Below are 144,179 nucleotides of genomic sequence, written 5' to 3'. Positions count from 1 at the left end.
CTACAACACAACACAAATTGCCTGTATAAAATGGTAATTCATTCATTCTTTTAATTCAATGTACTTCCAGAAGTCGTGCGTTCCTTAAAAAATTACCCTTACCAACCATATATAAGTCGTTATAAAGAGATCATTATCCTTATTCTGTGAATGAGGACACTAAATGCAATTTTATGTTATCATCGTGTCATCATCATGTTAAGTTTTCTCTGACATTGCATTGGGTTTAGTATTAAATGAGAGTTTTTATTCGCTTAAGTTTTCTTCGGTCTCCGAAGAGAACCGACGAGGTCTAAATAGCATTTATCTAGTGCACTAATAAAAGGCGATATACGGACGGCTCGAGAGCTATCGTGTCTTTAAAGTAGCGCAAGCTAAGCAAATTCGATACAGAGGATTGGATTCTCTTAAACTGTTCAACTTACGAAACTTTCATAGTTTCTAAAAACATTCGGCTTTAATAATGTTAGATTTTTAATATATTTTGAGGCAATTTACGCCTCCGAAATGAAACCGAGTGGCTCTTTCCTTATTAGTTTATGTCATTAGTTTACTGATGCTTGTTTTAGAATTAAGCAGTTTATTCAGAGGTCAAATTAATTAAGTAAATTATTAAACTTCGTTACCCTTATATTAGAATGAATGACACGTATCACGTGCAGGTGCGTGTTAAGTCGAAACACGGAATTTGTTCTTCAAATTTCTTACATTATTTACAAACACATACAGCTAGTGAAATAAATTTGATGGTTCAAGCAGTCAGACAGAAGTATTACCTCTGCATCACTTCAACCTGGGTATTTTACATCTGGTCTGGCTCCCACTTACGAGACCTCAACAGAGATCAAAACGGGTCTAGGTAGTGACCCTTCCTATAATGCATAGCATCATACATGTCCGCAAGGAGATGTGCTTTGCATTATGGAGAATACGAAGGAAAGTGATCAGAACTTACTCCACCTTTACCACGAGTTGCCCCTGTCCTGAAAGGTTGCTTACGCTTGGATTCTCCGAAACGTTTATAGTTTCTATTCTCGGCACGAAACTCTTGTAGTTTCTATATATTCGGCTTTGAATTCAATATCCACTTAATTTGTATAATAAATACACACAACTAGTTAATGTTTCTAGAAGTACAGTTGGGAGAGGCTTAAGCCATATCAAATGATGAAAGCGCGCGTGTGTGTGTGTGTGTGTGTGTGTGTGTGTGTGTGTGAGAGAGAGAGAGAGAGAGAGAGAGAGAGAGAGAGAGAATTATTTTCCTAAGCGAGATCCTAATAAAAATGCCTTCAACAGTCATAAATAAATACAAACGTACCATCATTCTGCCGTCCATTAAATTAATTGCAGACAACTTAGATATTATTCTCAAACAGTATAACCTGTTTGAGAATAATACTACTACTAATCGTATGATGATACACGGTCGTGAGTCCCCTTTACGAGAAGGTACGGCACCATCTTAGTCCCCCCAAATTTTATCAGGGCTCCGGAACCGGCATAGCTCACGAATCAGACCTATGACTGGATCAGTATTCCTCACTGTAATCCGTGTATGTTCATTGGACAGGTTTGCCTGCTTGCGAAATGAAAATCCCCAGATAAACTGGTGGAAAAACCCTGCTGTCTACGCCGAAGACTAACTTGGCTATGGCTGAGGAAGATCCTTAAGCTCCTCACGTCGTTGACGAGAATATAAAATGACGAGAAAATGAAAGTGGGATTCACAGTACAGACAACAGTATCTTCAATGCTAAGATCGCCCAAATGATCTCATCTTTCTATAAAAAAGAACCAGGTAAATAAAAGAATTTGCTCCTCTGTGGGACAGGGAGACAGACTCATCGGCAGAATTCATGTGAAAGAACATTTAAAAGACGTTCACAAAAAAAAGATGATAATAATAATAACACACATCATATTTAAAATTAGTGCAACAGGGAAAAGATGAAGTCTGTCATTCTTAACAAAAAACTGTCATTTTTTTCTGGATGTACACATTTGTGTGTAGTTGTACACTTAAAGAATTTAGCGGTTATATTATTAAATTTAAAGAACATGCAAAGGTAATGTGGGGTCAGACTCAGTGCAACAAAATTCAGTGGTTCATCCTCCACTAGTAGTGGCCTCTCTCTCTCTCTCTCTCTACTCCATTACCGAAATAGCAAGAGCTTTGTTAAACCTGACGACACCCAACCGAGCATGATAACTGACACTCGATGCAATTGTGTACTCGTAGAAAAAAATAATAATTTGCAATTAATTAACATCAATATAGCTTAAAATAAAATACAAAATTAATTGCAGTTAAGGACACAAAAAATGTCTTAATATCAAGTTAAGACTAAATATGATAAGAAGGCAAAGCAAAAGTAATTAAGATAAAATAATACAATTCATCGCAAAATAAACTAAACTTACTCAAGAAAAAAAGACCGAGTCTTGAACCTAGCTTTGTTTTATTGATTCATTTTGATAGATTAAGCTCCCAAAGTCCATGTTCACTTTTCCGGATAATTTAATGATTCTTCTCGTAAACTCAATTTTTTACTTTTGAATAATGACATCTAAAACTACATTTCAATGTGGTTGAGTTTAACGATCAGCGTTGCTAATACATCTGCGAAGCGCCTATGAAAGATATTATTACAGGTACCGCTTCATATCCCCCTCTATAAACTACAGCTGTGAAGCTTTAGCCAGTATGAGATGGCCAGACAGGCGTAACATTTGTACATTTTGTTTCTAGGGTGCGGTTCATTTTCCACATTTTCCATGCAACAGAGGAACTAGTTCTTTCTCTCTGTCTCTCTCTGTTATGTTCATCCATCATCCTTTTCATTTCAGTAATAGTACAATAACTATTGTAAAGTGAACTGTAGAAATATATTAACCACATACATGAAGATTGCACAACTAGTAGCACCGATATTGTAAAACTCGTTGGCTATCCACATACAGTTTCCAAAACACACACACACACACACACACACACACACACACACACACACACACACACACACACACACACACACACACACACACACACACACACACACACACACACACACACACACACACACACACACACACACACACACACACACACACACACACACACACACACACACACACACACACACACACACACACACACACACACACACACACACACACACACACACACACACACACTCTCTCTCTCTCTCTCTCTCTCTCTCTCTCTCTGACTCATAGTCAGAACATCTGCGTGTGCTAATCATCGTACTAATATTCTGAAATACACCCACACACACCACATATGCATCTACTCCCTTGCAGGAAAGCGAGTTCGAGAGAGCAAGAGACATTATGTTATTTATAATACATATACACTGGTATCCAAAGCAAAGAATGAACTACATTTTTACCTGTATGTGAAAACATTTTCATGATTATAGCTAAATGTGCACATAAATTTATTGCCAGCATACTAATAAATTATGGTATGCTGGCAATAAAATCTGTTATAAATTTCGCAAATAAATTGCAATACGTTTTTGGCAAAGGTTACAAAATTTTCTAATGACGTAGTTAAGGAATTAATGTACAGAAAACTATGTGGAGAGACAATTCAGTATGGAATATGTTCATCCCGAACTGCGATGAAGCTCTCACAACATCGTACCATGCTTAGCACCAAATATTTAGGAGTTCTTGAAGCAAACTGATCGATTCCTCTTTCAGAGTAAGGATAAGGCCTTTTTATTTTCTGGAGAGGAATTTTGAGCAGCAATGCATCTCCCTGTTGTGTCCTAAACGTGTTCTATGGGATTCTAATCTAATCTATCAGGAGACCCTACTGGCCAATCGATTCGATTAATATCCTCTGTCTCCAGAAGTATATAATCGGTTAGTGTACGATGTAATTTGGCATTGTCATCCATTAAAATGAATTCTTCGTCTAGAGCACCACGGAACAATTTAACATAACGTTTACAGTCCTCATTGACCGAAGCTCAGGGACGAATATCTCCAAGAAGACCAGCATACGTACGGACTGACCAGCCAGGTCTCTCGATCTCTATCCTATTGAATATTTGTTGAAATGCTTTAGGTAGACGTGCTATTGCCGTCAATCCCCTCCCCGAAACCTAGAATGACTTAAGAGGGTTTACAGGAGCAATGGTTATTGTTATCAATCGAGCTCCTGGACACCATTTTAAACAGTATAAAATATAGTTGTGCTGGCTGTATTGCTGTGAGGGGTGGTGATCACATAAATTAGAGAACTGAAAGAAACCTGATGTGTTCATTATGACCTCTTGTTCTTGGCCATTGTCTTCATGTATTCATTTGATAGTGAATTATTTAAAGTTTTTGTGAGTATTTCTTGCCCACCCGTATCATACTGCTTTTAACCGAAATGCATAAAAATTAATCACACAATTCTTAGGTTATCGTGATATTTGTCTTTGTTCCTTATTTATAAAAACTAGCGCATTTCTCTTGATGCGTGAGACAGTAAGCCAGCATTTCCATCAGTGGTGAAAATATTTCATGTTTTTTTTTTTTCCAGATTGCGATGATCACATCCCTTTTTCTTTCATTTAGCTGCGAATTTTGAAAAAAGAAGCATCATAAGAATAAGAAATGTTTCCAGTCACAATCATTTTATGTAGGAATTTTTGCCCAGGGAAGACAAGCGAGTGGGAGCACTGTTAAAATACTTCGGCAGGAAACATAAGAGGCTCTCTCAACTGATCAAGTTTCCTGTGCAAGCGACTCCTCTGTTCTGTATTCATAGCTTTCTGTTTACGTGTTATTATTATTATTAGTTTCTCTAGATGATGAACGTTCAGCTTTATTTCCATACGTCCTTTCTCTTTTGAGCTTGATAAACGAATCAAATGAGTTCTGATATTATCTCTTCTGTGGAAGCAGTTTTAACACCTCAAAACCTTCTATGGCATATTTGCAGTTAGTGGGAACTGGGTTCCCCAATCGATATTCTTTCGAGTCTGCTATTTTTTGATAAAACAGAAATCGAAAATTTCACAGCAAGCACTTCACGAGAGATTGCTACCCGAATATCGAATAACGCAGCGTAATCTATTCAATAGCATACATAGCAGAAGCGCTTTGCTAATTCCAGTGTTACTTGACAGTCAGTCCGCGAATTTTGACCACACCTCATATATGAGCATGCTCTTTCGCTAATATGCAGCCCATGTTGGCTGAGAAAACAACTGTTCCTCTTCCACCAACAATCCAAGAGTTTGAGTGTCCTAGTGTGGTCGGAATATTTTTGTACGGCTTTTGGTGGTTGACGACTTTCGTCACCCGATGTGACCATCACTTTACTTATTGGGATATGAATGGCCAACAGAAGTCCGATGATTAGTTTCTAGTACTAGGAAATTCGATTATCTAACCTTGACCAGCTGTGGTACTAAATGTACAATATGGTTCTAAACTTTCGTGGGTGGGATTCACATAAAAATAATAAAATTCGATGTTACAACTAATTATGTTTAATAATATTTATTTTTAATTTAATTACTTTCCACATTCGCAAATTTTTGTTAAACCATATTTCGATTAATAACTCATTAACAAACATTTTTTTAAATGTTCCAACAGTGTATGAAACAATAGAAAAAATCAATTCTCAGTAAGACGTAGATTTTAATAAAATAAAAGAAGGGTTTGATCAGCTCTTATGCAGTTCTTAGATCATTGCTGGAATATTCAAGAAAAAATATAATCAAAGAAAGGTAGAAAATACTGAGAATCTGAATTCTCAGATGTACAGTTGATAAAATCCATGAATTTCAAAGAAAATGGGAAAGAGCATCAGAAGAAATGCTTTTTCTCATTACTCAGTCAACAATAAAAACTAGCATTTAACAGAGCGAAAAATGCTAGCTTTCCTCGGAAAGAAATTTTGATATAAAAGCAGTTCAGAGGTGCAAGTTTCTTGAGCCTAAAGAAATTCCCTTTACATTATAAGAAAGAGAATGCTTTAATAAAATGAGAGTCGAGATAAATGAAGGTTGCCTTCAAGGGCACATTCCGAATTTGCGTTGATGTTTTGATAAACTATTAAACTCGCTAAAGTATTCCACTAATTCTGCATAACTGCATAATGTTAAATCACCTGTCTGTTAATTGCAACACAGAATAAGTTACTCAAATTCATTTTTAAAAAAGCAGAAAAAGCGAAAACACATGCTAAACAAGACAGCAGAATTATATTATACTAGCGAAAGTTTCCAGTTTTGGCCAGGTGGGTCCTTACTTCAGTTTGATTTTAGCAAGTATAGATAAAATATAATTAATTATCTTTCTAACTTATGTTTCCAATTACATAAAACATTCGTGAATTAAAATATATTTATTTAAACTACTAGAATGGATAGACCTCCATATCCCCCATTTTTCTACGGAATTCTACAAACGTATACAGTGCTCTACGTTTTTGTTTTAAGATTAAGATTGAAAATAAGAATAAATGATTTTTGTTTCATATTTCTATTCTTCATCGTGAAAAAGTCAACAAAGAAACAACATAAATAGAAAATAGAAGGAAAACATAACAGTCTTACTTTATAAGAAACAACATAAAATAGGAAAATGCTCTTGGAGAATTTTTTGCTAAATATAATAGAGAAACGTCTTACATTCAAACAGAGAGGTCTAGAGTTTGGTAGTGAAAAAATATTTGCTAGTGATATAACAATGGTGGAAAATTTTGTATGAATAAAACAAAGTGACATACAGTTCACAGGTAACACCGAAATAACTCACTGGACAACTATAAGAAAATACATTAAAAATACTTAACATGAAAACAATCTTTGTTTGTCATTCGATAAAGTATTTTCGTCGTACCCGTGTAACAACTCCTACAGTTGGATTTTGTGTGATGTTTTGAGGAGTTTTTCAGACATTTATTTTCCGTCCTGAAACAGTCGCTCTACTAAACACATTAAGAGCTTCGGTAAGTATCAATGTATCTTAAATGCTCGAAATGAAATCAATGCCTATCTAAGAAATGTAAATACACACACACATAGAATATTATCTTATATTAGATGTAGTTTTGTCAATTAAGACACACTCTGTCTTATTACAAAATTCAAAAGGAAGGTTACCCAAGTACAGCCATGACTAAGTCAGCGAACGAACGAAGCGACTAATAAGGACACAGTTGCCCACACTAACATTTGCGAAGTTAGCTCGTTAGGTGTCATCCCTATACCTGAGATTTCGAAAAAAAATTTATATTATTGAGGCTAAAGATACCAGTAGAAGTGCGATTTAAGATGTGCTATTAATAATCACGAAAATATTCTAAAATTCTAATTCTCTACTCTACTTTAAATCTCATAAAAATTATTTCAGAAGTACTTCGTACAGTTTCCTTATCACCTTCATAATAATTCCTGATTCTTTTCCGCCTAGTTTTCGAGTTAAAATAAATTATTTTCAGTATTCGCGATATTTCTGACTTCACACAATGTAAATAAGTGATTTATCTAGAATGTTGCTAGAACAAAACAACAAAAAATTGATAGCTTTACTTGCATAACTTTCCTAAAATTTTATTCGTGGACCACAAATGCAGTTTAATTATTTACCATAACTGAATAGTTATTGTGTTATATTATGCAATAAAGATTAGCTTATGCGCTATCTCGTGTAGATAAAATACATATATGTACTCTACATTGTGTTTAGTATTATTACTTACACTTTCGAAAAGAGAACTACCTTATAAAAAGTTTGGGTGCAGCCAGTATACGTAAACTCAAACGCTCTCGATTGTGTGTGTGTGTGTGCGTGTGTGCGCGCGTGTGCATTTATGTATTTCGGATGTTAAGTTTGTTAATACTTTATTTATATTTCAATTTTGTTTCGTGTTTTTTTTAATAAAAATAGAATAGAATTAATCTACCAGCATTTAAAAGAGAAATTCTTTCGAAGTAAATACGTGCGCAAATGCAGTGAAATATCCCACTTTATTTCTTTTCCGTTCTGTAATTTGAAGGGACTCCCACATTCTTTCTCTTTATATACCCGTATAATAAGAAAGGTCTATTTATCTATTACTCGGATATTATATATTACTCGGAAAAGGCGTAGCATTATCTGATAAAGAACTGCAGCATTATTTAGACATATTAATCATTTCCCGTTTTTTCGCACCATTGAGGGTTCATCATTTTGAACCACGTAACTGAGCTCTCTAAATTTCATAATTAATTTTAAAAGTGATATACCGAATTAAATATCGTTAATAAAAATAACCTAATAAAATATATGTGGATATGCTAGGGAAAGTTATACAAACATCATGGCAACTGCGGAACAGTAAAGACATTAACATTACGCTATCAAAATTACCGCATTGAGATCTGCTATTAGTGTGATGACAGCGCCGATGCAAAAATTATTTTATGTTAAAACTGCACACCATTCTCGATGACGGTTTAATCGGTGATAATTAATGAATATTAAAATTCGTTAATAAGGTTTTGATATTTAATGAAACAATTGCTTCACTAATTTACCTGACGCTGCTGTATAATACGTGTGCAATTCTTTGCCAATTCTCTAAGTCTAAATAGAAAGTCTCATAGTGTCATGACACTGAGCCCCAAAATGTCTCATCTGGCTAATTATGTCTAAGTAAGCTGAAAATGGTACACGTTTCACCAATTATTAATATTTGCGTGTTAGTGGAAATGGTAGGGAGCATCGCAAATCTCTCTCTCTCTCTCTCTCTCTCTCTCCTTCGAGCCTACACAGTGTGAATTTGTCTTTCTTTTAGAAAGACAACTGAATCCTATTTAGGGGATGGAGAAACTTCATAGCGGCATTTTAACTACAATTAAGTTAGCCCGCCTTATGGGTGAAGATTTTTATTACTGAAAATTGAAAATTTCATCCTGTAATACAGATAAACTCGTAGAACACGCGTTTGACAGACATCAGCCTAATACCTAAATTGTTTAGACCGTAATTCTTCCTATCTGTGCGACTGAAACCGGAGAGCATTTTTTCTGCAGTTACATTTTCTTAGGAGAGAGAGATACTTCCTTATGAGAAAAATGAGATATACAGCTGATAGGAAATTGACTGAATAGTGGCTATGCAAAAAAAGTTTTCAGTTGGTTTTTGATGTCTAATTTTCTTAAGCAAAGGGGTATTTAAATAATAATAAAATAAAATAAAATGAACTTTTCTCTTGTTGCCTACCAGTATACCATATAGCTGATAAATCGGTCTGCCATCAATCAGTTTAGTGTATACATCTTTCTGCGCAGACTTGTACATATGCAAGGATTCTACATTTTAGTTAGTATGCTACTATTGAAGGGATGTTGTTTTCTTTTCGTTGCAACGAAGTTAAAAGCTTCTTTCTGTGGTTGGCGCTACTGGAAATGCTCTCCTGTCCGTTACTTTTAAACAGCCAGAGGAGTACTTTCAAAAACGTTCTTGATCATTCAGAAAACGTCAGAAGGAATTTTTTAAGCATTCTCACAGAAAGCTGGGAAACGTATAAAATATTAATACTGCCAATGGACTAAGGATTAGAGAAACTGTAAAACTGCTATTCTGACCAAATGCGAAACATTTCTAAGTCACTGACATGTTTCCAATAAGGAAACATGTCAGTGACTTTATTGTTTCTAAGCAACCATTTTTCCTGTAGAAATATTGAGGATTATGTGTTCATGGTGAAGACGAGGAAATATAATTATGGAGAATAACAAAGCGACTTGCTTCTAAGAAGCCACGCTATCTTCAAACAAGAAATATGGTCATATTAAAAATGCATCTGCAGATAAGCGGAAATGGAGTTTTCTTCTGTTCTACTAGAATCGAAGAGTCGCTGATTACAGGAACTTTTTCTAGGTCTTTTTTTGAAGCAGTTCACGAGTTAATCGACATTTGTCACAGATAAACAGGATTTTATTTTTCAGAATACAGTTTGGTTTACATACACTGTGTGTAAATACATATATAAGCTCTCTCTCTCTCTCTCTCTCTCTCTCTGTGTGTGTGTGTGTGTGTGTGTGTGTTTGACATATTGTTTGGACAAAGCATTCATTTTTCCATGCAATACAACCAAAACTTGGCATCAGGAGAAATAGCTCCAGACAGTTGCACTTACGCTACAAAACTCACAGTTGAGATCACTGAATGTAATTAATTTTCCTGGAATCCGTCAGTTCCATAATCACCCATTCGATCTCAAAGAGCCGCTACTTTGTCGCTCCATATCATGGCTCTACTCACTCGCCAAGTGTGACTCTTCGCACTCGATCATTCGCCAAGTTCTCTATGATCATCTTCGTTGCTGAGTGCCATAACTGACGCTGAACTATGTTTACCTATTCTTAAGAAAAAAAAACCGAGACCATTCATTCTTTACTTAGTGACATATCATGAAGTCGAATGCATGTCACTATTTGAATCACTAGTTCACTGTTGTTTCTACTCCAGATTACCAAAATTTCTGTATATCTTCATGTCTTCTGGATATTTCTCGACTTTGAGGCTATCCATATATTTTTTTCAGCTGACAGAGTTGCGTGCAAATAATGTTACATTATATAAACTCTGTAGCGAAATTATTCACATCATACAATATGATATCACTTCTTTTGAGGTCCAGATTTCTACACTTATTATTGATGATATACAGGTGCATAGTTGGAACATTCGGTAGAACATTTATATAATTTTTTCAAGTGAAAGATAGTTATTTGGTATCCAGGGAATAACAGGATGTTTCCTCTAAGAAGTTTGTGTTTTTCCTCACCTATCCCTTTCCAAAGCAGACAGGCAGAGAATGCATGAAGGTGAGAAATATACGTAAAGGCGTTTCTGCTTGTCTTATATAGCAGTGTAGGTCACTTATGAAATGAGGTAAACACATATCATCATATTTCCTTCAAACTTGTGGCTTCAACTAGTTCTGATTATATAATTAATTTATAATTTGTTATTTACATAAACTAGATTTATTGAATGTTTTTAACCACTACATGCATCATCTGGATGGAAATATCTTAGTAGAAGTTCGGTAGAACATTTATATAATTTTTTTCAAGTGAAAGATAGTTATTTGGTATCCAGGGAGGAATAACAGGACGTTTCCTCTAAGAAGCTTGTGTTTTTCCTCACCTATCCCTTTCCAAAGCAGACAGGCAGAGAATGCATGAAGGTGACAGAAGTACATTTACACCTAGTTGCGTTACATGATTCAACGAAGAAGAAGCGTCGCTAACGACTGCATATCTAAGGTGCCTGTCAGAAAATAAGATCTTGGCATATATCAAGAAGCAATTATAATTTTCAAATGGTAAAGTGGTATGAAAATTCAAACTTCCAGGCCTGTTAAATGAATTCTGCATGATACAAAGCACATACTAAAGAGCTAGAGTTTCCACCTTTCCCAAGTCTCTCTTGGAATTAATATACTTTAATCTCTCGGATCCCGGAAGTGCTGCTCTAGGAGTGTAAATCTCGCAGAATTTTGTAATTGGTGAGTGAGTGGGTGGGTGGATAGGTGTGTTCCTTAGCTTTAGCTAGTAATGTGACAACATTTTCACTGAATACTTGAAATACATAAAGTGTATTTTACTTTTCCTGCAGGAAATTTCGTTTATTTATTATATCTTGCAATATGAGGTTGAATTCATTTTTCCCCCACAGCGGGTCCATTTCAAAACAGTATAAAATAGTTCTTTTCGCGTGCAAACTCCTAGTGTAAAGGAGTTTGCACGCAGATTTGTGCTTCAATCCATCTTTCCGTTTCGGTATTCGTAAGTGTAGTGAGTTGCTATTATTAGTGAAAAACTATTATTACTTAAATAGGTTTTTTATGTTGCCTGCTCTAAAAAATTAGCTATTTAATTTAACAATAGGAACATTAAATAGCAATGTACTACTGATTTTTAAGTAGAAGTGCAAAAGGTTGTGAGCAAACTACTTTCTTCCTGTAAAAAGTTAAATGAGTTTCAGGGATTTCCTGTTGGTGGAAGCAAGCAACCAAATCCCACCACTTTCAGTTCAAATTCTTGAATTTTTGCTACGAAAACGAACGAGAACATGGCATGAAAGTACAAAGTCGCATTCGTCTTATCGCGTCAAGTATCGAACAGAAAAATTTATTTATATAAATAGATTATTATGTTTATATAAAAAATAAATAAAATTTTTAAAAATTTAAAACGCTTCCAATGGTACATTTGGCTACAGGTATGACCTTTCGTGGGAGGGGATCACATAAAAATTACTCCGTCTGATAAATTAATATTATAATATATTGCAATGATATAATAATATTGTAATGGTAATTATAATCGGTTAATATAACTTATTCAGCTTCATTGCGTTTAACCAAGGAGTTAAAATTGGCAAAAAGTTCCTGACAATGGAAATTCGTTTTTTTTTTTCATTTTTTTCTGTTGTTTGAACTGGAATCAGAGTTATTGCTATAAAATTTGGTAAGTTCCGAATCCCATGCACTGAAGTTTCTTACACGACCACCGTATTACAAAAGGATAATTAATCACTCATAACTCTGACAGTTGCTCTAAATTTGCTATTGAAATTCCACTGATTCTACTGTTTAAATTCCTTATAGTTACAGTCTCCTTTTCTGACACCAGTTTTAATTTTAATTCAAACATCTTGAATCAGCTTCAATTTGAACTACGCTTCTCAGCTAATAATAAGCATGCTTACGATGAGAGATACTGACAACAGAGAAATTCCTCAGTGCTCTGCTGCTTGTGATCGAAAGTTAGGGGAGGGGGAATGTAAAGCGATAAACTGTAAGGTGGCATCAATGTGGTCATGTTAACCAAACGTTTTTACACATTTCAATGCATTTATCTTCTCTCACTTTGTTAAACGTTTCTTAAAATTCAAAAACATTAAAAACAAAAAACTAAATAATATAGCAGCTACTGACATTAAAGGCAAAAAAAAGGACTGTTTTCAGGAATATAAATATATATTCTTGAAAACAGTGGAGAAACTGATTTTGCACTTAATTTCATCCTAAAGCAAATACTCTCAAATACCATTAGCATACTTTTCAGTTTTTTTAGTATTTTTACAAGTTAAATAATTCAAACATTTCTTAATGGTTTTCTTTTATTATTTTGTAATGCAGCTGAAATTTTCACTGTACGTGAAAAGTAAAATGGTTTCAAAAGGTGTGATGAGCATCTACTTCTTTGTGGCAGTTACAGTGATACTGTGTGCTGTATCAGTAGCTCCTCCCCGTAAGTAATATATATATACTGTACTTCTGATTTCTTATAACATTTACAAGAATGCGATGTGATCTACAAGCAAAATATGCTAAAGTGTCAGGAAATTAAGGAACATTTTTTAATTCATTGAAGATTCACTTAAAGGAGTCACAACGTATATTCGTATTATTTTCATGTTTAAAAAATACATTTTTATATTAATTATATACCGCACTGAAGTATGAAGTAATTTAAATTGAATTTTATTGTGTTTTAAGTAATTGGTTTTTTAGTTTATCACACCATCTGTCTTTTGCTGTATTGACAACTGATCTCCCACTATAATAAATATCGAATAAAGCATCGAAATCCTATAATATGCACTACTGCCAAAGTTTTCCGGAAAAGCCAACAGTGACAACGGTTGTACAATTTAATTAAATTATATCAAAACTAATAATTTCCGAGACAATGTTGACCAATTGAAGCTTGTGAAACATAATTTAGGCACTCTGGAGCAGAGTAGTATGTGCAAAATTCTGAGGGAGAAAAAAAACCAGTTTTTTGACGTGTCATAAAGTTTGAAAAAGTATACTTAATTTTTTAAAAGTACAATGTGTTACACTTTCCGTGTGAATTTTATCTTATAAAAAAAACGTTTGAACTGAATTTTCTCCTCTATAAGTTACTTCGATACAACAAACTGCAAAAAGTTTTAATCCTGGGTGCGAGAGATACATTTCATCTTACAATGCGCTGTAAATGTCTTTGTAATTTTACATATTTTTATTCCTGGTTTTGTTCACAATATATATATAATTTTGAATCTGGTTTCATTTGTGTAGCCCCGTTAAGTTGCCGTCAAAGGAAAGTGACCTGGTCTGTCCCCCTAGATCGACGCTTACTTAGAAAAGAAAGAATCAAACTGAAATGACCCAAGAATCTAGCTTATAATCAGATTTACTTGGAGACAACAGAAAAACTGGAACTTTATCTTTCCTTGAGAATCTTATCATAAGCAGTGGGAAAAAAGTCGTGTAAAATATCTATATTACCACCACACTCCAAAGAATAAGCATTTAGTGTGTGGGTCACACCAACGCGTGACTAAAAGTTCCTATTCTTCAATCAGTTTCCAAATTAAAATGTAAATAGCATCCTAATCGACAATGCTTCCAGTATAATAATATAATAATGATAAGGCGTACAGTTTTGTTACTGCAAAATATTTTCTTCATAGTGGGTGTCTGTGTGTGTGTGTACATATGCATTTAAAATTTCATTTTATTTCAGCAAATTGTCCTGGATGTCTGAAGATTTTCTGTCATTTGCCGCCCAGGAATCTTTGCTATAAACGATGCCCACCAGGATCGATATGCTGCAAAAATGGATGCAATTATTCGTGTAATTACCCAGTGAAGCCTGGCCGTTACTGCTGGTGAATAAGAAGATAATAATATCTAACCGTCAGATTATGTTTGTGATATTATTTGTTTATGAGCAATCTTCATAACAATGATAAAGTAGAAAATTTTGTGTAATTACAATATGCATTCGGAAATAAAATGGAAATTAATTTAACAAATGTATCTCTTTCTTAATATGCTATGATACAAACCTAATATTCTCAGTAACTCTCATATTCATAGAATGGCCATGAATATGGGAGTAACCACTTGTACCTACAGTATCTGAAACAATCTCCAAACTAAACGGCGACTCATGCAACTCACGACAGTTCACCTGCTGTGAACTGTCATAAATAAGCTGTCGGCTGTTGTTTTCAGCAGCAGTATCTGAAATTATGAAGAAAACAAAGGTTAAGAAAGAAAGAAATATGAGAATGTTTTCAAGGATGAGGTATAATGGGAAATACTTTGAGCCCTGAGCAGCTGAACTAAGTATGCAACAAAAATTAAAAATGTTTTGAACGCCTCCGAAGGTGTCATTTAGAACTTGAAGTAGAAACTTATAACAAACTGAAGAGAGAAAGAGAATGAAAAGTTTTAAAGATGCTGCCTATGATTTCTATCCCCCAAAAAGATTTAAAACAGAGGAAACCATCGATGAATGAAAGTATATTAAATCAGTTCAACAAAATTAAAAAGCAAGCAAAAAGTAAATGAGAATATACAATCATGGCTCAAAACATTATGGGCACCCTGCCTATTTGCTGCCAACTAGGCTGCACGCTTGGTGTGTGTATGTGTAACATTTGGAAGTCACATACTGTATATATAAGTTACTAATAACACATATTGGAAGTCACTTATTAGATCTTTGAACAAATCGGACTTTAGTTTTTTTCCTGCAAACTATCGTGCACACCTGCTGAACAATGATCGACCCGTGCCAGCTTCCACGTGTTCCTATTTTTACTTTTATTTTTGTGTAAGGGCTCCTTCATATTCGGTTTCTAGCTATGTAATGATTCATATTTACCGCTTACTATACATTTCTTTGTTCTCTTTAACTCAGACAAAGCCACTAGCATATGTGGTGAGACTAGTAGGTTTAATGAAATAACTGCATGTTACCACCCACAAACCCAGTGTTATTTATTTTTGTTACAAACTAGGTTTATTAAATTCTATCAGTCAGAATGGAATTTACTACTGTGAGACCACCATAAATGAAACAGACGCATGCATAAATGTTGCAACCCCTTGACTATTTTACTAATGCTCGCGTTTTGTACTGATTACTAATTACACAGAAGCATGTTAGGTTGAATCATCCTCATAGACTTTAATACTTGTAAATCAGAACCAAATAAAGTTACGTCTATTAATTGCCTCTCTCAGCAGAATAAAAACTTCAAGTTTGCAGGAAGAAAATCTTACTTCCACAGAATCAGACTCGAAAATTCACTTGCGAATTCAAACCGAACCAGAAAAACTAACATCTAAAGTTCTACGTTATCTTCTGTCTAGGGTTTCATCTCAAACTTAATCATAGGTTAAGTCGAAGATGAATTTCATCCTTGTGAGACCACCGTTCCTGTTATTAGAAACACGAAGTAGAATGAAAAAAAAAAGTTCCTTTGGTCTCAAGAGATGTAAAAATAAATAAAAAAAATACCAAAAATATAGAATTAATAAAAATACAAAAAAATAAAATAAAAAAAATAAAAAAAAATAAAATAAATCCTTAACCCACTGACGGTCCTAATGTGATAGATGTATGCAACCTTCGTGAATGGGAGTGGCAATTAAGAGCGTTTAAGAGAATATCATTATTGCATAAATAATGCGTAACATGCAACGATTCCATGACAATGAATGCTTCCCATAAACTTTTCAAATGTAACTGTTGGATCCGATCAGATGTATATTACTACTGCAATGATAGATGTCTGCACTTCATTTCAAGATTCATTAAGAATGATTTATTTATGATAAGAATGCATGGCAGTCGGATTCACGATATCATTATGGATATAATTTTTTTTTATGTTTCAGTTATATTGGCCAATAAAGGAATTGCTTATAACTGAAATCAAAAAAATAATGATGCTCATTAAAAATATTCTCAAATATAATTAGTATTATGTAAGAGGAGGCCCTAAACTCACAGAAGCTTAATTTTGCTTCTAGGAAATATGATGTACTTTAATAGAAATTAGATTTAGAAATGTAACTTTTGATACTTTTGTGATTTTCGAAAAAAATACTTTATTATTTGCATAATAATAATAATAATAATAATAACAGCAATAATAATAATAATAATTTTTTTTAAACATTTTATTATGTCTCAGTATAAATTACATACAATAATAGTATTTACAATATTAACAATAAGGATTATACAGAATTTTTGAATTTGGAATATACATAATAATAATAATAATAATAATAATAATAATAATAATAATAATAATAATAATAATAATAATAATAATAATAATTTATTTATTTATTTTATTTATTTATTTTTTATTATTATTATTTTTTTTTTTTATGTCTCAGATGAATTGCATACATAGTTGCTGTTGCAATTATATGTATATAATATTTATAACGCATTACAATTGTGTATAACAGATACTTGCAAGTTAATAATTTTCTTCCTCGAAGCTTAGCAGAGCCTTATCTGAGGAAGATAATAGATGATAGAGGGTGGTGGTTTCATGGTTATGTTCCTATACTGGTCAAAAGCCAGGTGTTGATTTTACTGTTTGTTGGTACGTGCTTGGAAGACTTTGACTGCTATTACAGTTTAACTTTTTTTTTTGTGCAAATAGGGTTGGATTTAGACGTGGTGTGTTTGTTTCTTTGTGTTCTTGTAGTGATAGTTTTTGAGAGGGGGGGGTTGTCATAGGTTTGTGTGTGCATGTGTGGTGGGGGAGAGAGAACCAGGAATTGCTCTAATTTTCATTCTCGCTATAATATTTATATAGTGCCTGTTTCAGCTCTCTGTATGTTCCTAGGTTTCTGTTGTCGAACGGCAGTTTGTTTATCATGTCAGGTACGTAGAAGTTTCGGGTGGCTTTGCTGTATGATTGTTGCACTTATATGTTAGGTAGTTTGTTGACTGTGGTCTTGTTATTTGATATGTTGTTCTATATGTTGGGCTGTAGTACTGTTTTAACATGACTGTGTAGTGCCATAAGTGTTTCACCTTAAATATTTTGTGTTTTGTCCGTGCTTCCTGCATAAGAGTGGGTTGTTCCCAGAATATCACTTTTATCATTTTATCTTGCAACCATTGTAGCCTGTTAAGTCTGTAGTCTGCGCAGAATGCATATGATGTGATTGCATATCTTAAAATATTTTCACATAATGCTTTATAGATTAGTATTTTTATGTGGGTTGGGGCAATGTCTTTTAATCTGTATAGTTTGCTTGCTATTATCCTAAGCTTGGTATGTAGGTAGTTTGTATGGCTATTCCAACTTGATCAGCATCGAAGTGAAGTCCAAGATAGCGTGTTGTTTTCACCTGTGTGATGGTTGTGATTTTAGGTTCTGCACTTTGTGTATAGGAGGAACAATGTTTGATAGTGAGATATTTAGTTTCTATGGGCAGGGTTTGGGGGTTTTTGAATATCATTAGCTTTGTTTTTCCAGGGTTTATATATATGCCGTTTTCGGTTAACCAGTTAGTGATTTGATTGATGTCGTGTTGCATATTTTTGTAAGCGTTATTTGCATTGTTGTGAATGGATACTATGGCCGTGTCGTCTGCATACTGGAAGATTTTACTTTTTAGGGGGAGTTGGCTTATGTTGTGTGTGTATATGTTAAATAGAATGGGAGATAGGACAGCTCCTTGCGGTACTCCACAGGTTACATGTACCTCTTTGCTGTGTGCTGATCCTATACGTGTGATGTGCTTTCTGTTTTTCGTGTATGCTTTAAACCACTGGAGTAGACGACCTCCAATTCCGATATGGGTAAGTTTCGTTAACAAGGTTTTATGTGTTAGTGTGTCAAATGCTTTTGTTAGGTCAATGAATACCACTAATGTTATTCTGTTTTTATCCAATGCAGCGTTTATTAGATCTGTGAAATCTTCCAGGAGTGTTGCTGTTCCTTTATTTTTTTGAAAGCCATATTGTGTTTTGGGTATGATTTGAAATTTTTCAACGTATGTGGAGAGTTTCTGATGTACAATGCGCTCCATGATTTGGTTGATTACAGGCAGCGTGGCGATAGGTCTGTAATTACTTATTATGTTTCTTTTTCCCTGTTTGTGTATGGGTGTGATTAGTGCAGTCTTCAGTGTTTCAGGTATGTGTCCCGTTTCGAAGATTTTATTTAACAGTTTTTGTATAACTGGAAGTAGGTCGGTTGAGTGTTTCTTGATGTCTTTTGGTCTGATTCCGTCTATCCCCGGTCCTCTGTTAGGATTAATCTGTTGAATTGCCAGTGATAGTTCTTCTTTTGTTACTGTGGGGAACCACATCGACTGGGTTGCTCGTGGACCTAGTGGAGAATGTTCGTTTGTGTGAGGAAAGGTTGTTTCTTGTAGCTTTTAGACAGAGTTCACGAAGGGCTGATTAAAGTTGTTTGCCAACTGTTTGAAGGATTTGGGATCGCAGACGAAGCTGTGTTTTATTGTTTCTGAGGCAGTGGTTCTGTGTATATTGTCCAGCATTTCATTAATCAGGTGCCAGGTTTCCTTTATGTCATTCTGCGCTGTTGTTAATTTGTTGCTGTAATAGTTTCTTTTTGCCGTTCTAATCTGGGTTGTTAGGAGATTCCGTTTTCTTTTGTATTCAGCTTTTAAAGCGATATTGTTCGGCGACTTCTTAAGGTGTTTCCATAGGGCATCTTTTCTTCGTATGTCTGTTAGTATATTGTCTGTTATCCATGGATTTTGTTTCGTTTGGGGGCGTATTTTTATTTTTGTTAATGCTTTGTTATATATTTTGTTAAATGCAAGTTTAAGATTATTATATACAGCTTCAGCAGAGTCTAAAGATGCTATCTGCATCCAGTCTGTTTTTCTGATTTCATCGTTCACTATAGCTTCGTTTACAATGCTATGATACTGTTTTGTAGTCTCAGTGATTTTTATGGGTTCTGGTTCAGTGTGTAACTGCAATGCTGTGAAATAATGGTCTGCTAGTTTGCATGTTATTACGGCTGCTGTGTGGCTGTTTGGAGGGGCCCTTATATTTATATGATCAATGCAGGTTGAGGTTGTTGTGTTTCCGACTATCTCTTCTCGTGTATACGACTGTATGGATGGGGTTATGTTGTATGCCGATAATATGTCTAGGTATTGTCCTGTGTTGTTATTTATGTTCCTAATGTTTATATTAATGTCTCCTATTATTATCAAGTATTTTGTGGTGCCTACTTTCGTGGCTGTAAGCCGTCTGTTTAGTTCTTCTAGGAATTTTGTGGTGCTTAAGTTGGTTGGTCTGTATATTGCGTTTAATATCAGGGAGTTTTCTTGTTTGATGTTTTTAATTTCGATACATATGTTTTCTGCGTATTCTAATTTATAGTTAATTTCTGTTACTTCTAGTTTATGTTTGGTAAATATTATTACTCCACCGCCTCGTTTTGTTTGTCTGCAGTGTTTGTGTTGTTGGAAGTGTGGCATTTGGTAGGAGGTTGCCTCTTCGTTTGTCGTAGATACTTCAGTCAGTATTAAAATGTCTATTTCGTCTATATCTTCCTTCAGATAAGCTTGCAGGGTCAGCCAGTATTTTTGAATGCTTCTGATGTTGATGTGGAGAATAGATAGTCCTTTTTTGGGGATTGTCCGTTGTTTCCATTCTGATATTGATTTCAGAATAATAATAATAATAATAATAATAATAATAATAATAATAATAATAATAATAACTAAATATAAAGACATGTAATTCTGATAAAGCTGGTAAGAACTTTTCTAGTTCCATTAAATCAGAAAACAGTTTAAAAACTCTCGAAAGAATAAAGGTCATCAATCATTTTCGAAATCTGTTAGTTTTGATTTTCTATAAACCTTGTGAGAGTTTCCGGATGTTGAAATTATACGAGAAAATAGAGCAATCAGATTTCCAGTATTATTAGACGCCACACATGCTGCTGATGATTCACAATGCGCCACGTGGACTTTTGCTCATTGTGAATCGAGCGGCGTGTTTAGACAATCACATTCCAGTCTGCTGTAGAAAAAGCAAGCTGTGAGTAGCAGTTATTCCTATTTCAGCTGAAAATTTATATATGCTTTTAAAACTTAGAAACCTGTTTTGATAGTAATGATAAAATCATAAATTCATGTCTTTTCAATTTTATTCCTATAATCTGTTTTATCCAAATAATCTGATTTATTGGTTTGAAAAATTATTTCCTCATATGAACAAACCGTACTGTTAGCAGTCGTTGTATTTGCAGACGTACCTTGAATAAGAGAGATATGCACACACTGCGATCATTGTTGTGAAGGAAATATGCAACGAGCGTTCTCCGTATGCCATGCGATTGTTAATTTAAGTAAATATGTTCGTATGGTTCAACACATATCTGGGTTATACGGGAAAAATTCATTTGTAATCAGATTTTACGACAATGAGGGCAAAAATAAATAAATAAATAATAGGGAACAGCGCTCTACATCAGAAGTCGAACTAACTCGCCCTGGAATTTCTTCCACGCTTATTGTTTTCAATCATAAAACATGTGATCGGTGGGTCTTTTACGGAAGTTTTTCACTGGAAGTTTGTAGCTGTTTGTCATGTAGCAATTAAAGTGTAAATAACAGGCGGCTGTGAATTGTGGTTTTTAGTTGCCTGCCATAGAAGAACAAACGACTCAGCAAATACAGCAGTTCACACTTCATTCCGTATGAGGTTAGTGCGGTCAATCACTAGATATCGCAACTGCAGTTCGATTATATCGATTTTATGCAATTATTCTGGTGGAATGTGTTCTTTACACTTGTATAACCTTCTTTTTTCTCGAAGCACTGCTTTCAAGAATTTATTGAATATCTTGAACATTGTTCAATGAATTATGCTTTGGCTGCATGGTTAGTGAAGAAGCCAACGAAGTTGGATTTTATATGCTTGTTGCTGATGCTTTTCTGACTTTGCATTTTTTTTAAAACAAAATGCAGTACACGGTATACTTTTTTTACATCAAGACAAGTGCTATCAACTCAAAGACCTTTCAAGCTCGTGCAGAGCAGGCTTTTACAAACACCCATGCCCAAATTGGGATTCGCACCCATAACCAGTTGGTTGAAGAGTTGCTATGCTATCCACTCGATCGATCTCCCTCCCCCCCCCTTTTTTTTCCCTTATAATCAGGGAGTTTGATAACTGGCAGTTAATTACATATACAGTACTTTAAAATAATCACCAACAGAACTTACAGATTCATCTATTACATTAAAGTATGGTATCTTCAGCTTTGTTAGCTTTTTTTTCAGTTGATGTAAGGAATCTGTTCTTTATTTAAAGAATGCATAGCAAATTATATATGCATACCATATACAGTATATGCCATATATATATATCATACTTATTATATATACTTAACAAACTATATAATACAAAATAAATTTTATATGCCATATGTACTTCGAAATAATATTCTTGTATAATCACATACAGACATTTCTTCTGTTACATTGCAATGTAGCTGTTGTATTAAAATCATATACATCGCTTTCATGTGTAATACATTAAATTATGGAGTCTTTTTGTTTTTTTCCTGGTAGTTGTTTCTTCCTTTTTTCAGTTAAATATAAGACATTATGTTTATTTATCATGTATAAAATTCACATGATTATCCTCTTGAAGTGTTGTTGTTAACTGGGTTGATACACATCACAATGATGTTTACTAAGACTGTAGGAGTTACACTATTATATCAGAGAAAAATAATTGAAGTTACATTTTATTTAACCGAGATAGTGGTAGATCCTCTGGAGTCGTGGATGTCACATTACTTTGGCTACACAATGTGAGTCTGCGGTTCCGTTGAGGTATGGGATCACTTTCCCTGCGGTCCGTGATATGTTTCACGTGATGGAAGTGTAGCGGAGGCGCTGTTTCATCTGATAGAAGTGGAGAGCTAAGAGGTTTTCTTTTGATTGTACTTCAGATCTGCGTTATTTTCACTGAAATGATGATGGTGTCGTTCTGTTGTAGTTCGTCTTATGTAAGGTAGGAGAAAAAGTGTGTCCATTCCTCTGTAGTCAAAAATCTTCTAGTTTTGACTGAATTTGTTGTCACTTCTTGAATGTAGTGATGTAGTTTCAATGTGATGCCCGGACTGTCTTCTCTTCCATACGCTCGGTCGCACGTGTAGCCACAAATTACGTACATCGTTAGGATGAAAACGATTATTTCCACCCTGTTATATGTTTTCCTTTTAACCAGAATAATAATAATTCTTCTCTGATTAGCTGGATTTCAGTTAGCCATCATTTAACGACTTTCCAAGTTTCTTCTACTTGTTTACAGTATATCATTAGCTGGTATAGTGTTTCCGGTTCCTGCAAAATTGATATGTTGTACGCCCTTCGAGAGGTATATGCCTTTAGCAACTATCCTTATATTGATCAGTAGGCAAGCATGTTGGACTTTAAAGAAGATTTTATATTTCTGATTTATTGTCAGCTTGAAGACATTGTTTAATACAAGACTTAGTGTGATTTGGTATCTTCTTAATTCTCTACGTTGTGGTATGGGAAAAAATTGTTCTGATTAGTTTGGATTATGTTGCTTTTATTGTTTTGACTTTTTTTAGGGTTTCTTTTTTTTATTATTAGTAACAGAGCTGATATGCTCTGTTACCAATAAGTATCCTCTGCCATCTCTATAAACAGCCTGGAAACTCTTTCATCAATCTCCAACATTCTGCTGATTATTCTGTGTGAGAGGCATTTCTGTAGGAATGCTTCTGCATATCCATGGTAGGACTTAGTGATTGCTGTTTCAGCAATCTTGGCGCTCTGTTTATAATTGTTTTAAAGTGGCTATTAAGTAGACCTATGCATCCGACTTCGAATCAGTGGAAGAATGTTGTTCCCTTCATCGGTTCCTACCAAGAGCTCAAGATGTAGGTGGCGAACAGTCTATGGATCTTGTCTGCCCATTGTCCATAATAGGGGATGTTGTTTACTTTGTACACAGGCGACAGGATAAATATGGGTTGCATTGCTTTTCCCCTGACAGATAGTTGTCTCGGGAGCATGGTATTTATTTTCCTCCCAACAGCTGCTTGGAGTTCTTTCCACTGCTCTCCATATGTTTCTGGACCACCTATTTTAACAAGAAGCACCAGTATCTCTATATTCTTATTCCTTGAGGAATCTTGGGGTTCTTTTTCTATCTCCCTATAAGTATGCAGTGAGAATTATTCAAGTTTACTTTCAGGGCAGAGGCTCTTACGAAAGCCTCTAGCAATTTCATCGATTCTTCTATGGATCCTTCCGTCTTTAGTGTTAATGTGATGCCAGGAGTTTTGCTTGGCTCTCTCCGTGAATGTTTGTTCCTTTGAGTTCTCCGTTTGAGTTGATTGCTTTGATGACTGGTTCTTGCGCTAAAGGACGAAAAGGGCCATAGAGAGGAGGTCTTCTCTCTAACTTTGAATATACATATACTATAAATGGCTTATAGTATCAAATGCCTTTCCTATATACTGTACAAGCCTAGTAGAACACAGAGTTTGTTGGTCAGAGTATGGTACTCATATACTGATCTTAAATGAGAGATTGTGTCTGCTATGTTCCTTCCCTTAATAGCGATGATCTATACGGGCGATACTAATTTCTGTAGGCACTTCTATATTCTATTCAACAGAATTTTTGATATAATCTTTTAATCTGTGTTTAATAGAGTTATCCCTCTCTTTGTCTTTTAATTTCTCTGGGTCTGAAATTTTCGGATAAGTGTGAGGTCCCTCGTGCTGAATCTGTCTGGTTTATTTGTGTTTCGTATATTTCTTGCATCATTCTCATGAATAAAATTTCGAATTTTTGAAAGTAGTGCTTGTAAAATCCGTTTGAAAGACAGTCTTCTCCTGGAGATTTCTTCTCTGAAAATGCCTTCCCGTTTGCCTGAATTCTGCTGCTGTTATCAGAACATCAACTTCTTCCGCCTTCTGCTGAGTTAGTTCAGGTAATAAAGGGAGGAATTTGTTTCGGTCGAGTTCCTCGATTTTGTTTCTCAGAGAACAGTGTTGCAAAGTACTCGTGAATCGCATGCAGCAGTTCCACATCATACCGAATGATTTTCCCTTCGTAGTGTAAGCATTATATTCTCGTTCTTTCGTAATTCCGTTTTTCAAAAAGCCAAGCTGTGGGTATTTTGTTTCATGATTTTCTATGGTTCCTAACCGGGGGCGGAGCCATGCTCCCTCTTTCCTGGAGTTGTTGGGTATTAATTTTGTTTCTAATTAGAGCGATTTATTGTATAGGCTGGATAACTTCTTTAGGTTTGCCTCTTTTTTTTTGTTTTCGCTGATGTTTTCTTTTATTGCTGATTGTTATTGGGTGTGTTCTTTATTATTCTTTATTCTCAGAAGGTTTCTGAGGCTAGGACTGAAATATTTATTTTTTTTCTGAATCGATATTATGTTTTCTACTTCTTTGTTGAATTCCTAATTAGATTATATTGAATTTTTATAAGTAATTTTGTAGTCGAGAGTGTGCTATTTTTTTTGTTTTTTTTTTAATTATGGGTAAATTGGCAATGGGTCTGTGGTTTTGCCTCATTTTTTAACCTGCTTTTAGAGAGGTGTAATTACTTATCATCATCATCATCATCGTCATCATCATCATCAAATTCTTATATATCCCATATATCCTCAGGGGGTGTACAGGATATTTATGATAGTACCACACGAATAGCTTACATCACCACTAACTTCCTATCTACAATTTTCTTCCCAATTAATCTGTTATTTGTCAAGAGTTCAATATTATCAGATCGTATATTGCTCTCTTTTAAGGTGTTTTTTACAGTATCGATCCATCTACATCTTGGTCTTTTCTCTGCCAAACTGGCAAAGAACACTTGTTTTGCTCATCTTTCCTCTCCCAATCTATTTAAGTGACCATACCATCTGACATTACCTCTACTAACACATTCCTAAATGCTAGCTAAGAATGGCTTTCTTAATATCATAGTTTTTAATATGATATTGCCATTGATGCCATCTTCAGTCTCTTAATCTTTCTCAGAACTCTCATACCTGTGGTCTCCAGTCTTTCTTCAAAGTGTTTTATTTATATCCGAGCTCTCAGATTAATTTAAAATTGTTTGAACATTGTCTTGTATACAGCTAATTTAGTGTTTTGACTAATTTCTCTCTTATACCATATAAATTTATTCATTTGACTTCCTACTATACCAGCATTGTTGATCCTGTTGCCTATTTCCATATTTAATTTACATCTTCACTAAAAATCGTGCCTAAGTAGCTGAAATGTTTTACTTGTTCTATAGGTTCTCCATTCAGAACAGTTGATATTTGAAATGTTTCTGCCTATTTTCATTGCCTTTGTCTTTTTATTGCCGAATTTCATACCAAATGTATTACAGCAGGTATTCAATTTAGCCAGGGAATCTTGCAGACTTGTATTGGATTTATTCAGAATTTTAACACCATCTGCATAAAGAACTAAGATTAACATCGCCAATTTTGATATAATATTTAATCCCACGTTCCTTCATAATGTAGTCCATATAGATAATGAATAACAGTGAAGATAATGTGCACTCTTGTTGCACGCCTAATTTTACTTCAAACCATCTTCATGTACCTCCTTCAATTCTAACTGCTCACTTAAACAGAGACTACGTATTACTTTGTAATTGAATATAATTGTAGTCTTTTGAAAAGGTTTTCGCTGGGCAACTTGTCGTATGCCTTTTCCAGATCTTAATACAAATCGTTGTTATATTCCTAAATTTCTCAACTATTTGTCTTAAGTGAAAATCTGATCATGCCAACCTCTATTTAGCCTCAGTCTAGTTCTTCATGAAGTTTCTGCGCTTTTTCTTAGCTGTTTCTCTACGTGCATAAACCTTATCAAGAACACTAAGTAGGGAAATACCTCTGTAATTCTCACATTCAGCTTTATTTCCCTTTTTATGTATGGGTGCTATGAGAACTCTGCTCTAGTCATCTGGAATTCGATCCTCTGGCCAGGCCTTCTGAATTATGCAATGCAGACTCTGTAAAGTTTTTATACTTTCATATTTGAGCACTTGTGTGTCGAATTTCATCTACTCCAGCTACCTATCCACATTTTACGTTTTTGATCACGTTTCTATTTCAAGTATATGCTGCATTGCTGTTTGGAGTTTTCTACCACCATGTTAATACCCGCTTACTTTATTTAGGTGTTTCAAAGCAATTCCTCCAGACATCTATAATATCTTTATCATCAGTTTTCATGTCATCTTTATCATCTCTGATTCCTTTTGCAGTACTTTTTCCTCCATTTCTAAGCTTTTCCAATAGTCTCCAGAATATTTTGTCCCCTTTCTGATATTTATTTTCAGTGTTCTTGTCAAAGTCTACCTAAGAGAACAAGCTGACTTGATTGCCAAGAACAAGGTTTTCTATCTGAGTGTGTTCCAATTATTTTACATCTTTTATCCGGTTAGTATTTTTATTATGTTCTTATTAATTATTTCAGAGCTTATTACAGAACTTTAGTGTTTTTTCTTCTTCTTCTTCTTCTGATATTCAACACTGTGTTCTGATTTTCCATCAATATTTTGGTAAAACCGATGCTGGTCAGTTCTGACTGAATTGTTTCCCTGTATTGATTTATTTTGTAGTGAATAATCTTTTTTTGGTGTGGCCACAATTCTTTGTTTTTTTCTTCTGATACTTCAGTTATCGATTTGTTTCAAGATTATATCGTTTACTAGACTGCTCTTGTTATTTTCCTGCTTAAGTTTTCCTTATTTTTAATTCTTTAAATTGCTAACATCTACTAGAAGTTTGTTTAATTATTTTTTTATTAATTTAATTTTCATAACGTAATTTTCATTTTGGAGTCCTCGTCTTGGTTTACTCCTCTGTTTTATTGTATAACCAAGTTCTCTTGTAACTACAACTGAAGCACTGAACATCGATTCTTTCTCGTTGTAAAGCATTTAAGTGACCCTGCTGGTTCTTATTTGGATTATCTGAATTCAAGAAATTTACCTGAAGTGCTTCTTCCGTATTTCTTGCAGCTACCTCAAGTTTTTGGTGCGATTCCATGACAATTTGTCTTTGCAATTTTTCAAGTTCAACATCACTGAAAACTTTGTTCCTTAAAATAAACCTTCGCTGTTCGATTTATCGATGCTGAGTGACTCTTGTATCAGGAAATTTCTGTTTCCAAATTTCATACATTGTATTTTGGTATCCTCTTGATGCTGGATTTCATTCATAATAAACTTGCATAATTATCCTTTTTTTCAGATAGATTCAATTTATTTCGTTTATGTGTTCTTCTTCTACTGGCATTTCAGTTCTTTGCCCTGGTTGCCCAGCAAAAGATTCTGAGCCCTGTAGTCTATTTATTGCCTGATGACTAGGAGCTATAGCCAAATGCGGTCCATGTTGACCTGGGCGATGAAGTATCCAGTATCGATGAGTTCTTTCTGCTTTTCACCATTTAAAATGAAGGAGTGAGGCACAGTTACTCTGGCTCCTCTGCTAAAGTCTGTCTGGCTTGGGAGGCTCGGCCCATAGCTATGCTACCGCCATCATAGCTATTAGCATTCTCAGAGCACGCGAGCCTCTCCGCTACGACGAGTTGGTGTCCCTGGAAGGATTATTATTATTATTATTATTAATATTAATATTAATATTATTATTAATTTTGTGTGTGTGTGTGTGTGTGTGTGTGTGTGTGTGTGTGTGTGTGTGTGTGTGTGTGTGTGTGTGTGTGAAATCTATTATTTTAAATTTTCTATTTTTTTTTCTATTATTCAAATTTGCAGTTGTTCGGTAATGAAAACTAGATAATATTTCTTAAGAATATTGTGTGTGTGTGTGTGTGTGTGTGTGTGTGTGTGTGTGTGTGTGAAATCTATTATTTTAAATTTTCTATTTTTTTTTCTATTATTTAAATTTGCAGTTGTTCGGGAATGAAAACTAGAAAATATTTCTTAAGAATCATGACAGTACTTCTTTTTTTAATTTTTCAGATTCATCTGCTAAGCATGAAGTTTATTTTAACTTTACTGCTATTGGTTGGTATAGGGATGACACAGGCGACAGCGCAATCAGGTATACAGTTGCGCTTTATTTATTTATTTATTTATTTATTCACCCAAGTTAATATTCTGTTACCTTCAATAACAAATGTACAATGAACAAAGGGCTAAAGGAAACTTCATCTTACCCTATTATTTTATACGAAAGATGACGTTTTTCACTAAATATGAGCATTCTTCAATCCACGAAGTTTTGTTTAGAAGTGTGCTCGCATGAGAAATGCCTTTCGAGCGAGCTATGGTAGAATTGGACATGGTTATAATTACAAAGTCATAATGGCTTGAATAACATAATACTAATTTCACAAATTTGTAATTTCTGAAAATTTAATCAGTTTTACACCTTTAATTTATTAATAGGAAGAATCGTATATATGAAGAAGAACATACCAAGTACATAAAATACATTGCTTAGAAAGAAGTTAAGGAAACGGCCATTGAAAAGGCTCATCGCGCCATGTAACGACTCACGTGTTTATAGCCGGTATGAATTGTGTCCGGCCGAAATGGCTGCGAGAAAGGAAATGATGGAGTTGAAAGAGGCGATGTGATAGGATGCCATGTTGTACTTCTATGTGTTCTGCAAATTGTTGACAAATTGGGCCATCTCAGGTAAATAATAAGTGACATCATACTGAGATGGAAGTGCAGGAAGTCAACAGCAGGTGCTACCCGCAGTGGACGACTCACCGAACGGAACCATACAGTGTTATCACAAATAACATATAAAAACCGTCATTCTTCGCCTGGAAGTGGAATCTGCGCAAAAAACATTAAAAACCGAAACTCACATCATGAGTTTCCATGGTAGGACTGCAATATGCAAGCTCATATTACCGAACCCAACACGTAGCGTTCTCTTTAGCGGTGCAAAGAGCCTGTACATTTCGACGAGGAAGTTTGGGAAGCTGTTTATGGTGCAAAGAATTACGCTACGCTGCAGATGGAGGGTGCTGTTAAGGCGGATGTCCGGGGAACATTTCTTTCCAGAAAGCGTATCCGAAACTGTGAAATGGGAGGTGAAAAACAGGACCATACCATCACACGGTGTGGCGCAGTGCAATGGTATGGTGCTGTTTTCCTCTTTCCTCGGAACTCTGTTTGCGGTGCCACCAACACTGAATCCCGAGAGGCATCTGAACATTCTTGATAAAGCATTGCTTCCTACATTCTGGCGTTTCTACAGAAATGACTATTGTCTTTTTCAGTAAGATAATGAAACTTGTCACAAGGCTGCTGCTCTAATTGCGTGACTTGTGGATATGAACGTTACGACACTTGACTGGACTCCACAAAGCCTTGATTTCAACTCTATTAAACGTCTATGGGATGAATTAGAGCATCAGGTGAGGTCAAGGGACGTTCTCCCAACAATTAAATAAAACAATAGAAAGAATGGTGGAAAATTCCCATTGATCGCTATCGTACGCTTTTGGAAAGCATACCCTGTGGGACTGCTGCAGTCATCGCAGCGAAAGGAGATCCTAAATCTTATTGATGTGTTGATGTGGGCACCATGGCTACTTGTTCCCTAATCTCTGGTGTCCGTTGACTTCTGGTGACACACTGCTTGGAAATAATTCAACGGGTACCAGAGATTAAGATATATATATATATATATATATATATATATATATATATATATATATATATATATATATATATATATATATATATATATATATATATATATATATATATATATATATATATATATATATATATATATATATATATATATTAGTATATTAGAGTGTGTTTTGCACTAAACTGAATCGCAAGAAGGGGAGATTTTATATTATTATTTTTTGGCGGGGAGAAAAAATGCTTCTAATTTTCACAGATAGAGGGCGCTGCGCTAGATGCATCGTTTGTGAACACGTGCAAATGAGAGTTGTATAAAACGCAGGGTGTACTGCTGACAGTTAGTAATGAATGCGTGCAAATTCCCAGTTATTGGAGGTGAAGAGAACTGATTTTGTGAAAAAAGAAAAATTTGTTGCTGTGATGCTTACTTTGGTGGTGCGATGATTATGCGCCATGAAGGATGCGGAATAATGACATTTTCGCTATGCCTGTAATTATTGCAGCTTCCCGTGTACTGCTTACACCGCTTGTTGATTGTGCCACTAAGACATTCATTTGCGATACCACAACGCTGGTACGGGCTTTGGATAACACTGATCTGCATGTTCGAGGGCGATCTGACAACTTTCAGTTTTTTCGAAATGGCGTATTAGAAACCGTACGCTGGCAAGAGTGATGAGACCACGACCTTTCTTCATTCTTTTATGCGTTCGAAACTTTCGTAAAACGTCCGCTACCGATTCCCCACTTACGTAAGTCAACTTCACTATAATATCTTATACACCAAAGTAAGCATCACAGCAGCAAATTTTTCTTTTTACAAAAACAATTCTCTTCATCTCCAATGAATTTGCACCCGTTCATTACGAGTTGTCAATAGTACACCCTGCGTTTCACAGAATTCTCATTTGCACGTATCTGCAAATGATGCATGCGGTACAACGCCTCTATCGGTGAAAAGATGAAATAATTGTTTTCTCCTAGCCAAAAACTCCTCCTCCTTGCAATTCACTTTCGTGCAAACCGCACTCTAAAATACCAAATTTCCTAATTTTTATGTATTATTGAAATATCTTTCCATTATGGGACACTCTGTATAATATATGTAACGTATGTCTTTATGATCGACAAACAGGTTCAGAGATAAAGTCAGAAATCTTCTTTTGAAAAAACCAAATACCTTCCACTATTTAGTTTTGTAAATTATGAAATATTCGGAATAAAACCCTGATCAGTTTAAGGTTGAAAAATCTGTTTTATGTACGCTGTCACTTTCCAAGTTTTCGTTTCAATAAGTTCATCATTCTGACATCATAATGCTCTCTCTCTCTCTCTCTCTCTCTCTCTCTCTCTCTATTCTAAAGACCGTGAAACTTAATTTTTTTTACTATGCAATTTTATTCGCTGGGTTAAAAGTCTATTGTACTTGAGGAAAAATTAAACCTTGCTTTTAAGTCTTAATTCTAACTTAAGGAAATGAATTTAGCAATATTCACGTCTGAAAGAAAGGTGTGCTTTAATTCCTGGACACCGAAGCAATATATGTGGAGTACATCCCTCCATCTCTTCACTGAACAGCAAAAGATACCGTATGGTCACTCAGATGCTCAGAAATGTATCACACCACTCCTCCTATGTGCTCTTGTATGCTTTTCTGGAGGCTTCATCACTCTTTCTGAAGATCAGTTATTCCAGACACACCATCTATCCCTCTCATTGACGGTTTACGTCTTCCTCTTTTCCCACGAACTTTACTTTCTATTTTTGTGTTGAGAAGTTCTCCTTCGATCTCTTAATGTGTCCAAAGTATTTCAACTTTCTTCTGTCAATGTCCTTAAGAAGCCTTAAAGTTCTGTTATTCCTTCCTATCACCCATCTATTTGTCCGCCTTACAGTATATGATATCCTCAACAGCCTTCTGTAACACTACATCTCAAAAGCAGCTATCCTTTTCCTATAATGCTCCATTAGATCCCAAGTCTCACATCCTTAAGTCACTGTTGGAAAAATCTTTGTCCTGCTTGGATTGAGCTGAATTACTCTGTTCTTACTGATCTCGTTAACTTTGTCAAGAATTTTTCCTACTTCTTCCTTATTTTTTCATTACAGAGGATTAGTGTATCATCAACATACCTCAGATTACTGATCAATAACCACCTATCCTAATTCTTGTCTTGAGCTCATCCAATGCTACACGCATGATGGTCTCAGCGTATATACTAAACACGTGAAGATAAAGTAAATATCTTTGCCTAACTCCCTTTCCAACCTGAAGCCAATCAGTTAATCCAACACGTTCTCTCAACACACTGTTAATACGATAGTGTGTTGAGTAAAACCCATTCTTTTCCTTACTTCCACACAGTTTCACATGCTGAACCCAGTTAAAAGCTTTAGAGTAGTCTATTAAATACATTACCATAGGCAGTCGAAATTCCTTATACTTTTCTAAGATCGGTCTACAGCAAATGATCTGAGCTCTGGTACCCTTATCGTTCCTAAAACCTGCTTGTTTCACAGGAATCGCTGCCTCAACTTTGGTCTCAGTCCTATTTAGAAGTATCTTTAATAAATTTATTTGCATGACAGATAAAACTAATAGTTCTATAGTTCTTGCAATCCTTCATATCTCCCTTCCTCTTTAAACCTCATGCCTACGTGGAGGACGTTCCAAATTTCCCTGTTGAGGGGCTACTCCAAAGTTTCTTTATCCTCTCTGTTCTACAGTTCCTCACAGTACTCTTCCCATCAGTTTTTCATTTCCAGTCCTTCTGTTAGTACTGATCCATTCCTATCTTTGATGAAATTTCATTTGGGACTTAGTTCATGAACTAAAGGAAGCATCTTTTCATAACTGAAATTCTATTTCCTCACATTTATTAGTATAAACTTTTCCCTTTCCTGCTTGATGGCTCATTTGACTTTACTGTGTAATTTCCCCAACCGCCTTCTTTCGATTAAATTTCTGTTGAATCTGATATCCATGGGTTTCTTGATCTTATTGGCACGAGATGCTTCTTGGCTGTATCCTGTATTATAACCTTGATTTTTCCCAAAGCATTTATAGTGAGTTCACCTCACTAGTCTATAAAATGATTCACCCGAGTTGATGCTTCTTCTGTGAACCCACTAGGAATTTCTCTGACATCCATTCTAGTTGGACGTGCCTGATCTTGAAAGTTTCGTAGTCTTAGTTTTGATTTGGCTCTCACTAGCTGATGTTCTGTTCCACAGTCTGCTCTAGGAAAAGTAAGCACATCAGAGATGCTTGTCTTCCACTGTTGAAGAGCCAGGATGTAATCAATCTGGCGCCTTGACCTATGAATGTTAGATGTCCAGAGTAGGTCCGTAGTGAGTGTTTTTGGAATCAGGTATTGCTAATAACAAATGTGTTAGCATGAGCAAATTCCAACAGTCTTTCTCCAAGAGTTTAACGTTCACCAAGACCAAACATGCCCCACTCAAGCCTGGCTCTCATACTCTTTCCCACTTTTTCATTAAATTATATATCTCCTTGGCAGGAGGTTCAAACAAATCTTTAAATTTCCATAGAAATCCTCATTTCTTGATCATGTCTATCAGTGTGGGGTGCATAAAGTCTAAGTGCTTGAGTATAATGCAAAGTGTCATTAACGGGACTATAACCAAGAAGAGCTGTTGCCTGAATGGCCTCAGTATCACTCTTTCTTCTTCTTCAAGTATCATCCCCTAAAAGGAATTTGGCAACCATGTCACGGAACTTTTTTCTTTCTTTTGCTGCTCTGTAATCTTCAGTATCACAGCTATCCCATAATACTTTGAGCCACCTCCCTGAATTAATAACTAGCTTACCATCCTGTCTTTTGAAATGACCTCCTCCATTCCATATGGTCTCTGTAATTCCCATGATGTCAATTTTAGACCTGTCTTCTCTTGATTACAGCATCAAGAGCATCCATCTGTAGACCTCGTAAATTCCATGTGCATTTGTAAAATTATCCTCTAAGATTAATTCTATATCTTTTGTTTTCCTCGTCCACAATATCACTGACATTTATTTGAGACTGCAATATGCTTCTCGAACAGAACCCTCTGCCTGAGCCCTGAACGGGGTTCTGACTATTCTGCGCGACAATCGATGTAGCATGTGATGTATTATAAGGCACAACTGTATTAGCATTTTGGAATGAAGTCACTTCAAGAATAAGGTGGTAGGGTTGCAGAGGCCCTTTCCACATATTTGGGAGGGTTTGGTCCCAAATTCATCCATTGGCCAGGTGGATTGGGACTTCTGCCTACTAGGTGAGACAAACACTTAGGAGAGAGAAGGCAGACTCACCTGCATAAAACGAAATGAAATAGCAAAATAGGAAAGATTCACCCCTAGCTCTCGAATACTTTGATAGCATTGGAAGTTTTCTAATAACAAGAAAAAAAGAAACAAAGAAATGAAAGATGGGGTGGAACCAGTCTATAGATAATATAACAGATGTATATTACATGAAGTAAAGCATGGTCTGTCATCAGGTATCCCGAGTTTGCAACTATCGAATTCACTAAAGTGAACCCTTTAGGGTATGCGGTCAACAGCCTCAGTTGTACAACTAAGTTAGTCATGAATATACTCCACGTGCAAACTTTATTTCTTTACGCTTAGGCAAATGATTAAAACAGGAATATGATTTCTTCTCAAGTGTAATATAATTTATAAATATTTTCATCTAACATAATATTGACGTAATCTTTTAAATTGCAGACCTTTAGAGTAGACACAGTGTTATGACGTTCGCAAGGAATATTTGCGTCACTTTGTAGTCTCCCTCACTCCGTTCTGTCTTCTCCAGATTAGGAAGTGTTAAACCATGTTTGGAGAAGCTATTATTTTTCTTTGGAATTTTCCATTGAGTTTAAAGTTAATGTTATTTTAACAGTATTCTAACTGAAATACTTAAATGAAGTATTTTAATTAAATATTTCAAATTAAGTATATTTTAATCCAATAATAAATTTAAAAATGCAAAAATATAAAATAACCTTTTTACGAGAAACGTACGGAACTAGCAAGTTAAAGGAAATAGCCTACTAGTAAACATTATCCTCAATATATTTTACATATTTCTCATTAAGAAGCTTTAAATATAGGCAATGAAAATTCAGATAAATAAACAGACCTAATAAAATTAAAACCTTGTAACGTTCTTCCCAGCAAAGTTAGTTTAGCATTCGGCAACAGCAAGAATTACTAATGCATATCATAATAATATACTGATTAATTTGAAAATAATTACACTTTGAAAATCAAAGAGAAGACCATTCGCTTCACTGCAGACTTAACCAGTCATACTCCCTTTGGAGTCATGTCATGAAGAAGTTTGGAAAAATGCGAATAATCGCGCGCCTGATATTTCCCGGCTTTCGATTATGTCTGGCGCAGAGGATCCATTGCTTATCCTTCTGGTATGCTTTCTACTATTTTCGAGTGGGTTGGGTCTCCACTTTCCTCACTGAGCGTTCATCAGTGGATCGCTTACTGTATTGAGATTTCTCCTACAAATGCCAGAGTACACTAGGGATGTGTATTTTCTCGATGCTGATCTCGTCTTTTACGTCAACGACCTTCTCTCAGATCCTGTTCATTGCTTTTCAGTGACATCATTCCATTCCTCTTCTTCATTTGACAATTCTTGTAGTGCTGAAATGATTAATCTTCGAAATCCTTTATAAATTAACTTTTAAACACTGATTTCATTGTTATTCTCCAGTGGATTTCAGTACGAGCTACTTTAATCCAAGGACTTATCTCATTTCTTGTGTAATAAAAGTTCCACGCTAATCCTCTTCTTCCAACAAAATTAAACTCAAGTTTACTTCACTTCTCCAAATGTTTCTTCTTAGGCTGACTTAAACATCTGACCTTTCCTTACTCTAATCACATCTATTTAAAACAAAAGTTAGTGTTCTTTTTTTTACTCAAATGTTAATTCCCGCCTGCAAAACTCATGTTTAGGCGGGAGGATTAGTAAAACTTTCCTACCTTTCTTGATACTATTCAGAAGAGGGAATTCCGCTTAATAAATGACTTCTATTATCAGTCTCACTCCATTCACTTTCTCATAAGCATTTTGTTTCTTCCTTATACTTTTTACGCTGATGTTTTCATGGGTACTGTTCCATAGCACTGACTACCACCATTCCTCCACTGTCTTTATCTAAGCGTGTAAAACATAAACAACCGTCGGTTAACGTTCAGAAAAGAGGTTAAGTTTCGAAGTTACAGAACAGACCATTCTTCTGTTGTTGTTTTTTTTTTCTTTACATTTATTTCTGTTTTTTGGAATAGCCTTTACGTTCCTCGAGCTGTACCTGAAACAAATTAATAAGTTCTTTGTTTCTTCGTAACCGCTTAATCGCACACGGCACTCTTATGTTATAGTTTTTTGTCTTCTTGATGTGGTTTGATATACAAAATCTATAAAAACAGTAAGAGGTACTCTTTTTAAAGCCGATATTATTATCCGAAAGATCAAAACCTTCAAAGTAATCCGATCAGACAGTACTTGGTATCTTTGAACTTTTTCTTGTAAAAAATTCAAAAATCACATCGAATGTTGCCTATTTTGAATTTAGGAGAGCATTTGCCAAGTCATGTAAGGAAAGCCTAACTCTGCTTTCTTGTCACTTGTCAAGAACTTGGCTAAGATATTGAAAAGCTTGAATGCCACTTGAGGTCAGATATTTGATTATTTTTGCCCTATCGAAATCCGTATGGATTGTGTAGTTTGCATACAGTTAATTTGGACTTCCACTTGCTGGCCTGTTAGTCGAGTAGATAGTGAACCCTCTCCCAACCAAGAGGATCACGGGGGCATTGATATTTGACTGTTTTACTAATTCTGTGTGGAAAAGGAGTTGCGAACCTACCACTTCTAGCAAAGACTTCACTCTCAAAATCCATTGAAGTACGAGAGTGACCATACTGCCTTCAAGAGATAACAGTGCGACAAAACAAAATCGGACTTAAATATAAACAGAAAAGAAATGTGGAGATTTTGATGATAGAATTGATTCTTTTCCTATACAGCCATGGAACATTTCATGGAAACAAACATACAGATAAAAGGAAACAAGAGGTTCCACACTTCGTCCATTACTACAGTGGACTCTGGATGAAAAGACCGTTTGAATCCCATCTAGGTTTCATAGGAATGGAAATTTTTTTCCTCACGGAAACTGATTATTTTTGTCCCCAGAACAAATAAAGCGGCTTGATGAATACATTGAAGAAGTAGGTTATGTGAATAATATAAAACAACAGGAATGGATGACAGATGAGATTCTTTCTCTTATTGATACAAGAAGAATGTATAAAAACAAAGACCTAGCCAGGTATACAGAAACACATAACATCATCAAGAAAAAAATAAAAGAAGCCAAGGAAAATTGGATGAAAAATTTATGTACTGAAATTGAACTGCTTCAGAAACAACATGATAATTTCAATCTGTATAAGAAAATCAACGAAATTTCCGGAAAACTGAGGAAAAAGCAAATAGTGTCTCTAAGAGACGAAAATGGAAAAATAGTTCTAGAAGAAGAGAATAAAGCACAGATTTGGATAAAATATGTAACAGAACTTTTCAATGATACTAGACAGAAGCCTATAAATATAAAAGATAACATTCAAGGACCAGCAATCATGAAATGCGAAATAGAGAATGCTATACAAACAAGTAAAACAGGAAAAGCCAGTGGATCAGATGATGTGCAAACAGAATTTTTAAAATTAATCGAACCAGATAACATCAAACTTCTTGAAAAACTATTTAATAAAATATATGAAAGTGATGAATTTCCATCAGATTGGCTCAAATCTATATTTATCACTATCCCAAAGAAACCCAAAGCGAATTCCTGTGGTGACTTCAGACTTATTAGTCTAATGAGCCAAACATTAAAAATATTTTTGAAAGTAATTCAGAATCGCATTTATAGAAAAAGTGAAGAAACTCTAAGTGAAACACAATTCGGCTTTCGGAATGGTTTTGGTACTAGAGAGGCCCTTTTCTGTACCCAAATATTGATACAAAAATGCATAGAAAAACAGAAATCTGTCTTTATGTGTTTCATAGATTTTTAAAAAGCATTCGACAAAGTCAGACACACCAACTTAATAGAAATCCTTCAACAAATAAGGCTAGACGAACAAGACATAAGACTAATAACAAATCTGTATTGGAATCAGTCAGCTACCGTTCAATTAGACAACATTACCACCAGTGATATTAACATCAAAAGAGGAGTGAGACAAGGATGTGTGCTCTCACCACTCCTGTTCAACATATATGCAGAGGTAATCTTTAAAAAAGCATTGGAAGAATGTCCAGAGGGAATCACAACAAATGGAAAGATTGTTAACAACCTACGATATGCAGATGACACCGTGCTAATTGCAGATAACATTATGGATCTCCAAAAACTCGTTGACAGAGTATACATAGAAAGCCAAAGAATGGGAATAAATATAAACATCAACAAGACAAAATACATGATCATCAGCAAACATCCAGCCTCATCAATGAAACTGACACTCAATGGGAAAAATATTGATCAAGTGTCAAGATATAAATATCTTGGTTGCTGGCTTAATGAACGGTGGGATCCAGAAATAGATATAAAGACAAGGATTGAAGTTGCACGGCAGTCCTTCATGAAAATGAGAACACTATTCTGCAATAAAGACCTAAACATGGAAGTCAGATGCCGAATGCTGAAATGCTACGTGTGGTCTATTCTGCTCTATGGAGTTGAAACATGGACATTGAAGGCGACAACCATCAAGAAAATCGAAGCCTTTGAGATGTGGCTATACAGAAGAATGCTAAAGATATCATGGACAGAAAAAATTACCAATGAAGATGTCTTAAAATCCATTGGCAAAGCTAAACATCTTGTACAAATAATCAAGAAACGAAAAACATCATATCTTGGACACATCATGAGAAACAGCAAATACCAACTTCTACAAACTATTTTGGTAGGAAGAATTGATGGCAAAGGAACTAGAGGAAGAAAAAGAACATTATGGTTTGACAACATCAAGACGTGGACAGGAAAGAGCAGTGCACAGCTGCTCAGATTAGCACAAGAGCACAGTTTGTTCGCCAAGATGGTCGCTGACCTTCGATAGAAGATAGCACAATAAGAAGAAGATGAAGACACAAATAACAGTCAGAATTATACTGTCCTTAAGAGTTATTAGTTGCTTCGGCCTTAAATTCAAATAACAATCCCACCTCGGGCATGGATTTTGTGAATCTCTTCAGATAGTAGATAATTTTATCACCTAGTGTAAACGTGTTATTTATTTGGTTTTTAAAGCAGGATTTTTGGATTGTCTAACCCTTAGTTCTTTAGCTTTACACTCTTTCATGTATATGAATGTTGTATGGGATTCATTCAAATTAAAAAAAATTGAAGGTCTGTGCAGCCATCCGTCTAAATGCGGGTGATGACAGGGCATCCTCTCCAGGAAATTTTGGATTTTCATCCTTCGAAATAGGACTAATGACCAGAAAACACATATAGGACACATGATACAAGAACCTCACAGTCCAAGTTTTTTTTGGGGGGGGGTGGGGGGACATAATTTCGAAAACCTACAGCTGATGTATGCGATGGATAGCAAATGTGGCAACTGAATTATTCCAGTCTTATTTTTAATGTTGGTATCATAGTTTTATTTTTCCATGATGCGGATGGATGTGCAAGCTGTTTGTTTTCTTTACTCATTTTCTGCAAATTATAATTGACGATTTTGTGGATTTACCTTAAACTTATACTAATTCACTCTTTCAATATGTTATTCTTGCATTACGTATGATTTAATTAGTAGAAGTCCATTTTCAGAGCTCACAAATAATTAAGAAAGCACCTAAATGTAAAAAATGTAAAAAATAAATAATTTGTTTAATATTTTAAACTTAATTAATCAATTTAATTATTAGAAATAAACTATCAACTATCGGAATTTTGAAAGTATTACAATATATTATTAACATTTATTACAAATATGTTCTCAGCCTCGACCGTAGATGGCAACACTATCGGCAAGATTTTTGATTTCGAAGTTGATACATCTGTCATAAGCATTCATGTGAAAATGCAAATCATTCTATCAAATAGTTTGTTTTATACAGCTGTCTGAAACCAACATGTTGTCTGTATCCCTTGAAATGGATAAATTTGAGTATCGTGCGGTTATAAAATTCTCTGCAAAAGAAGGTTTAACTCCAAAAGAAATTCATTCGAAGTTCATAAAACTTTATGGGCACTCTTCTCCTTCGTTTTCGACAATTAAGAAATGGGCTGCCGAGTTTAAATGTGGCCATACCAGCCTTGAAGATGATCCAAAAAAATTGAAGGACGTCCAAAAAGGGTAACAACAACACCAGAAATCACTGATCAAGTGCACAATATGGTATTGGATGACGGGCAAGTCAAAATGTATGAAATTGCTGAGACTATAGGCATTTCAAACGAACGTGTAGGATATATTTTGCTTGAAGAATTGCAAATGAAAAAGCTTTGCGTAAGATGGGTGCCGCGTTTGCTCATAGAAGATAAAAAAAGCCTCGCATGAAAATCTTTGAACAGTTCTTGGAGAGTTTTAACAAGAATAAAACTAATTTTGTGCATCGATTTATTACTATGGATGAGACCTGGATTCACCATTACACACCAGAATCCAAACAACAGTCAAAACAATGGACAGAAGCCGGTTGTTCAGCGCCGAAGAAGACAAAGTCGGTTCCATCAACAGGAAAGGTCATGGCATTGTGTTTTGGGATGCTAAAGGCATAAGTTTATTAATTATTTTGAAAAGGGCAAAACAACCGGGAAATATTATTCCGATCTTTAAACCAGACTAGCCGAAAACATTCGTGAGAAAAGACCCGGTTTGTAGAAGAAAAAATCATCCTTCTTCAGGACAATGCACCTTTCCAGAAAGGTGTTTTGGCAATGGGAAAATTAAGGGATCTGCGCTATGAATTGTTGGAACATCCACCCTATTCCCCAGATTTAGCTCCATCTGACTTCTATCTCTTCCAAAAACTAAAACTCTTCCTCTGTAGTCAGCGTTTTTCTTCGAATCAAGAGGTGATTGCAGCTGTATATTACAGTACTTCTTGCTGAGAACTATTATAGGGACGGAATAATGGAGCTGGAATAAATGTATTAGTTTTACGGGAGATTGTTGTAAAATAAAAATAATTTTTAAATCATAAATTCCTTTTTTCATTGTATATATATATATATATATATATATATATATATTTCATTGTCTAGCTACTCACTGAGGAGACCTAAAAAAAAAAGGTTGAACCCGGTCTGGGTAGTGATCCCCCAGCACACACCATAATGTATAACAGTATACATCTTCTAGTGAGATGTGTTTTACATTATGGGAAATACTAAGAATAGTGATCAGAGCTTTACTTTTGCCCTGGTGTTGCACTACCTTTTAGACTTGAACTACGTTGAGGCCCAAACTTAACTGTTTTGCTTACTTGGGAGAAGGAGTTAAAAAAACAAGTTTATAAAATTACTTGATATCTGAAATATATTCACGTCTGAGCTACTTGTATATAGAGGAGAAGCACAGTATAACTAAGTTTCATTTCATTTATTTCAGATCGATGCAGTCGATTTTGTGCAACTGTTTTGTGTGTTTCAGGAGCGGGATCCTGCAAGTCTGATAAAGACTGCAAACAAGGTGGAATTTGTTGCAGTTGCTGCAATGGAATTTGTGCCTATAATTAGTTTAGATCACTTTTAATAATGAATATTCCATGCAGCTACTCGTAATTTATTTTCTCAAATTATAAAAAGTTCTGTATTTTTCCATTATAGTGTGTGCAAAAAATATTAGTTGTCTTGAGTTTCTTGTTGTCAATAGTCTTGCCTTTCGACACACCTTAACAACACACCTTCCAGATGGTAACTTTTTTAAAAAAATATGAAAACATCACAAACTTTCCGTTTATTAAAACTCTAACTAACAAATCCACCATCTCAATCTCTTCCCCCCCCATCTCTCTTTCTTTCTCTCTCTTCCCATGAAGCATCTCACAGAGATGAACTCAGCCATGTGAACCACATATTGTAATCCAGTTACTATAATGTAACACAATCGACAAAACGCTTAATCTTTCCTCTATTTCTTGACCTTCTCCACAGACAGTTATACTATACTGAAATCACTATTCCATATGTCGGGGTGAGTCAGAAACAAGGGTCAGATTTTTGAATGAAATGAATTGAATGAAAAAAAAATTCGTGACTTCAAGCTCACTTGAAACTGGCTGAACTTTGCCGTTTCCTTAAGGATCAACTCCTTGGTCTCTCTAATTTCCTGCAAGTTGGCCTACTATGGTCAAATTCTATGATAAGCCAACATCCTTTTGAAAGAACATAATAAAATTACCCTGTATATATAACTACTGCAAGCAGTGTGTGCATCAAAGGCTTTTCTTTTCAGAATCTGTAGTCATTCTTAAAATAAAAAGATTTGCATAAATGTGGATGTTTCTCATACTTCGGATATTTAATAACATCCGAAGTATGGGAAACAGTAATTTGTAGCAATCCTAGTTAAGCAGATTTCTTACTTTCTAGTATCGCCGAAAGAACGTGTCCCTCCTGGCTAGAATCTCAGACTTTATTGTCTACTAAATTTCGCTTTACAATGTTTTGCTTATATATTTGTTAGATAAGATCTTCATGGAGTACAATGTAAGTTGTACTCCATGAAGATATTTCTATGACAGAGAAAACATATTGGAAGATCCTGCCGTTTAATTCATTCCTCGTGCAGTTTACGATCCATTAAATATCCAGCGTGAATTCTGACTGGCACCTACTCCTAAACACATGAAGGTTGGAGATGAACTTGTTGATCATCCTTCCTCCAGCATTGATTTCATTCCTACAGACTTGCTAAGTCTTACTTTATTTTCCCTACGGTTATATATTGGCCTCTAGAGACTGCTTCTTATGTCTTTCCACTCTAGACATATAAGCAGTGTCACGTGTGGCACATCACCGAACAATAAATGACCACAGGGTATCTGATGATATCCAGTGAACAGATGGAGATGAAAGAACAGCAATACTGCACACCATCGAACATTCAGTCAGTAATGAATAGACACAACGTTTTCCTCTAATCAGACTGACCATTTATTTCAAAAGTAGAAATAAGCGCACAAAGGTTAATGGTGGTGGTTACTATGATGTGGAAATCATGAGCCACAAACCCAAGAATTAACTGTAATCTGATCTTTAAAATTTCAGCTATCTCAAGGAATGATGTGGGAGATCGTGCCTTCTACTATACGTCAGTGAATGGTCTCCTACTATTGCCGATAGATGGAAGCACCAATTCAGTTCTTATGTCTTCTGCTATACGTTCGTGCATGGTCTTCATCTACATTCTACAGTATAGTCGATAGATGGAAGCACCAGCTCAGTTTAGTCTAATATTACGAAATTAAAGAAACTGAAGCAGTTTGCTAAATTTAGTGAATAAATAATAGATGGAATCCTTAGAAACAATTGACTAGTGTAGTCGAGTGTGCTCAGCTAACTGAATTATATGAAAAACTCTTAAAATGAAAAATGAAATGGACGAATATAAATATTTGTCCATCTCATTTATTCATGTACTGTATTATTCGTTCATATTCATATATATATTCATTCATAGAGTACCTTCTCACTAAATATTTGAAAAGATTTTTTTGTACTTGTCACAAGTACGAAACATTTTCGATAGCACACCAACCTAATTCTTAGTAAAAAAAAATTATAACCTGATGACTCGATGCAATTAAAGAATTTTGCAAAGTTTCGAGAAATTATCATACCCGTTGGCATTGCCGCATCAAACTGTGAGCAACTATGCTGATCATAATAATTATAACGATAGCGAAGACAGCAAATTCAGAAGAAATTCAAATTTAGGAAAAGACATTTCTTTCCCTAAGAAATTCAGACAGTTCTCCCAGTTAAATAAAGTTGTTGAGAAGGTGAAGTATTCCTCAATTCGCATAGGAATTTTCTGTGCAACAATATCGAGAGAGCGTACAGCTTAAGAAGATGGCTACTCAACAGACCATACTTTTGGATATTTTAATGTGATTATTGAGACACATAGTAAAAATTAGTAGTTACAATGCAAAGAAGTTTATTCTGTATTATTTAATGATCAACCCACACATTGTATCCTACCAAAGTAAAGGTGTTCGACATTCGAATGATAAACAACAAATGAAGACCTTATAAAATATGATTTTATAAGCAGGATATTTTCTCCCGGAAACTCGGGTTTTTCATCCTGCATACAGACAAATCGACCCTTCAGAACACACGCAATTTACAGACAAAAAATACTAGTTGTGGTGGTGGAGGAGGTGGGCGGTAGATGGCGTTGATGGAGAGGTGTCCTCCCGCGATGAGTCTTCGGACCCCTTGGAGGTGTCAGGAATAATAATAATGATTTCATTACCGAAAGATGGAAGCACCAGTCCAAGGCGCTTCAAGAAGTGTCCTGACTTCTGCTTCCATCTATCGGTAGTAGTGGTAATCATCCTACGTCTTTTCTTATCACGCTTCACTTTAACGCTTTCTCTAGAAGTCATAAGAATAGGCGTATGATATGTTTCACAAGCCTTCTACAGTGATGTAGAAAATGGGTGTCCAACATTTTTGGCTTGCCTTAGGCACATTGAGTGAAGAGGAATTGTCTTGGGCCGCATATAAAACATAACATACTTAATATATATATAAGTAAGAAAAGTTCCTTTATTGTTTTTTTTTTTAATTTTTTATTATAACATTAAAAAAGAGAGCAGCGTAAATACAAAACTAGTGAGATGTTTGGCGTTGTCTACGTGAAACCAATGCATCAATGTCTAGTTCGATTGAAGTAGTGAGTTCTCAAGGTTCTCTTCAGAAAATTTTGATCTAACTTTACTCTTCGTATGCTTCATTCTTGAAAATAATTGTTCACCAATGTACGTCCTACCAAAAAGCGATGACATAAATAAAGCGTGATTGTGAAGCGAAGGATATTTTTATCTGGGAAGGTAGGTCTCATTAAAAATCTAGCAAAGAGAAATGAAATTTTTCATTGAGTTGAATATCTGATGGCAACTCTATACATTCCATTTGAAAATTCGAAGGTATGTGGGCTGAAGATGGAGTCTCAAATATACAAAAAACTGATACTTTTTTTTCTAAAATCTTGAAACCTATTCTCAAATTCCTGTATCAAAACGGAAAAAAAGACAGCATATTTTTCATATCAAATAATAATGTAAAAGTTTAAGATCTTATAGGGCCGCATTACTAACAGTCCAGGGCCGCGGGTTGGACACCCCTGATGTAGAATATGGCTTAAATCAATTAAATTTGCCGAAATTCAATAAGAAATCGATTTAGCCTCTTCTTGGAGGTCAGCTTTATCTTTAAGAAATGCTGCAGCAGAATTATCGGGGTGGATTCAAACAGTAGTGAAAGTGTGATTGAACAGAAGTTGCAAACAATCTTTGTAATCAAACTGGCATTTTAAAAACCTTGTCAGATTTGATGGTTATTTGTTCTCAGTTGACACGAGCTTTAGTACACAGGCGGAGAAAGAATTAAAAGATATGAGTCTATTATTTAAACATCTTGATAAGTCAAAGTTATATATAAAGTTGAAAATGAAAAATTAATTTCAACAAAGCAACCAGAACAAATGGTAAGGTCCTAACAATGAACCACTAAGTCGAAAAATGCTACAGATTATAGTGAACAACACGTAATTAGAAAGGTGTTAGACAGGAGAAGAAATTCCACCAAAATATGGCTTGAGTTTTTGAATTCTGAAAAAAAAAGTCGAAGTTCGATCTGACTTCACGATTTGTTCCACTGTGAAATGAATGGATCGTCTAATCACAGTAATAGTTCATCCTGAAGTGGATTGGGACTACTTTTTATGGTCGCTTAATTTTCTAAGCACCTGATATTAGGCACGTTGACACTAATTTTCGTAATGTCGCATTGAAAATATCTTAGAAAGTTAGCTAATAAACAGTTGCGTTGTACGAGTATAAATGGTTTTAGTTTTAACGTGAGGGAAAGACTAATATTTTTAATTAGCCAAGATAAATAATTAGATAAGAACGAGCTGTAGCTTCCGAGTCCTCGAAGAACTTTGCATTCGTTTCTATTAAATATATCGTTTTTTACCGTAAAAGATCAGCCGAACCTTAGAATACTACTCTCATATTTTGAGTGGTATTTCTGACAAAAAATTCTTGATGCTGTTGAAAAGTGGAGAGCGGTGTCTAACATCCCTTTACAGTTCAGCTGTTAACCCACTGAAACTGCATTATCCCATTCTTTCATTCCTTTTACCACCGTTTTTCGGAACAGGCTTTGCCGTTAAGAAATCCTCAAAGTGTACATCTTCCGCTCTTCAAAAAGAGAATGAATTGGTGCCCACACAGCACCAATTTGCTATTAAACTGGAAATTCTTCTGCATGGAAATTATATAAAAATAAAACTCTTTCTGATAGGAAATTTTGTTTTGAATTGTGTGGACTGCTTTAAACAATTTACGACGCTGTTTGGATGGCTATTCCAAAGCAAGTTTGAACCGTGTGCTTTGAATAGTCTACATAATTAAAAAGAATATTTGGTGGACTATGTTTTGATTATTGTAAATCATTCTTCATTTCGAAAAAAAAAAGTCTGTAACGTATTACTTCTAATTGGATTAGTGCATCAAAAGTTAAAGAATTAGTTATTCAAAGGTTCTGGACTACTTTTCTTCTCTTCTTCTTCTCTTTTGTCCTCAAGACGCGTTGAGTCCCACGTAAATAAGAGCCTTCCACCGTTCTCTGTCCAAAGCAAGCTCTTTCATAAGCCAACACTTTTGAAAGTGCAATGCAGTTATAAGGACTTTAAGCCATGTTAATCTTGGTTTTCCCCTGGTCTTGTACCCTCCATAGTGTCCTCAAATACCAGGAGAGGAAATCTGTATGGTTACATTCGCACAATGTGATCAAACCAACGGAGTTGGAGCTTTTTAACTGTGTTAAGAATTGTTGCATTAAGGATATTCAAATCTTGCAGCAATTGTGTTTTAGCTCAATGTTCTGCCCAATGAATTCTGTTAATTTTCCTGAAGCATTTCATTTCAAATGCCAACAGTTTCCTCTCTGTTTTCCTGTTTTTAAGGTCCACGTTTCTGCCTCGTAGAGAGCTGTGGGTAGTATTACTTTCGTATACTTTTAATTTTAGAGTTTTAAGAATTTTGTCGTTTTTCCAAATTTTGTTACGTTTATTCATCATTGGCCAAGCTATGGAGATTTTTGTTTTTATTGTTGCTATCTAATTTAAATTTGAAGTCAAATATGCCCCTAAGTCAGAGTTTCCTAAAATGCAGAGCCCTAAGGATCCACAATTGAAATTCTAGGACTCAGTGAAACATTTTGTATTGACTTATATGAAAAATACTCAGAAACTGCTGTTCAAGCTTTAAAGTTTTTGATACGTTTTCCAACAAGACATCTCTGTGAAAAGACGTTCTCACCATATTATAGCTACTAAAACTAAATATAGAAACAGGCTAAACGTAGAAATGATATGATACTACAAGTTACGTCATCATACCAGACTGAAAAACTCTACTGTTCAAAACAACAACTGTACTGTAGTCATTGAAATGAACTTACTATTTTTAAATTTACGGAGCACTAAATTATAAAATGGTGAGTGTTTACAGGATTGTTTCTTTTTTTTTCATGTTTATTTTAAAGATTGAGTTGTGAGGGCTACGCAAAAAATTTTAGCTTGCTTTTGATCTCCACTTTATTGTGATCTCCACTCTAAGTGAGCGTATTTGGATCGCGCACTTAGAGTGGGAAACCCTGCTCTAAGTAATTAAACCCATTAACTTGTTGTGTGGTTTTCTGATTAAGTGTGATCCATATATCTTCCGGGTGTCTTCCAATTTTCATTATCTTTCTTTTACTTGAATTTACAATCATATTATAATTAATATCTGCAGGTTTCTTGTAGTTTTGAAGGCTGGTATTGGAGATTTGATTTCTTATCTGTTATAATTACTTCATCTATGTGATTGGTCTTCCATTGACGTTTACTCTGTTTTGGTGAAGACAATGCTTCTTTAATGAGTTCTTGGTTGAAAATGTCAGAAAGGCATGGGGTTGGCTTCAAGTTTTCATTTTTATTTTTATTGTTGTGATATTTTTACTGCACTTGAATTATTGATAGTAGTTTGAAACAAATCTTAGTATTTCAAATTCCATGATTTTCTTTGTTAATATTTGAAATGATCATTATAAAATGAAAATAGTCTCCGAGAATTTCAAACATCTTGGAAAAAAAAAGAAGGAAAGGGGGGAAAATGTAATGACTTTTTGCTCATGATTTGTTAATAATTCTTATCATTCTTATCAATCTGAATTGAAATTTAAGCAATCTGAACAACAATATTGAACATTTTTCTAAAGAATCAGAAATGATATCATAAATGCATATAACAAAGAAAAAATTTAAGATAAAATATACAGAACGCAAAACATATATTTAGAGAGAATTTAATATCACCGTGTTCGCATTTATTTTATTTTATTTATTTATTTATTATTTTTATCCTTTTTTTTATTCGAAAGAGATCAGCTAGATCGTGTATTTGGAATTACTCTAAAGCCCTCCTAAATAACGGAAGAAACCATTTCCATTGCATTCCTTATACTCAAAGTTTTAAGATATTATGTTTACTTTAGCAGCGATAACTTGAACTGCAGTCACCACATGCATGTTCGCTAGTCAACAGCTGCAAATGTCGTTGAGGATCGTGCGTGAAAAGGAAACTATGAGTGGGCGTGTAGAAGTAGCCACAATTTGCAGTTGTGCGATACCATAAAGACATATTTGTGTGCCTTGTCAAAGTAACCTTGAAGTCTTTCCTCAACATATTTGAAGCACGTTCCCCATCTGGGAACCGGACATTGAGTTCCTGTTGTTTCAATTCTTACATCATAAACGATTCATGCAGACTGCATTTTGAAGGTTCGTTGCATGTCATGAGACCACGTGTCATGAGACCACATAAGGAGCTGCATGTGTGTTCTTACATGGCAAGTGCCATGCGGATGTTGGCAATTACATGACTGACGAGACGCTGGTTTAAGAACTTCATACTTTAACTTCTTGCTGCATTATGTAATAATTTTGTCATTTAACTTGCTTTTCCCATGTCGTCACTTCGATTCTCTCTCTCTCTCTCTCTCTCGAGAACACGCAAGCGCGCGCGCGCGCGCGCACACACACACACACACACACACACACACACACACACACACACACACACACACACACACACACACACACACACACACACACACACACACACACACACACACACACACACACACACACACACACACACACACACACACACACACACACACACACACCCACACCCACCCACACACACACACACACACACACACACACACACACACACACACACACACACACACACACACACACACACACACACACACACACACACACACACACACACACACACACACCTCAAAAGTGCTTCATTAGTTCTGTTTACCAACTGATAAATTTAGTTACTGATATATTATTGACGAGCTTGAGAACTTTAACCAGAATTTATATCGTGCACCAGAATGGTTAGAATAACAACCCGTATGCATTTTGGTTTTATTCATCACATCTACCTAAAATATTTCTTCCTTCGTCCACCATCGTCGTGCGGAGATGGTGGGGGAATCGAGGCATTTTTGCTCATCTCTTGGAAAAACCTACATTCTAATCCCATATAACGAGAGAGAGAGAGAGAGAGAGAGAGAGAGAGAGAGAGAGAGAGAGAGAGAGAGAGAGAGAGAGAGAGGTATCTCATTATCCTGGACTGATGTGTATGTGTATGTGTGTGTGTGTAATCTTATATATATTTTCCAAAGATTACTGTTTCTAATGGACCAAATTTTATTTAATGTTTTTTTTTCCTACTCTCTGCTTTGACTTTCGATAATTTGCATTGACAATAATCGGTTTACACAAAGGAAGACTTTTATAAAATTTGAATCTAGTTATGCGATTTCGTTCCCCTAGAGGAAGAAGGCGAGGCCGTTTTATCCCTGACGTTTTGAAGAAGATTGATGGCTAGTCTGTCTTTACATTTAATTGTCGCTTAAAGTTATTCAAAGAAAATCAAAATCAATGATCTGAAGAGTTGGGAAGGATTAAGAGTGTGGAAGACAACTGCTGAATTCTCCGGTTTTCAACCATAACACTATATATTATTGTCTGAAAGAACATAAGTTCTACGATAGATATTGTTGATTTATGAGGTTAAAAACCTGAGTTTCCTCGAATGGAAACTGTTGAACCAAGAGACCTTCTATTTGGCGACCCTAATAAAACTCAGAAAGGTCTTTCTCTCCAGCAGCCTAGCATTATAAAGCAAACACCGCATCGAAAAATGATACACGGTCACCCATAATTTGAAAATGTAATCTGAAATTTTCAAAACAAATAAATAAATAATAAATATTTATTTCGCAGAAAATCGTTATAAGGACTTTAAAAGGAAATATGAGTTAGCCAGCTTATACGGCGGTGTGCACCGCTTAATTTTGTTTGTTGTATGTTCTTCTGAATGTTATGCCTTAGTTGCTGAATGAAAATCCCGGGTTTCTGGGTGGCTAAAAACCTACGAGTCGCGGGGTTCCCTGCATTGAAGCTAGGACAATCACGAAGATCCCTGTCCAAGGTGCAGTTTGAATCCAGGATTCAATATCTGGCAGTTGGATTCTGTATCTGCTCCGTAAACTGTTAACTGGGTTGTCTGCTTCCTTGAAACTTTCGAAATGTGATTTTATAATATTTTGTGAAGTTTCCATTGAATAGTCTCTCTTCTTTTCGTTTTAACAAAATTGATCTAATTCAGTTAAATTAACTATGCGCCATTATTTAATTGTGCCGTGTAGATTTTATCATATTCGCATAACTTTATTAAGTAAGGATAATTTCCTGTCATATTAGTTATGTTCTGTTGTTTATTTTTACCGAAAACTGTGAATTTTTACTTTATGAAATTTATCAACTCTCTAACCACATTAAAAAAAAAAAATTCAGAATTTACTGTCGATCTTGAAGATGTTAAAACAAACAAACAAAAATGCATATGCATAGCATACTACACTCTTTGTTAAAAAGGTATTTCTTTTCTTTCTTTCTTTCTTTTTTTTTTGGAATAGCATGAATGAGTTGGTTTTTGAAAAATATTTATAGTAACTTTTGTGTTAATTTTATAATAATAATAATAATAATAATAATAATAATAATCTAACCCGCAACCGTTTAGCTGGAGGGTGGATACGCTAACCACTTGGCCAGCCAGGCCGGCTAATTTTATCAATCGAAAGAACAAGCCCCTTTGGTGAATGTGTAAATATTTAACAAAATATTTTATTGATTCATTTTGGCTAAATCGAAAAAAAATCAACCTTCTTATCAAGTAGAAACGCAAAGGCAAATACTTGATATGCATATATATCCATATTATATATATAATCTCTTATGCACTTTGTTTGTCTCAAAAATAGAGTTTGTCTTTTTTTTATGAGAAAATAAACAGTTGTTTAGTGGGTGATTTATTTTGCTGGGTTAAATTTCAAAAGTAAATTTAAGGTACCAATTTTATTAAAAATTATTTTATTTAGTCCAATGTGTTACAAAAACCAATGTGTTCTGTACAAGTAATTAATAGCACCATTAGAGGTCAGTCTTAGTAAAAAACATAATTTACAGTTTCGCGCTCACTACACTGTTAAAAATTCCTACTCAGCATCTAACAGCGACTTAAATACATTTTTCGACTTGCTACGAAACAGGATGTTGAGGATATTTTTTATTCAAATGAGCTAACAACAAAATGAGTTTAATCTCGTGTTTGATAAGTTAACAGATCACGAACACAACAGGAATTTGTGAAAACAATCAGCTCGTGATAATAATACACGCTTTACAATAAAACAGAAACACAAAAGGTGAGAGCACCTAGCTCTGAATTGCAGATCCCGTTCGTAGCAGACGAGAGTGTATAACCCAAGGTCAATTACTATTCTAACGTAAGTTGGACTGTATTGTCAACACGAGGTCCACCGCCACCTATTGTAGCTGCCTTGTTGGGCGAACCCAGGTTTCAATTGTGGTCAGGTAATACCATGAAGTAAAATGGTTTAATTCCCGGCATTAGAAGAGTGTTTCTGAAATAAATGCTTTCATGTTATTTCCAAGAAACCTGGAATGTCTTCTCGCAACGCTACTCCTTTCAATTTGTTGCAGTTAAAATGGGATAACTGAAGTCTGCAGTAATTCCAGAAGCACTTTCAGAGCTGGGAAAATTCGTTCTCCATATTTGGTTCCAAACAGAGAAACCAAGTATACATATTCGAGAGTCACTCGCATGCACTCACACACAGGCACGCACTCGCAGTGTTTCATCCTCTCTTTACTGAAAAAAAAAATATTGGTTGGAATTTTGTTTTTTTTTGTTCCAATCAATATTTTTCAAATAATTTAAGCATCTTCAATGAAGATTTTCATACTGAACGATGCCTTATTTGTGCTATGAACTTATTCCGTATGTCTTAAATATACAATTTGTTATTTATCCAATAATGGAAATTCTATTGAGGAGAATTTCAGATCCAAACAACAAAGAAAACGACGAGGATATCAAGTAATATACACTAAGGTGACGGGCACAGCCACCCTTTAAATTCTCTTCCTACAAATAAGGGTGTTTAGCGGAGAGCAGACTCCCAAAAGGAACTACAGGAATGTTTGAATTAAAAGACTAAGAGGGAATAAAACTGCTCATCACTAGATTTCTTTGTGTAGGGAAACCACGAAGTAAAAGATAAAAAAATGTGGTTATGTTTGAACTTCTCAGAATATATCTACAAGACAAAAAATAGCAGATCATCAGACGAATGACTCAAGTACAAGTAGATGGCTTAATAACTTTCTTCATCTACACTTGCTTCACCTACATGGCTTTATTGTTACACACCAATATTAGTAATATTATTGCCTCGAGAACTTTTGATTTGCTTCATCTTCTAAATTGCTCATTTTGCATGAAAATATTGCGGAAATCGTTTAGGAGAATATATATATATATATATATATATATATATATATATATATATATATATATATATATAGATATATATATATATATATATATATATATATATATATATATATATATATATATATATATATATATAGATATATAGATATATATATCTATATATATATATATATATATATATATATATATATAGAGAGAGAGAGAGAGAGAGAGAGAGAGAGAGAGAGAAGGATCCGCAGCCATGTAATCAAAAGAAGTTTGGCACTTAATATGCATTTCTTCAGATAGAGAGAGAGAGAGAAGGAAAACAAAGAAAGAATTATTTTCCCATCATTCCTCTAAAACATATAATCAGGCAACGGAAAACGTGAAGAAACTTAAGTATTAATAAATAATGTTTCGATTTTACATCCCACGTGGTTTACATCTAAAACTACGATAGCACACTAGCAAAAGCTTTGATTCAAGATGCACGTTTTACTTTATATGGTGTAAGACCACCCACTCCAATGCTTTCTATGGCACTAATTAAAATGTTTGTTTATTGCTGTACTCCGCTTTAGATTAGCACAGATTTTAAGAAAAATGAAAGAGTTATCTTAGAATAACTATTGCGAATACTAATAAGGAAATCATCATTTCTGTTTGCGATCAAATTAATTAAATTTGGAGTACTAGCTATGTCAATACCACACACGTTTGGTTAGCATGTTCTGCATTCTTAACCCTTCGTTGCTGTTCTTTGTTTTGGCACCGGATCAAAAACCCATACAGAAGGTGGATGATGAAATGTTAACATCACATTAATGAAAGTCAGTTAACGTGAATTAACGCTACACCACTTTAGGCACTGGAGAATTCAGAGTCATCGAATGAACAGTCCTCAGTGTTTTAGAATTTCCCTAATCATTGGTAATTTTAAAGGAAGTCTGTACAGCGCTGTCCAGCAGCTTAGTCTCTACTGTAAGCTAAGTTCGAGTAGGGTCCGGAATAGATCGAGCTTCCTGCGGTACTGGTTCCTTTCCTGCGTCTTCGACGATGAATGATGCAAGCGACCAACATTATCACTGCCAGTGTAAGTAGAATGCCAGCAATGGCGATTCCGATGGCGAACTTCCTGGTTGACACACAAAATTCATCATCAGACTTGGACGGCTTCGTTTCCAAAGGTTCTGAAACAAAATGAGGAAAAAAATCGACATTATTCATCCTCATATTATTCGTTTGTATGTTTGCGGGATTAAAACTATATAACACTCAAAAAGTTTTCACTAGATATGATTGTACTTGCACAAGGAGTTCCAAGAAATATTAAAGAAATCATTATTATCATTTTCATTTGTCAGAAAAGTTTTATTTTTTGCATACAATTTGCACTTAAAGCACACATATGGAAACGGGGGGAAATTTCTTAAGTAATTCTGATTTGGTACTTCACAATATTATTAAATATGATCATTCGACGTATGAAGTTAGAAAAATGCAGTTTGCACTGGTCATGATCAAGAAGCGAAAAACGCGCTTCTGCCATATGAAAATTAGTGAAAGATGTTACGTATGCAAATATAAGTAACGTTATTCACTATTTTAATAGCCTTGTACTTAATCAGTTGTGTTTCGACACAGTAGCAAAGACGACAAGTCTCAAGACAAGCAATCTTGGGGGGGGGGGAAATCGATTGCTTCGATCATAATATGAACAGAAGCCTCTTCTGTTTAATATGTTTCCATTTAATTTCAGCACAGTTGGGTTTGATTACTTAAAATGAGTAGAAGAAATCGGGGCTGTGTGAAGGATCCAACTGTTATGTTTTTCACTCAGCCATGCGCATCTCGAGATGTCTGCGAGTTATCGGATATCTGGAAGTTAAATCCCACAGCGTCTGAGATCAGCAAACTCAATGTGCGTTGAAAATGATCACATTTTCTTTGGGATTTTAACGTCCTTCAAGACGAAATTCGGTACAAAAATAGACAGAAGAAATTAATATAGATCGAGAAGTAATATACTACGAGCAATTTAATACTCATTAAAATGTATTGGGTTGGTAAAGGATTACTGAGTGTTAAAATTTAATACTCATTAATCCTTGAAAGACTGAAAAATGATGCAAAACGCATAACTGAGAATCATATGTAAGTGCTTAATATATCGAAAGCAAAGTTCGACAACACTCCTCGTCATTCCAGTTCCTTCGTGAATGACCCGGACGCATTATTAAACTGAATGAAATAGAATTCATGACCATTATTTTATTTATTAATAGTGGATCTAACCACGTGTCATATTTCTCTCATTTTCCCTCTAGAAAATATTTAGGCAAACTGATTCTTTTTACTATCGCCAGATGTCGCAATGGCCACCATTATTTAGATTTATGATTAAAATAACAAGAACGTTCAGTCTCGTGGGTGAAGTGGAAATGGATGTGGGAAGAGATAAGCAGACTTACCGGTTTCGCCGTCAAGGTCGTCCACCTCGTTCACATACAAGCCGGAATGAACTTCCACGCTCAAGTCGCGCAAGTCTTCGTCCCTTCTTCTCAGGTCTTGAAGACTTCCTCGATCTTGCACTTCGGCCTGTCGTCTCCGTCTTTGCAGATTGCGACCCGAACTATCACATTCAGGAGGCTAAGAGTTAACGAGGAAAGAAGACCAATTGTTAGCTCTCTTTCGGCGGGAAAATGGGGAGGGGGGAGGTAGAGGGAAGAATATGAAAGAAAACAAAGAGAAACTTCATCAAAAAAATTCTCTGTGATGAATGGTAATGTTTCATAAAGTGGATAATTACAGTTGAAATATGGCACTTTATTTGCTGAATAGTTTCACCTTCGACCTGTTTCACCTTTTCTCACTCTATAATTTCAAATTCAGTAACAAATCACACAGCACTTCAACCACAACGCTAAATACACATTTGATTGATTTCTAATTTGTTTTGCAGTTTTATGAATGCTGCGCTTTTCCAATAAGTTATTAGGTGATACTTAAAAATCCACATCCACATTTTTACGGAATTAGAGGGCTGATACGCTTTGTTTTCTAGATCGTCAGCCTCTTTGCCTCAATGGATAGTTTCACCTATTAACCTACCTGTAGGTTAGGGGTTGGTCAAAAATTGCACAGTAATATGTCTAAAATTTCCTGAATGTTTTTCCCCGGTGGTATGTGGTTTCATGGTCCAGCCTGAGACCACCAGCGTCTTATTAATTAAGATCTGGAGTGATTTAGAAAAATCAAATGTATGGTATTTATATCAGGAATCTCGGATTATCCATAAAATCGTGGTTGGGATAGTCAAACCTTCTTTGATGGGAATGACATATTAAGATGTCATATATTCTGTATTGTTAAACGCATTATTATCAATGTGCTCAGTATGCTGCGTATTATTATTATTATTATTATTTATGCAAAGCTCGAATAGCATTGATCTGGTGGAACCACATTATATATATATATATATATATTCAGAAATTCTTACACTTCTGTATAAGACAAAAAAAAAACGTATATTCATTTGAAAAGTTCATAAACTCTTTCTCCCGTCTTCTACTTATACCACAGTTGATTTGTTGTAGTACTAATAAACGTTTTCAACGAAATTCTATACAAATGACAGTAGTTAAGGTGCCCTTAACATAATGGATAAATGGAATTCATAATAACAGAAAGCTAATTCTCTCTATGCACCTAATAAATAATCACCAATGGATTACGCCACTGTTGATCAATAGAGACTTTTCATGTCGTCTACTTTGTGATAAAAGCCATGGAAATATTTGGAGAAATTCAGAGGGTTGTTATTAATATTTCGAAGATTTTATTGGGCATCGTACAAAGAATCCTATTAAATAAGTTCCCATCTGAAGCACCAATTTTTCTTATCATAAATGTACACAATCATCTTCTGGACATACAAGAAAGGAAAATTTCTTTCGCTTTAGACGTTAATTTTATTAATAAAAGCTTTTAACCACGTATACTCACAAATCTTCCCAACCATTGAATACCTTCCTTACATCTGAGCTAGTTCTCCAAAGAGCTCCCTAAAATTTCCTGAAGCATGCAGAAGAGAATAATTAGATAGGTTAATTTTCATTCTGAGCCTTCTTAGTTCAGTCGATATTGAGGATGCCTTTCAGCTTGAAAGACCTGCGTTGGATCGTTCACGATGCGAAGAATCTTCATATGGCCCTCTATATTTTTAGAACCTAAGAATATCTGACGAGTCGTGAAACCTAAGGACTTATTATTACCGCTGATGAGTGAATGAATTTCCTATCATTGATTGTCAACTTTGTTTTCACTCACATAGTGTTTGCTGCATTCATGTTTATAGCTACTGCATTACAGGTACTGCCTTAATGTTTTCAATTACCATTGTTGGAACAGAATCAATGAGTTTCTCTCTCTCCTTTATATATTGGGCTACGCTCAACCAGAATCTTTTTTATAGTTCAGCTCCAAACCCAGGCTCTGGTTCCAGTGTTAAATTAAACCAATTTCTGAGCAAATTATTTCTTGTCTATATTTTCTTCTTATTCTTATTCTTCTGCACATTAGAACAACCCTCCTTCATAAGTATTTAATAAAATGTACAAGCTGCTGGTCTCAACTTTAACATTATCAAATTTTATCTCACGTTTTCACCCAACCGAACACATCCTCCCTTCATCTAAGGAATTTTTTTAAATTGCAGAATCCTAAACTTCCACTTTTACAATACGATATCTTTTGCGTTTCTTTTGAGCGTTCTTGATCTGTCCTTTGGTGTCACTGAAAGAGCATATATTGCAAATTAGGTATTGTAAAAGACGAATACGGTATAAGATATACATATATAACTGTATGACTTCTTTTATATTTTCATTTAAAGAGAAGAAGTCTACTTGCAGAGGCACACGTAACTTCAACTTGTCTGTAGCAGTATATTGTACAAAGGAAGAGTTCGAATTCACAGTCTGTTTTTATGATCTTCGGTGCATGCAATAGCCCTACTGCCACACAGACGCATCTCGTTTATTTTCCATCTGTGAGAACACTAAATCAAACGAGTAAATTGATTTATTGTTCGTCTGTCAATGTCCAGTTTATGATGCTAGCAAAGTAAGGGTATGAAAAATGCGAAAGGTAATGGCAGTGAAACAGTATGTGCGTTATTCACCTACGTACCTACATTCTCCTGTTGCTTCCTGCAGTGTTTCCCATCAGACAGAAGTTGGAGATAATTTAGAACACCAATAACGAGAAGGAATACATCGAGATATAAACGGAAGTTTTCATAACACGACTGCATTTATTTCTCAAACATTGTAAGAATGACCGCCTTATAAAGCCGGTCTGCTGTGCCGTACGTATTATTCGCATGATACCTGTCAACTGAGCCCAGCAGGACACATTATTCAATGCTCCAGACGAGATTGGTTGGGAGTGTACTCCATGCAGTGCAGGCCATAATTCACTACTTGGAACATATCCTGGGAACTCAGACAGATAGAAAGAGTTAATTTAAATACTTTTGTTGAAACAACAATAAGAAACCGAAATTTCAAAGAGCATTGAAGTGGAATACTGAAAGATTATTGAGTTGAGAATTGAATGCATGAATATTCACTCAATTCTCATTTACGCATCATTAGTTTCAAACCAAGTTGTTGATTTCAAGTGTTACGAGTGTACCGTGGCGTTAAATTAAAAATGAAAAAAATTAATTAAATGAATAAAATATAAAAATGACATGTTATGTAATTGCGTTAGACAGCGAAAACTCACCACATCATCGCAATCCTCATCATTCTTGAGGCAAAGTTTCACGTTGCAGTGATAATACACAGAAGCAGTGAAAGGAAATTTATGTGCTGGAAACGTCACAGATGCCTTCGTTATATTATTGGTATATTCGAAGGGTCCCATAATTTCTTCATCCACAGGACATCTAAATAAAAGGGAGAAAATAAGTTAGAAGTTGATCGTGTTAATTTAAGAATTAGTTAACAATAAATAAATTAAAATTCGATTCGTATGCGAAGCGCTGTGTGATTTCAGGAAATAATTTACGAATGGTACTATTAACAGCTGATGGAATAATTATGTTCTGGCTTTATTTTCTTTCAAACACGAATGGCCTTTTATTAAACCACCCACTGACCCACGACGTATACAGACATCATCCACATCGTGGGTGCGAGGTTGAGCGTAGTGTTAAAATAAAAGATACCAACAGTAGGATGCTTAATATACTCTATCTATTGTGGGGGATAACTCTTCGGAATAATTTTACAAAAAATAAGTTTTCGGAAAATAACTCAGGCATTCATTGACCTTTTAAAGGCACCGGATGTGCCAATAATACGGAGAGTGAGGATCGTTTTATTTTTATGTAAAACTTTTAGAAAGACAACAGATAGAAGCATTGATATAGAAATAGGCAGGCATTACACTACAGCTAACAGATTTTCACACTTTTTCACAAGATCACAGTGTAAAATTGCTTGTACAAATCTATTTTTGTAGTAAAATTTTAAGTAATAAAAATTTTATTACACCAAATATTGTCATCCCATACAACTGAAATTGTTCTTAGCTTGCAAGCAAACATACAAGGTTAAAACATTTTTTTTTTCACTAAAGCAAAATGAAGATCATCACTTGATCTTCGTGAACAACAAATCATCCAAGCTGACAATTTGCATTCTATCACGCTAGGTATTATAAAGCAGTACCCTGTTCATAAATCTTTAGTCCAACTTCATGTAAAGTCATTATTATAATGTTTTATTCGAAACAAAAAATGCTAAACGCTACAATAGAATGTCATTTTTGTCTATTATTTACACTTTTTATAATTTATAACATTAAAATAGCAGAAGTTAGAAAACTTTAAATTGTTTCGGTGGACCTTCTTGCTAATAACTAGAAATACTCGTATATATGACTTTTAGCAAGACCTCCAAAAGTGGGTTTGAAATACACTCGAAACATAATAACATAATAATATTTTGAATGAGCGATTCCAGGGATCTACAGTTTCTTCAGTATATCTCCGAAAGTCCTGTTTGGAACCCCTCCAACTGCCGTGTTGGTCTCAGTTGGAATTATCCGCGATACCTTGAAACTATCAGTCACTAGAATGATGCAGCTGTTGAAAACACCATAGTTCGTACTCCATTTGGGACACCAAGAATGTTTATAAGAGCTTCTTAACCGAAAATGAGTCAACAGGGATCAGGATTTCTTCTGGGGTTTTATTCATCATGCAAAGCAGAAAAAACCAGGCAAAAAAGACAATTAAGATGAGTTAGACTTCGGAAGACTTCACAATAAAATTGAAATTCTTGAAATACTTCAGGGAACTTTTCATCCTTGAGATGAAGAAGGAGGCCGTTTGTGAGATCCTTTGCATTTTCCGATGAAATACGTTTCACTTTCCAGTCTGGACTTGCAGACCTTCATATCTTATACACGAGATTGTCATTCGTGTATAAGATATTTCATTCACTGAATGAAACATTTTTTGATCTGTGACCATCTTGTCAAGTTTGCAGCAAAACTTGTATCCTCAAATGTTACTAGTTCAATACTAAATTTACACTACGAAATACAGATGCTGGCTTCTCTTTCTGTTGGTGATGTCAGAAGATATGATCAGCTCTACCAAATTGCTGTTCCCGCCATACTATTATAGTTTTTCACCAAAAATTGGGTCGAGCATGTTTTTAAACGTTCCTTGTTGTTTCGGTAAACCTCTTCTCTCTCTCTCTCTCTCTCTCTCTCTCTCTCTCTCTCTCACACACACACACACACACACACACACACACACACACACACACACACACACACACACACACACACACACACACACACACACACACACACACACACACACACACACACACACACACACACACACACACACACACACACACACACACACACACACACACACACACACACACACACACACACACACACACACACACACACACACACACACACACACACACACACACACACACACACAAATAAGAAACAAACAAGGATGAATAAAGACCGTATGCAGTCTATAAAAGTTCTATAAAGAAGTTTAAACACTTAAATAATTTTAATTGGAAACCACTGTCAAGTAAGCCATTCTCTAATTGTAAATTCGAAACGAAGCTACTTCCGAACTACAGAATATTTAGCAAATATGTGGCTTCGCACAACCGAAAATAATAAGCAAATTAAATGAAATGTAAGCAAAATATTATTTTAAAAGAAGACAAGTATTCCTGATATGCTAACCAACTTCGAAGCATTCACTCACTACTTTGTATTTTATTTATTTATTTATTTCAGATTAAAAAGTATGTTTGTAAAGATTGTGGGACTAGAATGTTGAATATCTGGAAGGAGTAGTGCGCATCTTACTAGCATACAGACAACTTAGAAGAAACACTGACTACTGTATCCAGTGAGCAATTTGGCAATGGAAACATGAAAGAATAGCAGCACGTCCGACTTACTTGAACAAACGAAAACTATTCATTATATAACAGTGCTAAGAAAAACTCTAAAATATTACTGGTCAATTAATCTCAAAACTTCATTTACAAGTATGAGAACAGGAAAAGTCAACGAGCTGCTTGTGTACCACAACCATTTATGGCTTACTAGAAGCTCGAAGGAATATGAAAAGAATAATCTTTATTCCCTAGAGCAGCAGTTCTCGAACTATGTTTTGGTCTGAAGACCCCTTTACACTCTGAAGTCCTTAAACCGCTTTTATTTACGTGGGTGATATTATCGATATTAATCGCATTAGATATTAAATCTAAGAAATGTTTTAAAAATTTATTAATGAAAAAAAATAATAATAATAAACCCATTTTCACATAATAGCATACTTTAGAAATATAATTGTATTTTCAAATAACGTCTTAGCATCATTATAAAAATAGTTTTGACCCCGTGGATGCCCTGAAAGGGCCTCATTGACCCCCAGGATTTCGTGGACTACACTTTGAGAAACTCTGCTCTCGAGTTTGGTTCTTGCCTTATCTAATCCTTGGTATATTCATTAATAATAATAATAATAATAATAATAATAATAATAATAATAATAATAATAATAATAATAACAACCAGAATGAACATAAAGCTAATTTAGAGCAGAATAAATCCTGTAATAATCTGTTGCCTGATTTATGTTGGCAATCTTCATATAGAAATATGAAAAAAAATAAAGTAGCTTTTTTACCCATCGGTGTTGATAAGAGGCTGTTCTGACCAACTTAATCCATCTCTGACGATGCAGTTCGTAACCTTCATTCCATAAGATTCTGCAAAAGAAAAATAATTTTATTATTTGACTAGAACATGAACAAACTTAAAGAATATGAAACCTACTTCTTCAACAAATAAATATTTAGATATTTATGTATCTAATCATATTGAAACGAATTGATCGTTTTTCTTTAGCAACATAGCACAAACTACAAAGATAGTTAGACAGAAGCCTCGTTATTATACATTATTCTATCCGTTATGATAGAGATCACGCCAAATGCAACAGCTTCTGCAATATATAGTCGGTATCGGTGATGTTCTGTAGGGGGAAAGACTGATTCGAAACCGGTTTAGAGGTGAGGAACTTTATTACGTACTTTTCAACTAAAGGTAAACTAGAATTAATTGTTTTGTCAGTAATTCAAGCCAATTCATCTGAATGGAGCATACTGCATGACTATCTTGTGTTTTCATTAGAGAAGTGGCATTCGTCTATTCAAGATAGTTTTCTTTTCGTTACTTACCTTGATGGTCAATGGCGATCACTAAGGTCAAATGATCGCCTATCCTCACGTTTTCTGCAACTATGTGTTCTTCTGGAATCCCTAAGAATATCTTCATGGTACACACAGGAAGAGGAGCTGTCGCGACCATCGGGATTATTCCAGACAGACTAAAACGGGAAAAAAATATATATATGATTTTTATATTATTCTCCAATAATTAGTTTAAAGACAAAATGCGATTTCTAGACAGCAAATCAGCAAGCTGTTGGGAAGAAGAGGAAAAACAGAAACGAATTTGTAGTAATCGCATATGTTTTCTACTTTATTATAGACTTCTTTTTAAGGATAATGTGAATGGCATTTCGTTGTGGGCATCTTGCAAATATTAAGAATTTTAATAAACTGCTCATCCATTTATTGATCAAGAAGTTATAAATGAGTTCGAACTTCATAACCTGTTTATAATAAATTTTCCAAAGCTGCAGTGAAACAGCAAATGCAATTCTGTATTCAGACAGCAGACAAAATCGGAAGAAATTTCCCACTTTCACGCAACGCTAGTGATGTGCGCTTGTCAGGGACGGGAGCAAAGATGTCTGTGGGAAAGATTTCACCTTGCCCTTGACGTCACGCTCTTCCTTTAAAAGGCAAAGAAAATCGTCCCACGCTAAAAGTCCGACGATGAGTTTAGAGTTAGGCAGGTGTTCGAGCGTTTATTGCAGTGAGATTTGAATTTTATTATCATGACTCAAAGATATTTCTAAACAAAGAAATTAAATACGCAGGCCCATATGGGAAAATTTCAGACGGCTTATTAGGCAGGAACCTGTTATCCTGTGTAATGAATGGATGTAATCTCCGGATCTCAACCACAAAAGAAAAACCGAAACCAGTAAAAAGAAATGAAATATTTATAGGAAGAATTTTATTTATATACGTTTTCTTATAATATTATAAACAAGGCAATACATTAATAATATCGAGAATATTAACTTCGTCTAAATACGCCAAATTCATATTACCTTGAAGTCTGCCATGCGATTAGAGATATCACAAAAATGAAACTTTAAATGACCAGTCTTGCTTCTCCTCTTGGTCAGATATGAGGTCATATATGCTTGCGGATTACATATATATATAAATATATTACACCGTCTCCAAAATTGTGACGGATGACCTTGTTTCGCATCACAACCCCGTTATCCTTAAAGTTGTGTGAATATTACATGCAGTATACTTCTGCAGAACGTGTTACTTACGTAATAAGGCAACCATGAATGCTTTGACCTAGTTAGTTAATAGCATCAGTGTGGATCTCCATTTTTCATATACTTTGCGAGCAGAATTCTGAATGCTAGTTAACACATTCTATAATAACAGTTGGGCTCTACAAAGCCTAAACGCGTTTAAATGCAAATTATAAATGAGTTGTTTATTATTATTATTTTATTTAGTTTTAGCAACAGTGCAGCGCACTCATGTAAAGAAGCCATTCCTTCGAATCCGTACCATACTTTTATAATAATAACTTATGCAAATAAAATTAATTTCGGACAAAAATTAAAGTTCCGTATTATTCATTCACAATGGATATGAATTCATTCATTCTGAAAAATAATAATTCTCATTTTACCAGAAAATAAAAATTATCAAGAAAATATAATTATTTTAAGCAGATGGTGGCAGGTTATAAAATGTTTAGTTCTAATTTAATATATTTCATTTATTTATTTTCCAAATGTAAAAAAAAAAGAATATAAAAAAATCTCCCTTAATGTTTTATTTTCGGATGAATGCAAGTCTAATGTGTAGGTACCACAATGTACAATGTGTGGTACCATTCCCTCTTAATGGAAAGTTATCGTGGCCCCTTATAGTACTAATTAGTTACGGGATATCAGTGTTCTGTTTATCCAACAATAACCAATGCTTCTGTCTGGAGAAATAACCCATTAAACCTTTCTCTCCTACAAGTCGTCCAAGGCTAATGCAGCCACAAACAGGCACGCTCTTGAATAAATCTGATCTTACAGGTGTTCAACCGAACAGTTTTTCTCACCTTTTAGCAGTTGCAATAAATAAATAAATATCAGTAAAGAAATAAATAAAGAAATTGAAGAGAAAAAAGTAAAGAGAAACAGAAAAAAGCTAAATCAAATAAATTAAGCAACATTAACATGATTCGTCATTTCTGTAATAACAGTACGCATGTAAATCGCAAGCGGATATTCTAAATAGAACACTAATTTACCGCCAAAACATTCCGAATAAATTTCCACCCATTGAGGAGGGAAGTTACAAAGAAAACAATTTATGGAGAACAGTCAGTCAAAAGAACGGTTTTTAATTATATTTACGACTTTAAAGATTAATATTCAGCTGACTAAAATTGTCCTAATCTCTCCAATGTACAGATTTGATTGTTACGATAAAAGTTCATACTTTTGCGCTACTTTTTTCCGAAAACAGATGTATTCGAACCTTTATAAGGATAAACAACTCCAAGTTGTTTTTCTTGAAATAATTATGGTATTTCGTGATTTTCGCCATTGAGTTCATTTATATGAAGAAAAAATAATATTAGTTCTTGTTCTGATAATATGAATAGTTCGTTGTTTTAAGATACTAAAATTATACTTCATCATTTACTATTAGAAAAATGTATATTAGTTATTTATCGTGTGCATATGAGGACTTCTGAATTTTGTTGTTGTTGAAGAATTTCAATATTTGGGTATCTTAGAAATATTTAGACATTTTACAAAAATTGAATATTTTAGATATGTAATTGTCTAGTAACCAGTTTAACGGATATAGGTAAGGTTTTGCACATATTAATATTGCACATATGTAAAGGTTTAATTTACATATGTGCAATATTTACTTATTACACATATGTAAATATGTGTGATATGCGTATATATGTTTATAACCCATAGTGAAGTGAACATATATTTCGAAGTTAGTTGCATATTTACATAATTTGGAATTTCAGTTCTTAATGAGTGGAAGATAATTTATTAAACTCAACTTAGCGAAACAAAATGACAAAATATCTTCAGCGATGTCTAAAACATGAAAAAGATTAGCTTACTCTATTTTAACAACTTGAAACTAATTTTTGTTTGTAAATACTGCATATTGAATAATTGATATTATTATCGAACTTGTTCCTGTGATTGGATAGATCTGTTTGATTCAGACATGCCTGCTTCCACATTTGGTCAACATAATTTCTTTCTTTTTTTTTGATATATAAAGCTACTGAAAATTTATTAGCATCTCTGTTTAATGTTTAAATATTATTGTAAAATCTTACAAATATATTAAGGTTAGGATTTACGTTACTTTGACAGAAACTTTCTGTTGTCCTGAAAAAAAGAAAAAAAAACTAATTTTCAACAAACAATTTGAATATTCAGTAATTGTCAGGTCTGATGATGAATGGATTATTAAAAAAATATATCGTATCACCAAATTACAAACTGAGTTATATTTTAAATGTGCCATGTGACAGTTCTTAAAAATTGTTTCGTGATGATGAATTAAATTAATTACTTATATTTTTAAATAATTATATGGCTTAAAGAATGACCTTTGTAACGAGTCCTGAATTATAATTTTAAAAGTAAGAGCTTTTTGTTATTCTGTATTAGCAGCTATAATTATTCAGATATATTGAAACCTACAAACTTATAGAAACCTATACATCTTTCTTGCTTAGATTTGCTCAGAAGTATTTTCTTTATCAAGAAAATACTTCTGTTATCATTGGATTAAGCAGCCATTACGTAACTGCTATAACAAACAAAAAGATGATTATAGTACTTTCGTACTAAAGCATGCCTTGTGCTTTCACTTCTAAGCAGTCCTCTACGGAGAGTCGTGATTTTCCTTAATAAAAATTCAGGAATTTCATCCCACTAAAGATGAAAACGGGCCGGAACAATAGATGGAATTTACAAACGTAATATGGTCTAATAGTATCAGTTGCTTCTGCTGCTTTTATATAAGCCATACGAAGTCGACCCAATCACTCGAAATTTTCCTTTCGATTTTCGACACGTATCACTGGTCTATTCAGGGTGAAAGATTACTAATGGCGGCTTTGTCGTTACAGTACCATTTCTGATTGATATATGAACTACTACATACTCTCCCATTAATGCCGATGTCTCCCGTACATACTATGTTGATTCATCCTGAAAAGGCACGTTATAGACAGTTATCTCCCGCCTGTATCTGTATAAAAGCGGGTATTATGTGCTTCAAAAACTAGAAAAAGGAGGAACTTTAATTAGAATTATTCTTTCAAGACAAACAAGAAGTTTTTTTTTCTTGTCACAAATGAGGAAGTTCACTGCGATTATTTTGCTAACCAGTTTAACTTTTATAGCCGCGACGTGATTTCGTTTATCGTTGCCTTAATTTGAGTGTAGTGTCAAATGCAAATTCGCAAACCGAAGGTCGTTGTGCTCATTTAATGAGGCAAATAGTCCATTTCAAAGAATAAATCAAAGAATAAATAAACTTGGCAGTAAACCAAAATGTATTCTGGACAACACCAAAAAAGTGTGACTGTTCAAATAAGTTGAAAAATATAAGTTCACATTTTACTAGGCTTAATTTTAAGAAAATGGAAGCTATTTTAGTTCATAATGGTCCTTCTACGTAGCAGAACTTATAAAATTTTAAATAAGTTCATAAAAAAAATAGAAGCTCACTAGAAACGAAATGTATTGCATTTATTTCACTCTGAGCGAAACCTTTTTATTTCTTCAGTCCTCTCCCTACATTTTATGTTTTGTTAAGAATTAAATATAAGAGAAAGGCGCCAGTCCGTGTGTGCCGATACATCTTATCAGCTTTTACAGAGGGTTCTACATAGGTAGAAAATCCTAGGTCTGCAACATAGGCAGTGAAAGTAGCCTCACAAAATCCTAAAGAAAATCTCTTTTCATAATAACCGAATAAAAATTCCTACCACAGAAAGCTATTCCTTTTCTTTCTTGCATAGGGCTGATGCGGTGTAATAGTAATAGGGGGACTTCTGATCCTCAAAACTCACATGGTGATTCTTCCAATCGCTAACAACTCTGGTACCGAAGCTGAATAGACAGAAATTATCAAATCTGCGCTACAAATGGCTATGTCCAAAATCACATCCGAAGCAGGTCTTTGACGGCCAGCAGCAGCAGAAGACTTGATGCCTACGTATTTCTTACAGTAGATCATCATGGCTGCATTCAACTCCTCCAACATGCATTAGATACGCTCAATTCTAGACTACAGTCTGAATAATATATGTTATAATAAGTTTAGTTTAATCCTTTATCCAAGTGTGAGCAAACAAAGTTTGCGCCTGAAAGTATCTTCACTGCATTGTTTGCTCACACTTGAATAAAGGATTAAACTAAACTTATTATAGTCTAACCAAGTGGAAAAAAAATATAAAATAAAATAAAAAAATAAACTCTCGATATATGTTATTTTATGCGATCCTACTGACAATGTGCCAGTTAAATGACGAAACAGACTTTATTTTTACTCGTACTAAAAATATAATTCAGCAAAATAGTATAACATTTTAACCGCTTAGTGTTTTTCTTCCTTCTAAGTGTCTTAGAAGGTAAAGATGTTAGATACAACAATATAGATGTGCTGACAAGTAAAAGACTAATTTGGAGGAAAATTTGATAGGAGATTAGTAATTATGAAAACCTAATCAAGTAATGCTATCGTAGTAGGCTGTACACTCCTTAAGGGTACATTAAAGGAAATTGATGATGATATTTTTTCCCTCTGTGCCCTTGCAAATGGTTGAATGAAACTAAAATTTTAATGGCTCTACAAATATTTTAATGGCTCTACAAAAATCACATGCGTTTAGTACGATATGCATTTGCATATCGTACTAAACGCATGTGACTTCGTATTTATTGAACTGGGAGGCACATCTCTTCTCTCTTTTCGGGTTGCACTGTTTTCTTTTTCTTTTTCCTGGAAGTTATAATATATAGCACATTTAATAATAGTTTGATGCAAAGAAAGCAACAATTTTCGTTATTTTATCAGAAAATCTTAAAATAATATAGAAAAGGTTAATTAATGAGTAGTTGTAATCAGCAAACTTTATGTCATTAATGTCGCTTTTCAGTCGTGCAACCGAGCACTGTGAGTCACACTCTACATCTGGCAGCCGCTATGCCTGACGTTAATTATAACATTGTTGCTAATTTGCAGTATTGGAGAACATGGGTGGAACTCTGCAAGTGCTGCAACCTAGATTATTAAATGCATTTCTTTACTAACACGCATTATTTTGAACTCAGTAATCGCAGAGCTGTCTTAATATGTAGGTCAAGATTTTCCTCTTGGGGCTGACTAAACATTCCTTTTACTTTTGAGGTCACAACCACCCTTGCTTTTATTGGTGGGTGTATACATGTGTGACGCGTACATGCATAAGTGGATTATTTCGAATCGGCTATAATTTTTATTATTAAGTCTGGTGTGAATAAAAGAATATCCGTTTCACATTTTTAAAAGCAACATCAATGGGTCCCCCTTATGTGTTTAGTACTTTCTTATATGATACTGATAATAACATATCAGTGTCGAGTACATTTTGTAATCCCTCTGTTTGTGAGCTATATATATGAATATATATATATATATAACATTTTGAGACGATTGCTTTATACTCATGTATATAACAATAATAAATGCATAAAACGATAATAAAAGCTTGAAATGATAATAAAACATTCTTAATGTCCTCATTATTGCCTCTCGGCTTTGTAAACAAAGATTTTTGAAGCACATAACTTTTCTTAATTAGAATGACAATTATATGCGCGTGTGCGCGTGTTAGTGTTTCACAATTTGCATAACACGAGCTGATATTACAGTCGCAATCGGTTGCTTTGCGGCCTTTAATTAATTTCTCCGCAATCGTAGTTTAAAAGTTACACGACCCGGTTTTGTGTCCTTCACATGTGTCACGTTATGCTACTTATGACGCTACGTGTCGCCTATTCTAGTGAAGATTTATAAGGAAGCCACTCTTACCTGACATTAAATCCTGAAGAAATTCTTTTCTTTTTCGTCTGATATCGGCATCGAACATGGAAACCTCGTCCTTGTTTCGTGACCAGTTTATGGTGAGGTTGTACAACAACGGTGTTAAAGTACTCGACTCCATCCGTCTGAAGATGTTGCATGGGAGGGGAAAAAATACGTTCATTAGTAATCACACTCGAACACCTTGACAAAACAGTCAAGCATGTATTGAGTTGATATGTATTCATAAGTGTGCATAAAAGGACCTATGCTTAAACAGACAGACGCGCCTGAGAATTCACAATTTTATTATTCTTTCTCTCTTAGGGAGACATTTGTTCTATCTTCCGCTTTTCTTTTGAATTCCCCACCCGCTTAGAGCTTTATTTCAGTCACTTCTCGTGCCTGAATAACAGCAATAAAGTGAACAGAACCCCAGCGGTAAACTCAGTTTTCTAGTTTTATGAAGGGAAGCCATTAACAAATATAATGGTTGAGATCAGTGGAAAGATACCCATTGGCATTTTTGATATTTTCTATTTCATTGATATAATTCACTTCAATTTTTGCAACTTTTCTACTAATCACACTTATTTCAAAATTTTAATTAATATTGTAATTCAATGCAAATCTACTCCGCAGAAACCGGCTTTTCTTTATACTTATCATAAATTCACATTTTAACTCTACAGAAAGTTCGTGCAGTTGAAAAAAGTTGAAAAATGATGAAAAGCGGTTGAAATCATTTTTTCTCAGAAGGCTAAAAATCGTCTTTGAAACTTCATTGGACAAAATGATTACATTTTGGCCAATATGTCTACAGAAGCACAAAAATGTGCAGTGCCAAAATTGCAAAAAAAAAAAAAAAAAAATTAAAAAAAAATAATAATAAATAAATAAAGCAAAGGTAATTGAAAGCGTTAAAAATAAGATAAAAGATATTAAAATATGACGAATGGCATTCGTCAACTCGTTATATATAGAAGCAACGAATTTATGTAAATATAAGACAGAGGCAGCGTTTGTTATGGCTGGATGGTAAGTTAACTAAAACTTGTGCACAATTTGGAAGTCCCGTGGTGTGCATAAATATAAATTATTTGGTTCATTTAAATTTGAAGTCCCTTTGATGATGGGTTTACGATCCTGATAGAAGTTAATAATAATAATAATAATAATTGTGAATTTTCTATAAAAATGTTTTTATGGAATCGGAAAGTTAATAAATTTATTCATTAAAGAAATTATTTATTTCATAAAATTTTATAATTATCAAATCCTATGATACATTTTATCACTTATGTCTAGAATAATATGCGAAAATACCAGCTAAAGATTACAGAATGATGCAATTTTCCTTCCTTACGCTCCTTAGCTTACATGATGATTTAATTCGTTTGTATTTTCGAAACTAGGATAGAAAAATAATTGCAATGTGCCAAAGCATCTGAAAATATTCTGTTGTTATGGAAACAAGTGATATCAGCATATCTGAGAATGGAACAGATGAAACTTGTAATTTGCCTTTTCTGGTTTTCTAACAGAAACAAACTTTAGGGAAACCAGCACGAGGAATCCACGTTTTGATTAACTATAGTTTCCGGTGAAGAAAAAAAAATGAAATATTGAATTATGATTGGCTTCACATTCCTGGTTTTCCATTCATTTCCGTGTTTCATCTTTATATTATCTTGGTTATCTACGTTATTATTTAGCAGCACTAAAAAGACATCTTTTAGTGCTGCAAAAAGACATCTCCAGATAATGAAACGCACTGCCCTTGAGACGGAATATTCTCATCAATAATTCCAAATAATATCCATAATGGCCTGTAATTATACTTGAAGACATGTAGACTCTGAATAGATAAACATTAGAGTAACTTCGTCCGCTCACTACTTTTGATTCGACCTATAATGATGCACCTTAGTTCCTGATTAATTAAGATATTAATGAAACAACAACACCTTAGTAAACTCTATAATTTTCTTCAGGTACTTTATTCAGGACATTAAGAACATAATTCTTGTTTCCAAAATAAGATAAATATGTTTCTTCATGATTAGATATGTAAACAGACCTTTTTTATGTATATCTGAATACATAAACCGATCATTGCTCTAAAAAAATCGAACAAGAAAAGTTTCTTGTTCGACTTTTTTTAGAGTCGAACAAGAATAAACTGCTACAAGAAAACTTTCTCTGAACTGCTAATTACTAATTACCCAAATAATACTCTCAGATAAGAATAATAATTATTAACTCTCGATAAAATTCAAAAGATTGTGTCAAAGGAAAACGGAATAATTTTCCTGGTAAAATTTATTTATTTTCCTGTTCTTCACCAAGATAAATAGCACATAAAGACTAACTGACAATCATTATGCTACCAATCCAACTAAACCTACGTAGGCCCAGGTTACTTTTTTTTTTACAAGAAATTCAGGTTTCGCGTTTTTTCTAAAACAACGCGAAACAAACCAGGAAACATTTCTGCGCAGCTACATAAAGAGCGAGTGAGAAAGAAGAAAAAGTGAGTGAGCGAACGAGAGAGAGAGAGAGAGAGAGAGAGGAATATTCAAACCAGGAAATAATTTTTAGTGATGCGGGATTTGATATTCTTGACATTTCGGTTGTTCCTCAAGACATTTGCCATGCCATGAGAAGAGATTTAAGACGTTCGTGGTTATTTAGTAAATGCACAAGGAAATGCGTGAAACAATAGCCTCATTATATGCCACTACACGCTAACATGCAGATAACATCTCTTTACAAAAATGGATTCGAATTAAGTTATAGCTCACCTTTCCTCTTCTCAAGGTCATATCGCTCACACGTGAGGAAGAGATTACCCACCACGCAATGCTTGTCGAGAATAGAGGGGAGGCTGAAGGGAAAGATACTGTTATGAGTTCCACCTGAAATTGTTAAAACAGACGCGGTGTTTTTCTTATGTTTACTCTCATCATAACGGATTTGGAATGATATTATGGGTCAGGCAACTAAGACCATGATGCTAATCTATTATCCCTTTACCATTCTGCATGTGTTCTCTATTCGGTTGGTCTGTTTGGTGAGAGAGTAACCCCGACACTGCAGCTCATTAGACCGGCTAACCCATCATCACATGATGCAATTGACCTTATTAAATGTTAGTCCTTCTAGAAATCTAGATAGATCGAATTCGAACTCGCATCTTTTTAACTGAAGGGCACTATCATGTCGTTCTCGCTACTGTGCTACGAAATGAGCTCAATATACCGGAATATCGAAGTTGAGTCTCTAAGCCTTATAGACTCTAAGTTGAGTGTATAAGTTTCGAAGTGCTGAGCTGAGATCGGCACTTCGAAAGTAACAGTGAAATCAGTTTGACAGACTGTATCAGTTATTCTCAAACTGTCAACCACACACCCATTCGGAATCCGGCATTCTCGGGAGTATGAAAATAATGTGTGAGAAGGGAGAATATATATTTTAAATTTTCTTTGCAAAAATTTAATTATTTAACCCTTTTATTATTTGTTTTAGAACCTAGTCCGGCATAGCCTCAGCGACACTCCGTCTGTAAAAGATTTTTTTTTTTAAATTTGATTCTAGTCATCAACTAGGAACTTTTTCTCAGTTGTTTGCCGATTCAGGAGTTAGTCAATTTTTGGCAGAGGCAAGTAGGCCTGAAAGAAAAATTGATTTTATTCCTGCGACTCGGCAATTCGAACGGAGAGCGTACATAGAAATAAAGCTCACAGAAATACACACAAAGAAATACACACAAAGAAATACACACAGTCTGAGGATTAGAAAACAAGACATCTTACCCCGCTATTGAAGTGAATTCAACCTCTCAGATGAAGACCATCTGCCTAATGATTACTAAAACATTGAAAATGAAAAGAGAGCATAAAATCGTTTTAAGGAATGAAAAATGAATTAGAAGATTATGTTTTGTTTTCAAAACTGAGTAGAACAACACTGAACAACAGATTCATCATACACCGCACGATGAGTAACATCCCCAGTTTGATGTTAGCTAATTTAACCTATTGTGACTAATTTAACTATTATATGTAAATTCTGTTTCAATTTAACATAAAATAAATTAAAACCTATATGTTGTTATTACGTGTTGTTATACTTTTCCTATATAAATTTTATGCACCATTATGGTTATAACAGAAATAAACCCACTGCCTTTGTCCTCGAGTTATTGAAATTTGAGAAAATCTGTTCTTCAAATTAATATACAACAGCCTTTCAGCAATCCTATAAATCTCAGAGTTGCTCTCTATAACGTCAAGCAGTTAATGTTTTAACTGCTCAACGCTACAGGGTGATTAATAATATTAGTAGTATTACTACTATTAGTAGCATTGCATGTTAATATGATGTAAATTTGTGTACTAGTTAATTTCTCCTATTTCAATGCTGTATGAAATTCACGTGCACATTGAATATGAACCGCATGGAAAAGAGGTAGCACGCACTAAGAGCATACATTAGAGTAATCAGTTGGATTTTGACGTCACATATCAGGTGTAGTGAAAAAATATCATTTTATAGCAATTTCATCCACTAAACGTTAGCTTATTAACGTATTATAATATCTAGCAAAGGAGAGCTGAATCATTTGGGAAGCCTACTCTATATATCGAACGTGGTCATTTTAAAAATACTTCAGGCCTTTACAAGAAGGGTAACGATCTCAGTGGGCGATACAAACCAAACCTACCAAATCAAGACCAACAAACATCCATTCTACCGTGGGATGAGAACCCACAGCAGTCATTGTTGATAGAAGGAGGCATTATCCTCTCGGACTGAAACTATTAAAGATAAGATAATGCAATGAAGACTACAACACCTTCCTTACTGATTTTTTTTCTAAATTTATAATTTTACTCTTGAACAGCATTTAACTCACGATAAATGACGAGCGTTCTTCAATAAAGTAAATGTCGATTTTTTCGTTTAGGAAGATAAGGAAAACTTAATTGCTTTTTGACCATAATTGTCTACAAAAATGGAGGGTAAGCTCTGTTGCGTTTTTCTTATAGCCATGTAAGAAGTGCACGAACGATTATTTCGAAAATAGTAATAATTCTGAATGACTAGCAGTTGTGATTATGAGGATATTCGTCAATAATGTTAATTTGTTGAGCATACTGAACAATTTTTCAAAGGTCAGTGCGATTCCTGAAAATGTAACCTATTATGATTATTTTAATCATTCCTACATACAGAAGCTTAAACATAAGACATACATAAGACGTTTGGAAAACAGAGCCATCATTAATATTTTTTGCTCTAACAGAACAGAACTGTAATTAAATGATATTCAGAAAGAGAGAAAAAAGTGCACGACCACTAGAGGAGAACTGTTCTGCCCAGTTTGGGTAGGATGAAGGAAATGTGAGCTCAGTTAATTTCAAGTTACAAGGCGTTTACCTGTTCTTGTATTATTGTACGTTTCGAGAAAAAAACAGAGCTGAGATGCTTACAAAATTAAATAACTAATAAGCATAGAGAAGAAACACAGGCTCTATGTGAAATAAAGACTCCAATTGTCCTATTTTATAGATCATCGGTGATACTTTTTAAGTAAAGACCTAGATGTACACATTGGAATATACACTACTTGAAAAGAAGTCAACAAGCACTGCACTATAGTGTGAGGAACAAACAGCCATGGCGCCCACCTTAATATCTTTTCGCTGCAATGAATGCAACAATCCCACGAGGCATATATCCATAAACGTGCGACAGCGATCGATAGGAATTTTGGACCATTCTTCCTGTAGACATGTAATGAGATCATGCACTGTTATGGGGTGACGTCTCTTGACCTCGGTTCATTCCACAGATGATCAGTTTGGTTGAGATCAGGGCTCAGGGCTCTGTCGAGGCCAGTCAAGTGTGGTTACGTTCATATCCACAAACCACGCAGTTACAGCAACTGCTTTATTAACAGCGTGCACAGTCCTGCTTAAAGAGACAATGGTCGGTTCTGTACAAACGACATAACGTAGTAAGCATTACATTGTCCATACTGTTCAGATACCTCTCGGAGTTCAATGTTCGTGGCATCGCAACCAGAGGTCCGAGGCCAAACTAGCAAACACAGAACCATGCCATCATACTGCCATCTCCGAATTTTACAGTTCGCCGTTACTCACTCTGGCAAGAGATGATCACCAAGCATCCGCCACACCCACACACGGCCATATGATCGATGATGATATTCGGAAGAATATCATCACAGAATGATATTAGAGTGTAGCGTGATTCATTGCTCCATAGCCACTGAAGAAGCTGCATGTTGGTTCGGATAATGTGTGGCTTGAATATTGCAGTCCTACCAGAGAAACCCATGTTATGAGGCTCGGTTCTAAATGTTTTTGTGCAGATTCGTGTTCCAGGCGATGTCAGGAACTCCACATTCAATGCGTCGGCCGACTGGCTGTTTTTACATATAGCATTCTTCGTAGAATCCTGCGGTCACGTTCTGTAATTGTGGTGAGTTGTCCACTAAGGATAGCACTTGCAGTTGACTCCTTCTGCTTCCATCTTAGTATGGTATCACTGATTGTTGATATGGGATGGTCCAAAACTTATCAACAATGTGCCGACCAGATAGGCATGCAACATGGCATCCTATCACTACGCCTCTTTCAAACTCCGTCTGTCCCTTCTCGCAGCTATTTCACTCGGACACAGTAGTACTGACTTGAAAGCATCATATTCTGAATTTTACACCGGCTAGAAACACATCACTCGTTATACGGCACGATGCACCTTGTCCACAGGGTGTCCGTGGACTTCTTTCCAAACATTATATAAACTTATCAACTAAACAAATTTACTTCCAGAGTGTAAGGGAAAACGTTGTTCGGGGAGTGTCAGCCACAGAAGTAAAATGTTTATAGCTGTTAGTGCTCGAGCAAATGTTGTCCTGAGAAGAAATATCTTGTCAGAATATCATCCACAATAAATTAAGGAGAGATGATTATTTCATTTATTTATTTGCTGGAAACAAAGAGAAATGCATAATGAATAGTAGGATAGAGGTATTATAGGTGGTAGAGATATTTCGTCTCACGGTGCGATACCACTACTCTGCTTCCTGGAGGTGAGAAGTATCTTGCAAAATGCCGATGTTTAATCATTATAGTGGGGCTTTTTGATTATCTAACCATAAGTGCTCGGTGCTAATGTCGATTGCGGTGTTCTTAAAAAATATTATTATGAAAATAAAAACGCTTATCAAGTAAATCATGCTTTAGATTTCATATTTTCATTTTGTGGATTGCACAATAATCACACCGGGTAGCCCAAAACGAACGACTTATGTTGTCACTTAACGTAAGAATACATACAGACAAACGGCACAGTACACAGAAATAGTTACATAAAGCATTAGTATACGAGAGTTGAAACAATAATATATACAACAAACACTCAAACAAGGGGGTGGGGATTGAAGTTTAACGCATGATGAGAAAGTTGTCAGAGTAGCTCATATAATTACTTAGTTTGAAGAACACACTAATAGGCAGACACAGGAAAGTTCTTATTACTCTTCGTAAAGCTTTAATATGGCAAGTCTAAACTACTGGGCATAGTTTTCGGTCACCTAGGTTTCTTGGAGATGAGGAAATGGTCGAGAGGATCCAGAGGCGAGTGAACACGATGGCAAGCGGCCTGTGGAATGCTCTCTATGATTGAGGGCATTCCACAGGTTGCAGAAGTTTGTTGATAAGCAAAAGAGAGCACATATGATAAAAACGTACAGGTTACTGGAAGGATTTTATAGGCCTGATGAAGAGGAAAATTTTCAGCACTAGCATAGTTTTCAAACTAACCTACCACACTCCTGCTCTCTTTTTATCCTTCAAAAGAGAACAGAAGTGTGGTAGGTTAGGACATCATGGGCTAAATAATTTTTCGATTGGAGAATGGAGAATAAGTGAAATATGTTACCAGATACTGTTGTCCGTGCATTATTGGTAAATATGTTGAAGGAAAGATCTCATTAGTATTGTGCGGATAATGCAGGCTTTCTTCGCAAATGGATCTTCAGTCCCAATGCCCGTGCTCTACTACTGCTACTACTACTACTACTAATTTTTTATTATTATTATTATTATTATTATTTATCATTAAATGCGTAATTATAATTATAAGTGAAATTTGTACATTGCTGTTTAACAAAATAAAGAAAGGAAAGCGCATATAATACTCGTATGAAGTATTATAGAACTATGCATGCGATCACTTCCGTCTCAAACAATCAGTAATTTATAAAATTTTAATCTATTTTAAGGTAAATCTATAAAGCTGCAATAATAAAAGAAGCACTGGTAATTTCACAGATTCACAGATAACTTAGAACAATATTAACAAATAAAAAAGCTATTTTGTCAATATATAAGAGAACTTGCAATGTCATGTGTGCTAAAATAAAATAAACGGATCGTAATTGTCTCTTCTTTTATTTTTAATATAATTTTGTCGAACTCTTAATGTATGCTGAAATAAAGCAGGTGTTTATACAAATCCTACCTTTACAGAAGACTGAACTGTCTAAAATGAGGTGAACGTGAGTTATGAAAAATTCTTGATAGTGCTCAGAGAAATGGAGATATTTCATTTCAGAAGTCATTTATTTGAAGTTTTAACCCTTCTTTTTGTGAATGCATGCGGTCTTTTTATTAGACTGTAGACTACTTTATCAAAGGCAGTAAACTGTGTTACGAGTAACGCAGACAATACAATTTAGGTCAGGCCACTCGGTCTGTCTGTTCGTGCACGGAGATTATGACACCATTCCAGGTAAGTCATATATCCATACAGCATAAACTAAGCTTCTGCTTTCTAATTAATGTATGCCGTAATATAGCTCTTATAAGCATGGAAGATGAGTTCTCTAAACCCAGAGTATACATTTCATTAAACGAACATTTAATGGGAAGGAAGCATGTTTAAAAGAACTTTGTTTGTGATGGCTAATGAAACATTCATGAATGTTAATATAATGGAATGTATACTGTGGGTTTAGATATATTCCTATATCTATGGGGATGCCTCTATCCATAGATACATTGCACTATCATTATGTCAAGCATTGAATTATTCTCTGAGTCACTAAGCGTTGGCATGTCTGAAGTTCTTTACAGACCGTACAATAACTATCCTTGTTAAATGATGTTCATAAAACCATCATTCCTCCTCTATTTTCCTCCCCTATGGTGGCTATTCAAATCTAATGAGCGATTCCAAAATAATGCAAAAGATCTTACTTGATGATTAAACAGCATATTTATTAATTTTGAAATAAATATTAATCCTGAAAGGAGAATTATCGATTAGATTGAATTGAAAATATCTTACTTAAAAATTTAACAACTTGAATAACATGAGTTTTCTTTTTCTTTTGCTTAGGGCCTGCCTGAACTCATCTTATATGTGAGCAAACTGTTTGCATTTCAACGGCAGCAAACTATACTGTACCCAAAATCTTCCGTACTCCAATTTTTCAAAAACTTTCCCAACAGGTGAGAAGTAACAACCACTCTCTTAAATATTCCCCAAGAAATTTCCACGCGAAATAGTCACAGCACGTGTTCAAATACAGCTTTGTTAATCACCAGAATAAACAACTACTACGAAAATTCGTCATCTTAAAGTTCTTTATCAAGATAACAAAGGAAAGGTTCAGTATTGGGAACAAAACAAAATACATTTCAGATGAATTTTTCATTCTCAGATTGCTTCCAGATCCTGTCGTTATTAATAGCGTCTCTCTGGGGTTTGAGTTTGGTTTGAGTTATTTGCTGAAGCAACGAAGACGTCGTCTGTTAATTGAGTGAGTTCTGTGTAGTTTGCCTGAAGTTTTGTCCAGTTTGGAATTTCCATCAGGGGTGGAAATTCCAAACTGGACAAAACTTAACTCCTCCACTTCTTCTGTTTGAGATTAGTTAACACATCGTCATAAGCCCGTATAAAGTTTGCTGTCGCCATCGACAAGATTCGAACCGTTTCTTTCCAACAGAACGGTAAAATATGCGATCTCATATCAATTAGATTTAATTGTTACTCAAATAGTTAAATCTACTTCATAGTCTTCCCTTTGTTGATTGTATTTCTAAAAGCCATTTATTGTTACTTCAGTACCTTTAAAATCATAATGTTCACAATATGTAAAGTACATGAAACTAAATTTTGAGTATATTTAAAAGACAAATGAAACACTGGGAAAGTTAACACTAAAATATTGTTACTTACGACATCAGTGCTCATTGTGTTACACGCCAGCAAAGGAAGAATGTAGGACACTTTGGAACCGGCATGTTCGTATTCTGACAAGCAGGTTGAGTTTTTAGACAGCCCCTGGGGATAAATCATTCCATTGAAGTCAAGCCCGGTGGACACTGTGACCATTATGTTGTCGCTGTTGCATTCAATATCCACATCCGACAAGGGAAGTGACACTAGAAAAATCAGAACATCTAATTTATTTATTAGTAAAGATCGTGCTTGTAGCTACATTCATCTAGTGAGATGCTTTCAAGTAATAAATTAATATATTTACTTTATAGTTTACAATTTAAACCATCCCAAATAATTAATTCGTCCATTTTCATGATTTCACTGGAGAATTTTCATTCATTACTCTGGTTTAAAAAGCAGGCGATTCTCAATAAGCTTATGAAAGATGTATTGTTATCTGAAGACGAAATACGTACAGGTCTATTACAAGAAGAATTCACAGCGTTAGAGTAAGCTGGCGTTATAACGATTACTTATTATAGGTAATTTTCAATTCTCCAGTTGAGCTAACGCAAAGAGCAAATCGAAAGGGCAGTTATAAACAAATTGAAACAACAGTATAAATGGTAAAAGGTAGATGAAACAAATATATTCTCTTTTAAAAAGTCGAGGAGTAATGACAGCAATAAAAGCTCAATAATAGTTTCAATCTGATGATTAAGAATTTATTCGAAATGTAGGACTGCCGAGCTTGTTAGCTCAGTAGATAGTCTATCCCCCTCCAACTAGCAGGCTGTGAGTTAGTGGGTATGGATGTTTATTTCATCTCTCCTTAAGTGTTAGACAAAATTCATCGCCTGGTATGAGACGATCAGTTTGTTTTTGGAAGGCTTGTAAAGTCTTGAAGTGATTTGAAATAGCTTCAAGGTTTGGTTGCTTGAGCAGAGTTTCTTGATTATCTGATCCTTAGTCCATCCACAGTAATAACACTAATTTACGAATAAATTTCATGGTTTAGAATAAATTTGAGGGATACGATGCACATTAAAACAGATGATGAAGTGCAATTAAAGAATAACATAATTTATTAAAAGCGCAAGATTAGTAAGCAAAGCTAGCGAATTCAACACATTTCAAGGCCTTATTAAGGACATAATAAGACATTTTTGTCGAAAAATGTGATCTTAAGCCAAAGACAAGTTAGGCAACAGCAAGCCGTTAAACATGAAGTTTCTGTGTTTGTCGTTGCATCATAAATCCACAGTTACATCATAGCCAGTGATGCAACTGTGGATCTAATTCTGCTGAATCAATTGAGAAAGCGGTTGGCAAAATTTGAACGTGTGTCACAGGAACGGCTGGGAAGGGCTAAGAAAGTGATGCATTTAGACAAAGGTGCATCAAAATTTCTCGTGAGGATAGATTATTTAGACATGATTATTTCTTTCTTTGAAAGAACGTGGGCTTCGAATCCGCGTACGATGCAGATTCTTTAAAACGTTTTTATTTGTTTATTTATTTAGTTATTTAATTATTAAATAGGTGAGTAATGTCAATTTGAATGTCAAATCAAATTAGTGTCAATCTTTCTCCGGGAAACTCGGTTTGTTCACTTTGCAAGCAGAGTGAACAAACCGAACAAACCGTAAATGAACTCACCTTACTGGTTACTCTGCAACCAGTAAGGTGAGTTCATTCACTCTTTGTACAAAAATATACATACGGACATAAGTCCAATTCCTTATCCTGTTAAAATAATATGATTTCGGGATCCAACGATACTTGGCCATCTTGGGCCTTAAAGGTCAGTAAGGTCAGTGATTGTTGCTTAATGATGAAAGAGAAACCCACCTCTGCACATCAGGTTTCACTGGTTTGCTGGCGTCATATGCCTTAAGGGTCTGTAAAGTACGAGTGATTGATTATTTTAGGAAATGAGTAGATTAACTCTGTGCCGAACCTTTAATTAGGTCTAGCACAGAGCCCTAGTTATTAAGCTAACCTCTTGTGGGCTACCTTCGAACTTTTTATAAGTTTTATTTACCAATTTCGTCTCTCTGGAAGTTCATTACATGAAATGGTAGATGGTTTCCTCTCTCTCTCTCTCTCTCTCTCTCTCTCTCTCTCTCTCTCTCTCTCTCACTCACTCACTCACTCACTCACTCTCTCTTGTTTGTCTTTACTTTCATGATCATTCCGATACTATTCATAATTTTGCTGATTACGGTGTACTTCATCCTGCTTTATTTGATAATTTTCGTCGTACCCAAATAATTCAAACATACATGAATCTTTATGTACGACTCCTATTATAACAGTCCCTTTGTTATTGAAATTTATATTACCTTTCTTTCTATTTCCTAGCAGTGAAAATGCTGAATGTGTTCTATTCAAGGAATGTTTAGTCAAGGAACTGTTATCTAACTTTTGAGCCCTTCAAGTTAAATATAATTTGATAAAGAAGGAATCTGCCTACATCTCTATATCAAAACGTGCGCAGGAACAATGTAGTGAGCCCCGCCTATATCTTTGATTACCCAGTGTGTGTGTGTGTGGGGGGGGGGATGATTGGGGCAATGTATTTACACTGACACTGCAGGGTTGTTCTAAAGCTTCACAATGGTGCGCTCCAATAAGCTGAAAGCAGAAGATTCGACAATATCTCCATAAAATCAGGCTCAGTGCAGTTGTCTCCTTCTGTTTGTGGAGGACTTACAAACACTCAGCAGTGACCATTCGGACCAAAGGGGACCCAACTATGCATTAGCAGGGCTAGAAATTTCCGCGGTAACTAAGTTTCTACACTTAGTTGGCTTCGCATTAGGAACACCCACCTAATAAAGCGTTGGTCCACCTCTCTGTGCAATCATGGCTCCAGTTCACGCTTATTCCGTGGATAAGGATCAGTAGTTCTACCGCTCCATTCCAGAATATCCCACACATGTTCAATTGGATTACAGTTAGGAGAATTGAGGACCAAGACAATGAGGCAAATTCTTTGTCATGTTCCTCCAGCTATTCGGTAGTTGTAACAGTTCGATGACAAAGTACGTTGTCCTTTTGAAAGATCGCATTGTGGTCGGTGTAGACCTCCTGCAGATATAGATGGAGATGGTCGGATAACAGGTTCTTTTTGTGTTCATGGGATGATAACCAACAGTGTGCCAGGAAAAAGCACCCCAGACCATATCAACACCAGCTTCTTGAACCCCAACAGTGCAACTAGTTGACAGGGCTTGATGCTGATTATTATTATTATTATTATTATTATTATTATTACCGTTGCAATTATACAAATTATACAATTATACAAATCGCAGCCGTAAAACATGCGAAATACATTAATCTTTATATAGATTGCCACCTAAAATTGAAAAAAAAAACACATAGAATACCTATATACTAAACTTCGCATCATTGCAGCAAAGCTCTTCCAAGTAATAGGCATGATTCCATCTAACCACCGCAAAACAAATTCATATATAGGGTATTCACGAATCGCAATCAGGTACTGTATAACAGTCTACACAAACGCATCAAATAGTCATTTAACGAAATTAGAAACCTTAAGTAGGAAAATTGTTTCAACAATTGATTCGGAGGCCTCATATATAACAGAAATAACCGAACCGATTATGGCGATACAGAAAATCCTGAGCATTAAAAAGCTGACACACTACATAATGTTTCCAAGAACACCCATCATAACAACAGAGACACATAACACGACCCGCCATAACTCTTTACACCCCTAAACCCTTCAACAACTGATAGTTCATTCGGCATTGAGATTACATCTCACACCCACACTACTCAACAATCTACTACAAAATTTAAAACACATAGACAATTATAGAGATTTAAACACGAACTAAGGAAGCTATACCAACACAGTTAATAGAATATTGACACCTATATATACGCTTCACAAATCAAAAGCCCATTCCATCCATAAAAAGTACCAAACAACGTAAATAGTGAAGGCTAATCCCACTCTCTTCATAAAAGTTAACTGCAACTTCAAAGTAGGTGGGATTAGTCCGCCTCAGCATGCCTTAATCAACTAATCCTCATAATCACCATTATCATAGTTATTAATATTGCTATTTTTTCACTAATACTGAACCCTGAACTATTCGAACAGATTGCAATGTGTTACCCATATAACTGTAAATACCCTGAAAGATGATAATAATCTCTCTGTGAAATGTATATTTATATAAAAAAGTGAATATATTCAGAATTGTACACTTATTTCCTATAGAGAGGAAATAATGTAAATACATCTTAGTTGTATATATAACCTACAATGAATGCATGATGCTGATGATAAAGATATTGGGTTTTCATAAGCAATATGAATACAACAAGTACTTGCTTGCACATATATGCGACGTACAGGTATATATTGTAATAATACGTATGAATTACGAAGGTTAAATTTTTTAAAATGCTATTAATACTATTAATAATAATTGCGTGTATTAATTTACTTAGCAATGAAATTTTCGTATCATGGTGTTAACAAAGTGTAACTATTTTCTCGAAGATCAATAAGAGTATTACTGTTATTGTTATTAAAAGCTTATAATTTTATAAGCTTTTAATAACATTAAAAGAATAAAAATATTAAAATTATTTCCGATTTTTTTAAAAAATGCACTGTGATAAAGTGAAATGGATACATTCAGCATTCCCTGCTTCCAAAAAAAAAAAAAAAAAAAAAAAAAAAAAGAAATTCCAAATGTAAATTTTGAATTAAAATAAACTGCAAATTGAAATATAAATGTAAATGGCAAAATGCAGGGATAACTCTATAACTGTTATAATGTAAAGCTTGTAAATTGTTCTTGTTATGGTTTCTATCAATTTTAACAAGAATTATAATATTATATTGTCCTAATCATAGCAATAATAATAACTTGTGACAAAAGGTACACTACAGTCATGAAATTTCTTTGAAAGATAATAAACTGTTGATATATATATATATATATATATATATATATATATATATATATATATATATTATTATTATTATTATTTAGTTTCCGAAGTTAGATATAGATTAACTTTCATTGAACGATGAAAAGAAAGTCAGCATGAAATTTCAATGGGAACGGATGAAAATAAAAAATCATCCACTCTGCATGCAAAAGATGAAATTATCAAAAGAGGAGAAAAAAAAAACACGGAATGGGTGGTTTCTAAGAAATTCTATAAAATAAATGGAATAAAATCCCTTGGAAATAGTTCCAGTTTCGTCAAACCATTTTGTGGTAGATGGCAAGAAAATCTGTTGAATTATTCACGAAAGTGTATCCTGGATTTCGAAAACAAATAAACAAACAAAAAACACGAGCTTTTCGACAGTGGAAAAAAACTGACTTGCTGTCCGTATTATTCAAAAGAATCAGGTGAAAGAAAACAAGTCACGTATTCAATGTTGTATGGAAAAAGAAAATTATTCCCAAAGACTTTGAAGTAGTTATAATAATCCTTATGTTTAAGAAAGGAGACAACCGCAAATGTGAAAACTATAGAGGAATTTCGCTTTTAAGCGTTCCAGGAAAATTATATACCCGCATTTTAGAAGCGAGGCTTAGGAATCAAATAGAGGACACACTGGATGAAATGCAATACGGCTTTCGAAAAGATAGAAGCACACAGGATCTTATCTTCAGTCTTAGACAAATATCAGAGAAAACATTGGAATATGGAAAAGAACTACATTCATGTTTTATAGATTTTGAAAAGGCATTTCGCTGAGTTCCCAGACACTTAATATGGCAAACATTAAAGAAAAACAAGATACAAGATAACTTAATAGCAGCCATACAAAGCCTCTACAAAAGTAATAGAAATTATGTAAGAACCTGTAATAATAGATCAAAAGAATTTGAACAAATGTAGGAGTGAGGCAAGGCTGCATCCTCAGCCCTCTTCTCTTCATCGTAGTAATGGATGAAATTTTAAAGGCATGCCAAACAAAAACAAAAAAGTTCCACTTAGGAACTATAAGTGGAACTATATATAACTATAAGGAACTATATTTCCACTTAGGAAACTGAAAGAAACCAGGGTTTCACATATGGCTTTTGCAGATGATGTAGTGATTCTAGCAAATACAGCTGAAGATCTGCAGTACAATATCAACATTTGGTATGAAGAAGCAAAGAAAAGGAATATGACCATAAATATAAACAAAACTAAAACAATGATCATATCTAGAAACCAACAAAAACACATAATAAAAATAGAGAATCACCAACTGGAACAAGTCCACTCCTTTAAATACTTGGGAAATATATACAAGAAGATGGTAGACTAGACACAGAAATTAATAACAGGATAAGAGGGGGAACAAAGCTATTCTATGCAATGAAAGGCCCATTCCTAGATAAGAAAGAAGTCACCCAAAATACCAAAATGGCAGTGTACCGTTCAGTGTTTCTACCAACATTAACATACAGTTGTGAGTCTTGGTGTTTAACAACAGGAAAAACAAATAAACTACAAACAACTGAAATGAAATATCTCAGGAAAGTGGCACAAAAAACAAGACTAGACCGAATAAGAAATCAAACCATAAGAGACAGCCTTCAAGTTGCACCTCTGAATCAATTCATGGCACAAGCCCAAGAAGAAGAAGAAGAAAACAAGTGCCTTTGCTGAAGCTATTGGTCGCACCTTCTTTACATCTCAGCGCCTGTCTTTCTTCTTTTGAAAGTGTTGTCCTAAAATACGAGCACCAAACGAATTAACAAAAATACTACGAATAAACCAGTAACGCTTAAAAAAAAACAACAACATATAATTCGCACTTGATTATTTCTTTATTGGGTTCGATTGCTTTATATTTTATTATATTTTTTTCAAAAGAGCAACTTTCTTTTAGAATAAAATATCCATCTTATATCTGTTTATAACAGTATTTGTTGTATCGACAAAAGATTAGACCTGGGCTATCGAACCTTAACTATTCCGAGGGCCGCATTAAAAAAAAAAAAAAAGATTCAGCCGAGGGTCGCATCACAATGCGTATCTAGTAATTTAGTGATCAGAAGCGACACAACCTCGATAACTGAGCAAACGAACAACATTAGTGCACTAATGGCGCACTCACGTTCGTTGTGAACGCCCGGAGCATGCGCGTTGGAACAAAACAGTCTAAGAACGCTTCTTTGACGCATCTAATACTTGTAAAAAAAGTGGGTATATAGTGATGCAAAAACACCAAATAAAATTACCAACATTGAGATTATTGATTAGTGATAGAATTGAAATATCTAATGCACATTTGATTTAAATTGTTATTTTATTTTTTCGCTCGTGAAAATCAAAACCCACAGGCGGGCGGCACAAAATCTCACCGCGAGCCGTGTTTTGGACAGAACTGGATTAGACAACGGTAAAAGATGATATGAGGAAATTAGATTTTTTTTCGTCTTCTCTTACAAAAATGTTGTGCACATCTTAAGTAATACGGAAATTCTCGAATTTCTCTTAAAAACTTCCTTCACTGTAAGATACATGCGACAAAAAATGCTACTGACAAAATGGAATTTATTTATTTATTTACTTTTTTTTTCCTAATTGGACATGCGATGCATGTGAACAGGAAGTGTATAAAAGCAGGTATCATTCTCATAAGAAACATCGGAGGAAAAAGAAGTCTCTCTCTCTCTCTCTCTTGAAGTAGTATGATGACACACTTTGACAACACACACTTCGAACAAAGTAACAGAATTTCCGTTAGCAGATCGAGATTCAAAGTAATCGTTTGTAAGCTTTCTCCTGACAAGCGGAAGCGAACGAGGATAAACTTTTCGCCTCCACTTGAACTTTCACTGCCCGTTTGCACAACTTCCGTAAACATCACCGCTTGCCGTATACGATGAAGCAATGCTGACCTGATCCAAAAGGTCAGTTCATTGACTTTTCGTGATTAGTCGAACGGGTTCTGAAATGTCCTTCGATTAGCTCTCTCTCTCTCTCTCTCTCTCTCTCTCTCTCTCTCTCTCTCCCCTTCAACTTTCGCTAGGTGTCAGTTAATACTGCCTGGTGGATTTAGCCAATTAAATCAGATGAAGCGAGCATCCGTAGAATTTTACGAGTTCAGATGAATTTAGCGTTCCCGTTTCGAAAGGGAAGTCGTGCGAGGTGAAACAGTAAAGTACAACATTAGCCTTCCGCCACACGTTCCGTGTAACTTCTTCGCTTCACATTAACAATTTTCTCCTTTGTCGCCGTTTGTGTTCCAGTGCATACAAAATCAATTTTAATACTGCAAGGTCATTTCCGGAACCTATCCGTAAACTTAGGATGGGCGTACCATGTTCGCCCGCTTATCGCCCATCATTAACGAGACTACGGAACACCCGACGTGTTTGAATGGAATCGATTCCGTACAAGAATTTGAATCTCTTCAAACTGTTTGGACTGAAACTGAGAGACGTTTATGACATGCCTTGCTTTATTTTCATGCAAATTTTCTTCGAGAGACGTGTGAAGTGTGAGATCTAAAGGATGAATTCTTCCAGTTCTCTCACTACGACTTTTGCATATTTGCATAATTTTTGTACAAATGCTTGCATAGTTTCGACTATGCACATATCTTCCTTCACCCACGTACACCTATATCTCGAAAGGCGACACTGCCTTGTAATGTCACCTTTTGCTGTTATATATATATTTAATAACTTTCCTTTTTTTCGGGTAAATTTAACAGCACATGATTAGGTGTATGTTGGTTTGTGATCAAGAAACATTTCTAAAACACATGCAGTGCATTTTATATAATAACATATAAAATTAAAATTTTATATTTTAAACTGATTGATAGATTTTTCATCGAAGTGGGAATAAAATTGAAGGTGCTAAGTTCAAACCAGTGAAACAACATCACGAAAATGCGAATATAAATCATCACATCCTGCACCCTCACTCGATCTCAGTAGAGGAATTTGAACGATGCATATACCTTGGACAGCATTAGAAAAAATGCAAATTAAAGTTCTGTTAGGGGAATTTTGAAAAATTTCAATAATTCCACCAGGAAACTATTCTAGCAACCATTACATAGATAATTATAATATCCATTAGACAATACGAGGGTGGGCTGAAAAGTTCTCGGCCTAACAATGAAAAAATGAATTTATAATTTCAAAATTATTTTTATTTTTCAACATAATCTCCCTTTCGACTAATACATTTATTCCAGCGATGCTCCATCGCCATTATCCCGTCCCTGTAGTGGTTCTTAGTGAGATCTGCAAAATACTCCTCTAGAGCTGCAATCACCTCTTGATTCGAAGAAAAACGCTGACCAGCGAGGAAGAGTTTTAGTTTTGGGAAGAGACAGAAATCAGAGGGAGCCAAATTTGTGGAATAGAATGGATGTTACAACAATTCAAAGTGCAAATCCCTTAATTTTCCCATTGCCAAAACACCTTTGGGTGGAAGTGCATTTTCCTCATGAAAGATGATTTTTATTCTTCTACAAACTGGTTCTTTTCTCACGAATTTTTCGTCTAATCTGGTTAAAAGATTGGAATAATATTCCCCGGTTATTGTTTCATCCTTTTCAAGATAGGAATGCCTTTAGCATCCCAAAACAGCGATGCCATAACTTTTCCTGCTGATAGAATCGAATTTGTCTTCTTCGGCGCTGAACAACCGGCTTTTTTCCACTGTTTTGACTGCTGTTTGGATTCTGGTGTGTAATGGTGAATCCATGTCTCATCCATAGTAATAAATCGACGCACAAAATCAGTTTTATTCTTGTTAAAACGCCCCGAGCACTGTTCATAGATTTTCATGCGAGGCTTTTTTGATCTGCTGTGAGCAAATGCGTCACCCATCTTGCTCAAAGCTTTTTCATTTGCAATTTTCATGCAAAATATATCCCATACGTTCTTTTGAAAACCTTCTACAAAAGATGTAGGGATGTGATGACATCTTCATTTCACTTATTATACACAATCTTATCAAAATATTCGGAAACCCCCTTCGTAGTAGTGGATATGTCTATATACATCACAATCATGGCTTATACACGACTGGATACTTCCTTGTATACTAAAATGCAAGGAAGCAGACGACATTTCAGTCTCAATTAAAATTTACAGTAAAATGAGCCACACCGAAGAGCTCAGTGACTTTCGATGTGACTCTATCACAGGATGTCACCTTTGCGACAACACGGTTTGGGAAATTTCTGCCTGTTGCGGCTGTCCAGGGATGTTACTGAAGTGATCATGTTATTATTAAGTGATGTTATCATGAAGTAGTAATGCATAGAAGCAACAACAGCGCAATCGCGATCTGGAAGGTAAAATAAAATTACAGAGCGGGATTGTCAAGTACTGAAGCACATGGCGCGAAAATTTCGACAATGCTCAGTTGAAATATTAGTTGCCGAGTTCCAAAATGCCTTTTTAAGCAACGTCAGCACCATAACTGTTCGTCAGGAGCTAAAGAACATAGGTTTCTATGGATACGCAACAGCACACAAGCCTAAAACCAGCAAGAGCAACGCCAAGCGTCGGGTGGAATGGTGTAACTCTTGCTGTCATTGAACTCTGGATTAATGGAAAAGCGTTCTATGGAGTGATGGTGAAGCGTGGCGAATCACGCTTCACCATCTCGCAATCCAGCGGACGAGTTTGGACTTGGCGGATGAGAGAAAAACGCTACCTATCTGAATGTGTCGTGCAAATGTGAAGTTGGGTGGAAGAGGCATCTTGGTCTAGGGCTGTTATTTCGTGGTTCAAACTAAGCTTCCAGTAACGGGGAATGGTAACGTTGCAGCATGCAGCCAATAACGACTTTCTAGGCAATTATGTGCGTCATAATTAAGTGAAGACCTTCTCCTGTATTAAGATAATATTGTTCCCGTCCATAAACCGAAGTCTGAGCAGGAATGGTTTGATGAGATTGGTGTCGAAGAACTTGGCTTGTCTGCATAGAGTCCTGATCTCAACCTTATCGAATACCTGTAGGATAAATTGTAACGCCGATTGAGAGCCAGGCGATTCACTCAACATCAGCGACTCACCTCACTAGTGCTTTTCTGGAAGAATGGAAGAAAATTAACCCATTATCGTACCCGGGTCTGTTGGAAAGCAAAAAGACTAAAGGCTGTTATAGCAGCAAAAGATGGACCAACTCGATATTAATGCCTTTCATAGTATAGCGAGAACTGGGATGAGCTGATGTCCGAATATTTTTATCACATAGTGTATGCTGCAATCTTGTCTAAAAGTCTAACAGAAAATCTATGAAGGAGTTGGAAATAATGCTTAAAGAATAAATAAATTTACTTTATTTGACACGTACAGAAACTTTATAATCTGAAAACTTAAAATATAACTTTTAACTATGTGTTTTAACTATTCTCCCGAATCAATAATTATCAGTTTTGAATGCATTAATATCTTTATTGTTCACATTTAATTAGCAAAGGCAAGAAGAGTATTGCTTGTGGAATGAAGGAATTTAATTCTTAAAATTAGAACATGAAAGATCTTTTAGAAAATAACTCCGGTAGTTCTCCGTTGAATTTTTGAATCTAGCAGTCATGCTTCCCAATCAGAATTTAAAATGGAGCAATAGTGATTTTAATAACACTTAGTTGGATGTCCAGTGACAGACATCCAACTGAGAAAGGTTGTCTGCTTTCATTGGTGTGAAAATATAGATATAATTGGCTGACGCTTTCTCACAATTTTCATCCACATCTTAAATTTTCAAAATCGTGAAATTTTACGATATATTTGCCATATTATTCATGTATTTTCGCGTTTTTCATCACTGATATCAAATGGTGTCAGTCAAGTATTTGTATAAATTTGAAAGATTTAAAGAAAGCCATAACCAAAATCCAAAGCAAAAAGCTGAATTTTGTTATGAGCTCAGAAAGCCAATCGACCCGACGCATTGCAGAAACAGTATTTGACTCGAAACAGGAATATTGGTCATGTCCTCTGTGAAACTAGGCAGTTTTCTTTATTACAAGTACTGTGTGATCAAAATGAAAACATAATACACGATAAGGAATTTAAATAATCTCTCAAGCGTGACAAAGTTGCTCTACATTATTTAGATAATACGTAAACATTGCTATAGTTTAAAGTGAGGTATTATGACATCATTCCTGAGAAGCCGGGCATTGCAAAATGCGCTATATATTTATTATTGGTTTGTTTCTTGCAACTGAATAATATTTACTAACTTTAAATGGCGGGAAGCATCGTTCTTCCTACAAATATATGAACTAGTAAGACAAGAGTAATATTATGCTTTATCGCTTTGGAAGTGTTCTTGTTGTATGGAATTATGAAAACAAACGCTATGAGACCAGCTGTGAAATTACAATTCACAGACTCGCAGAAAGAATATATAAAGTCAGTACTCTGTTTATTCCGTTAATGTATCACGCGTAACGGTTGTTTGTAGAAAAGCACTGAGCTGTTAACCCTCCCTCGGCTACAGAGAAATTGAGAGAGAGAGAGAGAGAGAGAGAGAGAGAGAGGACAGTCACCGATTCATGTAAAGATGACCGACATCTGTGAAGAAAAAAATAATAAGAACGGAAGTTAGGTATACCGAATGGATAGCCTGTCTTAGAAGAATAGGTTAAAGCGGGGCTGGGCGGGCGGGATGATGTGACTGTTAAGAGAGACAGGAAGTAGGCTAACGATAAGAAATTGACTTAGGTGATGACTGTGAAAGCTTTTAACCTTCTCCACGTGTATGACACCAGCAAAACCTGTTTAATGTTTCAGATCCCATTCAAACGAAATACTCTCTAAAATAATGGGCCTGCCTGGGTCAAGTGTAAGGTAGCATCGCTTTCTCGATAGGGTGGAATATCCCTTGTCGTGTTTAAGCCTCATTATATCCTAAAATAGCCGAGTAAATGCAAAACACACACAGAAATTCTTCAAAGTTTACAGAGCATGAAGAAATGTGTGCCGTCTTAAACACAGACATATAAATGGCATTTTAAGTAAACATCGTTAGCTCTTCAACTTTGACCCAGTTTTATCGGCTTCACAGGGTGTCTCTCTACATCCACAGTTGTTAGTTCAATGTAACACAGATTTGTATCAACATCGGTCGTAGGAGGGAAAAAAAAACACCTTTTCATTTGCATCACTGTATGACACTTTTAGAACTATTTAAAATTCCAATTTCAGATTCTTAGTACTTCTGTGTTGATCGTTCTATCAGATCAGTAATTATGCTGAAAAGAATCCTACTTACTTAGCTGTGATAGGCCATTGAGTCTGACAAGTAATGGAAAGTTGAATGTCGAAACCGGTCTGGGTAGTGGCCCTTTCCTTTAATGCATAGCATCATACATCTCCACAAGAGGATGTGCTTTCCATTAGGGGAGATACTAAGGGAAAGTGATGAAATCTTACTCCACCTTTACCACGAGTTTGCCTCAGACCTGAACTATGTTTAGATGCAAACTTGACTTACTTGTCTGTTTGCTTACTAGGGAAAAAGGATTAAAACCAAGTTTATAAATTTGCTTGGTATCTTTAACGTATAGTATACCCAAGGTAAAAAAACTTTCTACATCTTTCTCTCATCCTGAGATTTTTATTTAATAAGTTCAAAACAACTCATGGAAACTTGTATAGGTAAAATCTATAAGCTCTGCATTACTTCAACCTCGACATCTCTAGGTCTGGCTTGCCCACTGATGAGACCTCAACTAAGGTTGAAGCGGTTTGGGTATGGCTCCGAGAGGCTCTGCTTGGGATAGGTTTTTGCCTGTCTCTGAGTGGGGCCACCGCTGAGATTATGGCTTTGCTTGGTGGCGGGGTGAGCCTGTCACTGGGTGGAACAACGCTGAGTTGGGCGATCTTTCAGGATCGTCTTATTTTTAGAGCCCGCTTCACCTATACAAAGGTCGAAACCGGTTGGAAGCTTGGGTGATGAATGACAATGCTGTAACCCATGAAGTTTTAACTGAGGCACGGCTGTTGCTGTTACCCCTCAGATGAGATATGAGCAAATGAGCGGCTCTGCTCGGTGGTGGGGTGAGTCTGGCACGGTATAGAGCCAACCGGTTCTGAGAGTTATTTTCAGTGGCAGGGTGAGCCTGTTACTGAGGGGAACAACGCTGAGTTTTTGGAGTTTGACCTGTACTTGAACATTCAATAAAGGTCGAAACCGGTCTCAGTAGCGGCCCTTTCCTTTAATGCGTAGCATCATACATCTCCGCAAGAGGAGATACTAAGGGAAAGTGATCAGATCTTACTCCACCTTTACCACGAATTGCCTATATTCAGGCGCAAACTTGACTCACTTGTCTGTTTGATTACTTGGAAAAAGGGTTAAAACCAAGTTTATAAATTTTCTTGGTATCTTAAACACACACACACACACACACACACACACACACACACACACACACACACACACACACACACACACACACACACACACACACACACACACACACACACACACACACACACACACACACACACACACACACACACACACACACACACGTATATATATTAGTTTAAATGACTATATACCGAGAATGAAAAACAACAGGTTTAATATTAAGATACAACTAATTTCGTTGAGTGATTCGACTTCTTCAGGTATCGCAGGCAAAGAATTATACAAAAAATGACAGAGACATGTTAAAATTACATCAACAGATCTAGTATAAAAGACAATAGTACATTTAAAAACAGGAATGCGAGCTTGAGTTCCAATTCAAGTTGACTACGTTCTCCCTTCCCCAAGGTACTATTAATCAAAACCTTCCATCGGTGGGGATAACATAAAAGCAGTATACATTTTTCTTAATTACTTATTGGAGTTTTTCCAAAGAAAAATTTTTCCGCTATCTGCCATTTTTACTGAAGAGAACTAAAGTAGCTTGAAAGGTAGTGTTCGATCTCTAGTGCTGCTTTTCGGGTAATCTAACACTTACAGTGCTGATGTGCTAGACGGATCACCATCTTTTGTCACTTCATGAGGTTATATTTAATTTAAAAAAAATAAAAATAAAAATAAAACAATTGTTTAACACACGCCGAATTATATCCCGTACGATTGGTAATTATATTAATTTTAACTTTTTAAGATGCACTTCTAGAACATCCGTAACTCAGTTGGTTTAGACGAGCCATTTGGTTGGAAAGACCTGGGTTTGAATCCCTTCTATGACGTGAAGAACATTTATTAGATGTTTTCGATCGAATGGTAAGTTACCGGTCTCATACAGAAATGGGGGATTTTTCTTCAGTTAACTCGGGCTTTTCGTACCTCAAAACAGGCAAACCGGTCGGAAAACACACTCAATATACGGACACAGAGTATGGGTCTACGCTTAAATGAGGAGCGAAGGAAGACACTTCCACACATAATTCTGTTTTACTGCAGTTTGACTTACTGAATAATTCCTTTCATTCTTGTATGAGAATAAATTTTACATCATAATTTTAATAGGCTGTGATATGCTATACTTCTGCAGTAACATTTGGTGTTTAACATGAAACTCAATTCAAAGTCAAAGCATAATAATTTTTACAAAAGTGAAAAGGAAAGAATGCATTTTGAGAATTTTTTTCAGTGTCTAATTTAAAACTGCTTAAAGACCTAAGATTGTATTTAGCAGTTTTTCATCATTTGTGCTTTATTAGCTTCACTAATCTTATCAGCTTTCTTTATTCTTTTCTAAATTGAGTTTCTTAATAACACACCTTTTCCGCTCCATTTCGTGATGTAAAACGTTTCTGGTTTTGTCGTTCTTAGACTGTGCTACAGGGGCGCAGTTACTGGCATTATTGGTATATAATCACGCTCGAGCATACCTATTGGCCTTCATACGAGAACCTTTGTTATATGTTTTGTCAACATAATCCTCATTAATTAACTTTGTGTTATAGTTTTATGGGACACCACCAAGGCTAGTTCTGTGATACACGAAAAGGCCGTTTGTGTTTTTGAATTGAAAGCAACAAGGAAGTAACGGAGGCAGCTAGCAGTCTGGTGCTGTGACAGAGCAGTGCGTGGCAAACAATAACATTGTGGATAGGGAAAAGTGATCCCGTAGGTGTACTGCGGTAATTCCGAATGCACCTCACTCTCAGAATTCTCATAATGCTGTAGTTACGTAGATTATGTCAAGCATGTGGTGCTGAACAAAACAAAAATATAGCTGAAGGAGGTTCTGAAAACTCTTATTTGATTTTCCTTCTTACTCAGATTGGAATAAATTATTTTGTTTGCATTATTTCCATTTTTCTATGCAACTTTTATTAACTGACTGGTTGGTGCAGTCAGTTAATAAAGTTAAGGTCCTGAAATAGAGTTCTAGTTTCTCGCTTAATCCATTATTGAGGCATATTAATATCCGAGGTCCCTACTTACGACTTTTCCTCCTACTAGGTTACGTTTTCGATATTCTATTCCCTGCACAGATTTAGGTCCCGTCCAACCTTACACTATTCATAAAGAATATCCTACATTCCTGGAATACGTATGTCCCCTGACAGATATAGGGCAGATGCCAATATAAATGAGTGCATTTAGTTAGCAACGATATTCAGGTAGTCAGATCTTCAGCCCTTGTTCCAAAGTTCATCATGACACTGTACTTCTCTCTGCATGAAATAACTGGAAATGTGATTCACGTGACCTGTCTTTAGTGCCTAATGATTATTTTTTTTAGTCAATTCTCTTAGCCGTGGCTGGGTATATTTGTTGGACTCAAATGTTGTCTTCAGTACTACTATCACGCAGGAAAGCGTCCTAAACAAATTAATTCATTGCTGTCGATCACCATCATTGAAGCAGTTTCAGCATTGTAGGTGTAGGTTTCTGTGGTTTATCACTTCATAAGAAAGAAAGAAAGAAAGAATGAATTTTACAGACAAAATGGCCAAATTACTAAACAAACATAACATCAAAGTTGCTTTTCTACCTCTGGAAAAAATTTCAAGATTTCTTCATCCCCCAAAACCTCCACATCATCCTTTAAGAAAACCAGGTTTTCTTAAAGGATGATTGTTTATAAAATTCGTTGTTCCTGTGGCATCTGCTACGTAGGCCAGACGGGAAGATCAGGGGAAATTTGCATGAACGAACACCAAAAAGACGTGCAAAAAAGAAGAGAACGCAAATCAGGCCTAGCATACCATACAACTTCCACCGGCCCTAATGTACTCTGGCAAAAAACAAACATGTCTTACATTGAAAAAAAATTGCTGCGTAAGAAACTTTGAAGAAGCTGCAAACATGCTTAGAAACCAGGGCCTAATTCTACACCAAGTTTGGTCAGCATTGATAAAAAATATACCCAAGTCAGACCTCGGTCAATGTGCACGTGAACAACAGAACATGACAAATGGCATGCTCTGTTGTTACATAGGTTTACAAACTTAGTATTGCACTGAATATGCATTCGGATATTTAATTTAATGAACAGTTACAGGCCACAACTGCATATCATTTCTTGTGTTTAAACTTTTAGTTACCTTTGACTCCTGAAGATGTAAGTCAAATGACTTACGAAACTTGTCGGGTTTTTCTATTTTTTATTTTTTATTTTTTATTGTTATTTACCTTAATAAACATGTGGTCCAATTACCGGAATATTTCTTATGAGCAATTTCAGCAGTTTATCGTACTTTACGATGCTGCCTGTCTTCATTTGTTTCTGTGTCAATCAACTGTGTACAGTCACAGGCGCGACATTAACACATATGTTAATCTTTTCACGCACTTTTCAGTATACGAGAATTATCTTATATCTAGTTTACTATTCAGGCAATTGTTCCCTGGATACTCTTTATAGAGGTCTTTCTTGTCCCCATTATCATCCTTCACTTAAAGTCATTCAAACATAAAATTCTACCTTTGTCCATTACGATACATATTGACTCGGGAGACTACCGCCTATGTAGATGTTTTCCCTGTCACTCGTAAGTTGCGTGTGTCGCTCATTAATTCTATAAAGTGAGAGAATGCTTTTAATATTTTGGCCATAGAACGTATAGACAAGCTACTAATGTTATTGAATTATCGGCTGGTTGGTTGACATATGAAAATCTTTTACCCAAACCATATAGGAAGGTAGAATAGGAAGGTATAAACTAGGAAGGTAGAATCATGCACAAGGGTTGTTTTTGGTGTGCAGCCTACTGAAAAAATCCAGAAAAAAATATTTTGAATTAAGGTATTTTATTCCAAAAATTTGCATTTTCCCAATTTCCATCATTGTTAAAGTCAAAAACCAATAAACATCTCACTGATATCATATATCTTACATTTATTATTATTTTTTGTCTTTAGACTGGGAACTTTCAAACTCACAAAAATATTTTAGATTAAAATAAAAGATGATTCAAAGGCTGTTAAGTGTAACTTCTTTTTTTGTTGTTGTTTCCTCTCTCTCTCTCTCTCTCTATCTCTGTCTCTCTCTCTCTCTCTCACACACACACACACACACACACACACACACACACACACACACACACACACACACACACACACACACACACACACACACACACACACACACACACACACACACACACACACACACACACACACACACACACACACACACACACACACACACACACACACACACACACACACACACACACACACACACACACACACACTCGAGTGCACCATTTTAACATTTTCAAAGATAATAATAATAATACTTTCGTATGATGATACAACGGCCGTAAGTCTCTTTTTAAGGGGAGGTACGGAACCATCTTAGTCCCCCCATATTTTATCCGAGCCTTTTACAAAGATAACACACATCTATTTGGATAAATCGTTTCCTCCAACTTTATAGACAAAGCAAATCCCATGAAATCCTGAGAAACAGTACCACGAACTTCTCAGACAATGTGCCCAGTTCGCGGTATCGTATGAGATGATTTGCCTTAATAATAATAAATCTCCTGGTCCAGATATTTCCCTTGAATGGTGCCAGAACTTCTGATCCAGAATATCCATCCTGAATCGTCTATATAAACTACATTCGCATCGCACATCTACCTAATATCATAGAAGCAAGCCTTTATTCAGCATGTCCCTAAAAAGTAAGACAAAATTAAACCATTAGGCTGTCGTCCCATTGCCCTCACCTCAATAATCGCGAAAGTGATGGAGACTATCATAAACAAGCAGCTTCCTGGAGATATCTTAGTTATTTCGGGATTACCAATATGGATTTCTACATTCTAGTTCTATAACAGACATCCTTGTTAACTGAAAAGGCCATGGAAAGATCAGAAAATATCATGTGGTCGCTTTTGATATATCCAAGGCATTTGAGCATTGTGGCCTTGTCAACAAATCACCACTTATAGTCTCCCTCCTTCCTTTTGGGATTTGATTGCCAGCTTCCTTACTGGTCGTTCACTGCACCTAATGGATGGCTTCCCCAGGGTTCTCTACTCTTACACATGCTTTTCTTCCTACACATCAATAACTTTCTCACTCACTTCAAATCTCATTTATGGTTTTACCTTGACGCCACTTTACATTCCTCTTCTTCAGTAGAGAAACCTTGTAGTAACAGAATGATTCAAGCTTCAAGATCTTCCATAACCAGTATCTTAAACCACTGATCTCCTTATCATTCTCAAGTGGAGTGAAAATAATCTAGTAAATTTCAATGCCGTCAAAACACGGGGATATATACTCTCTCTCTCTCTCTCTCTCTCTCTCTCTCTCTCTCTCTCTTATTTTTAATAATATTCTGATTTCAATTGAAGGTTAATTTTCGTTTCTTGAGTTGACTTCCGTATCTAGTCTATCTCGGCATAAATATGTTCCATCCATAGCCTGAAAAAAAAAAAAAAAAACTTCGTATTATTTTTCACTCTAAACACTACTTCTCTCCTCCTCAGCTAATGTTTTATAAATCCAAAATCCGACCAACTTTAGAGTAGTTTTCTCATATTTTGAAATGATACACCCAAAAACCTCCTTAAGAATTCTTGATTGTATAAGAAGAGAGCATCTACCTAAATAGGTGACCCTCTCAAAGACTTCGTCCAGTCTCTTTCTCATAGGCGCTCACTTTCTGCATTATGCGTTTTTAAATGTACTTTAATAGGCGTTGCTCCACCAAAGTGGCCACTATCATTTCTGTGCTTTCCGCTAATCAGGAAACAAAACGAGTAGCCGCTTGTCAACTTCTACTCACTTCATCTCAACCAACCAAATCAACCAACACGTACATTCAAACTCAAGAAATACGTTCGCATTTCTTAAAAGATTCGCCAGAATAACAGATGTCTCGCCAAAAGCATAAATCAGATAAGTGTAATACACACGGCATTACACTCTTCAAATTACAGAATCTCTTGGCTTCAAGCTCGTTGACAGCTTTGATAATAGCTGTACTACAATATACTATAATGCGACATATCTTCTCACCTCCTTTATCACTGTCAGGTGGGCATCGAAAAGACGTACGGGCAAATCTCGGACTAAAATATTTTTAACAAAATTAATATTTTGAGGTAAATATCTAAAGAATGATCAATCTAATTACAGTTAAACTAGTACAATGCTTTGTTAAATCTATGTTTAGATATAATCACATCAAATCAGAAAGGTTTTGTAAGTGATGGCTAGCTAACATGAGTTGTGCAAACTTCCCTAAACGAAGGTAGAATTGGCTGAGACCTGTGATGGTTATTTCAAAGTTGTATTCCGTGCTGATGAGAAGAGATGTCTCATAAAGTGTGACTGTACTCATATGTTGCGCCTTTAGGGTTTCGCCTCTATCGAAACACTGAAGATTTAATAATTGAAAGACTTCAGATCTCTAGAATTTCAAGTCTTGTGTAATCAAATGACGGTACTCCGTTCGGGATGTATAGATTTCTAGTCTTCACATTACTAGCTAACCTTATCTTTTGAAAAGGAAACCGTTCTTCAAGAGCAACGTGTTATTCAGGGTGTCATCGTTAAGCAGGGTGTGTGGTTTTTTCAAAATGCATTTTCGATAAAATAATTTCTGTATTCTGAATGTGGAGTTTGGAGTATAGTGCATATCGGGCATGCATTTTCGCAGCATTTAGCAACTCAGTTCTTTAGATTTCAATCATACTGGCTTTCCGTTGTGGAGAAGCATGTAAATATAGTGAATCGAACCGTATGACCTATTATACAAATGAATGATAGCATCCGAACGTCCTTGGAATAATTCACTCTTTGAAAAATGCATATGAACGCCTCATTTGTTTGCAGTTAAAGTAACATTAATTTGGCAGCAAACTTAGGATTTTATTGATATGAAAAATGACTCGGCATGTCCCTAAACTGAACTGCTTTTGAAAATTAAACTAATATTTAATCCTTACCATATCATCCTAATGTCGCTTCTGTATATATATAAATGAATTCCTTGTCGATTAGACATATATTGTAGCATAGGTTTTCAAATGAACGAAATAAGCATTCTGGTGTGGGCCGCTTATTACAAATTACCTTATCAAATTTATGTTATAAATTTTCCAGGAACCTTATTTGCTGTCTGTACATTTATTATTTATCAGGTACTTATATTTTATAGAGTATATAAAACTACAACCACATGAAAATAAATCTGCCTACACATAAGCAACTTTGCTCTATTTGTTTTTAATATTTTATATCGGAAGTGTGATCTGATGATTTCATCAGTTGATGGCCTTGTGCCACTCGTTCTGCATGAAAAAAGTCTTCGTGTCAACGGTGGTGACATTTGTACTGGTATCAGTCATGTAGCCAACCTGTTCCCGAAACTAGGTAGAAAAACCAGTCGTTCAACAAGTTTATCCGCTCGTGCCAAGTGGTACATGTACGTCTATCGTAGGCGATTCATATATATATATATATACACACACACGCACACACACACACAATATGTGTGTATGAGTCTATACATGCAAGCCCACACTCACACACTAATCACCTTATTCCTTGTTCAGTTTGGAATCACTAAATTATTATATTAATAATTAATATCTGTTGTTCAGTTTCATTTAAAAAATCTATAATTTAGAAAATCCTTATCTAATAATACCTTGCTGCATATTTAAAAGGATGCCAACTAAAGAGAAAAGGAGAGAGAGAGAGAGAGAGAGAGAGTAATTTATCTTTTAAATGTCATGCCGATCTCGTTTGACAAGTAGATTCCGCTCTGAGCTTACAGGTTGGGAATTTAAATCTTGCTTTGAGTATGAATATTTGTGGATGTCATTAGATGATGACAGATAAATTTCATTGCGCACAGTGCGAGATCACCACCCTATTCACTGGAGACCTGAAGTGAGCTTATAATAGTTTTCGCTCTTTGGTCTATACAGCAGAGTTTCGGGTTACACCACAGAGGGTGTATTTATTCCTCGGTCTTCTAATGTAGAGTACTAATGCACAACGTGGAAGGAATTCACATTAAGAATCTTGATTCGGTTTTTCTCTAACGATAAATAATTCAAATAAATATTTAATGTAATGTCAATGTAACAAGACCTTATTGTTAAAATCATTACAAGAATTTTCCAATAAAAATCGACGAAAAAGACGAAATATTCTCATTCTAAAATATGGCTAAAAGTTGTCAATGTAGTCATAGATGGACAGATATTAAGTAATTCAATACGAAACATAAATGTTAGCGCGCACCCCCCCACACACACATTTAATATGTTTAAAATACAGCATTTGAGAAAGGATCATTTTTTTGGAACTGCAGTATTTTTTATGTTTCAAGTGCGAAACTTTAAAGATGATTTGCGGGAGGGAGTAGTTAACGTAGAAACGGATGAAGAAACTCATCTCTTCATACCATCTTTGTTTTCATCTTATGCTGGGTTCCCCATATCAATTACAAAAATAAATTATAAACATGCATCTTCTAATATTAAAACTTAATGATAAGGTTTAGTTATAATTGAAAGAAACGATGACACTTCAAAATATTCGTCTCACTGAAGAATTATTTCTTAACGCGTTTGTGTGCGCTGCAAATTCACTTTTTTTCGTCAAACCTGTAAATAATTAAAATTATTGCATAAAATCGCTTTGGTACGAAACGGTTGGCCCAAATACCAGATAATTCAACTGAAACACTTTTCACGTCTCTCAGTTTTCATTAAAAAGTAAAATATAATAAAACTAGTAAAGTCAACTCGCAACGCATTTTTAGATGAGGTTATCTCATCTTCGTAGACAACAGATTATTCATTCTAGTCCGGCATCCATTTTCATTGCTGTCCTTATAAAAAAATCATAAAAAATCTCATTTGTATCGCCATAGAAAATTCGTGCGATGGAGATTTTTTAAATAACTACTGAGCAATTGCAAGTGAAACAGAAGAGGACACGTTTACCACCTTTACTGCTTCGCGAGGTCACGCTTACAATACATGATGGTTTAAATGAATAGCCGAAATTAATGACCAATGCTGTGTCACGCACTCACGCATGCATGCACATTCATAACAATGAAGTCAAGCTAATTCAATGAGGAGAGAATCGCAAGTTTTCAGAAATATCTGGTTATTGTTTTTATTGATGACTTTCACTGTCACGTGATGTTTAAGAAATGCATGTTGATGTTTCAAGTTTCCAAAAATGAAAACAAGAAAAGGAATCACATTTTAAACATCGAAGATTTCTCGAGATCTAATTACGCACATTATTGTGTATTCATCTCCACTCGTCTAAAATGAGCTGTAGAGACGAATTCAGAATGCTTTCGAAACGTTTTCGTGGTCGAGTAAACGTCGTATATTTCATCATAATGACCATTGGAGGCTCCATTTCTTATTCGCATTTAGTCGGTAATCTCATATTAAAACTGGTTAAAAAATATTTATATGGTAACACATTTATCATCATACAAATTTTCTAAAATGAATTTTCATTTCCCGTACAGGAAAAAGACAAGCAGATAAAAAATTAGGGAATAATATCATTTAACAATCATTTTAAATCATATATTAAAGGAATATTTTTTTTTCATTTCATAGAATGAAAAGGAAATGGCCGTTCAACTTTCTCATTTCTAAAGCAATGTTTTATATTTACTAAGTGGAAATATAGAATATTCCATATATATCTTCCGAAAATAATAATAATAATAATAATAATAATAATAATAATAATAATAATGTAATTACTATCTGAATTCCGACGTGTTCATGTTAGTATGGTAAAATAACGCAAAAAAAAAATCTAAATAAGAGAAAGCGAATGATTAATATTATAATGCTTTCCCAATCACATGTAAATATTTTAACCATTTGGGATGGTCTTTTTTAATACTTTACTCTCTCTCTCTCTCTCTCTCTCTCTGAACTTTAAGAATAGAATCCAAACTAACAATTTCAGCCAACTCACCAACCAAGGAGAAATAAATGTGGGTGGTGTTGTCTAAAAGAACATTATCTCCTTCGCTTTTCTTGTCATTATCTTTCCGTAACCTTTCTTCCCCTTTTAACAGAGGACGAAAAATATGTCACTATGTAAACGCACGCTGCACCGTTATCCGGCCATCCATCCCACGCCCAAAAAACTTTTTTTCTGCCCACTTCAAGCCAAACTGCAGGCAGGGTGAATTTATTAGCAAAGTTTATAAATGGCGTGTTCAGTCGACCACCTAACAAAATAGAGGGTTATGGTAAATTATTAGTCACCTCACAGGAAAAGGAGACGCCCTGAAAATCTGCTGTCAATACTGACTTTATATTACATACCGAAAACCACACTTTTCGCCAACCATTACTAAGATTTTGGTGGATAACATTTGCAAATTAAATTTAATGGTTGAAATCAAATTTCAAGCCGTTTCGCAGTAATTCATGGAATCATAATTCCTTTAATAGGCATAATTATAAAAGGATATAATTATAACTCTTTATGAACAGAAAATAGTTGAATTTATCGGAACAGAAAATTAAGCCATTCCATAATCTGTATACGGAACACCACTGAAGGTCATTTCTATGGCAATCTGCATGCATAAGCTTGGACGCCACAAACTATTTATTGTCAAGGATATGATAAAAATTAGATAATCCAGGAACTCTGCTCTAGAAAGTAAAATATACTTTAAAAGCCATTTCAGTCCTCCCATTGATAAAATCTGATTCATGTGATGAAAATTATGTAACAATAAAGACCCAAACATCCATACCACGTGAGTTTCGAACCTACAAATTCAGGGGCGAAAAGTGTCCCCACTTTTTAACTCTCTACTTCTACTATCCTTTTGAGTCTAATCATATCAAGTTAACGTCACAGAGACGTTAGCAGTTTACGGAATCAAAACGTGTAAGCACAAAATATATCGGTAATTACGTCATTCAATAAATGCAGGTGTCTACGAAGTCCTTGTGTAGTGTGACTTTTAAATAACTCCATTCCTATCTAAGATAAAAACAATCTGAAAATTGCAAGAGAGAGAAAATTTATCCAAGATTCGAATAAAATTATTAAAATAAAAGCTAATGTTGTTCCACTGCGGAAACCACAGTTTTTTGTTTTATTTTCCCGGTAACAAACCTTACACTGTACTAAGTGGTTTAAATTGAAGAAAAGATCAATAGGCTTCTGGCTAGTTAAGCTGATGTCTTTATCAGCCATGAGAATTAATTTCGGACTCCTTACAAAAAGAAAATGTCCCACAGAGATTCAATTACAAACTGAAATTAAAAAAAAAAATTAAACAAATAGTTTTTCCATTAATGTTACGAATTATGAAGACCGGATGTAAATGGTCAAACTGTTATCTACTAAAATCAATAAGATGGGCTTCGTTGGATTAATTATTCCAAGAGCAAGAGTTTCATAAAATTCGCAAAATAAATATTTTGCGATATTGGGAGAAGAAGATTACCACAAAAGATGTGCTTTTTACCAACATTTTAATCATGAAGTTGAAAATATCGTTTCATTGAATGACAATTTAACGATTAAGAAACGTTTCAGATCAGCCACAAGGTTTATCATCATAAATGTAGTATTTGGAAGAACCATAAGAAATTTGGGAACAAGAAAGTAATAATCCTAAATGGCGAGCAGTAGGAAAGTGACGCATAAATGATCGATTCTTTTTTCAAGAAACCGTAGTAAGACTTATTTGAACATGCTGCTGAATTACCTTATTCCTAAACTGAGGAGATCAAGACCTATCGACAGTACTGTCTTTAAATAAGATGAAACAACTTTCCACTTTGCCCACAGCATACAAGAATTTTTAAATGAGATTTTTTGTGATAGATGAGTTGGAGATTGAGCGAACACTTTAGCTACCTCGCTCTACAAACGTTCCTCGATTAGTTTTTTCCTGTTGGATATGATAGGAACAAAGTTTATTCAGCAAGCAGCGCCCTCTAAAAGATCTTTATACTAGAATAACAAATGCAGTTAGCATATTCCGCAATTAAATACGATAAATCTTGAATTCCCTCTCTGTTGTATTTTCCAGATTGCTGATATCGCACACAGAAGTGAAGTTATTAAAAATTGAACCTCAATTCTGAATGCTACCGATTTAATTTTCTCTACTTGTTTAACTTTGTTACACACAGCAAAAGGAAGGAAGCGAATATTCTTCCAACAGTACACTGCAGCTTTATATAAAAAAAAAAGAATAAAATAAAATTTAAAAATGTCTATTTACCTATTTGAAATAAATAAGTAAATAACTAATCCTCATCGCAAAAGTGAAGGAAAGGTTTAGTTTTAAAAATATTAATTTCAAGAGAACATCGTCTCTTATAGTATGCTGCAAAAATATTTCGCTGCCTGGTAAATTTTCAAAAGAATCTGCTGTTGCCGTGGAAGTGTCACATAGTATCTGCCTTAGCAAGTTAAAAACTGAACTGTACGATTTCATTATACAGAGAGAGCATTAGTTTCCAGCATACATTTTTTTTCGAAATTCACTCTTCTGATTTTCCAGAGAGAAAAAACAGCTGTGCTAGCCTTTAATTTGCATCATCAAAAAAGTTGTTCTCAAAGCCTTTGACTAAATTTGTGTATCCATATCTACAAGTATACCAATAAATTAATATTGGCAAGCTTGAAAATATGAAGGATTACTTAATTTTGTTAACTATAAAAAAGAGAGCCAACTTATTCAAGGAGAAGGAGGGGAATAGAATATTCTGTTGTATTTAGCAACTGGGTCAGACCATAATGGTAAATAGTAACAGCATAATACTCACTTTATACTGATAATTATTGATTTATCGATAATAGTTCGATTATATATATATCGATAATATATATATATATATATAGATTTATCGATAACAAGAGCAGAAATGAAGTTTATGAGAAAAACTGCAAAATATATCCTATTTGATCACAAAAGAAATTATGAAAGAATTGAACCAAGAACCAGTAATAGATAAAATTTAAAAATTATAAACATAAATGAATGGAACACGTTCAAAGAATGAAAACAGAAAGATTACAAAAAAAAGCCTTAAAGTACAAGCCATTAGGAAAAAGAAAATCAAGACGTCTTCTTAAACGATTCAACGATGACTTCTAAGACCGAAACAGGCCATGCTAGGCCTAAATCCTTGATACGCATGAAGATCGATAATAGTGAATTAATAGAGATCGGAATGAAAAGCCAAAGGGCTATTTTTTCTGGCTAAGTTAATTAAATTAAAGGAATAAAAATCCCTTATTATTTTATTTTACAGCCAGTATGCGAAACTCTAAGATCGAAAACTACGATCTAAGAGTTTCATGCCGAAGAACTATCGGCGAATCCAAGCGTAGTACAACACCACGGCAACTCGAAGCAAAGGTGGAGCAAGCTCCCTCACTGTCCTTGATATTTTCTCATAATGTAAAAACACAGCTCCTAGGAGATGTAATACTGTCATTACATTTTTTCTTCGGCATGAAACTCTTAGATCGTAGTTTTCGATCTTAGAGTTTCGCATACTGGCTGTAAAATAAAATAATAAGGGATTTTTATCCCCTTAATTTAGAGATCGGAATGTTTTTTTTTTCGCTGTTGTTGTTTTGTTTTTTAGTATTTGTGGCGGAATGTTAAATTCCAAAAAAAAAATTGTGACGAATTATAATGAGATATGATGATGATGTTTCTAGAGAAACTAGAAACTAGTTTTTAGGGAAACTAAAAGTCTATGAAGTTAATTTTTATATTTAATGATTTTTTTCTTGGATCTATTATTCATGCTGACAGAAAGGATATAATAAAGAATATATTTCTTCCCATCACCTGTAAAATAATTTTGTGTTTTATTCTTGCCTGTTAAATTCCAGCCGTTGTTCGTGTGGCCATGTAGTGCAAGCAATAAACCCGTTCTATCTGCTGCTAATGTTCGGCTGAAGGGGACTCACTTTATGAAACCTTTTAAAGACAAGGGCGGGGGCCACTAAAGAACTCTCGCATTGTAAATATACGTCTCTCTCTGTCTTTCTCTCTCTCTCTCTCTTTGTGTGTCTAAGTAGGACTGCTCTTTCCCCAGACAGAAGAGCGTGGGCGGATTAAACTTGTTTTCAGCAAGTTTATCATGTCTGAGAGCTGTCACATGACTATAGTCATAGAAGTTGTTAAAATTCTAGGAATGTCCCATATTTCGTGTCAATTTCCTTCTTTCAAGGCTCTTACGTGTACAGCGAAGGACAAAAGATAGAGAAAAGATGGATATCGACTTTGTTCGTGTATCCAAGCTCAATATTTTCGCCTTATGCAAAGAGAAAACATATTTTTCTTCTGCTAAGAAAAAATAATCCTCTACGATAAAAAGCCATTAGCGATTTGCTATATAAATGCTTGTTCTCTGTACTTCTATATATAGGTTAATGTTTAACACCGTATCTAGAACTTATGTTTCTTCCATATGCTGTACATGTTACATGCTTCCATGGACAGAAAGAAGCATACCGTAGTGATAACGAATTTCAGGTTCATGTCATATATACACACACACACACATACACACACACGAAAAAAAAAAAAAAATATATATATATATATATTAGGATAACCAAGATATTTTATAAACTTGGCTATTTTAACTACTAATCCCAAGTATGCAAACAATTAAGTTTGTGCCTGAAACAAAGTTCAAGTCTAAAGATGGTGCAACATCAGGGCAACTCATTGTAAATGTGGGTAAAGTTCTGATCACTATTCTTAGTATTTTCCCATAATGTAAAGCACATCTCACTAGAAGATGTATACTGCAATGCATTGTGGGTGGGGTCCCTACCCAGACCGGTTTCAACCTTTTTTGAGGTCGCCTCAGTGAGTGGCTAGACCCTAAATACCAAGGTTATAATAATACTGAGCCTTATCAACTTTACCCATAGAAGTTGCAACAAGGTGTTTTTATTTTAATAAAAATCTCTGTAGAAGATATAGGTGTAATAAATGTTTTAACTTGGGGATATTGTATATTAGGATAACCAAGTTATTTTATAAACTTGGTTATTTAAAAATCTCCTCCAGAGATTTTTATTAAAATAAAAACACCTTGTTGCAACTTCTATAGGTAAAGTTGATAAGGCTCCGTATTACTATAACCTTGGTATTTAGGGTCTAGCTACTCACTGAGGAGACCTCAAAAAAGGTTGAAACCGGTCTGGGTAGTGACCCCACCCATAATGCATTGCAGTATACATCTTCTAGTGAGATGTGCTTTACATTATGGGGAAAATACTAAGAATAGTGATCAGAGCTTTACCCACCTTTACAATGAGTTACCCTGGTGTTGTACAATCTTTAGACTTGAACTTTGTTTCAAGCACAAACTTAATTGTTTGCATACTTGGGATTAGGTGCTAAAATAACCAAGTTTATAAAATTACTTGGTTATCCTAATATACAATATCCCAAAGTTAAAAAAAATTATCACACACACACACACACACACACACACACACACACACACACACACACACACACACACACACACACATATATATATATATATATATATATCCAAAATAATACTTTTCATATTAGAGTGAGAGTTGGGATTAATAAGCTTCCGTACCTTTTTGATCAGGTATTGTTTACGGACATTTTAATTACTCATGAAGATATCACTCACATCATTTGGGATCACTGCTCTATGGACTACGCGTTGTACTCTTTTATTTCACTCCACTCAAGACCACCAATAGGCATACTGGTGGTTCTCATACCGAACTGTGGTAATCACCGACAAAATTGTTTGTCGGTGATTACCACAGTACAAAGTGGTTTCTATCAGTGCCGTAACGAGGGCGTGGCGCAACTAGGTTTGGGACGCAAAACGCAAAAAATGTAAAAAATAAAAATAAATAAATAGATATAAACGCCCGCTATCTTATATTGTATTTTTAAATTTCGGCAATACGCCGCTTTAGACACACAGATTCTGCAACACACTGGAACTCATTTTGATGGGGTTCATAGTAAAAGTATCTAACATATTGCATTTAGTAAAATTTAACTTGTTACATTTAAAATTTTCAAATTTTTGTCGTTTTTGGGTTAGGGGGGCGCCAGTTAGACACTTGCCACAGGCGCTTCATACCCTCGTTACTGTACTGCTTTCTATATTTTTATAGTGGGATTCAAACGTATAATTTGAGTTTAATTTCTACGAACAGTCATTTACTATTAACAGTATTCCTATTATTTAAATTTATACAAAAAAACTGTAACTTAATAAATTTTCTAGCAACTACCTAGTGTAGTGTAAAATAAACTTAATTTAGTGGACATTGTTTGACTCCTGTCTGGTAGGCGAGTCCACATCTCGCATTTCGTAAAACACTTTGTTTACTAGAATTAGGGCTCTGTAAGAACCACACATGAGACATGATGGTCTGTTAGTGGTAGGTGATATGTTCTCAGGCGGATAAACCTTTTTCATCTTTTACCAATTAAAGAAATGATTAATGCGGAGGATAATATCGAACTAAGTATTCGATATTCCTATAGATATTTTAGATGTAAGTTTAGATAATATATCTTTGAACTATTTTCGTAAAGCACAAAACTATTTCTTGTTCTTTATGGGTAAGTTCTTAGAAACTTAAGAACATATTTAGCGCTTTGTGTATATAACAAAGAATACTACATTTTGTAGTTTGCAAATGCAATGCTGATTGATTTTTTAAACTCAGAAAAAAAAACGTGTGAATGAACACGGTGAATATCTACAAACGAAGAATTCAGCAACTGAATTTCTTCTTTTGTAGAATTTGATCGCTTTTGTTAAAATTTCATCGAAGCAAGAAATAATTAATCATCCTGTATAGGTCTGCTACGCTTGCTTATTTAGTGTTATTTTTTATATCAGTTTTTGGCGATAATTATTAGAACTATTGTACCTTTTTAGTCAAAGAAGACTGGCTGAAAATGGTTAAGAATCACTGCTTGATATAGTAAAAAAAAAGCTTGGATATTATTAGAATCTCTTCAAATATGTAGCTAAAACCTTACATCGCAGCAGACGACAATTCTCCATTCAGTGTGAAACATGATTATGCACATGATTAAAAGAAAGCTTACTGCACATTTTCCTAGTTGTCAACAACAAAAGTTGTGAGGCTGAAAAAAATTTCCTGAAGGAATTGGTGAATTTACCACTTGTTCAGAATTATCCGCACTGCTTTTTCCTTAATCAGTTCATGCTACATCCTTTGCAAATGTCCTTGATACCGGTATTTTCAGACTAAGTTGGAATGTATGATACTTTTCTGTTCTTCCTTTCATAGCTTTCATACTGTGCATCATCTTTCTTTCTTTCTTTCTTTCTTTCGTGACGTAAGACATTTCCTTCCAGAAGTGTGATAAGCTGTATCTCATCTACCATCATAGCTCGGACAGTTTATCATATTTATTTCTTTCGTGAGCCGTCAAAACGCCATTTCTTATTAATATGCACTTATTTAAATGATTTTTTCTTTAAGCTTCTTTTGATGAAATTATTAACGGATTAATAAATTTATTCAGACAACTGGTTTATTTCATCCGTTCCTCCCACCTCATTTACATCCGTCTTTTGAAGTATTTACTATCAATAATCCAAATTGCATTAATTAGTAGACATGTATGATACTCCCCACCTATTCTTTCAACATTCATCACATTTAATTCTTTGCTGAGGTAATCCTATGGTCAGAAACCACTCGATTCCGAGCTGGCTGTAGCAAAGTTGTCTATACGTTGAGAGAGAGAGAGAGAGAGAGAGAGAGAGAGAGAGAGAGAGAGAGAGAGAGAGAGAGAGAGGGGGGGGGATGCACACTTAATTGAATAGTCTCTACGTATGTTCTACACCAGCCATTTTAACCTCAGGTGTGTATGCGAAGAAAGACTGTTGAAGCCACCATGAGGTGTTTTTATGATCAAGTTAAAAAACGTGAGTACTGGTTACAACAAAATAGCATCAGTGACGTCATTGTGCTTATTATGCATATATTTACATGAGTGGGGCTGATTATCGTGACTATGATTACCATCTAAGTTCACCCTCATCTTCGCTTCGAGCGCTCCTCATGTTTTATGACCCTCCGCCTTTCTATGAAGAAGAAAGGATGAGCCAAGAGATGGTGAGCGTGTAAGATTTTTAGATGGCTCAGTTCTGGCGTGTGAAGAATGCCAAGGACACGTCCTTGAAATTTGACAGATTTTTTGTTATTTTGTGGTAGAAAACGGATACAGGTGGCGACGAAGGAGAAACAATTAATTAAAATGGATGAGTCACGTGTATCAGACTGTGAATAGCAGACATCAATGGCTTTCCGCCATTAGCGTCTGCAGACTCGTTGGCATTAAAAAGAAGGCTTTCGTTTCCTTCGTTCAGCACCAGGTGTTCGCAGCAATTAGCAGTCTCTCTCTCTCTCGTGTGTGTGTGTGTCTCGCATTCATAGTGAAAGGAGAAGATTAATCAAAGCAATAGCAGTGAAGAGTTCTTAATCATAATTGAATAGAAACGTCTTCACCACACGTTTTATGATCGCATTTCCAACAGTTCTTGAAGAGAATAATATTCCAGCAGGTGGTATGAATGAACGTGATTCTTCAAAGACATTTCCAATTATCGGGTATAAGGGGAAAATGCATCATTTTCTTTTTTAACTATCTTCTTATTTCCTTCATATGTGAATCTTCATTAAATATTAGAACTTCAAAACTATGAATTTCTTTGTCATAATTTTTTTAACAACCAACGAAATTCACAGTACTGTAAAACATTTGGCAGACATAGGCATATACATTCTATTGAGAAATGTATGCCCTTAAAATAACTCAACCAGTTTGTAATATCTTAAATATTTATTTAATCTTTGTAGGTTAACTAGTTTTCAATAATTTAAAACTGACCACGCTTTACATTTTAGAAAATTAAGAAATTCACAGGATGATAATATTAAACAAGATATACTATATATATATAAATAAGAAATAAAATAAAATAAAATTAGATCTTAATCATTATGGTAAAAATATGCTGAAATCCTATTTTGTATCAGTGGTAAACTCAATGGTTACCGATATATATATCTTTATGCTGTAAACGATTTTAGCATGCCTTAAGTAAACACATCACAAAATCATTATGTTGTGATTTTCACTGGCTGCATTTTCCATACAGCTAGTGCAAATTCCAAATTTTAAGTACATGTTCACCCCTAGTCCAGAAATTATTGCATATGAGTGAAAGGAGAAAACATGTGTTCGTATAGGTGCTTATGCACCTCATTTAATCTGATTCAAATAAAAAAGAGGACGATCAGCAACTCACCCAAAAATTCGTGAAGTCAAGTAACAATAGATAAAACCCATTAGGTACTTTCAGAAGAACAGCAAGGCAGACGATAAATATTAAATTAGAGTCTCATTCAACTTTTAAAGAATGTTGGATTACTTCTATATGCCTTTCACTGGCATATTCAGATTCAATGCAATCTGCATGTGAGTCAGTAAAATTATGGGGTGTACGAACAGTTTTTTTATTTTATTTTCACACTATGCCCATTTGGACGAATACCTGTAGTAAATAAGTTTCCTCTGCCACTAGAAATACTGAGAAAATTTGGAAGTGAAAGAAAGTGCAGCTTACCGAACTTCAGTTGTAAGAGAGAATTACATATGCATGGAGATCTAGAGCATAAAACGAGCACGCAAAACACCGCAGCTCTGAAATGAGCCTCCTTTTGATGTTAAATCTAAAATTCTCAAATTCAAATTACAAAAATCACTTTTCCAAGTTCTCTTTTAATTATTTCAATGAATAGCTCATATTTCGGACGAAAGCATGTAATAGACGTTACTGATTTTTTTAATAAGGATTTTCAGACTGGAGTTGGTGACGCGCATACATCGACAATCTCCGCATCTAATGATTCCCCCTGGTCACCAGCTTCTCGCTTTTAGTAAATCTTGAAGAAGCCAGATTAAGAATATAGAAAACATTAATTATAGGGGCATGTTTTAAATTATAGATCAATAGATCATTACTTTCGAAATCTTTCATGGAATGTAACAAAGATTTTAGAATCATTAAGAAACCAAAAATAATCAGCAAGCAAGCGAAAATTTCATTGCGAAACGTATGGCCCCAGAAGAACCCTTTCAACCCACAAAATAAAAATTTTGACTAGGAGGAAGAAAGTTGAAAAAAATGACAAAAAATAAACTAGAGTAGAACGGATAGAAAAGAAAATGATAAACAGAGGAAGAAATTTCCATTAATAACAAGTTTCCTAACAAATAAGCAGTCCTTTGTTAACTCATTCGAAATCTGGATTTTGTTTACCATAAAAGTTCTCTTTCAACTTCTCAGTTTACACCGTTTTTGGTATTTACACCTCACCCTTTGTCCCACCAATCCAAAAAAGAAACAAATTGTAGTCAAGGATAAAGGGAAATTTTTTCAAAATCTCGTAACGAAAACACTCAACATTAGAAGATACCTAAAAAATAATAATACCACGGGAGAATGAGATAATGACATTATGTCAACAGTGACATTCAAGTTGAACATTTTGATCATATAATTAATAGCATATATGTATATATATATATATACATACACAAACTGGTGCCCAAAACCGAAGGACGAACACAATTTCTGAATATTGCAGAAGCAAATTCAGTCTAATTCGCTTGTGACAATTTGTATAAGTGACGATTTCGAGTAGAAAGCAGGTACAGATTCAAATTTACTAAACGAAGTGTATTTGAAGGAAGCTCTTTTCGTGAAGGAATAAAGTTGCAAACGTAGATGTCGTGTAATGTCTCAAAGACATCGTCAAGATAATTTCACGCGGGGAAAAATTATTGAAAAGTTTGAAGAAGGCCGCAGAATTACTGATATTGCCAGAGAGTTTGGAATCTCACATAGCTTGGTATCGAGACTCTGGGCAGCATTTTAAATCAATGGAATGAGTTCCAGTCCTTTGCTAAGAGGTGAACCTCGCTCTACAGATTTTTGACTATAACAGCAAAACATAATCGAAACGTTCAGCTTCCATAGCAAGTACAAGAGCATTCAAGTATTAGTACGCGGATATATCGACAAACTGCGGCAAAACGTCTGCTAGAAGTAGGGCTATATGCCCGACGGCCTGTAGTCTGCGTCCCGTTATCCACAGCTCATCTCGTTTTCAGTTGTGTTGTATCCATAAAATTTGGATATGACACCAATGGACTAATGTACTCTTTACAGATGAGAGTCGTTTCTCCGATTCTAGACGACACTTGATTTGGTATGAAAGTGGTAATGCTTGACATTTCAAGAATGTTCTTGAAGGATACGGCTGTGTTGGGGTCAGGGGAGATATCATGCTTAATGGAGCTACAAGTGCTAGGAAAAGGAACTATGGCTAGTGAACGATATTGCAACGAAGTTCTTCAACGTCATGTTCGATTGTTCCGTGATGCTGTAGGCGAAGAATTCATTTTTATGGATGATAATGCCGTATAACATTGTACACCAGCAGAGGAGATACTTCTGGAGACCGAGGATATTAATCGAATCGAGTGATCAACACATTCCACCCATCTTAACCCCATATAACACACAATTGGTAGACGTTACTGCCTAGAAATTCTCTTCAAGAAAACAAACAAACAAGAATAATAATCATAATACATTAGACGACGTGATGAGAGCTGCGTCGCAGTTTGGGGTGGACATATTCCATGCTGATATGTCTCTCTCTCTCTCTCTCTTTCTCTCTCTCTCTATGTATAGGTTTATGTAAGCACTCTACATTAATTCCTGAACTACGTCCTTAGGAAATTTGTAACTTTTGCCAAAAACGTATTGTAGTTGAATTTGTACGAAATGTATAGCACATGTTTTGTGTAATACGATTTATTAATATGCTGGCAACAAATTTATGTCCACAGTTAGCTGTAGTTATGAAAAGTTTATCATATACAGGTAAAATGTAGTTCGTCCTCAGCTTTTGGATATCAGTGTATAATAAAAACTTTCAACTTCAATGAATCCACTGTTAGTAGAACATCGTGTTCTCTTTCCTCCTGTTCTCTAACCACATTACCTTCAACTAAATTTGCTTATCTTGTTTGGCATTTAATTTTCAATACTTAGACATTAAAGTTTAATATACTATGTTATATCATAAAGGTATTTTAGTTTATATTTTAAGAAAGTGAAACATTCAACTCACCTGGATCAGGCACATACTGCGATCTGGACAAGCGAGCTGCCACTGCAATCTGAAAATAAAATAATACTTAATGGATTCATTGCAAAATATTACAGTATTTGTCATTATACGTCACAGCTTTTAAATCTTTAAAATTAGTAATGCGACGAACGCAAGATTTTCCTACTGAAATATGTATTTCCCACTAAAGGTTTAAATTTCATAAATTAAAATTATTAAATCTCCCAAAACTATCAAACGGATAAGAAAAATCAGCCGAGTCAGTTAATATAACATATATCTGGAAAACTTAAAGAAGAATATCTATACCAATCTTCCGAAAGTTCATTGTACATTTCGCTTGCCTTACGTAAAATAAATATACAGGGGATGGACAGAATAATGGAAACACTATAATATTTAGGAATAAAATTTGTGTTAGCTACATTGAAATAACTTGTGTTGGCAGCACTGAATCTTCTCGTTTCGTTTTGTTTTGTTATTCTTTGTTTTGTTTACACTCTGTAGTTCTCATGAAAGTGCATTAGTGATTGTATCAACTGATAATTCGTATTAAAAATCGGAAAATGAAGACTTATCAGACTTTGAGTGAGGATAAATCGTAGGTACGCGTTTTGCTGGAGCATCAGTGACAAAAACTGCAGCAGTGTTAGGTGTTTCGAGATCGACAATTTCTTAGGTTATGTCGGCATACACAGTGGACAAAAATAAAAAATGACGGAAAGAAATCGTAGGACATTAAGAAGGATTGTTTCGAAAAATCACAAAGTACTGCAGCACAGCACAGTACATCACGATCATACAGTTTGAGATAAGAGCTTAAATTGGCGGAACAGCAGTTCAGCACAAAAATAGTCGCAAACGAGCATATGGGAATTGACCATGCAGCAGATCCTACGAAGTGCGAGATATAACAGTAGATAACATTATTACTTTCTACTGTAATGAACTAATCAACTAATGTAAAGAACTGATAATAGCTCATACCTGCATTGGACGCATGTAGATTGTATAATGGTCACCAGGTCCAACGGTCCAACAAATCCCGAACTGGGATTCGTTCTACCGTTGTTCTTTATGTGTTCCAAGCTAATAACAGAGTTAAACAGAAAACAAGACAGTGATTCAATGAACATATCGTTCCAGGTTGCATTACTGCCTCTCGCATTGTGGAAGGAATATTCTTGTTTTATCCTTTATCCAAGTTTAAGCAAACAATATTTGTATTTGCGTGTGAAGTATTTTCGCAACTGACTTCACATTAATTGTGAAATTTAATCGTGATTAATCATTTAATTCTGAAGATACCTCACAAGCAAACTTTGCTTACATTAGGTTACAGGATTGAACAAGAATAAAAATTCTTGGCAAGTTAAATTTAATTTATAACCAAATCTTGATGAACATTTTGGGTACATGTTACACCTCTGAAGATAGCCGAAGAGCAGACGCAGGGTAACTTCCGAAGCACAATGTAGTGAAAATTTGTTATTCTTCTGCTCAAAGTTCATCCATCTGAAAACTGTAACCCCATATAGAATATGGGGTTACAGTTTTCAAAACCACGTCAAAAGCTATTTGTGAATGATTCTAAGAGCATGATGGTCACTGCGTTTAGTCACAGGACTTCAACCTAATTAAGCATTTCTGGAGTGAGGTGGAAAAAAATGGCCATGACAGCAGTCAATCTTTCAAGGGAAAAAATTCATTTTATGTAAGTGCGAATCGGAATGAATGTGGAATGTCTCGAGATAGAATATGTGATACAATCACATATTCATATTCTATCTTTTTCTAGCCACCACATTCCTCTCGAGAGTTCGTGATCTTTTGTCAAAGCAACCTCGGCTAGCGTTTTCCGTTTAGAACTTGACACAACGTTTGTAGAACATGCCGTAAACCTTATCTCTGATGAGACGATCATTTATTGACATTACGTGGCGAATGCATCCAGAGTTAGAATTCTAGTTAAAGTAGAATGGCTGCTGTCAGATCTGATGTTGTAAATAAAGTTCTTGTTCTGACTATGCTGAAAAATTCTTTAATATTGGATGAACTTGAGAGAACTTCTCTGTGCCTAATTTTTGAATTATCTTTCTTTTCTTCTGTAATTGACATTTAAGTGGCCTCAATGTGATTTTTTTGTATGTTGTATGTTTCAGCAAACTTTATTCTTAATTTAAAAAGTTTAGCACTATAACATGTCTGCTTAAAGTTCTGATTAAATTTATTCGGAAAACGTTTATTCGCTTTCGATATTCACTCATTGGAAACACTCACAATTAAAAGTTCAAATAATTAAAAACGAAATCAGCCATGAAATTTCTAAAGGAAAATCTTAAATGGCACAAAAAATAACTTTTTCTTGCCTGTACAAAACCTTGTTTCAAAGCAATGGAAACAATAATTTGGATGCATGATTTCTCGCTGGGCGTATGCACTACCAGACTTCTGAATGAAGTCACAGCGTTATGCATGTTCTATTATATGGATTCAATTATTGGCATTTTAGATTATGGATCAAGTCTGTTGTGCGGAATGCCTTCAGCATCTTACAGTTCCTTTCCCATCGTGCAGTGGGAGCTATTCCGAGGATTAAAAAATAAATAAATAACGTTCTTCGCTTAGTGTACTTAATCAACTGACACTCAGCGCATATCTTTTCTTTATTCTTATAATTGATTGTATAGAAAACATAAAATGGCGAACAAAAACATTAAACGTAGTGAGATTTGAACGCAAGAAGGTAAAAAAAATCAATGTAACCGAGGTCAAGTAATTTCATTGCCACTTTATGTCACTGACATTACTCATTTTTCTCCCGATTGCTTCTTCATTACAAAACACATGAAGCGATAAGACAACAGCAAAGCGCAATGCAAGTGAATGTTCGTCGAAGATGTAGACCAGAAAGAACAGGTGATTATCAGAAGTCAGATAACATCCAAGGGAGACATTTGAACAATACGTACATGGGAATGTTTTCATCTAGGTAGCTCGTGTGTATATCTATAGGTCATTCCTGCTTAGTAACGTCTTGAAAATTAACGTGAGGAATAATAAACACTGCTACTCGTTAAACTACGACTTTCTTTTCAATGCATTCAATTCGTATCCCTAGTTACAAAGAAGTCTGGCTATTTAACTAATAACACACAACGCTACCGTGATGACCAATCGCATATGCATATAAACGGCTGAAAGTCAATGTTGTTTCTATAATTTGGATGTTCCTAAGCAGTGCAGAAAGAGAAATATCAGTAAAATGTTAATGAAGTGGAACATGCTGATAAGACGGCAAAGACTTACTGCCACTGCTAACACTGGTACTTTATTCATATTAAGGGCCGTAATGCCGACTAAATACAACTTCCGCTGTTTCTACACTCTTACACCACGGGAGAATTGTGTAAGTGGAGCAAATCAATTTTCTTGGATTTTGCTAAACCTTAGCTATACACAAATAACTTACAATCATAAGGATTTCTTACTTTTATTTAGGCTTCTTTCCAATCAACTTGTAAATTCGAGGATCATCCAACAATACTCGGGATGCTGAAGGGTTCTTCCTTCTTGTCAGCTTTCCACGATTATCAAACGAATGAATGTTAAGCTGCAAATGTGTGAAAGATGGATGGTTTCGGACGGCTTCGCTTGCATGTGCAAAATAATTGCAGTTCATAGTTAGAAAAGAGGTGCAAATATGAAGAACATGGTTAAACTAAACTTGTACCTAGTTTACAAATGTTCCTATTTACTTCAGAAGAATTTTTAAATACGGACGCCTTCGCGGTATCCTTTTTTCTGAACTGTTTCAAGTGAGGCCGAATTATTAACTATAGAAGGAGGAGGCAACATAATTGGCATATTAACTGATAGATGGCATTTGGTTGTTTACAACTGCAGAGGTAAAAACTGATACGATGCACTAGTTTATTGTGCCAATAGCAATGTATGGTACCTATCAACAAAGTAATCCGGACATTTTCAAGGTTGTTTGCAGGAGAAAACAAACTTAGGTAGTTTTGTCTGAGGAAGACCTAGAACCTTTCTTCGGTTTATTTATTTTATTTATTTATTTCGTATGGGGGTTCCACCCCTCTTCCTGCTTCTTCTCTTAAGACAGACTAAACCCTCCTAATGAGGAATTCAGTATATTTTATTACTGTAGATCCGTGTGTTCACGGGGACGATTTGCGTTCCTTACGTTATGGATGGCAATCGAACCTAGATATTTCTGACTAAAAGGTTTTATCTATACCGACTGAGCTACGGAGGAATTCCTTCGGTAGGATAATGAACATCTGAGACATTTTATTTGCTTCAGTGATAATTTAACTTTGACTTGAATAGAAACGTCTAAAAAGTTTCATTAACGCCCAAACCACGTTATAATACAATAAGTTTAAGAATGAAGACATTATGAACCTGTCGCGCTCCCATGTATATTTTATAAACTGAAAACTGCGACTAAACTATTTCTTGCACACTGTACCACTTGATCGATCGATTTAAAATAGTCTTGCTTGAAATAATTTGAATCTTTTGTAATATTTTATATGTTTTTTGTTTACATTATTATATTATTATTTATATTTATATTCTTTTATATTATTATTTTATACTAAAATTTATCCATTTGTGTCCACTTTAGCTACCAGTTATAATAGTCTTTATATTTTAGCCATCTCGGAAAAGATAAAAGTCTGTTTTTCTGTATGCTAAACGCATTTGCAACGCTCAAACTACCATCAAAATATTTCCATGATCTCTCCAGAAATCCGCTTTGTTTTTAGATAGACTAAACTTTTTGAACTTCTCTGATAGATCAGTTAAACATGCTTGTTTATTTCTGTACATTTTATGCGGTTTGGGAATGTATTATGAAAGCGGTTTGTCCTTGAGATAAGTTTACTTTCCCACCTCTGCATCGATTTTATTGCAGTCGATTCTTTTCGGTCCGACTTGGTCAACTGAGGCGAGTTTCTGTCAAAAGCTTTAACTACTTCTTCATAATGTTAGAAACCTCGACAATCCATTGTTATTCACTCGTGTTCATTATTCCCTAGCTAAAGGAAATGACTTTCTCAGAACTGTTATGCAATCGATACACAGGAAAAAAGAGGTGTGGGTTAGCGTCCTTCTAATCACACATTTAACTTCCACATCGCGATGAACATAAAACTGCACCCATAATTTTTCTTCGATGAGTGGTAATAGCTTGGAAACTCCTCGCTGACTCAGCCCCATGCTTAACATTAGCTTTAACGATGAAAGTCTTGAAATATCGAACTGATCTTTCCAGTTGGACTCACCAATCAATGTACTCTTCACGTTTGCTTCTTATTCACCTGAGACTAATTAACGAACTAATTTATTAATTAAATATATTGGATGAAAATACGCTGAAACATTTTCAAAAACATGAATATCTGGATTGCATCGTTTAGGTGCACAAAGCAGCAAACTAGTCACCTGTCAGAAAAAAACCAACAACAACATATTCCATTGTGAGGGTGTAAAGACATATGAGACGCATCAAATCGAGCGGTGAAAGAATAACTGATCCCGAAGAACAACACATGCCCTTTAGTGAAACAGACCTGAGTTCAAATCCAGTCTTAGACGGAGCAACTTTTTTTAAAAGCCGTTGACCTGATGACGAGTTAGCCAGTCTCATACAGACTGCAGGTATTCTTATCCAGCAAAACACACTTGCTAAAGAACACAAGCAATTAAGTGATATGATACACTTTCTTCATACCCTTAGATGCATCAGACTGACTCTAAAAATTGCAACTATTTGAGCAGATCCTCAGAATTTTGATTTTGTTTAGTTCTCATTTCATTAAAAACAGTTAAAAAGCATGCATTGCATTTTAGTGCTCATCTTTACATCAATAAACATTTCGCTCCTCAAAGAGAAAGCAGGATTTTCTGATTCTCTGCAGTTGAAAATCTCAAAAATATTAAACGATTTAATTCAAAATAGGCTTGTGCAGAGATTACTTTTAAGACAATCGTCGTTACGGATGATTTTCTGAAGGGTATACCGAGTTGTATGCAGACGTTCAACGACACATATACGGATATAAAACTGTTTATTCATGCATCATTGTTTCGTCACCCTGCAACATCAATGATATTTTATTAAAGAATTCATTGGCTTCGTTAGAGAGTTCAATGATAGCGTGATTAGGTAGTTTACAGTGTTTGTAATGTTGATTAAATAACACTAGCATCTATAAACACTCCAGACAAGACACGTGTAAATCAAACGGCTAGTATGTAAAATACGCTAAATGATATCTCTACCGAAATAAACGAGAGAGAGAGAGAGAGAGAGAGATCGCACACAACGACCCTTCATTACATCCTCACAGTTAATCCCACACTGCGGTTAATATGAGTTCTTTAAACTTTTCGCCATCCACCAGAGTGGCAGCGAATTTCTTTGCATTACAGTTATGCAGGAGACAAAAAAAAAAAAAAAAAAAAAGCAAGAAAGAAAGAAAGAAAGTGGCGCACGCAATACCTCCAGGTGGCCCCTCAAGGTTTCGCGAACGTTTCGAAGGTCAGGGGCCATGTGCGAAGACTGTGGGGACTACTTGCACGAGCAAGGATGTCGATGCAAGTAAAAGTTCGAGACGCCAAACGTAGCTTCAACTGGTTACCTGCACGAGGAAGGAACACAACCTGTCTCGATGACCAAATTTGGACCGAAACACAAGGGAGATCAGCGTGACGTGTCAGTGCTGGCGAAACCGTCACGAGAAACGTGGAAAGAACACAAAATTACCACCCTCTATCCGTATAGGCACAACGAAACCATATAAACAGGGACTGGGAATTTTAAAAAAAATGATAGATTTTTTATAGATTATTTTTGTCTGTTTAGTATTTCTAATTTCTTTATTATGGTCTTAATCCACTGTTTCTTTTCGTTGTATGTATTAAAACCCAGCTAATTTCTTTTGATGATGTTATTACCAACCTATTTAGAAATTTCCGTTGCCATCCAGAACTCTCTTAACCAAAATATATTCATTTTCCCCCTACGTTTTCTTCCTCACACATTCTTTTCTTACAAATATCTTTTTACTCACATCTCTGCTGTCATGCATTTTTACTTAATTTTTCTCCTCCTCCTACTTTGAGCTCATTATTAACTCTCTCTCTCTCTCTCTCTCTCTCTCTCTCTCTCTCTCTCTCTCTCTCTCTCTCTCTCTCTAGCATCAATAAAATGCTTCCCGCACTTTTCACATCATATTAAGCAATTGTTCTTAAACTACAATAGCAATTTACGACAGCTTTTTATTTTGGCTTTTTGATAGCCAGACATAGTTTTTTTTTTTTTTTTTTTAGGTAACATAACATTTACGTCAATTATTTCGTATCCGGCATTCCAGTGGACAATGTATAGAAAAAGAAGAATAAAGCATTGTCATTACAATAGCCTTCACGTGTCTCACTCCCTCCATTGTTGAAGAATGCTCTAAAATTTGGCAGGTGCTAAAATCTTCCTTATTGAAACTCTGCATGAACACACACACACACACACACACTCCAGTCAGACAAGATTTTAAAGCTAACAAATGAAAAACATTAAAATAATTGTTTTCATTCCCCTTAGTTCTTCCATTGCCGGAATAGTAATAATTTAATTTTACCTTCAAGATACAATTATTTATTTCCATAAATGCAATGACGGATGGAATGTGTATATCTCTGACGTGCGTGCACGAACGCGCAAAGATACACACAGTTTTTATTCTCCTTAAAAGGAATATTTCGAAAGCATAAGTTCAGGTATGCGATAATTTAGGTGTAGGAAAACCATATAAAGTTGACTGTTATTTAGTGAATAAGTGATGGTATATATACATATAGAAATAAATAAATGTGCATATAGTTATGATGGTTTCACTTAGGGTAATTTGAAAACTTATAGTACATAAGTAACGAGGACAAGCCAAGTGTTAGATAATTCAGAGGCCCTGCAATTATAAAGAAAATACAATGAGCTTTTCCAACCACCTTCACGTCTCTGGCAAGCAAAGTAACAGTACTCGTCATCTCGCACTGAACAATTAAATTCATCTTCTACCAAAAATAATCTTGAACTTAAAACTAATTAACTGAATTACATCATTAACAAAATGTGCGGGTATTTAATTAAGCATATATTCGAATTATATATAAATGTTTGCGAATCTATTAATGTTTTAAAAATTTGCTGTTTTAATATTTCCAGCGTCATAATCGAATGAATTAAAATAACTTAGCATGCGTAGATTGCCAAATAGGCCTAATTTTTTGTATGCAAAAATAACCATAATGCATTCCACAGGAATCCCATAGTTTATAAGTATGTTGCACTGGTCATCGTTAAATTTATGTAAAAAAGGAATATATCCTAAATGGAAAAACAGTCGAGTAGCCATTTTGATTATATCATTATTTAACGTGTGCTAAGTTGTGCTTACAATTAGGTATAACAGAAAATATTCTTTCTGTTCCCGTTCCTTTTACAATAATATTAGATCTTCAATGACTATAAGACAAGTTACAGGTAATGATAAGTTCGCCCCTAATAAGAACAAGCACGAGTTATAGCTAAACAACACAGCTCTCTGGCAATGCCTCTACTGCAGTGTTAGTAAATTAACATCGCTTGCTTGCTTTTCAAATACAGAACCAAGGTTATTCGAGGAGAAAAAAAAATACTGAACTGCACATACACTAACACATATACACGTGGAATCATTAATTTGCCAAATTCGAAGGCTCTCACTTCTTTTAATGACTAGAAAGAGTACCGTGATAATTTCAGCATTGTACTTTTCTAGTCGATGCATAATCTAATTCAAATCACAATAATACCCATGGACAGAGCAGATTTTCTCAGATAAAGCACCTCTTCAACTTACGAAATTTTATGCTCAAACAGAAATAAACCGGAACAGGATATATCATTTTTTTATTCCAAAATGAAATTTTCGTTAGGCTGCAATGCAAAATAACGCAAAATTCAAGGAAAGTGAGAGTAAAGTCCCTTAAAAATGTGCGGTTGCTTGCTTGTGTTAATATCCAATTCTTTCCAGTTTACCACGTGTTCCTCGGGCTGACTATGAAATGAATTCGGATATATCAATAAAATAGTCTACTTTCATCGTTACTACAAAAATATGTTGTTTACGATTCATTTGCTTGGCGTTTTGGTGATCTCACAAAACTTGAGACACAATAGGAAATAAGACAAATGTCCACGATAATCGTTTTAATCAAGTTGTAAGTAGAATCCGGTTAACAAATTCTGTAAAATAATTCGCTTATTATGATATAATTGAAATTCTCAGATAATCATAATTGGTTCTTAATTCTCAAGCTTTTACAAGAAAATCTTATGAATAATTAAACTATTAAACCCCTAACTATACACAGTTTAGTAACCATGCATAGTTCTGAATTCATATTACAAATAATACAACGTGTAATATCATTAATATACTCATGCAATAATCCTAAGAAAACTAAATAATCACAACACGGTTTTTGTGATGTCACTCAATATTTCATTATAAAATTTGGGTTGTTCTAAATATTCAAACTAACAATATCCTGAAGTTATCTTAAGATTCATCCCAATAACTGTTAAACTAACTCTTAAGATACTAGCGTCTAAATCCAAGAAGATTTGGTTGTCATATCTCTCCTTCTCTCTTTCTTTCTCTCTCTCTCTCTCTTGTTATGGTGTTTACTATAGTTTACCGAGCATATTCAAATCACGGACACATTAGAGAAACATTATTGCTGAAACCCTCTTTAATTGCCCTCCAACAGGTGACCATAATCTTGTGAACATACACTGCCAAATGTATAACACGCAGAAAGTTATAATGATGTACGTGTTGCCTTTCTCAAAACAACTTTCTGATACTTTTGGAAGTTTTTTTGTTAATTTTCTTTGCATTATGGGATACTAAGGAAAGTGATCAGAACTCAGTCTACCTTTGCTGCGAGTTGCCTCAGGCCTGAAGATTCTTCAGACGCAAGCTTTGTTTGCTTACACTTGGATAAAGGATTAAACTAAATATATAATTTAACTTTCTGATACGCTTCCGTTTTTGCGATTCAAATGAATGAAAACATCCGCAGAAGACTAGAATTTCTACGTATGTAGGATGCATTCTGCTATCATTATTAATCTTTTTATGTAATCATATTTTGATGTTTCTAGTTGTGGTGAAAAGAAGAATAACAAGAAAAACATGACAAAAAATTGTGTATATCATATGATGTGAACCAGCTTTTCATACTGTGAAGCAGTTTCCTTTAGAATGTACGTGTTCATTATTTTTCTGTTCATTACTCTGTTCATTATTTGTTTCAGCAGTATGCATATTTTACAATAAACTTCATTCGAACTAGAAAATGTCTTAGGAGAGAGTTAAGGCTGGTTTGCTTAAGATATATGAAAGTAAAGTTGTGGAATATCACACTGTTGTACAAATACTAGCCTATAGTAGTCGTATCTATTATAACACATACTGAATCATCATAAATATTAAACTTCCTCTAATTGGATTCAAGAATACTATTCAACCCATGCAATAGGAAATGGCAAGAAATCTATTTCAGGAGATCCATCGAATCGGAATAATTTAAATTAAATGCACGAAGTCGCGCAACATAAAACATCATAACACGAACTTGATTCAGTATTATTACAGGTATTTTAAGTGCATCTTCACTAATACAAATATAACAGGTCTCCTTTGAAAATAGATTACCATAACTTCCTGAATATTTCATACAAATATATGAAACATTTCTTTCTAACTGTTCTCAAACCATCAGTTTTCTGAAACTTCAAATATCGATCCCAGTTGAAACTAGTTCTGATTTCCGAAGAATTCAGTAAATAAATCAGGCAATTAGTTTGTATTTCTATCAATGATATGCGGAGATCATATTGTAGTCACCTACACGATAACAGAAAGAACTTACTACAATAATACAACTTTTGTTTGGGGGGGGGGACTCTTGAAAAATATAATCCGTGTTATGCACATAATATGTTGAAATATTTCAACATATTATGTGCATAATCTTAACCTCGGCGTTCAATTTCTCTCACAGTCTTAACAGTGCTATAGATATACGAAAACCTGTTTCACAGAACGTACATCGCAATGTCTCGCTATTTCTCACACAGAACTTATCCTTGGACACTCGCTTTTAATTTTAACTCAACTAGAGCAGCTGAAACAGAAGTTCAGTGACTCCTTCGGCATTTACTTAACCACTCTTTCAGAGTTACCATTAGAAACAAAAACGCTTTGAAATAAACAGCCAACTTACCAGCAGTTGTAGCCATACGGTCCAGGTGCTCATGGCGACTGAGAGGAAGAGACGGAAAAGTAGGTTAGTTCTCAGGTGCTGGCAGTGTAGCGGCTGGCGGTTGTGACCCTGATATATACAGTCCCAAAATGCACTGCGCGGCACCCGTGTTTGGAGCAAGTTGGAAGGCTCGACACCTGTTGATTATTTCATCAGATTTTTACCATAAGTTTCTTAAAAGCAAGTCTTTGTCGATGCTCGGAGTGCCGGCTTCTTAGAAACATTCCTAACACCACGAGTAAGAAATTGTTCTCCTATCCGAGTTTTCATTATTCTCCTTTTTATTGTCTTATGTCGTCATTCACTAAGCAGGAGTAGGCGGAAAGGTGAACTAGGTAGCCGTGTAGACCGGAGCTTATCGTTTGCATGTAATGGGTGGGTGTAAGGTGGTAGCTGAACTGATGGGACCGACAGCTGTTTCCTGCAAAATTATATGTTTTTTTTTTTTTTTTTTCTGTTTAAGATGAGTGCTATTGGACTTCGTGCAATGTCCAGAAGGAAGACGTTTGAAGACTAGTATCGACCCTGGCCGCCTCATGCTTAATTGGACTGCGTGTGAGAGTTTTTTATTTTATTTTATTTTATTTTATTGTAGTGAACAATTTCCATCTCCATAGTTGCAAAAAACTTAAACGATCAGCGCTGTAAAAAATGCAGAATGAGAAGAAATGTGCAGGCAATACATCTAAACGACGTGAAAGAGGATCTACGTACATATTTTACACGGCGACCTGTTATGTGGTTTCATCATTATGGCTGTTATTATAACCTAACAAATTACTTATTCAGTCGCTTTAGCCATTTACCCAGTATCACTTGCTCATTGAATAAATGTGCAATTGATATTGGGTAAATGGTCACCAAGCACTTCTATGTTTCTTACACTGTCTGGTACTCTTATCGCCTGCGCTTTTCTTCTCAACAGCTTTTAAAATTCTCTCTCTCCATAGGAACGGTAGTATGCATAAAAGAATGGTTAGCAGTTCAGACGTTTCAGTTATTTACGAGAGCGGTTGAAATGAAAGCCTATGTCTTGATGTTTTAGATCAGATTAAAATGATAACGGTTGCTTATTAGACATCTCAAGCTTGTTATTAGTAGCCTCTTTCGTAATTTTTGTTGCTAATTCTATAGAAGGAAGAATTACATGGGGGAGGAGAAAAAAAGAGTCTCGCAATATAATTTCAACTTCCGCTGATCACCACAATTCATTCATATATTGTACTAATCAGTCCTATGTTTCTGTTTAACTTTCATCCTCTTAAGACATAAATGACAGGATTCGTTCTTCTCTCAAAACTCTGGAGTTTCTTTTCACAAAACAGACAAAAAAGAATTGAAAACACACACTAAGGAGAAAAAGTAGCATAAATCCAAGTTGAAAGATGTCTCATAGTCTCAGCCATCGAGAGAGTTGCTATTTCTCAACAGTGCTTTTAAAATTCTCTCCACAGGAACGGTAGTATGCATAAAAGAATGATTAGCAGTTCTATTAAATAATATTATATTTAATATAATATTATTTATAGAACATGATTTTTTAACAAATCATGTTCTATAAATACTATTATAATATTAAATATTATAGTATCATATATTAATACGTTGCCATCATTGTTAATAATGTATGATTTCTGTACGATTTTTGTATGATATCATGATTTCTGTATGATTTTTTGTATGATATGATTTCTGTTATCTCGCAGTAGCATTGAGCGACTCCGTTTTCTAAGTCTGCTCACGCAGACTTAGAAAACGGAGAAAACATTTACCAATATCATTCATTGGTAAATGGCCGTGATATGTTGCCTGGAAGTTCTCATGTAAAATAGCCTACCAGACGCAAATGGAATTATATTTTAGTCTAATTCTTAAAGACATTGTGAATGTGTCTACAAAACTTTGTGCTGATATATCAGCGATTTGGTGGCAATCCACGTATCATATTGAATTATTTTACTTCACAATGACACTAAAATTATCCGATCCAAGATGAAGTCAACATGGCTAGACAATTTTTAATAAAAATCTCATGTATTAAATTTTATCGACATCTATATTAAAATCTCTTTATCCAGAACTGAATTATCAGATTTGTAAGCCGGATAGACTGCAAATCTAAATGGCGATTGCACTGTTGTGAAAAGCATATACTAGTTGACACCATTAAAATAGGTCACCCTTTCTGAGTTCAGTAAGAGAGGTTATAAAAGTTGTAAATCCACTAATGTCCTGATGGATTAGAGGTTGACAAGAGAGAGAAAACTGGCAGTTGGAAATTCACTGAAATACTTAAAAATACCGAAGGGCAGTTCCCAATAAAAGATATAGTGTGGACGAAGGAAGAGAAAGAAAAACTTGCTCAGCAACTTCGAATATTTTTCTGCTCGTGTTTTAACAATTTGGAGAAAGTGAAGGAATTACAGATGTCCTTTCCGCAGAGCAGATCCATCGCTCCCCATAGAAAAGGATAGCATGATAGAAAGATATAAATGATAGATTGATATAAAAAGGGTGTTCTATTCTAGAAACTGTCCAAGTATTTGAGGTTTGAATATGCGCGTGTAAGGTCATGGCGACTGAGATTATTGCGCATTTTATTAATGACAAAGAAAAAAACTGTATAAAACATTGAAATAAATTATTAAGGCTAATTCAGTTGTTATAGTTTTTAAAGTTCAAAGAAATGCTATATCGCAGTTCCTAACATCTTATCCTATATTCTTACGGTTATAGATTACTTAATAAAGGTTTTTCACTAAAACACTAATTATATAACTATTACTATTCTGCGGTCGCGAAAGCGTTACGATTATGCTGATTATTACATGTGATTTTCATGCAACTTTTCAGTTGCATGCAAATTACACATACAAGATGTGGTTGCTGTTGTATTTGGAAATACTGCCGAAGCAACTAAAACAGTGCATAGGCATGAGGCAATGCATTACTAGTGGAATTTGCACATTTACACATCAGCCAGAAGTGTATTCTTCTGGCCTCTTTGCGTGTATTTGAAAAGAAAAGCCCTTTCGCGGCTATAATATCGACTAACTCACTAACGGGTTAAAAGGCTATTGTACAGATACTTCTCGCCCTATGTTGGTTATCAAACCTAGGATTTACAACTGACGGATAATTTAAGCAAAAAGCTTTGTATTTTAACTACAACTTCAGCGAGCAGTCATCAATAAATCGCCTATTTCGTTCTTTTTTTGTTTCAACTCGAAAGAACTGAAATTTCATAGGAGTTTGTGTAAGTTTTCAAACCTATGCCTATTTTACTCCAGTTACTGCAATAATGCTCCCGGGAGAAAACAAGTTTTATAAATTTATGGCGTAAGCTAGAATCGTAAAAAGTATTTTTGAAACTGTGGTGCACATCTTAACACTGAACTATGCAAGGCTAGTCTATTTCGTTTTTGACACTATAAGTTATTTCCCATAAACATGGAATCGTTATGACCCATCTATCATAAACAAAGAAACCAAACATTTTCTTAGATAGCAAAATAAACAAGAAAACAAAACGAGAAACTATTTTTTCAATTTCATATTTAAAATGGCTTTTTATTCGAGTTATCTTTCGTAAAATTGTTACTTTTTTTTTTTTTTTGAAAACTTTTCATGACCTGTTTTAGATTAATATAAGTATTAGTGTCCTCGGAGGAGAAAGTTTAGGACCAGTTTAGTTCGCATTGATCCATATAGGTATAGCGGATGGCGACTAAGTTAAAACATTTCGCTCCGGTTCTAGAGTTCGGGAATCCAGACAGGTAGGCCTTACTAGCTGGATGGAAGATTGTCTGTTTATCTGGAGCAGTTTAGCATTTTCTCCGTTTTACTTTTTTCTGTGGGAGATACATTTACTAAGCGATGCACAGTTTAGAAACACTTCCGTGAACTTTAAATATACAAAATTATTTAAACATTTAGATTACAGATATTAGTTCTATATAACTAATATGACTAGTTATAACTAGTCATCATTATTAAGTGCAAACATTAACAGTTAGGAGAAAGTTATGAAAATACAGATCAAATCTTAATTCAAATTTGTCTTCATTATATTAAAAAGGACCCGAGGGAGATAAAATTCGATTAGTCTACGCTTACAATAAAGATTTATATATACGTGAGTGGTCTGAAAAGTTCTCGGCCTAACAATGAAAAAAAGAATTTGTAATTTCAAGAGTATTTTTTTTTTCAACATAATCTCCCTTAAGACTAATACATTTACTCCAGCGATGCTCCACAGCCATTATCCCGTCCCTGTAGTGGTTCTCAGTAAGATTTGCAAAATACCCTTCTACAGCTGCAAGATTTGCAAAATACCCTTCTACAGCTGCAATCACCACTTGATTCGAAGAAAAACGTTGACTAGTCCTCGCTAAACTAAAACTAAGAAGAGTTTTCGTTTTAGGAAGAGACAAAAATAAGAGGAAGCCAAATCGGGAATAGGATGGATGCTCTAACAATTCATAGTACAGATCCCTTAATTTTTCCATTGCCAAAACACCTTTGGGGGAAGGTGCACTGTCCTCATGAAAGATGATTTTTTTTCTTCTGCAAACCGGGTCTTTTCTCATGAATTTTTCGTCTAGTCTGGTTAAAAGATTGGAATAATATTTCCCGTTTATTGTTTCACCCTTTTCAAGATAAGATAATTAATAAAAAAAAATACCTGTAGCATCCCAAAACACCGATGCCATAACTTTTCCTGATGCTGATAGAACCGACTTTGTCTTCTTTGGCGCTGAACAACCGGGTTTTGTCCACTGTTCTGTTTTGACTGCTGTTTGGATTCTGGTGTGTAAACGGTGAATCCAAGTCTCATTCATAGTAATAAAGCGACGCACAAAATCAGTTTTCTTTCTTGTTAAAACGCTCCGAGCACTGTCCATGCGAGTGCGTTTTTGATCTTCTGTGAGCAAGTGCGGCACCCATCTTACGCAAAACTTTTTCATTTGCAATTCTTTATCCAAAATATATCATACACGTTCTTTTGAAATGCCTATGGTCTCAGCAATTTCGCGCATTCTGACTCGCCGGTCATCCAATACCATATCGTGCACTTAATCAATGATTTCTGGCGTTGTTACACTTTTTGGACGTCTTTCACATGGATCATCTTCAAGGCTTCAATATGTGTGCGTGAATAATCTGTTATGGTCTACCTTCTAATGTGGAGAGCAGTTAATGAAAAGAGTTTCAAATGGGATTCAAAATGAGGATAATATTTTCACAGCTCAGATTGAGCGAATGAGCATTACAAGGTGTATGTGTATTTGTTTCTTTGATAACCGCACTGATCATAATTCTTTTTGATCGTTCTAGGGATAAATCATAAGGAAGGGGGAGTTTTATGAAAGAGCGATGATCTTTAGCGTACCAGTAAAAAATTAGAAGACGTTGCTCAAAGTAGCTTTACTTCTATGAAATTGCATTATAATCTGCATAAAATCAATTTAGGTATTTAAAAGGGGTATAAAATATTCACTGACTGGTTTTATACCAATCCTTCCACCCCCAAGAATGACATCCTTCCGACTATACACACTATGACAATTCATGTGATAAGTAAGTTTCACATAAATGAAGGAAATCTTCATTGATGACCGCTAATAAGTGTAGCGGTCATTCTTACCGTCTCAAATTTCAAAACCTAACGAGATCAGAGAATCAATTTTATCGATAATAAGGAAACCAATTCCTATGCTGTTTGCAATCATTAAAGCAAAGAAAGGAGCAACACAGAAACAAAAGGGGAAACGTATACGTTTCCTCTTTTGTTGCTATGGGAGAGAGCAGGTGCGCGAAGACCGTTGTAACCGAACGAAGTTTACTAATAATAGCCTTAAATTTAGGATAATTTTCGATTTGTTAGGATAGAAATGACGAAGGCTATCGGATATATCCAGTTGTGCAACTGTTTTTCTTTGTGTCCATTGAACCTTGAAAAAACGTGTTGTTATATTCTTCTCAGAAGGGAGAAGGAAATTTCATTTGACTACACACAAAAATAAGCATTCATTGTCACATCGTATACAGCGCTCAAGGTTTAATCAACATAGCAAATATTAATAAGTAAGTAAATGCTACCTAAACAGAAGTAAGGCGTTGAAATTTTTCTCTCTCTCCATTTAACTTTCATCACTGATAATTTCCGCCACATTAATAAAACATATTCTCTAATTCGTTGCGCATACATGTCTCCGTGGCATAAAATATTATCATATAGTGCGTATGACTGATTTTTTGCAAATGACAGCAAATGACAGTAGTATTGATAGCTGGTTTCTACCTCTTAGGAGAGAGAGAGGCAGCCATACAGAGAACAACCGTGCTAAACCAGCGATTAAACTATGTATCAGTATATCCTTTTAGTTTAGGAGAAAAACCTCCACGATAAGTAGGAATGATATACTGCGTATTTGTAACTTTTCAAATTATCTGAAGAAACAGTGTACAACGCGTGATCCTCGTTTTCATATCCAGTTTCTTTCAAATATAGAATAGAAAAAACTATATAATAGAGTAGATGCGATTCTCTCATATTGAACGTAGAAGAGAATCCTTCTTCGTCTTTCCTTTTCAAACCACGTGTTTTATATTGCATCAAAAGAGGCTTTGATAAATTGAGATATGCCGAGTACAACCCACAGACACTGCGTTATACTTGACTAGGCCTACTGCACTCCGAAATGTAAGTCGGTCATTATTTACAGGAGATTTCAGAATTTACGTTATTTACAAGATTTCAATATCATCGGTACCAATAACGAAATTGGGAGCTTTAGCTAGAAAAGGAAGGGAATAATAATGGTAACACATCCATGCGGAGTTAGCAAGTGAAGTGAGTTAAAATATCTAGTGTAACGAAAACAATTCTAGAATTAACCGTCTTAACTTACCGAGATGGCAGGTTTTTTGTCTACAGAGAAGTGGCTTTTCATCTCGAAAAGCACGGAAACTATGCACAAGAATTTTGTACGAAATTAGCTGGCATAATACATTGGTTTGATAATCTTAGTTGGTTCTGGCGTAAATACCAGATAAACTAGACCAGATCTTGCGATGTCACTGATTTGATTTGGTTTGAAATGATATCCTCATCATATCAGCACGTCTTTAAGAAGAGAATTTCTATAACCATATGATGTAGTTACAGAAATCGAAAATTCATGATGAACCATTAAGGATTCGCGAGAAGAGTAAATGCTGGCTTGCCATACAAGAAACTGGCAACTTGAATGCAGTGAAGTTTGTTAATAAAGAAAACAAACCTGAATTTCTCCTTTCAATTAACATAGGAGTCTTATGTTAAAAAATAAAAATATTTTCTTCCAGGCTGTAAAGAATATAATAATAGATAATTCTGACCGATGGAACAAACCTATAAAAAGTTTAATCAGAACGAATAGGAGTTTCCTGAACCAATTTATCACCACTCTTTCATTAATGTGCAAAATTGTAGTTTATCCGGTTTCAGGAATGAAAAGCGACATTTAAAACATTTGATAACAGTTTTGGTGTTCACATTAACATAACATTCTATCCAGCAGATGGAGCTGAAAAAAGACGCAAACTTTGTTCTTTGCAACAAAATCGGAAATACATTTTGTTGAATGTAATGCTTATCTTTCCGCACTGTCTGTTAGCCGTAGATAGCAAGAAATGAATTACGCAAACTCTGCGTTAGACTACAAGTTCACCTTTTCGCAGGAATTTCAGAAAAAGAAATTGCTGTTTTCTCTCCAGAAGATTTCCTGTTAAGGTTCGCTAACATTTCGAACGCATCAGTTACGAATGAGTAAACTTCGTTCGGTTACAACGGTCTTCGCGCACCTGCTCTCCCCCATAGCAACAAAAGAGGAAACGTATACGTTTCCCCTTTTGTTGCTCCTTTCTTTGCAAAGTGCGCGAAGAAAGGAGGAGGGAAAAGCACGCGTAAAGGGCGTGAACTTATAACAATCTGTTATATCATCTGCTATGAGACAATTTGCATCAAAATCCTGCACATTTATTTCAAGTTTACTGATTTGCGAGCAGCTGGAGTGAGGCTAAGATCTCACTGGGACAGATCTCAGGCTGTGTGTCTCAATTTTGTTGAGAATCGTCAACAAAGTCCAAGTAGATTATGGTTAGAGAGAGAGACCACATGTATCAGACATGTGAGGCGTAGAAGGGCATGTACTTGTCCAGAACACGTTTCCAGAATTACACAGTTAACCTCCCTAATGAATCCTCCGATAGCATTCAATAGTGGGACAACCTTCATGGCTGTCCTGCTTATGCATTTTGAAAAATGGTAACACGCCCATATGTTGATAAGTTATACTATAAAGCTGCTTATACCTCTGCGATGAATCGAACATCTAAGCATATTCAACTCTTGTTATCAAATACCGCATGTTTCATTGAAATATGGAGTGTTATCATTTCATCCTTTATACTCCTGCCCCCCCCCCCTCTGTCTTGACTTCTTTCGTTTTTCTTTTTCGCCGCTCCCGATTGAAAAAATAATAAAACAAGCAACGAGGAAGAAGAATGATGTCTTAATAATCTGATATTATAATTTTTGAGAAGCATTCATTTCAACTTTTAAAAGTAAAATTATAAATGCTTATTTCTGATGGCGTCTCTCCCGTTCAGTATGTCATCGATAACGCCTGATTATCCTAAAACCACTGATTTTTTATAAAAAAGATATACTTAGTTATTATTGTTGCAACAATACCAATATGATGTATTCGTAGACAGTCAAAATATCTATTTGAAGCCAGCTTTAGGTTTAGTTTGTTATCATGATCAATGAGATGATCCTGTTTTGGAGGAATTGGAGATCCGAAGTGGCTTGAAAAAAAAGTTCCAAAAAAAAGTCTATAAAGCATGGTTTCTGGATTTCAAAAAAAAAAAAAAAAAAGAAAGAAAGAAAGAAAAAAAATATATATATATTAAAAATAAAAAAGATCTTTAGCTCAACCATGTTATTAGTGTACTTTAAGGTTCACAACCTTTCGTGGGTAGTAATCACATAAAAATGAGTTGATTCTGTAATAAGAGAAAACGAGGTGTGATTCACCATCATTTTCGGTGTCAGGTGTATCTGATACTGCAACAGTTCACAGAATGAATATTCCATATCGAGACATTCTTTCGCATATCTCACCTTAGTCTTTCTACTTTCGTCTGAACGTAGAGAGAGCAGAAAAATGAGACAGTGACCAATATGATCGGTACCAATAATTATTAAAAAAATACTCGAAAGCACTCTTAAAAGCGCCAATCGAGCTAGATCTTAATCTTTAAACCATCTGGATCTTTTGCCCTACGAGATGAATTTAATAAATAAATCACAATGATTATAAAAATAAAGCAAGTGAAATACGAGCCTAGGAAAAGTATCTATTTCTCTGTATCTGCATAATCCCCTTCAACATTTATACCGCTTTATCAGTCTTTCAACACCAACAGCATTGAATTCCTTTATCTGTTATTTAAGCCAACTCTGCATTTCATTTTCAACCTCCTAATCATCAAAAATGTTTGTCATCAAGGTGCTGTTTCGGCGGACAAACAAATATAAATCGCCTGTGGAGAGATTAGGGCTGTAAGGTTGATGTTGAATGAAGAGGTTCCTACCGAAGGTTCTTGGATTTTCAGAGTCCCTACAATAGCTGTATAAGCTCTCGCATTGTCATGCAGGAACAATACTTCTTTTGTCACTAGGCCTGGACGTTTTCGGCGAATTGCATCCCGAAGCTTCGATAAAATTTCACAGTATTATGCGGCAATCACATTTTCATCCTTCTCGCAGTGACTTCTCTTGCATTCTCAATAGGTCGACCAAATCGGTCTTCATCGTGAAGCGTCGAGTGTCCTGCGAAAATTTCTGCAACAATTTGTGTACTGATCCATCTATTTAGGAATGTCCTTTTCAGAAAGTCCTTTTTTACAAGAAACGCATAACAGCATTTTGTTCGACAGTTGTACATCCCTTGAGCACGGTTACCATTTTAGATCCGCTTTAAACAGCTACAGACATGTGGATGCGCCTCTAGTAGACGCAATAGACTGTGCTGCTACCTGATAATGCATACTGAAAATCATTCACTAACAATTCATTTGTTCTGCTTTTGCTCGTAACTCATTCCCTCGCATTATCCAAGCTTCAAACACTAGTTTTGCTTATCTTTCTATTCTGTTTAAGCATCTTAGATTACGTCTTATACGCTGTTGATAATAATAATATTTTAATAATATATAATAAACTTTAATCATAATAATTTTTTGTGATTACATATTTAGATTACATTTGATTACATATGATACATACATTACGTTACATACATTGATTACATATTCTTTTTAATTCAGTCTTTTTTATTATTATTAAAATTATGATTACATATTGTGATTACAACACATGATTACACAGATATAGTTCTTTTTTTTTTTTTTTTTGTAACAGAGAAATTTTTACGAAGTTTCTTTTTTTTCTGTATAATGTATTAATAATGGTTATTGTAGTTGATAATTTATAGTTGCGGTTGAATAACATTGCATTTTTACAGCATTTATACAATAACAATGAGTTATATATATTTACGATTTTTGATTTAATGTATTAAGCGCTGTAACTACGGCACTTAAATGTAATATTAGGATTCTTTTTTGTTGATCTTGGTTGAGATGTAATTTCTCAGCTTTCATCCTCGAAGCTTTTTTATTAAGCTTATCTGAGGATGACACCGGTTAGTTATTATTTATTGGTTTGATTGCTGTGTTGGTAAGTAGGCTGATGTTTGATAGGTCTGATATCCACTACAGCCGTAGGTTGAGAAATTCATTCACACATACATTCGCACGATAATTTGGAATGTCTTGACGCGTCGCTGAACTAGAGAACCTGAACTAATATATTGTGTTTCGTTAAGTTTGTAAGGTGTGTAGGTGCCTGTTTCTTGTTCACAGTATGTACTTAGGATTATTTTTAGGTTATTATAGTTTGTAAGGTTCTTGTATTCAAAAGGTAGTTTATTTAGCTTGTCTGGGATGGAAGCTTCGTGTGGCATTTTCGAAATGATTATTCTATTTATATGTGCAGTGGCGCACTCAAGATTTAATCTTGGGGGGGCGGACGTACCGAGTTGAGTAGACGATTTACAAATACACACTAGCATTGCATGCGACCTATAACTGAGTATCTGCAGTGATCGCCAATACATAAGTAGTATAGAAATTGAAGACACAACATAAATAAAAAAATGAATTTGAATTAGGAAAAGATTTTTGAAAAACTTTCTAGCGTTTATTTGCTTTTCTTTTTTTTTGGGGGGGGCAGGGTTCCTTGGCCCACTCCCTGGGTGCGCCACTGCATATGCGATATAATTAGTTGTCTGAGGTCTTGTTATACGGTATGTATTTCTGACTGTCCCGTAGTTGGCATCGAAATAATGTTTCAGCAATGCTGCATAGTGACATAAATGTTTTGCTGTCAGTATTTTGTGTTCTCACATTGCAATGTATTTAAGGTCGTTATTTTCTCTTTGTTCCCAAAAGATCAGTTTTATCATTTTGTACTGTAACAACATTAATTTATTTAATTTGTAGGACGCACAGAAAGCATACGTTGTTATAGCGTATCTTAGTATATTTTGGCATAGTGCTTTGTTTGTTAGTGTTTTTAGGGAACTGTCTTTTAATCTGTAGAGTTTGCCAGTTATTGTTCGTAGTTCGTTTTGTAGATGGTTATGTGGCTATTACAGTTCATATCTGCATCGAAGTAAATTCCAAGGTATCGTATTGTTTCAACCTGAGTGATAGTAGTGGTTTTGTTGTTCTGTGTGTTTTTTATGTTGGAAAGTGGATGTTGGATGGTTATATATTTGTTATCAGCTGGTCGGGTCAGTGGATTTCTGAATATAATTAAGATTTAAATGTCTGTTTGAGCTATACTTGCATTATTATGGATGGATATTATGGCTATATCCTCTACGTATTGGATGATCTTGCCTTTGAGAGGTAGCTGGTTAATTTCGTGGATAGAAATAATAATAATAATAATAATAATAATAATAATAATAATAATAATAATAATAATAATAATAATAATAATAATAATAATAATAATAATTTTTTACATATACATACAATTTAGTTATACATACAATTTATATAATACATGTATTACACATATTTATATAATACACACAATTTAATATAATTACATACAATTTAAAAGATAATCCTACAATTTTTCACTTGTGGTTAAATTCAGATTCCAATTTATCGCATACTTTGTACAGTGCGCAAGTAATTAATTCGTGTGATATTAGTAGTAATAACGATTTTAGCAATAGTTTATAATCAGTTATAGTTCCGTTACAGAGGATAGATTACGCAATTATCTATTTATATTTTTTTATGTACAAAATGCTAGGAAAATATCATTTAAATTACATAAATAATGATATTATCAATGTGTTTTACATCTTTTTTCGTATTCATATTTACGATGATTCATTTTTTATTAAATCGATTATAATATTTACTTGTTTCTTCGGGTGGCTTCTTCATCGAATCTTTACAGAGATTATCTGAATAATGTTATCAGTATCTTCATTATTATTATACACCTTACTGACTGTTTTGTTACATAATCTGCAGTCTTTGATTATGAGGATTACGTGTAGATGAATGAGGCAGATTAATCCCACCTACTTCGAAGCTTGGGTTAGCTTTTATGAAGAGAGTGGGATGAGCCCTCACTATTTATGTTGTTGTTACTGTTTATGGATGGGATGTAGGCATTGGATGCTGGTGATTTGTGATGTGTATATTAGTGTTAATGGTATCTTAACTTTGTTGGTATATTTTCCAGAGTTCGTGTTTTAATGTTCTGTAGTTGTCTATGTGTTTTAAATTTCTTGGTAGGTTGTTGAGTTGCGTGGCTATCTGATGTGATCTCACAAAAGAACCGTATGCGTTGTTGAAGGGTGTAGGGCTGTAGAAGGTTGTTGTAGGTCGTGTTATACGATATGTGTTTCCGTTGTTTCAATAGGTGATGTTGAAGTAATTCCCTGTTAATATCAGGTAGTGTTTCAGGTTTTTAACGCTCAGAATTCCGTGTATCGCCATGTGCTTGTCACATATAGACTGTTGCGTGTAAGGTGTCCAGATCACTGCTGACACGATTTTCCTGTGTAGTGTTTCTAATTTTGTTAGGTGGCTGTTTGATGTATTTGCATAGACTGTCTTGGGATGGAAATAAAATTATAGCACGATAAAATATAAGCATTTCTTTTAGCTTTCATAACGAATAACTGTAGAAACTCGTATAACTGTTAAAAGTTTGCACGAGATATTTTCTTGATGCTATTTCAGAGATCCGACTGAATGCCTATGAAAGTTCATGTTTACTTGCCCTGAAGAAACTTTTGTATTATGTTACCCTACATTGAAGAATCTCTGAAAATTGCCAATGTCGCAATGCTTTTGCCTTCAGTGTTACAAGCCTCGTTCCAATGCCATGTCAAAACAATGCAACAAAGGTGACAGTGGTGACCTGGTTTGCATTATCTCTCACAGCTCTTTCCTTCACCATGTCAAAAGTCTGGTGGATGGAGCAAGATGAAAATGTAATTTTAACTTAATAATTTAAATGACTTCTTATTTCATCATAGATATGCATCTAGTTTTATTCTCTTTGGTATGATATCAATGAATTAACAAAATCGCAAAGGAGATCGGTAAATATTTATGCACACAGGCTTTGTGCATACAAAACTTTTGGTTTTATACAAAAAAATAACTGTTATAGTTTAATTTAACGAAATTTTCAGATGTTGCAGTGGAGAAACTAGGAGTGTTTCGAATGAAGTAATAACAACTTTCACGTTGCCAAAAAAAAAAAAAAAAGTTGTTTTTGAAGTTGTGATAAATCCACTTTAGTTCATTGATAAATCCACTTTAGTACAGAACATAAAAGTATTTGTTAATATAAATTACTAACATAACTGCTAACATAAATATTTTGAATGTTCAGATAAGATTCGTTCAGCTGTTAATCATTAGGCATAACTTCGAGGGACATCTTCACTTCACATTCCATGTTGCTTATTCAGGAACCTCGCGAATCTTGTATTGAGACCTCTGTCCTTCGTGAGAATTTGACATCCAGCTGTTTTTCTACACACCTGAGAATACATCCGTTGACTATTAAATGATTTCGTGGAAACACTATTTTTGTGCCATGGTCTGCGCCCAAGGCTAGTTTTTGTGCGTTTCTCCATAATTTATGCAACTCTTATAACAAAGAATATTTACGTACCCCTCAAGACAAGGTGGAAAGCTTAAGGTTACACTTTTGAAGCATTTTGGTTTTAATTAAAACGATTTCAGGGAAGGAAAGGTAGGGGTCAGGGGCAGCTCGTGCATAGGCACTACAGAACTGCAGCACCCCCAATTTTTCTCGATATATAAATATATATCTATATATCTATATAGATATATATTTATATATATATCTATATAAATATTAATTTCTTTATATTTGCTTGCAATATTTAATTTTATCATCAACAACCCTATACCATTCTCTTATTTTGTATAAAAAATAATAAAAATCAATCTTGTAGCACTTAGGAGGGAGAAGAACGCTAGAAGTACTGTGTTTACCACAGTGTCATATTGCTACGCGAGCAAGCATATGCACATCATAGTGAGATGCGAGCTATTAGGATAATGCGGCACTATTTGTCGCGCAGTTCCACAGTTTATATGTAGTTTGCGCCAGTAGTACAGTGTTCGTAGTGCTGATCGTGTTTACTTCGTCTCTTTAAATATTTGGATATTACAATTAAAGAATTTAATTGTAATGTCCAAAAATTGTAAATCCATTCCTTTAATTACAATTAAAGGAATGGATTTTATTTTTAAGTAATTTTGAATTATACTAAACTGTATAATTTTATTGATAATACAGAATATTTTTTCATGTTTAATTTTTTTTTAAATGTTTACCATAATTTTGATAGTGTATACGTGTTTGGATGAAATATCAAAATTATAGTAAACATTTAAAAATATGTATATTTTTAAATGTTTACCACATATTACATTTAAAAATATGTAATATGTGTATGTATATTTCGAAAGTTGCAGCACCCCCACGCTTTCAAGCTACGAGCCGC

The 144,179-nt window shown here is 34.9% G+C and overlaps 1 protein-coding gene and 1 long non-coding RNA gene across 3 annotated transcripts; one reads left to right on the top strand and one right to left on the bottom strand.

The window, feature by feature from the left end:
• Window positions 1-638: 638 nt before the first annotated feature.
• Window positions 639-42,306, top strand: LOC150108824 (uncharacterized). Its single transcript, XR_016550496.1, has 4 exons — window positions 639-662; window positions 20,849-20,885; window positions 28,869-28,950; window positions 42,196-42,306. It is a non-coding gene; the product is annotated as an uncharacterized LOC150108824 (long non-coding RNA).
• An 11,689-nt stretch (window positions 42,307-53,995) lies between these two features.
• On the bottom strand, window positions 53,996-129,052 carry LOC150108823 (cuticlin-4-like). 2 transcript variants are annotated; one of them, XM_090403555.1, is made up of 9 exons: window positions 128,944-129,052; window positions 117,580-117,628; window positions 80,896-81,101; window positions 70,627-70,763; window positions 63,574-63,722; window positions 63,021-63,102; window positions 59,555-59,717; window positions 56,233-56,410; window positions 53,996-54,951 (listed from the first exon to the last, which is right to left on the bottom strand). In XM_090403555.1, exons 1-9 carry the CDS (start codon window positions 128,974-128,976, stop codon window positions 54,731-54,733), a joined length of 1,218 nt encoding a protein of 405 aa, XP_090259681.1. In that variant the 5' UTR covers window positions 128,977-129,052; the 3' UTR covers window positions 53,996-54,730. The 2 variants fall into 2 exon arrangements, with proteins under 2 accessions (XP_090259681.1, XP_090259671.1); XM_090403545.1 differs by having other exon boundaries at window positions 80,896-81,119; window positions 128,944-128,991.
• Between the last annotated feature and the right edge of the window lie 15,127 nt (window positions 129,053-144,179).

This window comes from Typopeltis vanoorti, chromosome 2 (assembly GCF_054136105.1).
Source record: "Typopeltis vanoorti isolate ZY-2024b chromosome 2, IOZ_Tvanoo_1.0, whole genome shotgun sequence".
Lineage (NCBI taxonomy): Eukaryota > Metazoa > Arthropoda > Arachnida > Uropygi > Thelyphonidae > Typopeltis > Typopeltis vanoorti.
The sequence above is the reverse complement of the archived record's forward strand: the minus strand, read 5'-3'. Positions and strand labels throughout refer to the sequence as shown.

Bases quoted from the DNA above. Each gene is read 5' to 3' on its own strand.
- LOC150108823 (XM_090403545.1), bottom strand. From the start codon at position 128,976: ATGAGCACCTGGACCGTATGGCTACAACTGCTG. The intron at 81,120-117,579 runs GTGAGTTGAATG...TAAATAAATTAG, and splicing joins GCAGTATGTGCCTGATCCAG to ATGTTCTGATTTTTCTAGTG. The intron at 56,411-59,554 runs GTGAGTTTTCGC...GTTAACTCTTAG, and splicing joins ATGAGGATTGCGATGATGTG to CCTCCTGAATGTGATAGTTC.